This window comes from Schistocerca nitens, chromosome 1 (assembly GCF_023898315.1).
Source record: "Schistocerca nitens isolate TAMUIC-IGC-003100 chromosome 1, iqSchNite1.1, whole genome shotgun sequence".
Lineage (NCBI taxonomy): Eukaryota > Metazoa > Arthropoda > Insecta > Orthoptera > Acrididae > Schistocerca > Schistocerca nitens.
This window is the reverse complement of record NC_064614.1, coordinates 355,309,587-355,424,984: the sequence shown is the minus strand read 5'-3', so window position 1 is coordinate 355,424,984 and position 115,398 is coordinate 355,309,587. Positions and strand designations below refer to the sequence as shown.

General features: G+C 38.9%; 1 protein-coding gene and 1 non-coding gene across 2 annotated transcripts; one reads left to right on the top strand and one right to left on the bottom strand.

Annotated features, from left to right (window-relative positions):
• Positions 1–16,251: 16,251 nt before the first annotated feature.
• LOC126235721 (golgin subfamily A member 3-like) lies at positions 16,252–88,374 on the bottom strand. Its single transcript, XM_049944496.1, has 7 exons — positions 88,309–88,374; positions 40,507–40,681; positions 38,947–39,088; positions 35,223–38,863; positions 25,251–25,529; positions 17,773–18,015; positions 16,252–17,695 (listed from the first exon to the last, which is right to left on the bottom strand). The coding sequence occupies exons 2-7, from the start codon at positions 40,636–40,638 to the stop codon at positions 17,399–17,401; spliced, it is 4,734 nt and encodes a 1,577-aa protein (XP_049800453.1). The 5' UTR covers positions 40,639–40,681; positions 88,309–88,374; the 3' UTR covers positions 16,252–17,398.
• Trnat-ugu (transfer RNA threonine (anticodon UGU)) lies at positions 82,549–82,623 on the top strand. The gene has a single exon. It is a non-coding gene; the product is annotated as a tRNA-Thr (tRNA).
• Positions 88,375–115,398: the final 27,024 nt, after the last annotated feature.

Below are 115,398 nucleotides of genomic sequence, written 5' to 3'. Positions count from 1 at the left end.
TTTATGGCAGGGACCATGGATGAGCCCTACTGGGTTCATTGTCCTCTGTTACATAAATGGGGTGGTGCTAGCAATGTAATTCTTTTTACTTTGTATCTATCTGAGTGAAAATAAGGAGGCAATAATAAATTTTGGTAACAAATGGAGATTATTTACTACATGTGATTGTGAACTAAGAAGTGCTTCTAATGTGTTATGGTAGTAACAAGCATACATTTATAAAAATTTTATTTATGCTTTTCTAATCATTCTACATAATTACTTAAGCTCAAGAGAAGTAATAAATTACTTCAATTGTAGTATTAAAAGATTACAGTCAAACAAAAGGTAAAATTCAAAATCCTAAGATATTATGGAATAATCAAATGGTTGTAGGTTGCAGTAGTCCTGCAGAGATGAAGAAAGTTACACAGCATGGGACAGTGTGAAGAGCTGCATGAAACCAGTCTTTGGACTGAAGATGAAGACGACAATGACAACAACAGTAGCCACACAGCAGTCAGTTTGTTAAGGAATGATAATTTGTCAAAAGAAGCTTTTATTATATCAATTGATTTCACTGCTTCCAAGAGCAGAGAAATACACTTCCTGACACAGTGGTACTGTGTCTAATTTGCAGAATGGCTACTTTTTGACACAGCGATTAAATATTGCACCAACATCACACCAGTGATCAATATATGTTGAGCATTGTCCAAGATATGCACCCCACCAAGTGTAGGCTACTGCATGGGGAATATTTATCACTTGCTCTAGCCTTGCAAGCAGATGTCTGATATAGGCATAACAAGTAATCCTAAATGGCAATTAATCCCAGGAATCATGCAGTGAACATTACTGATATCATATGGTTTCCCAACTTCTCCCACAGAACAAACTGATGTAAACACTTGAGTATACACCAGTACATGAATATTTCAAAGTCAGCTGCATATAGGGTATATAGTATTGGACTGAGGGCTACTCATGAGGGAGACCTTCTGGTACTCTGCCTGGGCCAGTTGACCTCACTTCTCAAGCAAATTTCTCCCCATTGACTGTAAAGCACTCTTTAGATACCTGTGATGAGAGTATCTAGGATTCTAACAATGCAAAGCTTATGCACTGATTTACGAATTTGTACAATGTCATACATAGCTGAGATATGAAAGGTGACGAGCTGGATGAATTCATCATTCATTCACACATCACAGGTCAATCATTAACGGGTAGAAGTAGACACTGCAGGCTACTTCTGTATAATGGGTTATGGCTAATGCTAATTTACTCATATTATTAACATGACAAGGAACTAATTTTAGATTACATGAACAGGCACACTTCATTATTAATAACCACAAATACCTTCATTATGTAGATGCATCAGCACTGTGGTGTAAGAATCAAAAGTTTCCTACAGAGGCATCTGCTATTTATTCAGTTATCACCATCCAAGTATTAAGCAGCCAAAACATGGAGGAACTTGAAATACTCTAAAGCTATTATCTTTGGGAGAGCAATCTTAACTCAGTTCAGATGGTAGCCTACACACATAATAAAAACTGAAACACAAAAATAGTAGTACCAGGGTCAAGCAAACCACGAAAGAATTCAAAAGATTTACTTGGTTGGGTAAGACTCTCTCAACCGTTGTGCTAACATGATGAACATACAGTGCAAATTTTTGAGGTTAAAAACAGGAAAAAATGCCCCATCTGAGAAACAGTGACAAGCCTTGTAGAACATTCTCTGGACTTATTTACCCCACCATGCATTAAACCACAACATTTCACAGTGATGAATCACTTTATAAGCATCCCCATTACTAGGGAGGAACTTGAACTGGCAATGCAGCAAATATCCTAACTGTGTGGAGGACAACATTTGCTTAATAGTTGTCATACATTTACCACCAGAAGCTTTAAAATACTTGCTGCATAACCTTAATAAAATGTAGGTCACAAAATCTCTCTCATGATGAGAGTCTCACACATCATTGTATTTATACTGAAGCAGGCAAAATAGCCCAGTTATTCCATGTCTCACAGGACAATTTCCCAGTACCTGCACCAGATAAACTCTGAAAAGCGTTGCTAAAATATGAGTGTAATTGTGGTTGTAACTCAACAATCCTGCATCAAAAATGGATTTGGAAAATGTAGGGGGTTTATGATAATCATGCAGTATTAATGACACTTCTAATCTGTGTTAGATCTCAATGCTCATACTGCCAGATGTTGTTTGATATAACTGATCTTGGTGGACACTTAAGTAATACAATTGTAAACGAATCTCCTGGCAGTTTTATGCATATAGCTATGAGCCAGAGTATTGGTAACACCACACGCAGTACTATTAATTACTGGTGTGCTGTAGTTTCATGGATCAATAGGATAGTGCTGTCTTCCCCTCATTCTAGCATTTTGGAATAAGTTGTACCTGGTGCATCTAATTTAGGACTTAGGCTTGAACCAAATTTCTGAATCATCAAGGTTGATGAATAAATGGTAGCGTCAAATGGAGTATGACTTTCTCTGCCGAATCTCATTAACTGTTTGTTTAAATCCTCTTCATAGAGTTAAAAATACAGAGCACTATTTCTCATATGAACGTTGTGACATTTGGACGTGGCTTGCCCAGGGAAAATTAATGTATTTGTGCAAAGAAAAAGATGCTTATGGTGTCAGTCAAGTCTAAAGATGTATTCTGAGTGAGAGTATTGTTCACAGTGTCTGTTAAGTCATTATCACAGATAATGAAAACTGTGATTGTCAAAATAAGTCTTCAAAATAGGTCTCAGAATAATTGTGCTGCTGTGGGATTATCTGACACTCTGCTCCTTCTGCTGATTCATAACTCTAACCTACAGCTCTCCTAAAGATAAGCCTCTGTCATCACTTGCAGTGTTCATGAATGCAGGCTCTGATGTCTGCATTTCGAGGAACTGTTGCGGATTTTTACATGTGGTAGCAATGATCCGAGTGGGAAAGAAATGTGGATCACCCATAAGTGCCTTAGTATATGAATGGCTAAGAGTGTTCATCAGAAACAAGGGTATTGTCAAGAGTGCGAGGAGAGTGTGACAGGATTGCTCTTATTCTCTAGATGGAGACAGGGGTAATAGCCAATTATGGCAGTTTGCTCATTATGTTGTGGTGTACAGAAAGGTGTGATCATTGAGTGACTGGAAAAGGATACAGGATGACTTAGACAGAATTTCTAGTTGGTGTGATGAAGGACAGCTTACTCTAAACGTTAAAAAAAATAAGTTAATGTGGATGAGTAGAAAGAACAGTTCTGTAATGATTGAATACAGCGTTAGTAGTGTGCCACATCACACAGTCAAATCAATTACGTATATCTATGCGTAGCTTTGCAAAGCGATATGAAATGGAATGAGGTTGTCAGGTCAACAGTAGGAAAGGCAAATGGCTGACTTTGTTTTATAGGGAGAATTTGGGAAAGTATAGATCATCTATAAGAGAGATGGCATACAAAACAATTGTGTGACCCAGTCTTGAATACTGCTCAAGGTTTGGGATCTCCATCAAGTCAGATTAAGGGAAGACATAAAAGCAATTCAGAGGCATGCTGCTAGATATTGACTAGTATATTTGAACAGCACAAAAGTATTATGGATATGCATTGTGAACTCAGATGGAAATCCCTGGAGGGAAGACAAGATTCTTTTTGTGATGCACTATTGAGGAAATTTAGGGAACCAACATTTGAGCTCAACTGCTGAACGATTCTAATGTCGCAAAAATACATTTTGTGTACAGATCATGAAGATACGATGACAGAAATTAGGGCTCATGTGGAGGCTTATAGATAGTCATTTTTCCCTCACTCTGTCTGTGAGTCCACGGCTCGAGACTAGCGTTGCAGTCTCTGTATCATGGGGCCCGGGTTTGATTCCCGGCTGGGTTAGGGATTTTTCTCTGCCCAGGGACTAGGTGTTTGTGTTGTCTCATCATTTCATCATCAATTGTGAGAGTGACTAGATTGGATTGTGCAAAGAAAATGGACTGTGTAAAAACATGGACTTTGTACGGGCACTGAAGTTGAGTGGCTCACAAACCAAACATCATCATCATCATCATCATTGTTTGTGACTAGAACAGGAAAGGAAATTAATAGTGGTACCCTCTACCATGCACCGTACAGTGGCTCATGAGTTGTATGTAGATGTAGATGAGATTTTGTGAACAATACTCAACTCCTAATCCATTCACCTTCCATGATAGTGTATAGATTATTTGCCTATGTTACAACCCTTGCCTTTGCAATTGCCTCACTGAACATAAAGAACATTAAAAGAATGGACTGGGTGGTGACATTTAGATTTATAACAACCTGTTTGACTCTCGCATTGCTTGCTGAAAGATCTCCAGTCCAGATAATGATTTGTTATGACACTGGGCAGTAAGTACACTGAATGAAAGGACAGTAATCATATCTACCAATGAAATGATAATTAAATCAAGACCCTACGATGCCGACAGGCGTTGATTTACATCAACGGGGACAGTAGTACGACGCTGACAGGCGTTGATTTACATCAACGGGGACAGTAGAAAATGTATGCCCCGACCGGGACTCGAACCTGGGATTTCCTGTTTGCATGGCAGATGCTCTATCCATCTGAGCCACCGAGGGCACAAAGGATAGTATGACTGCAGGGACTTATCCCCTGCACGCTCCCCATGAGACCCACATTGCCAGCTTAATGTCCACACACTACATTCGTAGTGCCCCTGCCCATTACACTCATTACTCGCTGCAGACAATCTTACCAAGTCCTGTAAGAGTTCGGGAAATACGTGTGCATCCACACAGAAGAAGAAGGTCAATGGCCGGTTAGCCTTCAATATATGTGAAGATGGTATCTCTTCTTTTGCACATGTCCAAAAGAACAGCTACCATCGGTGACCATGCAGCACTCTAGAATGAAATTATAATTAAATCAAGACCCTACGCTGCCAACAGGTGTTGATATACATCAATGAGGATAGTTTGAAATGTGTGCCCTGACCGGGACTTGAACCCAGGATCTCCTGCTTACGTGGCAGATGCTCTATCCATCTGAGCCACTGAGGGCACAGAGGATAGTGCGACTGCAGTGACTTATCCCCTGCACACTCCCCGTGAAACCCACATTCCCAACTTAATGTCCACACACTACATTCATAGTGCCCCTGCCCATTACACTCATTACCCGCGGCACTGATGCCAACTACGTGCACTGCAGTTTGAATGTGAAATATAATTTTGTCAAGTTTCACATGGCCCATTGACTATGGAACTTATATGCAGAGATATAGGCAACCAATATACTAACATCTTTGAACTTGTGGGTGCTTTCAGTTCTATTTGAATTCCATCCTTTGATACTGCAAACTAGAATCTCATCCTGGACTCACAGGGGTAGCACTAAGTATCTACAGCTAGAACACTTGCCTGGCATAGCAGTAATTTTGTTAAAGGGCCACTGCACTCTGGTACTCCATTGATGTCTGCTCCTTCAGTTGATTCGTAATTTTAGCCCAAAGCTCTGCCAAAGGCATGCTTCTGTCATCACTTGCAGTGTGGGTGAATGCAGGTTATGATGGCTGCATTGCCTGGAACTGTTGTGGATGTTTTACATCTGGTATGACTGCTGGGATTTGGCTGGGGAAGTGATAATCAGAATGGGAAAGAAATTGGATCACTCATAACTGCTTTAGTATATGAATGGCTTGAAAACTTCTTAAGTAATAGAATACAGAGAACAACATTCCAGCCATGTGACTCCAGTATCAGACTGGCACAAGCTAAACTTTCTGTGTGATCTTCTCCTGCTACATTCATATCCCTTAAAACAATAACACTATATGAGAAAAAATCTTTTCTTATCAGCTTAATATGTGATAAATCCTACACTGCAGGTTGCTTAGGAAGTCTTCAGTAGCTTGAGCTGGCCTTATGTTGCAGTCGGGTGGCCTTATGTCTATCGGACTATTCCAAGGAGTCAATGTCATAATTTTTACAGTGATGCATAACTTTCATTCATCACAGTTTAGCCAATTTCTGCAAACATCTCTTGTAAATCAGTATAGTGAAAACAGTACCAAAATTCCTACAGCAGTTCCTGAAATTATTGCAAGCAAACAGACAGAAACCACAGCGGGGGACTTTAATTTATGTATGTATTAGAGACATTGACAATCTCAATAATATCTTCATGAATTTCTTTTCAAGTAAGATTTTTCCCATCCCTCTTCTTCTATCTTTGTAGCTTCTTAGCATTGGCATCTATGAATGGTGAGTTTGTGCAATAAAGCGGTTTCCCCACAATCATAAGGTGAAGTTTCGTTAGCTCTTATGTTTTCATTCCATGCAAATTTTAATTAGCTCTGAGAATTTAAGTTTGTGTATGTGCTTCTGAAATGTTTCTACAGGATGGGTTCTTGCTGTGGGACTAGGGGCACTGATCATCATCATGTCATGGTTACTGAATGCAGTTCTGATTACCTCAAAGTTCCTTAATTTTATACTGTTGTTTTCATCTAAGGTCTTCCTCGGTTATGTCAGTCATAACAGAACCATCTGTATTCAAGTTGGCTGAAACCCTGGAGAGTTTCACTATAAGAGTCACAGAATCTTGAAAGGGATCAGTGATCAGTGCACTTATACACTGAAAGTACTGCCAAGATAAGATGTAATATATATCACATCAACTATAAATTATGTGTTTTGGCAGACTGCTATCATAATACTTGAGAAAAATTAAGTAATCAACACAGGAAATATTTCCAAACATTTTATATTCAGTACAAATTTAAAAGGAGATATTCTGTATGATTTTTTCCCTGATTATGATGATCGTGGTCTGCCATTTGCAGTTGATGTGGATCAAGTAGAAAGTAAGTGTGACCTAGACAGTTATCTCACTGTTTAACTAAGAGTTACATCTAGACTGTTGCGATGGTATAGATGAGTTTGCAGAGATTTGAAACTCTGGCTTATTGTTCTTGCCTCCGCCATGACTCTTTCAAACATGGCAGTATGGTGACAGGGCAGAAACAATAATTTAGACATAGTATCACTAAAACACTTGTATGAGTAATGCAATACCACTTATTGAGGCAAGTCTACACAGTTGCATAACTCAAAGCAAACTAGCTAATGGACTGTGTTCACTTCTAAATGGGTATTATCCAAGCAGAAAACTTGGGTAGTATCTTCTGTGATTGACAAGAGCATGACAACCGAGATTAGTTTTTCTGCCATTATTGTGTTTATTAAACAAAGACTTTCCTTGAACTAAGTGTGCTGCCATGATTTTGAATACATTTGCTCCAGAATACCCCAGTACATTTGAGACTGTAGTGACAAATGCATCAACAATGTAGGCACCAACATTTAGCCTTCATTGGAAATTTGAAATTTTCAACATAATGGTACATCAAAGCAATGAAAAACGATGATGATCAGTGGTATACTCCTGGTAAGAAGATTTCCAGAGATGGGATAACACAAGAGGAAAATAAAAAGACAATGTCAGCTCATTACAGGTAAGTTAGAAAATGGACTTGAGAAAGTGTTTGTATAAAAGTTATAATATTATTTCACCAACCCATTTATGAGGAAAGGGGAAGGTTATTTAAGGATGACACGTGGTCTATCAGCAATGTTGTAAAGGTGAAGTGGACAATAGATCATGTCGACAATCTCATTTCAAGGTTTCCATTATTTATTGTAACCAACTCTATTCATTTGAAGATCAACTGATTGTACCATGGCTATAATAGGTTAGTTCATGAGCCTTGATATTATACATTTAAATGAATGAGACCCTTATTTGTATTGTGTACAGAACAGGTGGGGATATTGGTCTTAAATTTTATTGTGTTCTCTATCTCAGTGCTTCTATTGTAGTGTTAAAACTTAAGTTAGTAAACTTACACACCAAGAAATGCTAATCTATCACTTTTTTGTAGAGATCAATTTTTTATAATTACAGGTGCAGGAATGAAATAGGTGATTTTGAAACCACCACTAGTGATACAAATTTATTCTCAGCTGTATAGAAGTAATATGATATAAATTTACAGTGCTTGCCATTTAAAACGTCCATAACTTGAAAATGACATCACACAGGTCCCACCACTTTCCAGCACACACATTTCAAATCTTTTATGGAAGTTGGACATCACATCTTGCAGTACTGGTACTGGAATTTTGATTAACTTTCTCCCGAATTTGATCCTTCCTTTCAATTTCTAGACGGTGTGTGGTGGGTCACACTGGAAGATATGTAATTTCAAATTGTCCCAAAGGAAGAAATCACATGCTGAAAGGTCATGGGATCCAGAAGGCCAGGTAATATCCCCATTCTTGAAGATGAGATGGCCAGAAAATTAGTTCTGTAACATATTAATTGAGTCCTGCAAGGTATGGCAAAAAAAAAAAATAAGGCCCTATGATTCCAAATGATGATACACTGCTCCACACTACCACTTACTGATGGTGAAGTGACATTTCATGAAGCAATTCAGGATTTTCACATGACCAATATCTAAAGTTTTGCTTGTTAACAAAGTTTGACTTATAAAAATTGGCCTCATTGCTCAACTTCAAATTGTCACAAAGGCCTGAGTTGTCCGCACACATTTTGCACTCCGATCCCATCATTTTTCTGTAGCAACTGTATCGGATATTGATTTCATTAGGCCACAGTTAAATATGTGTTTGGTGACTGTGAGATTGTGCTCCAGGGAAGAGTGTTGGGACACTTGCTATTCGTGTTATATGTTAATGACTTGGTGGACATAGAAGTAGCCTCAGGCCTTTCGCAGATGATGCAGTTATCTATAATGAAGCATTGTCTGGAACAAGTTGCATAAATATTCAGTCAGATCTTAACAAGATTTCAAAGTGGTGCAAAGACTGGAAACTTGCTTTAAATGTTCAGAAATGTAAGACTGTAAGCTCCACAAAATGAAAAAAACATAGTGTACTATGACTATAAAATCAATGAGTCACAGTTAGAATCAATCAGCTCCTACAGTGACACTAGCAAACTCCAAGCTGGAATATAAACAATATAAGGTAAGGGAGATGACACGCTGAATTGCAGACTGTTATGTTTATTGGTAGAACACTGGGAATATGCAATCAATTTACAAAGGAGATTGCTTACAAACCACTTGTGTGACCATTCTGAACTATCAATCAAGTATGTGGGACCCATACCAAACAGGACTACCAGAGGATATTGAACAGCACAAATGATCACAGGTTTGACCCATGGCAGATTTTCCCAGAGATGCCAAAGAAATGGAACTGGCAGACACCCTAAGATAGACATAAACTATCATGAGAAAACCTTCTTTCAAAGTTTCAAGAGGTGGCTTTAAATGATGACTCTACGAACATACTACAAACTCCTACACATCACTCTCATACAAATCATAAGGACAAAATTAGAAAAAATTACATCATGGAGACACTTCAACAATCATTTTTTCTGCTCTCCTTATATGAATGGAATGGGGAAAAATGCTAATAACCCGAACAATGGAAAGTACTCTATGCCATGCATTTCACTGTGTTTTGCAGAGTATAGATGTAACTGCTGACATTAATTGAACGCGACTAAGTTATGAGATTTATGGGACTTAACTTTAGCATGATAAATTCACTTAGTTATAAATCATCAGTATAAAAAAATAATAAGCTTTATTTTAAATACAGTTCAATATCAACATTGATGTTAATTCATAACATAGCACCAGAACTTGCAACAACCTTACATACTGCTAAACAGTTGTATTTAAAACAACAGAATTATAATGCACGATTACATGACTTTCACTGCATTAATTTACATTCAAAATTTGTAAATGGCAACAAATTTTGTACAGAGGAATGATTCTTTTATATCACAGAACTCATTCAGAGGTATTCTGTCATACAAAAGTATTTCACAATGTACATTTTAAATGAAAGAACTCTTCTCTTTTTCAATGACTGATGACACACATCTTTTCATAGCTCATTTTATCCTTATTAGAACACAATAGGGGTGCCAGACTGACTTTCACATTTCCAACCTGAATGCCTTATCACAATTCTGCTAACCAACAAATGTATTGATTAACTACTAGATTCTTGCATTATGTATGCACAGCTTCTTCAGAATTACGCTCTTCATTGGGTGTGCAATACTACTAATTTTTTCTGTAGATGTGTATGTGATGTAACCTGTGGTACTTGTATGTACTACTGTTGTAAACAAAGACATTCTTTGAACTTTTATAGTCAACCAGTTCATGTCCCAAAAAAGCAAAAGTACTGCTTTCATATAACAAATATATGACATATTAATTTTGGAATCATCTCACTTTCCTCTCGGACAGCACATAAAAATACATTTTGTCAGTTGACTATGTTTTGCAAAATAAAAACAATGTTTTGAGTTGTACTAGTAGTTCTACAAGGTCTTTGTAATGCTATATAATCTTTAAAACTTTCAGCTGCGGAATTTTTTCTCCTTTGTATCCTGTGTTTGGACTCTGTAACTAAATAGTTGTACAGACATTAGCTCCTAGGATTAGTACATGAGGCAGACTCTCTTCTGCAGTACCACATGTAAATCAAAATATGGATTATGTGAACACAATTTTTTTTGTGAAACATTGGAATAAAACAATTGTTTTACTGTAGTTGCAAGAACACTTCATTAAGCAGTCATAGCCAGAGTCATAAAAAAATACTGTGTATTTTCTTGTCACCTGAAGAACAATACAAAAGGCAGACAATAAAATAAAAAAAATTATCATAATAATACATGCAATATTTCATAAAATTTCAGGCATAACATAAACAATTTGAAATAAATGAAATGATATACATATTTCTTTTTTCAGGTACATAATATTTAACATTAAAACATGTGTACACAATATAATGTGCTGTGTCACTGATGAAGACTAATTGCACAATGCCTTTTCTATCTCTTTCTTTGAACTGTTTTACATTTCCTCATTAGCCACATGAGAAACATTATGCCACATGAGAAACATTATTTCAGAAACAATAAAAATAATCTAGCAAATCATTTCTACACAATCACAAATGTTCACTGCAGTGAACATTCTATTGCAGGATGAAGGTTTGAGAGGTTTCCTGACCATTAACATAGGCATACTGTGTTTTCTCCTAGAGATGTAAACTTCACAGTACTGTACAAGAGCCTGTGCCACATTTTTTACAGCAGAGGAGAGGTAACAGCAGTCATAATGTGTGCTCTAGGAGCTCTCCTGCCAAATACCAGCCTGTGAGAGGCTAATGTCTTAATTTGAATCCCTGTGTGTCATACATATTTGTCTCAACAAGTGTTCCACTAAGAATTCAGCACACTGAGACCATACTTTACTTTTACATATGCTGAATGAATCATAAGTGTGCAATGATCTGACAGATGTTTAGACTTAGCATGTATATTTTCTACACTCTCTTAAAACCCATTATGCCTTACTGATCATCTTCCACTGACTTTCTCTGTTGTGCTGAAGGTGCTTTTCAACAGAAGTGTAACTGCTCTGATTGATGACATGTGCAGAGGACTGTTATTACGAGAACTTTACAGAATGTTTACCACTGAAGCAATCCAAAAATCACAGTTCTTTCTCTCTTATTCTGTCTTATGTTCACAACATGAAATTTTTTATCCAATTTACCAAATAAAATAGTGCTTGGTAATGAACGAATGAATGATATGGAGAATTATATGAGGAGGGGGAGAGAGTGGGGAGAGGGGGAGAGGGAGGGAGAGAGGGGCGGAGGGGGGAGGGAGAGAGGGGCAGAGGGGGGAGAGATAGAGAGGGGTGGAGGGGGGAGAGATAGAGAGGGGTGGAGGGGGGAGAGGCAGGGAGGGGCGAGAGGTAGGGAGGGGGAAAGGGGTGGAGGGGGGAGAGTTAGGGAGGGGTGGAGGGGGAGAGGGAGAAGGCACAACCCATTTATAAAGTGAAGTATCACAAGGTAATTCAGTTTCAACGGCAGGCCGAATGTCACAGCTGTATCAGGCCAATCTAGTTGACATCTTTACCGGTAGGCAAAATGTTGCATATGTGTCAGTTATATCCAGGTGACTTCTTCATCTGCCAAGACTGGCCTCATTAGCTGCAACATGTCTGTTGCTGCCAATAATAAATTTCCATACAGTAATCAATGGGTTGCACCATTCTGTTTTGGCTTCTCTACTAGTGTGTTATGATAGTGTGGTACATGAATTTCAGTGTGTACCAGGACTGCAAAAGCATACCTGCAAATACCACATGTGACTGTGCCAGTAGATAAAGATAAAAATCCAAGATCAAATATTCCAGATCATTTGGTAGTGTAGAACTGGCAATAGCCCTGAAAAGAGAGAGAGCTGGAAAAGCATCTGGTTTTGTTGACAATCCTTCTAGGTTCCTGAGACAAATGGAAAATATGGGAAAAAGTGACTAATGACATTCTGTACAGGCATTTTCCAGTGTGATAAAATACCAGCTAAAATGGAGCAGACTCAAATAATACTTTTAAAACCATATAAGCCTAAGAATATGACAAAATAGTTGCTGGCCTTTTGCTGTACTTAGCATGATATATATAAGGTATTGAAAAGATCTCCAGAAACCTACCTGTTGAGCAAGCAATATTCAAACCTAAAATCAACCGTATCAACCAATTACTATCGTTGACTCCCACCACAGAATCAGGTTTTGAGAAGAAACAGATTGATTTGACAGCAAAGTATGACACAGTATGAAGACATGAGACAGTATATCAACTATCAAAGGTTGTCTCATGTGTGAAAATCACAAATGCAATGTGCAGCAACATGACACGTTCACAACTGAAACTGAATAATAGTCTTCCACAATTATCTATATTGCCTCCTCTCCTGTTTGACACATAGCAGACATGCCTGGGATTATTTAAAGGAAATTTATACCCACTGCTGACTAGGCATAGTCTAAAAGCCGTAATAGCCTAGAAGTTATGACACCTATCCTGACCAAAGATCTGCATCTTCTCATCAAGTAATTGCTTCACCTGAAGTAACAATCAAGGCAGAAGTAAAGGCATTTAAGATGCTGACTGTCACATGCATTGTGATAGATGTTTCACTGCCAGGCCAGGCCACATCATCAGGTATGAGGCTTTGCTGTCGCTGCCAGTGGGCACACAGTGTCAGGCATGACCACTGCCAGTGTCGTGGCAGTCAAATTGTTAATCTCAATAAGATAATAGTGAATAAGGAAATTTGGATCTATTCTGAGGATAAGATGCTAACATAGAATGAAAGTTTAAAATACCTGAGGACTGTACCAGATAGAACAAACATATTTGTCGCTTCGCATCACACTATAATGTTTTTGTTTCCCTTTCCATAAACATTATTCCACAGCTCTGCAATGGTCAATACTAACATCTTACCCTTTTTCTGAACTCAACACCTCACTCATCACAAAGAGATGTTGCTTGCATTTCTTCAGGTAAGCAAATGGGAAGTTGTGGTACACAAAATGGAAACCAAACATCACTGCATGGCACTGATGTCAGCTCATACCCAAGTACAATGATTCGTATTCAGAAATGAATTAACAGTGTTGCACTGGCTTTTTACATTATTAAACTACTTCTTCGCACAATAATATTGTACACCAGGGATAGACTGATTGCCACTGCACTGGTTTAAACAGATTGGTCTTGCATTTTGGACGATGGTGGCTCCAACGACCATCTGGACATCCTGATTTAGGTTTTCCCATATTACTTCCAGCAAAGCCCACAGCTGACTACATGTCCCGTCCTTGTCTAACTATTCCTGTAAGTATCTAAATGCCTGTGTATATGAATTACATCATCCTTCAACAGTAAATGTCCATGTCTAATATCCTTGAACAGAGATCCACAGATGAATAAACTACCACCACCAACAACACCAACAACAACAACAGCAACTACTACTACTACTACTATTACAACACTTGTCAGGAACAGCTGCCAAACTCAGAACAAGGAACAACTTCTGGCAGAATAACATGGGGCTTATCAGCACAGCACAGAGAACTTCTGGCCCTAGCTGGTGCATACTGGGGGCAGGGTGCTATTGCCCAATGTCGCTTATAGCTACAGATCATATGGATTGTAATAGAAACACTTAAACTTTCTGTCTGCTCTTAGTCAGAGAGAACCTCCATCCTGCAACAGTAATACACTCTCATTTTTAGAGTTAAGAAAAAGTGACAGAAAATGCTGAGCTTCCTGCTAAATCATCAAGAAAAATAGCTTCATTCCTGAATTCCTTCTCTACTACAGCTAAAGATCTCTGCCAGAATGCAGGCAGTATAAATGAACAATGGACAAAATAATGTTAGTCTAGTCCTACATGGTGACCTATATTACAACAAATCCTCCAAGGAAATATCATATATCTCTGAGCAAAAACCCAGTCATATAATCACATGAGGCACACAGGTAGTAGAAATGTAATATATCTATGAAAATTACAGCAAAAATTAATTTGTAATCTATTCTGAGTTCAGCCCGAGTGTATGAAAGCTTTATCACAGCTGGAGCAACTACACCACCAAATAAATATTCTTCAGGAACCAGAATTATACCATACCAAGTTGCACCCAGAAGAGCTTACTACATGTGAGCATAGACCTGTATGACCATTGTCATCTTCAACAAAACTTTTCTGGATATGTGACTGTGACATTAAGGTGTTCTGTAAGCCAACACAGAACCCTAATGAAGGCATTTGGCAACGGTGGCTGTAATGTTGGTCTAAAAACATCAATAAATAACTAAATAACAATATTGTCACATAGCTTGAAAATTTTATTTGAGTGAGAGTGTCATCACTGAGCAATCTTAAGGAATTTCAGAAAAATGTGGACAAAATTTCCCATTTGTGTAATGAATGATAGTGTGCCACAACTACGGAGGTATGCAAACTTATGCATGTGAGTAAGAGAACAAATCAAGAAGCTTTTGTGTGCAGTATCATGATCTTGTACTGGATTCTGCCTATTAACTACTTAGGCATTACACTGCTCAGTGGTATGAAATGGAATGAGTATATAAAATATGTTGCAGAGAAGGCAAATAATTAGATTGGATTTATTCTGAAAATACTAGCAAAAGGATAGAACAGGAAGGCTGATCATGGACAAATCACATGTGTGGCAAATTCTTGAGATCTGCTCAAGTGTTTAGGATCCTCACTAGGTCAGATTAAAGGAAGACATCAAAGTAATTCAGAGATTTGCTGCTAGAGTTGTAGCCAGCTGGTTCAGTCAAAAATGGAGATGATGCGATGACTTCATTTTTATCATAAACATTTCTGGTCAAGTTTATAGAATGATGGAAAGAAAGTTAGAGCTTAATAATTCACTGAATCAGTGTTGCTACATATAGAGCAGTAGCTTGGGCTGAACATGGATGGGGAATGAAAGTGGCCATGACCTCAATGAAGAAACCAGCATCTGAAGTGACCTCTGGAAGCCACAGAAAACGTAAATTAAGATGGCCAGATGAGGAGTTAAATCCATCTCCCTCAATACAAATCTAAGGTGTTAGACATTGCATTATTTCACTGAAGATGTCTAAGGATTCATTTGTAGGGCAGACTATAAAATAATTCTATTGCCTTAAATACATATTTTCACATCAGGATGGTTAAAACAAGAAAGAGAGATTTGGGTATATACAAAGACATATAGACAATCAGTTTTACTACACTCTGCTCCTCAGTGCGCAGTTCAAGCATGCTCCACCTATAGCAGACTGCAATATATTGATATAGGCTTTGGATCAGGAGAAAATAATAGCATGCATGTACAATCCACAGACAATCAATATTTCCATTTCCCAAGTCTTTCCTACGTAACAATAAGTAAAGGTCGAAAACTTCCTTGTGCAAACCCAAGAGGAAGCGTTTCATTCTTGTGTCCATTTGTACTCAACTTTCTATGATGAAATCTTAATATATTCATTGTAACATTCCTATTAATCCTAACATTCAGAATCTGATATTTTTGTAAGATAGTAAACTTTATATATCTTCTGTAACTTATTATTCACAATTCTGTGCTATATCTGTCATTGAATGACCCCCCCCCCCCCAACCCGCCACCCCACCCACCCCCAATTTTCCCAAAAGATTTTATTATCTTACTCAACAGGTATTATACACTTTCATGTTGATCAAATATAAAATATGTGGAATCTTTTATTGATGAAATAAATAACTGATGTGTGGATCTAAGCCTGCCATGCACCTTCAATTTGACATCACTTCAATGGCCTACTTGTCAGTTTTGCAACTTATGTATTCCAACTGCTTCTCATTCAGTCTCAAGATGTTTATGACTCCTTGGATGCTCACGTGGCAACATGATCATGCAATTCATGATCGGGTTGCCACATGAGCATCCAGGGAGCCTCCTGCAGCAGCCAGATGGAGCTCATTTTCCAAAGATGACTTCTACGTTTAAAGCTAGTCATTAACAAAATGTTATTGTGATCTAGAATGTCATATGTGCCCCGTTGTATCACCAGTACACTGTTACTCTTCTGGACCATGTCCAAATGCATGGTTTCTTTAATAGACTGACCATTCTACTATGGTCAAATTATTACAATAAACAGACCTTGGTGTAGACTTATCCTGATCTGCAAGGTTTTGAATTTAAATGCTTAAATCAAAAACCATATTTAATATTTATTTCTGCTTAAAATTATTCTGATTTTTCTGAAAGACAGCTCCAGCTATACAGATTCCAGTTTCTGCTCTATACCACCTGTTTCCCAGATTTGCTTTGAAAGCATCCTCCAACCTCTAATAATATTTTTTTCTGCATTCTGTATTTCTTGCACTGCATAGTATTCGATAACTTCATGAATAACTGTTTTACAGAAACTTGTCTTAATTGAGAATCCCTTGAACCTATTTCATGATCCAAGCTGTTCCTACAATACTGAGGAATAATACTTAAATTAATACATGAAATATTACTCCTGCAATACTGAGGAATAATACTTAAATTAACACTTTGAATATTACTGGTTTTTCCTGTCTTTCTTATTTTTTGATTATTCCAATTACAGTTTTATCAAATAATACTGAATATTTTAGCCTAACATAGTTTTGACAGCCATTGCCTTTATGAATAGCTAAAATCTGAGACCATCCTATCACAGTCCCATATTTTATTAATGTATTTGATGTTATTGACACTATCTGTCATGGTGACACAGATATATCTACTGTTCACATATTCCCATTAAATGGGAAACTCACAGCAATTATTTCATAACTGGTATAAAGCACAGTGCAGTTCAACAATTTAGAGTATAAAAGCTGCAAAATAATTCAAACAGTTTTAACACTAGTTTGTTCTGACTGCAATGCTGTGATATTTTGGTTGGTATCTTGTGATGTTCTGGCAGCCAGTTGCTTCTGCAACATTGTCATTTCTTGCTTTAGTGATTCAAGACAACATTGCAAGTTATTTAGAGGCTTGTTTTCCTGTAATATTGAGCTCTGATATAAAAGATCTTGAATTTGTGCCTCATTATGAATTGCTGGAGGTGGTGAGATACTTGGTATCATGGTGTGGATCTTGTCTTTTGCCTTACTATGAAAAGAAATAAACTCCTTTTTCAGAACCTAGAAAACAAACAAAACTCAAGGTAATAAATTGTGCAATGTCGTGCAGCCTTTACTTACAATCGAACCTTACTTACTTCATTTTGTTTTATAACTGATTGCAATGCTAGCTTTAGTTCTGATGAGTGAGTCTGCAGGCGTAACTTATCTCGATGGATCATATCTGTTTCTTTTCTTAGTTCAGATAACTCATTATAAAGAACCTCAATTTTTCTTGTGAATCCATTCTCAAGTGATTCCCAGTTTTCCTTGTCAATAACTGCTCTTTCTTTCAAATCAGAAATTTCCTGTGTTCTTTGATGCAGATGATAACTCAAAGTCTGAAATTCATAAAAAATATATAAATAACAAATGTATATGCATAACATTCAGAATAACAAAGATACACTTCATGGAATACGCACACCTAGAATGATAAAATTTGAGCTCCCCATAACATTTACTGGAAAAGGGCCATAGTTGAGAGTGAAGCAGATTCCCTTGAAAATTTTACATTCTGTTGACCCACATCTGCACTAAAACTTGTATCTAACATTTGTGAGTTTATCTGTCTTCAGTCAGGTCTTGATATATTTTTGCTTTTCTTCTTTTGCTTCCTCTCTCTCTCTCTCTCTCTCTTTCTTCTTATTTAGCTTTGTTAGCGAACATGTTACAAAAGATTCTCATCTTCTCCTCCTTTATTATTATTATTATTATTATTATTCCCCAGTCCAGCTAGTGTGAATCACTGTTAACTCCTCTTCATTTGTTTTGCCCTTCAATTAGGCTTGCATGATTATGAGAAAGGTAGCATAGTAGTGACGCATTGCTCTTGTAATCAACAAGATCTTGATTTAAATAAAACTGAAGAAGGAATTAAATCTGTGCTTCATTCAAAAAATACTCTTCAAATGTATCATTCAAGAAACTTTCTTCAAATGTATCACTGACTACTGTTAGAATATTTCATGAGCAATTTTACATTATCTATAAACTAAATGATAATATCATCAAATATTATTTGTATCATATATCTGATAAGTTGATTGAGGCTCAGGAATCTTATAATATACGTACGTTCACACAATGATATAAGGCTGTCAACAACAGTGATGAATGTACATATTAAGCATAAAACACAACAAGAAAATGTACTACCTGCATGAAACAGTCAAAAAGAAATTCAGAATACATAAGTTATTAATGCACATTGTGACTATGACAGAAGCAACAGTGACTGCAATGAGATACTTATGACAAAATACTGGTGGTTAAAATAATATAAAACATACAGACAAAATTCATGTATGAGAATGATGGAAGCCAAAGAAATGAATTAAAATATGTGCTAAGGCTGGAACTTGAACCAAGGTCCCCATTCTTACTTGACAGGAATGCTAGCTATACACAACTGCATCACTATAGTTAACATTGCAACATGGACTACTTAAGTCCAATGCCCACCCCAAAACAAACTTCAGTTCACATCTTCAGCTTATTTTCCCCTTCTTAGATCATCACTATTACTGAGGTTCTCCAACATTGGAATAGCTTCCATCAATACCATAGATAAAGATGAGCGTCAAATGTCTTGAAGAAAATTTAATTATAAGATCTATAGATCAGCTGCACCTGAGGTATAGGATTTGCCCATTATGTCCAATGCTAGTCCAATGCTGGAGAGCCTCAGCAATAGGGATAATCTAAGAAGGGGAAAATAAGCTGAAGATATGAACTGAAGTTTGTGCTGGGGAGGGCACTGCAATTGGGTAGTCCATGCAGTAATGTTAGCTATAGTGATGCAGTGGTGTAATGGCTAGTATTCCTACCTAGTAAGCTTAGGGACCTGGATTCAAGCCCCAGCCATGGCACAAATTTTTATTAATTTCTTTGGCTTCCATCATTATTGTAGATAAAGATGAGACTTAAATGTCTCAAGGAAAATTTAATTATAAAATTCATGTAATACATATAAATCCATTTGAAATAGGGATGCATTATTCCAAACTATGAGACTTAAATGTCTCAAGGAAAATTTAATTATAAAATTCCTGTAATACATATAAATCCATTTGAAATATGGATGCATTATCCCAAACTGGCATTCATAAATTCAACTGCAAACAAGAAGCAGTGTTTCTGTACTGAATTTTTCATTTTTGTCCTGAAATTTATAGACAGACTTAAGATGGGCAGTAGTGCCATATCTCAATAAGGAACTCAGAACATTTAGCTCTGGAAAGAACTGTGGCTCAGAATTAGAAGAACAGTGACCATGCACTTGACAGATTTGTACTTAGTGGAACAGTTGATGATAGGAGGGACTCTCCATGGTGAACAGTCACTGTAAAGAAACTGCTAAATAAACAGAGACTACTGCACAACTCATCCAAAACAAAGCATAGGTCTATAGATAATGGAGGTGTTGAATCAAACAAGTCTGGCTGTCAAGAAGGCTGTGCATGAAGCCTTCAACAAATACTGAGCAGAATATAGATTTTCTCAGAAACCAGTGAAATTCTGGTCATATTCAAAAGCTGTTGGTGGTTCTAAAGTTAATGTCCAGACACTAGTGTATGACAGAATTTGAAATTAAGGGTAGCAAAACAAAAGCAGAAAAGCTTAACTCTGTTTTCAAATGTTCTTTTAGAAAGGAAAATCCAGGGGTATTACACCAATAAATTCTTGCACCACTGGAAAGATCATACTACAGAGCATCAAAGTAATAGGCATTGGTGCCTGTCTCCTAGCCACCCCTCTGCCAGCAAACATGACTTTGTACACTGACAGACCATAGGCAGAATCTCTCACAATGTTGTTTGTTTTTCAATGATCATGACTGATTGCCACAATCACCAGTTGAGAAGATGAAGATAGCTGCTGCATAGACAGGCCTTGTCATCTGTGAATGTGGTGCTCCACTGCCTTGGTGGATGATGGTTTTGGATATGGGTTTCCATCTGCAGTTTATTTTTCTCCTGTGTGTCTAAAAACACTGTAGATTTTAGGAGATCCAGGAGCAAAATAAACTGCAGATAGAAATCTGTGTCTGAAACCATCATCCCACTGAGGCAACAGAGCATCACATTCTTAAGAAACAAGGCCAGTTTATGCAGCAGCCACCTCCATCCTCTCCACTGTCGATTATGGCAATCAACAGCAATCACTGAACAACAAACAACATTGTGAGATGTTCTGCCTATGGTCCATCAGTGTACACAATCACTTTTATTGCCAAACGGGGGGCTTAGCAGCAGGCACCAGCACTTATAACCTCAAAGCTTTGTAGCAGTGTTGGATGGTGTTGCTTGACATGGATTCCCACACTCAATTTTTTTCTCATGACATGCTCTACAACCCCTTGAAGCCTGTCAGTATTGTTTCGTAACACCCTGTATAATGAAGCACTGCCTGTAAAAAAAGCTGCACAAATATTCATGCAGATCTTGATATGATTTCAGATTTGTGGAAAAATTGGCAACTTGCTATAAATGTTCAGGAATGTAAAATTGTACATCTCACACAATGCAAAAGAACAGTATACTATACTACAGCATCAGTGAGTTGTAACTGGAATCAATCAACTCATACAAATACTTGGCTATAGCAATTTGTGAGGATATGAAGTAGAATGAGCTTGTAGACACTTTTGTAGCTAAATCAGTTGGGAGACTAAGGGCCATTGTAAAGATACGGAGAAAATGCAGGCAGTCTACAATGAAGATTGCTTACAAAACACTCACTTGACCTACCCTAGAATGCAAAATTATTGAGGCTTTTGAGGTCACTTGCTGACATATTGCCTATTGACATCTGTCTCGGGATCTACTGCAAACTTTTGTTTAATTATTTTCCTGACATTTCACTAACATGAGTAGCTGGTATTATCAAAGGTTCACTGTCCACTACTGCTGGCAGACTGGAGTTGAGCCTACAGCCGGAGATTATATGTACCTGTCACGTCAACTTCTGTAGGCTTTTCCCTGGTCATTACCACTTTGGTTCTTCCATTGCTAGGTACAAAGACATTCAGGAATCCATGACCTGTTTATCTCAAAGCTTTCTTCTTCCTTGGGTTTCCTTGTTGCAGTGAATGACCATTGCAGGTAGCAAGGGGGAACCACAGCGGTAATGACCAATGAAAAGCCCTCAGATACTGGTGCAAGAGGTACAAACAATCTCTGGCTGCCAACTCAATTCCAGTTCACGACCAGCAATAGATGGTGAACCTTAGACAATGCCAGCCATTTGTGCTGACAAAACAGCTGCAAAATGGTTAAACAAATGTCATCCAAAGATCCTGAGACAAAAACCAACAGGCAATATGTCTATCCTAAAATATTGCTCAAGTGTGAGGGACCTGAGTCAGAAAGGTCTAACAGGCAATAATGAACACATAAAAAGAGTGAAAACATGAATCATGAAAGGTCTGTTTGAATGACATGACATTGCCATGGAAATTGTGAAGTAACCTGAACTGGCTAACATCTGAAGATAGGTGCAAAATATCCCATAAAAGCCTACTTACAAAGTTTTGAAAGCCACTATTAAGTGAGTCTCGCACATATTTCTCCTGTAGGGACCACAAAGACAAGATTAAGCAAATTGCCAAGGACATTTAATGAATCATTCTTCCTGTGCTCCATACACAATTTGAACAGGGGAAACTCGAATACATGGTACAGTGGCAAGTCCTCTGCCATTTATCCATAGCAGCTTGCAAAGTATGAATGTAGATGTGTTCATAGAACATGCAATGGACTCTAATAGAATTTTGTGCAATGGTGAGTTTGCCAGCTTTATATTCCCTTGAATATCTGACCTATTTGTTGACATAATAGATTGTGTCCTCACCAGACAAAAAACATCCAGTTATTGACAGTTGAATTACAGCTCTGAAATGCACAGCATATCATATAGAAGATTGATTAGCCAACTGTGAATGAAGATGTTGAGTTTCTCTTAACTCATTTAACCTACCGTAAACATATGTGTCACAGCATTCTCATAAAGCCTAAAATATGTTTATTATCTTGCCCCAGCTGAAACGAGCTCATCATAATCCAGGCACACTAAACAATCCATCTGTTTTGCCAGATTCTAGAGCCTGCATAACAAGAGTAGTGTTCTGCCAAATTTTAAGTTTAAGATTTACTTCTGTTGTCCCCCCTTTTGATGCTTCACTCCTGCTAATATTTTCACAATAGACTTCTATCCCAATGATTTGGACACTTAATAGACTTTAAGTGCTACAACCCATAAAATGCCTATGCTCAGCTATTAGCATGATGTCTCGTAATGCTTCCTTGAAAAACAGCCATGACTTCTAAGAACGATCCACAACTGATAACCATTTAAAACTTATCCTCTACTGAAATTCTAACACCTAGCTCTCATACTTTTACAACACAGTGTTAGATCATGTGACACAATGAAAGATGTAGTTCATAACATTTACTGACATACCAGTGACTTAACTAAACAAAGTAGGTATATGGGCATACACCATCATTTACTTCCAGACACGTATTTTACCCTTGATCACCAGACCAGACAACTATCATTTATTTGAAACACCACTTTGACATGACATTAAGTACTGCTGCTTGGGAAATTCCAATATTGTTTATCAGATGATACAGAAGATGATGATAATAATGCATGTGACTAAGCCAGGAACCCCACCTATGGGGAGACCAACTGCCTGGTGTAAGTCTATTTAGTTCATGTCACTTTGGTGACTTGCATGTTGAAATACAGAAGAATACTCAAACAGTTCTCATACATCTCCTAAACTTCTCATCATTCAATCTCCATTTCTTCTTTCCACCATTTTTGCAACCTATTAATTTGCTACCTATTAATTTGCACTTCCACACCCCATTTTTCAGCCAGTATCACAACACAGTACGTCGACACTGAGGACAACAAATGAAGAAATAAAGAAGGCAAACTGTCACATTCCGAATAACATACTATGTAACAATCTTTTTCCATTCATTTGGATTGTTCTTTAATTATATCTCTCACTATCCTTGCTGCAAATCACACCTCTCTGTTAACCTAGCACATTACCTCCTTAAACTGGCACTTTAGTAACGAAACTTTCTTTCATTGTCTTAATCTCATGTGTCGCTTATAGCAAGTTCTAAGATATCTGATGTCATCTCCCTGTGACAAAGCACACTGGGATATTTTTACCTCCCCTCTTGTTTTGCCATCTGGCTCCTTAAAATTAATTTTTTTCATTTTTGAACTAATTACGATAAACATACGTGAATATAATCTGCATTTTCATGAAAGATAAAGGTTGGCCCTCAGTTTTAAAGAATAGAACACCAGATCTAACTTTGTGCTTAGTTTTATGTATGTATTTGATTTTCTAATTTATTTCGACTTTTACTAGTTAATACTTTTGTTATAGGGCGAAATCAGTAATTGTTTCGTAACTTAACTTCTATTGTGGAATTATAAACAAATAAAAATTCTGTACTAAGTATAAGCATTTGGAGGAACAACTAATAGTAATCTTAAAGTACAGTATCTATTTGGCTCTGTTTGAAAACATGTTAGCAAAGCCAGCTCTTAATTAATTCCAAATTAATTAACAGTGTTGTCAAAAGTATTTTTCACATCACTATATATGTTAATTTCATGATTTAAACAAATAATTCGGCTAAACCCTTGTAGTAGAGGAAACTGTTAAACAGAACCAATTTTTCAATGTATTCATTTAATTTAATGAGTAACATTTTAATTGTAATTTATGTAACTTTAACTTCGAACAATGAGTAGTTTCAGTACCTATTATTGTGCAGATATGGTCCCGAGACAGTCCACAGCTGAGTTTCAGACAAGGAACCTGTATTGGTTAGATCAACAACAATTCATTCGTGAAATAAGTGTAACACAATTAGGCCATGTGTTAAAACACTGACAGAGTCTGCTCCATACGTACCGCTCTATTCTTCAAGAACTGTGAACTTTGTGGTTAGGTTTTTACTGCTCACAGATGTTCAATAGTAAATTATTGTAACGGTATGTGGAGGTTTGCCTGCAGACTATTAATGAGCCTTATGGAAAGTTAAAACAATAGTGCACTGGCCATATATAACTGTGTATTATTGGGGGATTGTGAACAGTGAAAGTAAACTACTGTGAAACGCAACTGTGCACCTGTCGGCTACATTGTTTAAAGTGGTCAGTGTTGCACTTCCAAACCCCATTTTTCAGCCAGTATCACAACACAGTACGTCGACACTGAGGACAACAAATGAAGAAATAAAGAAGGCAAACTGTCACATTCCGAATAACATACTATGTAACAATCTATACACCTTCTTACCATGGGCAACTTCAGAAAATCAGATTTACAAAATCATAGATTATTTATTTCAGTACAGGCCCTTCCATTTTTTGACTTAACAGGGAACTTACAAGATACTAGATTGTCACTAGCCTATAAGTGAGTCATGAGATTTCATAGAGAAACACTGGTGTCTAATCACAAATTTAAGGGGATCACATTATAAGCACTAGACAAGTGTGTAAGATGCATCTATGAAATATTTGATACCTTTATCTGGTCTTCCAAAATTGGATCTTTCGCTCTGGCCTCTTCCAATTCAATTTTCACTTTAGCCAGTTCCTCTTGATAATTCTCAATTCTCTTCTGTTCAGTGTGCAGTTGTTCTTGCAGGCAAGAATTGCTGTTCGTTAATTCATCATACAGGGATTCTACATGCATTAGTTCTGATGACTTTCTTTCTAATTTGGAATGGGCATTGGTTAAATCCACATCCAAGTTCTTCAGCTCTTTCCTCAGCTGTGAATTTTCAGTTTTCTGGAGAAATATCTGAAACAAATCAATCATTCTTGATGATAATACTTTCAGTACTAGTTCAGAAATTTCAGATTTTTCAGAACAAATCAAAATGAGGGTGTATATCAGATCTCATGTAAATGAACACTGCACATACATCATGACAACATTAAATACAAATAATCTGTTTTATGGAAGACTATATTCCACACAGCAAAATGTTGCAGTCAAGCTCTAAAGTCTGTGTTATATGACTAGCAAGTTTACAGGATCTTCCCACATGCTGCTAGGAAGTTTACCAAGCTGTGTACACCTGAATACCTCTATTATATTGAATACCAGGAGAGATAGCTAAGCATGTAGAAGCACAATACTGTCACCACTCTTCTAGAAATTTTTCTTGCAATAACATATCATTTGATAGAAAATGGTATAAATATCAGCAATCCAAAATTTAATAAGTTTTTATTTTTTACTTAGTATTTTTTGATCCAGGCAATCATAGTATTGTACAGCTGTACATACGATATTGGATAGGTCAAGAGAACATATTTGCAAGTAATTTTTAATAAATTGATTTTACATTATTTTGCAATGAGGGAGTTAGCTATCTTTAACAAAACAGTAAATACAAATGTTGTATGGTAAAATACAAACAGCCAATATAAATGTAATAGTAAAGTAGTCCAGTGTATTTCATAGTCATGCACAGTATATAATAATCCAGTATATTTCATAGACATGCACAGTATATAATTTTCAGACCTAATTGAACATTTATCTTATTGTTTACATTTTTAACCCCTTTCAAAAAAATGATCAACTGCATAAAAACAATGGTCCAAGAGATATTTCTTTAACTTATGTGTGAAGGCTCTTGGGTTCTTTGTTGCTTTGATTTCATTGGGTAAATTATTATACATTTGTATCCCAACATTTAAAATACTTTTTTGGTAACAGGTAGTTCTGGACTGAATCATATGTAGGTCAGATTGCTGCCTTGTTGCATAGTTATGAATATCTCCATTGAATTTTAGTGTGCAGTCATTGTTTAACAGGTATGACTTGACAAATGAGACGATATTATAAATGTAAGCAGAGGGCAGTGTCATAATGCCATTTGTTTTGAAATGTTGTCTGCATGATTCATTATGTCTTAGATTACATATTATGCGTATTGCCTTTTTTTTCATTTTGAAAATATATCTACCTCCAGGTGAGTTCCCCCAAAATATGATTCCATACTGTAATGTAGAATGGAAGTAAGCATAATATACATGTATGAGAACAGATTTTGTGACTGATTTTTAGAGTATCCTTAAAATGTAACACACAGTTGAGAGCTTTTTTGAGATATTATTTGTGTGTGTCTCCCACTTGATTTCCTTCAAGCCATATGCCAAGAAACTTGACAGAGTCCACACACTTAAGCTCTTGGTTATTTAGAATCACATCAGGCATTTCTTGTTTTTGGGATGAGAGTCTGAAGTTGATGTACGTTGTTTTCTGTATGTTTATAATCAGTTTGTTCTCGTTGAACCATTTGCTGTGTGACGACATAAGCGGTTTAATTTTTTGGTTGTGGTCCTCTGTATCAGTTCCTGTTAGTAGTATACTTGTGTCATCGGCAAATAGTGTGGTATGTCCTGTAGCAAGCTTCGTGCTTATATCATGAATGTATAGCAGAAACAGTATGGGTCCCAGGATTGACACTTGTGGCACACCATATCTAATAGTCATTGTGTCAGAGGAGTGGACAGTAGATTGATGGGTGGTTGTATTCTTTTTTCCAAAATTAATTTCAACTTTTTGAAATCTGTTTGACAGGTAAGATTCTAACCATTTGTTTGCAATTCCTCTTATACCTTTATTTGCTAACTTCTTAAGGAGTATGCTATGGTCAATTACATCAAAGGCTTTGGATAAATCTAAAATGATACCACTAGTGATTTCCTAATTATCTAGTCCTTTTAAGGTTTTGTTGAGATACTCATAAATAGCTGTGGTAGTTGTCTTTTGCTTTCTAAAACCATGCTGTTGTTTTGTTAATAAGGATAGTTTATTAGTAAAGTCTTCCAATCTGGTGTAAAATAATTTTTCAAATATTTTTGAGAATGTGTTGAGTTGTGCTATGGGCCTGTAATTGGCTACATCATTTTTAGAGCCCTTTTTGTGAAGTGGGGTAATTTTAGAAGTCTTTAGCAGGTCAGGGAAAACTCCATTTGTAAAGGATGCATTTCTTATGTGGGTTAGGAGTTCTACAATGGATTCTCCACATTTCTTTACAATTAAATCAGGAATGTTGTCACTACCACTGGAGTACTTATTCTTTAGTCCTTTTATAGCTGTAAGTACTTCAGTATTGGAGACTTTGTGAAGAAACATTGATGCCTGTACTGGTATGGTTTCTATTAGTGTTTGGTGTTGAGTATTTGGTCTGTGGCAGTTGTTCTTTATCAGGTTTTCTGCTATTTTGCTAAAATAGTCATTAAAACCATTTACTATTTTTTGGGGATCTGATGTGATTTCATCATTTAGGTTCAGTTTTAATGTTTTGTTTATAACATGCTGCTTACTGTTTGTTTCATTTTTTACAACTGTCCACAAGCCTTTCATTTTATTGTTAGATTCCTTTATAAATTTATCATTGTATAATTTTTTTGCTTGTTGGATAACTTTTCTGTAGATTGCAAAATAGGTCTTACAATATGACCTAAACTGATCATCGACGTCATGGTGTTTCATGTGATTTTTTAAGTCACGCTTTTTTTGGCTGGAAATCCTTATCCCTTTTGTTACCCATGAGTTTGTGTGTTTGTTTCCGATTTTCCTGGATTTTAGTAATTAATTAACAATATACTGGTGTTTTCGAGGGCACCATAAACAATAGCTCCAAATCTGAAAATTTGTTGCTAGGTCTACTTTCAACAGAAATACAGTCCAAACAAAATTTTTAAATGTTCTAATAATTATTAAAGACAATCTGTATTTAATAATCTTTACTTGTATAGCTAAAATCTTAATAAACTGTTCAAAAAATCTTTGCACCACATGAAAACCTGCAAACACGTGTTGGCTTAAAGTCAAGGGAAGCAGGAAATGAAAGCATAAACCTTATGAAACTGAAAAAATTACTTCACTGTGAAATAAAAACAAAACAATAGAAAGAGTAAAGGCAGTATGTTCAAAAATGCACATCTTTGTGCAACTATAAACTCAAAATGTTCAATGCTGTTTCTTGACGCTGGGCAATGTAACATGCTTGGATCCCCTTTGGTGTGCTGTTAACAGGTTGGTTCAGATGTTGATCAATCCTGGCCCAATTTTTTGATGGAGGCTCTTCTGAAGTCTTCCAGTGTCTGAGGAGGATGTCTATAAAACACACTTCTAGTTTCAACTGGTCCCAAGCATGCTCAATTGGGCTGAGGTCAGTAGATATCATCCTCCATTGCATTCAGTGTATTCCTGTCTCCTGAAGGAAAATGCACACAAGGAGGGTACAGTGTGCTCAAATATTCTTCATCATTATGCTTTCTGTGACCTGCTATTTCATGGTTAGTAATGGTGTCTTCGAAGTTGTGCTTCCAAGATATCTGAAATGGGGAACTGAGTCTAATTTCATCACTTTAAAAAATAAGTTCTAACTTTTTACTTTCTTGTTGATGGTCATTTTTACTGTCTTGGTGTTACTTATCTTCAGTTCATGTATTATCATTTTGAAAGACAAATCCATCACCAAATTGTTGACTGTAAGGCTTGACAATAAGTGTAGTATCTTGCCTCAATACTGCACAGTCCTCAAGTTATCCTCAATAGCAATAAGAGACATCGAACATCTACATCCACATAAATAGTCTGCAAACCACTGTGAAGTACATGCCAGAGGGTACTCTGCATGCTGACACATCTTAGGATTTGTTCCCATTCCAGTGTTAAATGGGGCACAGAGAGAATGACTGCTTAAATACTCTGTGTGTGCTGGAATTTGTCTGTTTTTTTCTTCGTGGTTCCTACAGGTCATCACTTAATACTGGTTCTTGAAATTTTCCAAGTAGGCATTTATGGAATAATTTAAGTCTATCTTCAAGAGTCTGGCAATTCAGGTTTTTCAATATTTCTGTGATGCTCTCTCAAGAACTAGAACTAAAAAATCTGTGCCGCACTTCTTTATATACGCTAAATACCCACTGTTAACCATATCTGGTATGGGCGCCACACACTTGAGCAGTATTTTATTATGGGATTCACAAGTGATTTGTAAGTGGTCTCCTTTATAGACTTACCGCATTTACTCAGCATTCTGCCACCTAAACTATGGCTAAGCCTATGTGATCATTCCATTTCATATTCCTACAAATGTGTGCACGATTTAAGCTTTAAATGACCCTCTTGAAAAAAAAAAAAAAAAAAAAAACCAGTGTACGCAAGCTGTCACACAGATGGCTATACATAGCAACTTTGTATGGTCAAAAAGAGTACAGATAAATAAAGAAATAGTAAAAGAGAATTATGTAACAAAAAGCTATCCAATTACTGTAAGTACCAAAGTATTACATGCACAAATGTGATTTCTTAATACAGTTAGAGCAGGTAATTTAATGAGGCTGTACAAATTGGAGCCTTGTAAAGGCACAGTGAATTTGAAATGATTCACTCATGCTGCCTCACGCATGAAATAATCACATTTTCAGAAATATTTTGGGATTTAAAATTAAAAGAGAATAATGAGTTTTCTTCCAGATTCACTACACGAAGTCACTTTAAATAAAAAATTACCACACACTAGCTAAGATATGTTAGGTAGCTAGATGTGATATTAGAGGATACAGATAACTATTTTTCTCAATCAATGTTTCACTGATTGGAGGAAAAAAAAGGCTGACTGGCAGCTAGCATCTCAATTGAGCTGAGACCCATAATGCTCTGCGTTCAAGCTTGTATAGGGCTCATTTTGAACTCTGACTTTTTGCAATTGTATCACTGACTTCAAGTCATTCATGATATAGACAATTTCAAACATTTTAATGTTATTCCTGAATCTCATGATTTGAACATTTTTTCATTGTTACTGTGTGTATAAATTTTCATGGTAAATGAAATTACTGAGGACTGATTTAGTCAATATTAGAAGAAAAATTTTTCCTGGCAGATCTACTTTTGAGCAAGCAAGTATCAGTATACTGATGAAAATTAATCATCATCTATTGCAGTTACTATTATTCACACATCAAGATTGCTTTGAAATAAATCATTTCCACCAATTTTGTGGAAAATTTATTTAAATACTGCTATGTGTAAATACCTTATTTGCAATGATGTTTCAATGGAAAATCAGCATGGACTCAGAAGGGCAAGACTGTACGTACAGACAGCAATATGTAGATGTCTTAATAATACATTAAATCTAACACATAAGAAATGATCAATAATTGGGATATTTTTAAATTTGTCAGAAGCATTTGACATGATTTATCATGAAAACCAGCTTACTAAGATTGACCACTGTGGCATATGCGGTCTTTTAAACCTGTGGATCGAATCACTCCTGGAGAATTGTAAACAAATTAAACAAGTCATTTGACTAATGTGATGTAGTCAAAAGTGGAAAACAGTCACAGAAGTACTGTCAAATGTGGGCACAATCAAATATTGTGTGTTATAAGTCATTTCGTACTCTGTATTAATGATCTGGGCACAAATGTTGATGTGTACAAAACTATTGTATTTATTGATGACACAACAGTTATACTAAAAGGTGAGAACAGTGAGGAACTAAAACAATGTGTAATTTGTGCCATGAAGCACATCAGCAGTTGGGCAGACCACAGCCAGTTATTTATAAATAGCAGTAAATCTGCCAAAGTTATTTTTCATATGCAACAAAACATTGCATTTTACTTAAGGATGGTCAAATTTAAAATAATCCTGTAAAAAAATACCTTGGATTTTGGTTGCAAGATAACTTGAAGAGCATTAAACATATTGAGTATGCCAGTTTATCAATGAAAATAATTAATGTTTGAAAATATAACATGGATAGATAAAAATTCTACTTACCATACGGCAGCAGGAGAAAACATAAAAGATGTAGAAAAGAATGAGCTTTCAGAGCCACTGGCTCCTTCTTCCAGCAGAAGGGTTGAAGGAAAAGGAAGAGGAATCTAGAAAGAGAGATCAATGAAACGGACTGGTGATGTTTAGAAAATGGGAAGAGTCATGGAAAAGCCACCCAGAGCTGTGGGTTAGGAGAGACTTACTGGAATGGATGAGAAGAAAATACTGATTGTTGATACCTGCACAAGATTAGATTTGAAAACATGACAACTTAAAAAGTGAAGGATAGGGTGATAAGACAGAGGTTACTGAATAAAACATTGTGAACGGGTCAATAGGAGCAGAAAGCTAAGTGCGTTATGCATGACAGATGGGTATGGGGGAATGGATAGATCAGAAAATAAACAATATAAAATAAAAGGAAGAGGAGAAAAGGAATAGTTATTGAAAAGAAATGTTGAGACCATAGAAATTAACATAAATTTAGGCCCAGTGGGTGGCGAGAACCAAGCACATGTTGTGAAGTCAGTTCCCACCTGTGAAGTTCTGAGAAACTGATGGCATGTGCAGTACAACAGGCTCCAATGTCACAAATGTCTTGTTATAGAGCATGCGCTGCAACAACATACTGTGTATTGGCAGTATATTAATGATCTGGGCACAAATGTTGATGTGTACAAAACTATTGTATTCATTGATGATCTTTGCCAATTCACTCTTACTGACAACTTGATGGTAGTCATACAAATGAAGAAGGACAATAAGAGTTTACATAACAACAAGTACACAGGTGGCTCTCCCTTTGACAACATAAGTTCTGCCAGTTACAGAGCTGGTGTATGTGGTGGTAGGAGGGTGAGTACATCTGAAAAGTCTTACAGCAGTGATAGTTACAGTGATAGGCTGGTTTCCCAATCTTGCACATTTGGAGACCCACCAGATGGTATGGACATTGATGATGGCTACTTAGTGGCACTGCTGCAATTGTTTGCACTAAATTACTGATGTAAACACCACCATATGCCCTGCCTATCCAGCTGGCCTATCAGGGCTCGCACCCACCTTTCAAAGGCAGCAGCACAGACACTCCACCTGTTAGTTGTGATTTCTCTGCATTGCCACAGATATCTTGTTACACACTGTTGCCTTGGTTCTCAATTTTCTATATCTTAATTTTTGATCTTGCTATGCCCTTTGGACTTATTTTGCCATGCCGTCTCCGTTGTCTGCCATTCTCTTGTGTTGTCTACCCATTGTTCTCTGGCAACTCACTGTTGACTCTCTCGGCCGGCCTGCAACTGCTGTTTCTGAAATAATTTCTGGATTTGTCTGACTCTAGTCGCTATAGGTAGGAGCCATTAGAGAACAGAAATGTGGGCAGAAGGAGGGTCTGACAGGATACTTCAGAGGTTGGAGGGGGTTAATGGAAAGATATTTTAGGTTTATGTTGTGACAAGAGTTGTATTCCTAAGTAGGACGTGATGGCCCAGAGAATCTGGTGTTGAACTAGGATGGCTGGGACAATTACATACAGTGAAAGCTGTGGTGAGGCTGTTGGTACATTGCTGTAAAAAGTCTGCATCTGGACAAATACATTTGCCTTGAATACCATGGGTATTAGGGAGAAAAAATTTGACATGGAAAGATGCAACTGTCAAAATGTAAGTACTGTTGTTTGTTTGTTTGTAGGTTTAATATGAATAGAAGTGTGTATATGACCCTCAGTGAGGGTGAGACCAACATCAAGGAAAGTGGCATGAGATTGGAAAAGAATAATGTGAAATTTAATTGGAAGAATGTATTTCTATACTCCAAAAATTTCAACAAGCCAATTTCACCATGAGTCCATGTGGCAAAAATGTCACCAATGTATCTAAACCAAACAAGGGGTTGATGGCTTATGTATCCCAGGATAGCCCCCTCCATGAAAAGATTGGCATAGCAAGGAGTCATCTTAGTTCCCATGGTCATACCCCTTATTTGTTATTATGTCTCCCCCTCAAAGGTAAAGTAGTTGTTGGGAAGTGTAAAGTTAATTAACATGAGTAGGAAGTACATCATAAGTTCAGAATCAGGTGGGCACTGGTTGAGGTATTGTTCTGTAGCAGACATTCCATGTACAGGGGAATGTTGGTGTAGTCGGAAGGTAGCATTAATGGTGAGAAGCAAGGTGTGGTGGAAGTGGGACAGGAACAGATTTCGGATGATCTAGGAAACGATTCATATCTTTAACTTAAGAGGTTTGTCTTTGCACTATAGTCTGCAGAAGAAGGTAACAGGTGAGAGTGCATGGTTTGGGTGGAGAAAGAAATTTTATGCATTGGGGTATTAGTCCTTCTAAGAGGCCTCGGGTTTTCAGTATGAACGCTAGGTCACTTTGTATCTTCATGGCAGATTCTGTATGCAAAAGTGTCAGAAAGCTGGTACTGACCTTCATTCACATACTCATGTTGATACTGTACTAGAGTGGTAATTCTCTTGTCCGCTGGGAAATTAATGATGGAGTTATCAGCTTTTAGAGCATGATAGAGGCTTCAGGGAATGAAGTTCCTTGGTCTCCAGAGGACAGGTTAGGGTCATGCTGCAGGGATCTGAGAAAGGATGATGAAGCAACATTGGATCTTAGGAATTTTTGGAAAGCTCGTAAGTGGTGATTTTCAGGTAGTGGTGGCGGATCAAGTTGGGATCTTAGTCAGAACTGTTCAAGACAAGATTCAGTGTTTGGTTTGCTGTTGAAAAGCTTTATAGATTGGGTTGCAAAGTGTTATTTCCAGTTGACATTATGTATGAAGGACAGTAAGTCCTTAACCAAAGAGCCATGATTAAGTGCATGTTTAGGGCTTAAAGTGAGACCATTTGATAAAAAGGATTATTCATGATAAAGGGCATTAGATGAAAGATTGAGAACACTGTACTGTTGAGGCTGGTGCTTGTGATTGTGATTGTGAATTTTTATTGCTCTGGGAGGCAGTGGTGAATGCTCGGGGATGTTAAGCAGGATGGTGAACCGCAGTTTGCAGAAGAAGTGTTGAGGTTGATAATGTGGCTGTTTAAAGAGCTGCAATAGGTCATGGATTGGAACATCACTGTTGAGGTACTTTAGTTGAAGGTAAGATGGCTTTTTGAAGTGAAATCTGGACTGTTGTTGCACTTTATAATTGGCTTGGCAGATGATACTATCCAATGAAATGAGAGGGGCAGATAACTGTAGGATTTTATAAAAGGAGAGAAGTCTGGGGGAGAGGAAATTGGCAGACAAGATGTACACATCATAGATGAGCTGGGTAAGTGCAAGAAATTGCTGGTGAAGAGTGAGATTAAATCCAAAAATATGGACTTTCAAAGAAGCTGTTTTATACATGGGAGTTTGATTCTTTAAATAAACATGGGTGGGAGACGTATACGTATCCTGTAAAATGATTTATTCCACATCTTTTGATAAAAAATTGGTCAAATGATCTATGGAACGTGTAATTAGCTAACTACATTTTGTACCCTGTACATCTCAAACCATCTACAAATTTAATCATATATGCTTCTTCCTATACTCTATATACAAAAAAGGAAAATTTTGTTATTTGATATTATTCCTGGTGCAGCAATTTTAATCAACAGTAATGTATTTACTGATAGGCCTCATTTTCATTAACATTAAATAAAATATTAACTTACCTCTCTTTTTAATTCTTCGATTGATTTCAGATAATGATCAGCTTGTTGTTCAGCCTCCTGTAATCGAGCAAGTGCTTGTTGATATTTCATTTCCTTAGCTTTTTCACCAAGCTGACCAATTACCGTAGGAATTTCAATGTCACTGACATTTTCTGTTTGTTGTATCATACTCTGCTGCTGCTCCAGTTTACCTTTATACCTTTCGAGTTCCAACAAATTATTCTGATATTTTTCTGCTAAATTTTTCTGTTGCTCTAACTGTTTGTAGCTGCTCTCTAACTCCATTTCTAGCTTTTTAATTTTTGCCTGAAGTGTAGCAGCATCAGATTCATCTTTGCATAATTCATCTTTGTGTATGCCTATCTGCATTTGAAAAAGCTGAAGTTGTCTCTCTGCTGCTTTGCGACATCTTAAATGTTCTTTCACTTTCTTCAGTAAAATTCTTGTGTTTAATTCATAACGCCTGTATTTTTCATGAAGTTCAGATTCCAGTTTTGTCTTCTGACATCTTAAAGTTTCAATCTCCTTCCTATACTGAACACACTCTCTGTCATATTGTTTGCAAAAGTTACATACATTTTTATTTTTTGTTGTACTAAGCACATCACTTTGTGGCTTACCTACCAGCTTAAACCCCTTTGCACTGCACAATGAATTCTGAAAAACATTTATATTTAGTTCTCCAATTTCTTCTTCCACACAGTTCCTCGATGGCATTAATTTTTCTGCTTCTAATAGTAAATTTTGTCTGTACTCTGATAAGAATTTAAGAACTGCAGTCACTTTTACTAATTTAAATACCCAGGTAGCTAAGAAGTTTTCCTCATTACATTCTTTCTCTTGACACTTATTATCAATATGTGAGGCTTCAGGCTCACAATTATTACACTTTTCAAGAAACATCTGCAGTCCTGACTCCAGCCAATCAGTAAGAGTTGATGTTATTTGAACAGGAGATATTTCTGGCTCACAGTTAAGTCCCTCAACATATTTAATTATGTTTTCAAATTTGCTGTTAATCTCTTCCTTTCTTTCATGTGCTCTGTGATTTATATGCTCTAGTATCACAACTGTCTGTAGGAGATGGAATCTGGATAAATCTACTTCTTTCAACAGTGAACAATTCTGATTTGTTCTGTCTTCCAGTTCTTTTTTCACATTAAAATTTGTTTCCTCAACTACCTGTAGTCTTTCCTTTAGCTCCAACATGCCTTTGTTCCTAGAGTCTACCTCTTCTCTTATTGTTTCAAGGTGAGCAGAAAGGGTATGCAGTTCTTCTTCGCGTGACTTAAGAACTTCTTGCAACTTAGAGTCATTAGACTGAGCTATTGATAAAGAATTTTGCAATTCAAAAACGTGATCTTTAAGTTTGAGGTTTTCATTCTTCAAATCATGAAGCTCCTGTTCCACGTTATTAAATTCAGTGGTGCTATTTTGTTTACAGTTTAAACTGTTTGTCTGTTCACCCTGTACATGTTCTTTCATTGTATAAATTCTCTTACTCTCTTCAAGTTTTTCTTTCAAGTCAATTATTTCATTCTCTTTTTCGAGCAATTTTGTTTTCATTGCAGTGTAACTGTGCTGAATACATGAAATGTCCTCACGCAGTTGTTTGATTGAGGAATCTATTTCAGCTTTCTCCCTCAAGGCTGCTGAAAGAGTGACCTCTAAGGCAATTTTTTCATTTTTAATGTCCATTAACTGTTGTTCTGTTGTTTTTAAAGCATCCTTAAGATGTTGGTTTGACAATTCAAGATGGCCATATTTGTTTTCTATATTTTGTTGACATGCATTTTTTTCATTTATGATTATTTGTAGCTCATTTGCTTTAATTAAAAGAGCAGCATTTTCCTCTTCTAACTGCGTAATCCTGTTGTCTCGATGTATAATGTCTTTCCTGAGCTCATCTACCTGCTGTTCTAGTTCAGATACTTTATCTGCAGGATTTTCTAGAAGTGATGTAGTCTCAAGACTTTTAGGGTCTTTTGAAGCAACTCCTTCACTATTACCATCAAGGCGAACCGGACTCAAAAGGACTGCTTCTCGACTGAACATTTCTGCTTGGATAACTTCAAGTTTCCGGACCAGGTTCTGTTTTTCCCTAACCATCTTCTGCTCCAAATCATCTACCAAATTTTGCAGCTGGGATTTTTCTGCTCTTAACTTTTCAACAGCTTGTGAGTAAGACATCAAGTTTGTTTGAGACACCATTAGGTCCTGTTGTACTTTCGTTCTTGCAGCCTGGCTAAGGTGCAGCTGATCACGGTACCAAGCAGTTAATTTCTGGGAAGAAATCAAATCATTTTTCAGAGTTGTAACACTGTTTTCAGCTTTCAGCTTTCCTTGAAGAAGTGACTGACACTCCATGTGCAAATCTGTAATCTTTGATTTTAAACCAGAAACTGATCCAATCTTAGACTCCAGTTCCACTTGAAGCTCCTGCAACTCAATACGCAGTTTTTCATTAATGGATTCCATGCTTTTCATTTCATCCTTGAGCTTATTTTTCTCAGCAGCAGACAAATCTACAATAGATTTTAATTCTAAGTTCTCTTTGTTTTTCTCTCTCAGAAGTTTTTGAAGTTGATCATTTTCAAGGTACAAATTTTCAGACTCTCTGAAGAGGGATGTAAGTTCTGATGCTCTGCTTGATTTTGCCTCACTCTCTAAAAGCTTTACTTTATTGCTAGCATCCTGCTTTTCTTTACGTAATATTTCAATTTCCTTAAGAAGACTTTCAAGCCGCCCTTCAACATGTGCTTTCTGTCTAAGTGCCTCTTGGCACTTTTCTTGCCATTTTATGGCTAGTTCACTTTCCGATTTTTTTAGAAGGACATCACTTCTTTCCTTACTTGGATAAATATCACATACATTCCTGTTATGTGGATCTTTGTTTGTACTCTCTGAAGGGACAAATAATTCACACTTGTTTAGTCTCACTCCATGGTCCCTAGAGTTCTTTCTTGAATTCTGTTTTTTTAATGGCAGTACTGAAGGGTCCTGAAGTAACAAGCGCTTAATGCGAAATATTTCTTCTTCATAGCCACTTACATCTGACACACTGGACACAGTTTCTACTAGGTCAGAACAATTTGAGTCAGCATCAAAATGAGATGATGAAAGTGATATATTATCAAAGCACCTTTTAGCTGGTTCCCATGCAATAAGATTGTCAGCACTACCATCACGATTGGAGTTTGTTTCAATATTATGCATGACCCCAATATTTGAGGTATTTTTTAGTTCACAATTATGCAGTGGCATGGAAATACTGCCACTGCTCTCTCTATTTTTAATACCACAATTCACCCTTGAATTATAGTGAGACTGCTCAGGAATCTGGGAATAGTTTTCATTGAACCCAGAAAATGAAAAACTTTTAGGTGAATTATAAGAACGATCCTTATCGGCAGCTTCAGCCTTCTTTCTGACATACGAATGTATTTGTGTCAAAAGTGCATCTTTTTCAACAGAGCGTACATTGCATGTGTCAGTATCTTGCAAAAATTCAGAGTGCTGAATTGATTTCATATCCTTGAGATTATTTTTATCCATTTTGGGTATCTTTTTTACAGCAGAGGCATGAACTTCTGGAATGACAGTGTGTTTGATGATATCATGAGGATGTGTTGTAATAGTCCCTGAAATAGAAACACAAACTGTTTCAACCATGAATAGAATTACTGAAGTTCAAAGCATTGTCACACTTGCCCATGTCAGTTACCTTTCTCTTCTTCTGAACATTTCACAGCTGATGCCTCTGTAACTGAGTGCTCATTCACATGACATCTACTACCCTCCACATTTTCCGCATAATATGTGCCAAATGACAACTCTGAAGCTGCAGATTCCTCATTACATTCAGTCTAAAACAAAAATGGCTTATTAAAGCAACTGCCTCTGCTTAAAATAAAAATAAGGTTTAAAGTTTTGAAGCACACATCTGTAGTGATTAGTGTAAAAATGCAGTGTCACTAATGAAGAAGTATCTTGTGGAGATTGGATCTCTGCAGAGTTTCATGGTAGATCATTGTGCACCCATTTTGGAGCAGCATTCTACAAGGCTATTCATGTGTACAATGTCAGCTTCTGTTAACTGGATGCAAGTGCAGAATGTTTCCCAAACATTTATAACAGACTATATTATCTATTGGGCAGTGATTTAGTACTCATACATGGAAGCTGATTTCCCCCTCCCCCCTCCTTCTCTCTCAGGGATTTTTTTCTGCTTTTAGCTTGATGTCTTTGGTAAAATAAATATTGCCCTTACTCAATTGCAACAAATGGGTCTAACATAAAATCGTTAATATAACACTTTTAACTTGTTTGCTTCAAAAGAAGTGTGGTACATTACTAAGAAAAAATCCTTGATACTTCTATATAAACCACAGCATTTATCCAACACTGCAACGTAACTACGTAATATTGTTTGACTTCATTGTTTGTTCCCTGCAATTAATAACTGTTCTCATGGCCTTCAGGACTTTCATTTGATTATACAAATCTGTGAGACATGGGCTAAATTACTGTGTATCCAACAAACATTACTATTGCTTTTAAAATTGGATTGATTTATTCTAACCGAAAACTAACCTGTATATATTATGTACCACACAGGATTAAATCAGCCTTCCCGTTTATGTGCCTAAACAAGGGCATTTGTAATTATGAACAGAACAGATTGCTACTCACTGTAAAAATCAGAGACTGAGTTGCAGACAAGCATGATGAAAAGACTGAACCACATTAACTTTCGGCCAAAGCCTTTGTTGGAAGAGAGAAGTGCATATACATTCACACAAGCAAATACATCTCACACACACACACACACATATGATCACTACCTCTGGTCACTCCAGCCAGAGTCTGTTTTCTAAAGAAGGCGGTGGCCAAATGCTAATATACAACAGTCTTTTCATTATGCCTGTCTGCAACTCAATGTGTGAGCTTTATGAAGGGTAGAAATCTGTCATTTTCATAATATTGTTGATGTTCTAACCTGGACTTTCCACTGTTAGATATTTAAACTTACATGTTTATGAGTCAATTCGAGGAAAACTACATCAAGGACAATACACAAAGTGATGATACCCGTCCAGTACAGCAGCAATGTTGTAATTGTACTTTCTGCTACATATCACATATGGAATTCGAAGCATTGCATGGGCTGTAACATTATTAAAATTTTAACATGGTATGTCTCAATGTGTATTCTCTTTGATAGATCAAATTTATGTTCATAATGCTGCATGTAATTTTGTGTGTTGTAATCTAGTAATGTTACCTTAAATTCTGTATCAGCATTGACAACAACATCAAAGGCCACTCTCGACCCACCGTTCCATTCTGCTATGGGAGCAATAATGACATTATGTTGAATTCCATTGGCATCAATGTATAGATCATGTTTCTCCATTATCCAGTGTACATTGCAGATTCATGATTTTTGAGCACACAATCTGAAATTACAAATGACTGGATAACTGTTATTCAAGGAAAATTACATAAGCACAAAATTAAATGCATAAACAAAATATTCATACCAAAATCATAGTTGGTATCTTTTCCCCTTCTAAAAACTGGAAAAAGTTTGATAAGAAAAGTACTTTCTGGCTGTGTGCAGTTTGCCTGTGCCTTTGTACAATTTTCTAATTTTTCTTAGTGGGCAACAGGTTTATACAAAGATTATTGCATAAATGTAATGTGACTAAGTGTGAATACCACTATATTAATCACACGCAGTGGACAGGTTGGGTCTATGCATTTATAATAAATCGTTATGTGGTGATGTGCTCAATGGGATTTAAATCAGGGGAATTTGCAAACCAGTTCATTTGCTGAATATCGTCTCATTCCAACAGCTCCTCCACCTGTGCTGTTCAATGCGGTCAAGCACTGTCATTCATAAAAGTGAAGTCAGGACAAAACACACCCCTGAAAAGATGCACATGGGACAGGAGTACAGTGTCGCAATAAAGTAGACCAGTGAGTTTACTATGTTCAAAGATTTGGGAGTCAGTACACCCATGCTACATTGTGCCTCCCTGCATCATAGCACACAGACCACCAAAACAATCATGTCTGATGATATTCCTGGGTGCATTACATGTCCCCACCTCTCATCGTGTGATGTGGTCCAGGTGTTATGGTGTGGGGAGGCATTATGTCATGGGGGTTACTGACCTCTAAATCTTTGATTACAATACACACCACGGTCAGTGTTATTGGGACACAGTACTCCTTCCACATGTGCATCTTTTCAGGGGTGCATTTGGCCCCGACTTCATTTTTATAAATGACAATGTGCGACTGCATCGAACAGTGAATACGGAGGAGCTCTTGGAATGGGAAGATATTTGGCGAATGGACTGGTCTGCCAATTCCCCCAACTTATAGCCGTTCCAGTATATGTGGGATGCATTGAGGAGGTGTATTGCAGCAAATCCACATGTACCAATGGCCATCCAGCAGTTTTCAGCAGTGCTGATGAAAGAATGGAAAACCCTTCTATAATTACCTTGTGGCCAGCAGAGCAGGCACTGCCATCCATGATGATCACACCCCTTATTCTACCTTTTCTAATGTCCAAAGGACCATCATAAAATGCAGTGAATTCAGCATAATTATTGTCTTTGAACACAACTGTCATTTCTGTTGGTCTCATTGTGCATTACTTTCAGTTATCTTCTGTTCTATACTGTAGCAATTCTTTCTATGTAAGGTCCAAGTTTCACTAAGCTATGATACTTGGCAGTGCCACACATGCAAAAGTTACTTTCATCCTTAAGTTTCCTACATCAGTGTATATATTAATCAAGAAATACTATATTTTACATGTGGAAAACTAATACTTTCTAGTGGATGTCTACTTCACTTAAAATGACATTTATTTATCAGTGTAAAATGCAACCTGTGTTTGTAAGTACACATACAGGGGTATAGGGGAAATAAATGTAAACATTTATTTTATAAAAGTAACTCAAATCATAATATGAGCATTTACAGTAAACCATTTTGTCATATTACGTGATACAGTTGCTGACCAGTTGTGCCTTTCGGTCAGTCCATTCCTGACTCAATAAAAGTGCCATTTTTTCCTTCATGAGATGATTCAGATTACTGGACAGGAAGAGTTCACTAATTCAGTAGATGTTTATGGTGATGAACATGGCATCATGTACAGGGCACGTAATATTGGAAATTGTAAAGTCTGTTGGCAATTTGTGGCTAATAGGTGAGAATCTTCTCCTTTCTATTCTGAGTAGTCTTCTGTTTGGAACAACCTAGTATTCAGAATAAGCAGCTTCTCTGTTTTGAGGTGTAGGGAAACATGCAGAAGACAGCAATCTATGAATATTTAAGGGACTTTAATAAGAATATACAGAATTCTGCATGAAATAGGGGACATTATTTTTCAGTACATGACAGACCTATTTATGTATTGGAGAAAGAGCTTCTGTGACAAGTACTTCAAGATGTGTAGATCTTCTGTAACACACTTCCTGAAGACAAGCTTTTCAATAGTGGCAACAAAGTGTGATGATGCTGGGGAAGGGGGGGGGGGGGGGAAGAGGAGAAGGTATGCATTGACAACAATGTCAGAATTTGAAAGAGCAAACAAAACAGCATGTGATGCAAAAACTGTTTCTGGTAACCTCTTATTGTAGCTCATGCAGTCCTAAAGTAAACAGGATTCACTAAAAGGACTCCTTCTTTTTATTGTGCCTCTGTATAGTATTATTTGTGTAAGAGTGAGTGGAAGTTTTTTAAATGTTTTTGAATCATGTAGCTGAGATGGAACTTGGGTACCAGCTCAGTATTCAGCTAGTGGGATGTGGGAAACTGACGAAAGACCACATCCAGGCTGGCTGGCACATCAACCCTTCTCATTATTCAGCCAAGGAGATTCAATCCAGGACCAGTGCACCTCCCCATCTCAGAAGCGGCACTTGAACACACACTACTATCTGGGCAGATATTCACGTCTAAAGTTGCCCCTATTATTTTCTAGAGCTATTGTGTTACTGCTGCTGTTCATTTTCATTAATATAATCATGTTCACCTGGGCCACAATACTAGAGACAAAAATGTTTCAATATGAAATGAGCAGCAGCATTAAACAATTATGGGAGGGCCTAGAAGTAGTCATCCTGTAAGCTCACTAAAGACCTGCTCCCACTCACACATTACAAGTGGAAATTCTATGAGTTACTCAACACACAGAAAAATGAAGGGGCTCCAATGAGTCACATTAAAAGGAAACAAATGAAACTTCCACACAACTTCTTGCAAGAGAAATTCACAAGAAGCTATGACTATGCACATTAGTTTCTGCAATTATACAGCCTGCCAAAAAGACACAAGGAGGCCACATCACAGTCATCCACTATAAGTGACACAGAGCTATCGAAACATTTTACAGCATTGTTAAGCCCACTCTTTGATAAATGCCAACATCATTTTGGAAACTCATGCTACTTTCTGCAGTGAAGGAGAACGCCTAGGAAAAGGTAACATAATGGTGAGCTCCAGTGTGGTCTCCCTCCTCACCAGAACCACATTCTCTTACTGTGAGTTAAAAAAACACCATTTTATTTATGTGCTGCTTTTATTAATGACAAAGCATGACATAAATTATGTGCATGTCATAGCATTGTTGACAATGTGTCAGTATCTACTACCTGCAGCTTTCAATTTCCTGGATTTTTTAGATCTGGGAAACAATAGTATTCTGATTGAAAAGATGGGTGTCAAATTTGTAATCACAACTTCAATCTAATAAGCTTAAGTAATTCTTGACAAAAACTTTCACAAAAAAATACACATGATTTTGTATTGACTTAAAAGTAAAACTGCAACTAACTTACCAAAAGGTGAACTAACCAGACTAATTTGGGTCACAGCCACCATACAATAAATAAAGTTATAAAAACACAGATATATAAATCCATTATTTAAACCTTGGCAGTAATTAACTTACAAAGGAAAATTAAGAGTTCACAGAAGTTGATTTCCTATGTGCAGTTTTGCATAATTCAGTTTGTTAACAATTAATTGCAAATAACTAACAATTAGTTTTTAATTACATTATTATTTTAATTTCTAACATTTTTATGTGTTCTTCTACAGAAGTTGAATATTTTAATACAGTTAGCTTTTATCATTACATTATCATGTATGCTCTTCAACTAACCTAATGTTATCCTGTTATTTTTTTTTTGGAATTTTCTAAACAGCAATTTTACATAAAATAGATGCACTGAAAAATCAAAACAACACACTTTTAAGTTTTACAGCAATTAAAAGCTTGTACATAATTACAAAATCAGTGACAAATATGAACAGAAGTTATGAGACTTAACAAAACTCACAACTTTGTATCGAGTCAGGTGTACTGAGTAGATGCTTCTCGGTGTATTACATTGTAGTATACATCTACACTCCTGGAAATTGAAATAAGAACACCGTGAATTCATTGTCCCAGGAAGGGGAAACTTTATTGGCACATTCCTGGGGTCAGATACATCACATGATCACACTGACAGAACCACAGGCACATAGACACAGGCAACAGAGCATGCACAATGTCGGCACTAGTACAGTGTATATCCACCTTTCGCAGCAATGCAGGCTGCTATTCTCCCATGGAGACGATTGTAGAGATGCTGGATGTAGTCCTGTGGAACGGCTTGCCATGCCATTTCCACCTGGCGCCTCAGTTGGACCAGCGTTCGTGCTGGACGTGCAGACCGCGTGAGACAACGCTTCATCCAGTCCCAAACATGCTCAATGGGGGACAGATCCGGAGATCTTGCTGGCCAGGGTAGTTGACTTACACCTTCTAGAGCACGTTGGGTGGCACGGGATACATGCGGACGTGCATTGTCCTGTTGGAACAGCAAGTTCCCTTGCCGGTCTAGGAATGGTAGAACGATGGGTTCGATGACGGTTTGGATGTACCATGCACTATTCAGTGTCCCCTCGACGATCACCAGTGGTGTACGGCCAGTGTAGGAGATCGCTCCCCACACCATGATGCCGGGTGTTGGCCCTGTGTGCCTCGGTCGTATGCAGTCCTGATTGTGGCGCTCACCTGCACGGCGCCAAACACGCATACGACCATCATTGGCACCAAGGCAGAAGCGACTCTCATCGCTGAAGACGACACGTCTCCATTCATCCCTCCATTCACGCCTGTCGCGACACCACTGGAGGCGGGCTGCACGATGTTGGGGCGTGAGCGGAAGACGGCCTAACGGTGTGCGGGACCGTAGCCCAGCTTCATGGAGATGGTTGCGAATGGTCCTCGCCGATACCCCAGGAGCAACAGTGTCCCTAATTTGCTGGGAAGTGGCGGTGCGATCCCCTACGGCACTGCGTAGGATCCTACGGTCTTGGCGTGCATCCGTGCGTCGCTGCGGTCCGGTCCCAGGTCGACGGGCACGTGCACCTTCCGCCGACCACTGGCGACAACATCGATGTACTGTGGAGACCTCACGCCCCACGTGTTGAGCAATTCGGCGGTACGTCCACCCGGCCTCCCGCATGCCCACTATACGCCCTCGCTCAAAGTCCGTCAACTGCACATACGGTTCACGTCCACGCTGTCGTGGCATGCTACCAGTGTTAAAGACTGCGATGGAGCTCCGTATGCCACGGCAAACTGGCTGACACTGACGGCGGCGGTGCACAAATGCTGCGCAGCTAGCGCCATTCGACGGCCAACACCGCGGTTCCTGGTGTGTCCGCTGTGCCGTGCGTGTGATCATTGCTTGTACAGCCCTCTCGCAGTGTCCGGAGCAAGTATGGTGGGTCTGACACACCGGTGTCAATGTGTTCTTTTTTCCATTTCCAGGAGTGTATATACATACTCCTCAAGACACATTACAGTGCTTGGTGGAGGGTACCTCATGCCACTGTTGGTCATTCCCTTTCCTGTTCCACTGGCAAATGGAGTGAGGGAAAAATGACTGTTTATACGCTTCCATACGAGACCTGATTTCTCTTATCTATTCTTTGTAGTCCTTATGCAAGGTAAATGTTGGCAGCTGTAAGATTATTCTATGATCTGTTGCAAAGTTGTTCTCTAAACTTTCTCAATAGTGTTTCATCTGTAGATACCCATTTGAGTTTGTGTACGATTTCTGTAATGCTCATACATTGATCAAACCCACCTTTAACAAATATAGTTTCATGCTTTGACACCTTCCTTTAATCTGACCTGGAGGGGATCCCAAACACTCTAGCAATACTTAAGAATGGGTCACATAAGTGTTCTGTATGTGGTCTCCTTTACAGATAATCCACACTTTCCCAGAATTCTCCCAGTAACCCAAAGTTGACCATCCGCCTTCCCTATAATCAAACTTACATGTTTGTTTCATTTCATATCACTTTGTAATGTTACATGTAGATATTTATTTACTGTGAATGCGTTAAGCTGCACGCAACTAATATTGTATTCAAACATAATAGAACTGTTTTTCCTACTCCAAGTCACCCTGTACCCACCTAAAACCACACAATAATGACACTTTCCTGTAAATTACACTGTCATTATCAAACAGTCACAAATTGGTGCACATCCTTTCTGTCAGATTTTTATACTTCCTTGTAGGTACTCCTGCTGATACCTTTGTCTGCTGTGAACACTCACCCTCTAGAACAATTTACTGAGTTGTAATACTCAAAAAGTCTTTGAGCCACTCCCATACCTGAGAAGCTTTCTGTATGCTTAGTAGCACAGTATCCTACACTTTCCAGAAATCTAGGAATATGGAATCTGATTATTGCCCTTCATCCATGGTTCACAAGATGTTGTAGGAGAAAGGGACAAGTTGAGTTTTGCATGTTGATTTGTGAATGGAAGTCTTTACATCTCAAGAAAATTTATTATATTCTAACTTAGAATATGTTCAAGAACACTGCAGCAAATCAATGTTAAAGACATTCATCTGTAATTCTGTGGGTCACTTCTTTTTCCCTTCTTATATACACAAGAGACTAGAACACATTTAATCAGTCACTTGGAACTTGCCTCTGTGCAAGAGATTCACAGTAGTTGCAAGCTAACACAGAAAATAAGGGGCCAATGACAAAGAGCACTTTCTGTAAAATTGAAATGGGATTCCATCTGAATCTGGTGACTTACTTGCTTTCAACTCTTTCATCTGCTTTTCAACTGCTGCTAAGTAGATAATACTTCCATATGGAAGGGAAGTTTAGAAAGATTTCCATGTTGCCTAAACTAACTTCAACCCACCATACCATTTCACAGCAGCCAGTGCACATATAACAGAATGAGTTGGAGACCCTCAATCCAAGTACATACATCTTGTATGCGTACATTGTGTGGAGGATCTGCATAATCCTAGAATGACATAACATCAAGAATGTTTCCTATCATCTAGAAAGATCTCAGCATTACAAGAATCTGAGAAAGACGATCTAAGCCTCAAAAAACTAGGGATCTATCAAAACACCAGCCAGCACAACAAACCATATTTTGGAAAGGGAGCACACAAGATTGAGGAGGGGTGTTACAAATGTAAAAATCACAAAAATCTTTGTGGCAACCCACCAAGACAACCAGCGAGGAGTTAGCATTAGGAAGTACTACTTAGAAACTTGGTGCATCACGGATTATGGGAAAAATAAAGACACTAAGACAGTCCTTTTCTTTCTGAAACACTGTACTTTGAGAAGTAGTGCCAACCCAACTAAACAAGAGCTTAGTGAACAAAGATAGTGGTTTTCATCTTGGAAATATTGTTGCGAGCTGTGGTGCAAGCAGTGAAGTGTAGTGGCTAGCATTGCTGCCTGGTGTGCTGTGGGTTGCCAGTTCACATCTGATCACCAAAAATTATTTGCTTTTTAGTATTTTTAATTTCTGGAAGATTTTAAAAATATCTTATGTTTGTACTGTTTGTATAGCTGGAATATTCAATGTTCATACAAAAACTTGTGTTCTGGAATATTTGATGTTTGAATAAATAGCTGCACTCTTTGTCCAGGAGGTCAGTTCTGTTCTGGCTGTACACTGGTGTCAGTAATAAATGTGCTTTCAGTTCTAAGTGTTATTCTTTAATGATGACTCTTCCTTCAGATTTGGACTTGTTTGTTGTTTAAACATGACATTGTTTGGTGGATTTGCTGGGTACTTCAATACATCTGTATTACCAAGGCTCCAATTAGGCAACATAAAAGCCATTGCCTACACAGACAAGAACCATAATACAAGCAGTATAGCATACCTAATATCTGTATATTTATGACATCGATGGGTTCCAAAACAGCAAAAAGTCAGCTGCACATCAGGTGTCCTTCAGTATTTCCTGGAGACACTACTAATCAGTACCCTAAAAAATGATTGAAAGGATGGCTAAATACAATAGGTGGGATGGCATTTTGTGACAATCAACAGGAAAGTCATCTAGCAGGACAACTGAAGAACAGGCCCCAATGCCATGGTGTAATGACACAGTCATACGTACAGAATGTTTTTCCCCTTCACCACATTATGAATCTGAATGACTCTCTCACACATAGTAGAGATGCACTATGACATAGGAGAGATTGACAATCCAGCACCTCACCAACACAGGTACAACCAACTCCTCCCCTAAGTAAAACGCCCTGCAGAACAGCAGAAGTCGGAGGGTGGAGGACAACATGCTGATCTATTTTCACTGTAGGTACCCTGGACACATTGTGCACTATTGCAGAGAAACAAGATGACTCTTTGCTAATTATTATGCTGCAAGATATCTACCATCACAACACTTCTATTCACACTAGTCAACTGCAGGCAGTTATTACTTGATGTGTGGGCTGAAGATTACAACTGTACCTTGGATGAGTCACACACTGTAGCTACTCCCCATCACCATGCAGAGGTACCAACCACTCACCTAGCTACTGAATTCAGCGAAACTAAGTGAGTTAGCCACATAAAAGGTGAGGCATCATCAGAGGAAAATCATCTATGGATGACAGTCAGCAAGATGACAGAAAATCTCATTGATATCATTTTCGATCACCAAGTAGTCCAGGTGCTAGTAGACTCATTGGCTTCTTTTTCTTTAATGTTGAATGCTTATCATCACCATCTAAAGAAGACTGTCTGAAGGTCACAAATGAGCAATACATCCAGCAGTTAGGAACATGTACTGCAAGAATAACTATCAGTTATAGAACACAGCCTTTTTTGTGTAAAGAATGTAGTCATGATGTTATTCTCAGATGGGACTTCTTACAGGCATAACAAGCAGTCATAGACTGTGAAAGATCAGAGAACCAGAGTGACAAAGTCATTCCAACAAGTACACATAACAAAGATTACTCTGGGCTGTTGTTAGCCATCGAAGACCTGGTTATCCTGCCATCATCAATTGAAATGCTCAGTTAAACTATAAAGCTTTTGTTGACTGCAAAAAGCTATTTGGGCTCACAAAGGAAATCTACGTGCGAGTGATGATCATAAGCATTGTTAGCAACCATGGAGAACTTTCACTCACTAACAGTTACAAGCAGCCACAACTCATCCATAAAGGTATTTGTGTAGGGACAGCTGAACTAGTGTGGGAAGGGCAAATCTTTGGCAAATTTATGGGAAGGGCGAATTTGTTTCTTTGACAAAGAGTTATGCTCTGCTACCACTTCCAAAAATGCATGGGAGGAAGCTACTATCGAAATGCTATGAGTATCTGGCCAGACCAACAAACTACACCAGCAAGAGATAGCCATTCGTCATCGACTATTTGGACATTTTCAAATCCAGAGTGAAGAAAAGACCGATCAAGCGGTCTATGATAAAACACCGTATCTACACTGGGAACCATCCACCAATTATCCAACATTCATATGGAGTGTCACCATCTGAACAATGGATAATACAAAGGAAGTGGAAAAGATGTTGCAAGTTGATGTCACTGAACCTTGGAGAAAATAAGAACGGTCACAGATTTTCTGACTTCTTGGCCCATTCATAATGTAAGAAGTTTTCTCAAATGGTTCAAATGGCTCTGAGCACTATGCAACTCAACTTCTGAGGTCATCAGTCGCCTAGAAATTAGAACTAATTAAACCTAACTAACCTAAGGACATCACACACATCCATGCCCGAGGCAGGATTCGAACCTGCGACCGTAGCAGTCGTGCGGTTAAGTTTTCTCAGAAAGTGCTCATACTACCAGAAATTCATGAAGGACTTCTGTACCTATGTACGTCTCTTGGAAGAAGTTCTCCAGGGAGATGTCAAGTTTTCCTGGAATGAGGAGCAAGAAAGATCTTTCCTTGTCCTTAAGGAGATGCTACATCTTCTCCAGTTCTAGCACTGTATGACGAGAATGCTGAGAAAGAACATCAAACCAATGCTACTGGTTTTGTGATACAGACATTTATAGTAAAAATTCAGGAAGGTGCTGGAAAGGTGATAGCTCATAGTTCCAGAGTACTCTCTGAACCTGAGAAGATCTACTCTATGACTGAGAAATAGTGTCTTGCAGTAGTTTGGGTCATCAACAAACTCTGGCCACATTTATTTGACAAACTATTCAGTGCTGTGGTAGATCACTACTCTCTATGCTGGATGAATAGCCAGAAAGATCCGTTGGATCGGTTGGCGAGATAAGCAGTGAGACTTCATGAACACAACTTCACAATGGTACACAAAAATCAACACAAAAACAGGGACACCAACTGTCTTTCAAGGAATCCTTTAGCGGAACACAGCGGTGTGGACAAATCACCATCACTGCTGCATTAAATGCATTGCTGTTGAACAAGGGAACATCCAACACTGCTGAAAAACAGAAACCTCGAAAAATGAGGAACCAACCAGAGGAGGATTCCAATTAATACATGGAATATTGTATGAGAGGAACTATGATCTGATGGGTGGGAATGGTTGCTCATCATCCCAGCTCATCAGCACCCAGTGATATCTGAAGTATTTCCACAATGTACCAAATTTCTGATCATAGGGATTAGTGGAGACTTAGACACAGGTAACACTGGCCATTTCTCTAGCAATTCATTATACTCAATGTGAGCTACTGCAAGGAATACTAACAAGTGAAGCACATGTCACAATCACCTCTGATGCTGATCCCACCTGCAGCAGCACCATTGGACTGGAACTGACCTCTTGGGGATGTTCTCAAAGTCAATAAATGTGAATTGAAGGACAATATTCTGCACTGACTACCACACCCACTACACTCTCACCACAGCTTTTCTGACTGTACAAGCAACAAAAATTACAAAGTCCCTTGTAGAAGACATCACTTTGAAATACACAGCACCACATGTGATGATATCTGACTATGGCAAAGTTTTCCTGTCAATATTAGTATTAGAGATAATTGCACACTGCAACCTCACCCATAGAGTGACAACTGCCTACCATTTAGAAGATGAATAACCTCACAGAATGATTTAATAAGATGTTGGCAGACATGCTCTTGGTTATATGTTGGTGTCGAACAGAGAGATTGGGATTCAGTACGGCCAGTCATGACATTCACATACAACACAGTGAAGTAACACACTAGAGGCTTCACAACATTTTTCCTGCCCCATGATGTTCCTCTATGAACTAGGCGATACTTAGAATGACTACGTGAAACATCTCACCACCAAGACCAGACAAACAAGTTAGCTGGCTTGCCTATATATCATGGATTCCTAGAGGAGTTATTCAACGCCAAACATCAGACTGTGATATATGACCCGGGGAGAGACTTGGTATGGACTTCTGGCCTGTGCAGGAAGGGGAACTATCAGAAAAGTTATTAAAGTGCTACTTTGGACCATATTGTATCCTTCACTGCTAGTCGCACATCACATACAAAGTAAAGGATTATGACACTTCATCAAGAAGACAAATGAACAGACATCATTCATGTCCTACAAATGAAGGCCTACTGCAGTCAAGAGTTGGAGATCAGTGATGGAAGGTTCAAGGTAACTGAAGACTCACTCAATGATCACAAAGTTTCCATGGGAGAGGCTACCTTTGATGCTCATCATAGTGAAGAGAATGTAGCAACATGACCAGAAAATGAGGATCTGCCAATGAACCACACAGGGGACAATTGACAAGATCTGGATTGAGGTGATGTATTCAGCTCCAAATATGACATCTACATCTACATCTACACTCCACTAGCCACCAAGCGGTGTGTGTCAGAGGGAACTATTTGCGCCAAAGTCATATTTCCCCCCCTCTGTTTCACTTCCGAATTGCGCAAGGGAAAAACGACTGTCTGAACGCCTCAGTATGAGCTCTAATTTCCCTATCTTTGAATGGTGATCATTGAGCAATTTGAAAGTTGGTGGTAATAATATGTGCTGTACATCCTCAGCAAAGATCGTATTTTGGAATTTAGTGAGCAGCGCCTTCTGTTTAGCGCATTGTCTATCTGCAAGAGTGTCCCACTTCAAACTTTCTATGAGATTTGTAATGCTTTCATGATGCCTAAATGTACCAGTCACAAATCTTGCCACTCTTCTTTTGGACCTTCTCAATCTCTTGAATCAGACCCAACTGGTAAGGGTCCCATACATACAGACAACACTTTAAGACTGGATGAACTAAAGTATTGTAAGCAATTTCCTTTGTTAAAGGACTGCATCACTTCAGGATTCTACCAATAAATTGCAATCTAGAGTTCACCTTATATGTTACTTGTGTAATCTGATCGTTCCATTTGAGATCATTTCGAGTAGTCACACCCAGATACTTGACGGTTGTTACCGCTTCCAAAGACTGGGCATTTATTTTGAACTCATACATTAATGGGGATTTTCGCTTTGTTATATGCAGTAGGTTACACTTACTAATATTGAAAGATAACTGCCAGTCATTACACCACGCATTTATTTTCTGCAAATCCTCACAAATTTGTTCACAACTTTCACGTGATACTACTTTCCTGTAGACTACAGCATCATCAGTAAACAGTCTAATGCCACTGTCGATACCATAAACCAGATCGTTTCTGTAAATTGTAAAAAACAGTGGACCTATTATGCTGCCCTGGGGCACACCTGATGCTGCACTTGCTTCTGTTAAAGTCTCCCCATTCAGGACGACATACTGCTCTCTGTCAGTTAGAAAACTTCCTATCCAACCACACATGTCATCAGATAGACCATAAGTGCACACTTTTTGTAGCAAGTGACAGTGCAGAACTGAGTCAAACGCCTTTCGAGAGTTGAGGAATATGGCATCAACCTGGGAGCCGGTATCTAGAGTGTGTTGTATATCATGCACAAAGAGGGCCAGCTGTGTCTTGCATGACTGCTGTTTCCTAAAACCATGCTGGTTTCTGCAGATGAGCTTTTCAGAGTCTAAAAAGGTCATTATGTCTGAACACAAAATATGTCCCATGATTCTACAACAAATTGATGTCAGTGAAATTGACCAGTAATTATGTGCATATGATTTTCTACCCTTTTTATAGATTGCTATGACCAGGGCCTTCTTCCAGTCCCGTGGAACTTTCTGCTGTTGGAATGATCTTTGACTGATGAGGGATAAGAGTGGTGCTACATTTGTAGCATAGTCAACACAAAAAACTTACAGGGATACCATCTGGGCCTGATGCCTTCTTGGCGTCTAAGGATCTTAACTCTTTTACAATCCCAGATACACTAAACACTATGTCAGCCATCCTTGCATTTGTTCGATAGCCGAAAGGGGGAATGGTGCAGTAGTCCTCTACCATAAATGAGTTTTTGAAAGCTAGGTTTAAAATTTCAGCCTTCTGTTTATCATCATCTGTTACATTACCTGTACTGTCAGCAAGAGAAGGTATTGAATTATTTGCAGCATTCATCAATTTTATGCACAACCAAAATTTTTTGGGGTTATTTTTAGAATCTGCAGGTAAAATACTGCTTTCAAATTCATTAAAAGAATCTCTCATTGACTTTTTGACAGCTACTTTCATTTTGCATAGTTTCTGTTCGTCAGCAGGGCAGTGACTACGTTTAAAATGACTGTGCAAAATTCTTTGCTTTCTCAGAAACTTCCTAAAATGTTTGTTGAACCAAGGTGGATCCTTTCCCTCCCCTATATTTTTGCTAGGCACATATTTCTCTAGCATGTGGTGGACAATACCTTTAAATTCCGACCAAAGATGCTCAATATCTTTGTGTCCCATGGTGAATGTTTGGAGCTCACTATAAAGATATTCATTAATGACACTTTTATTTGCTTTCCCAAACAAGAAAACTCTACGCTGTTTTTTAATAGCTTCTTCTAGATTAACTTCCTCAAATAGATCAGGTCTGTTTGTCACCAAGATATCTAATAGGTACCCATCTTGAGTTGGTTTTCTAACCAGTTGCTCATGGTTGTATGTTGAGAGCGTTCCTAGAATAACTTCACATGAATCTTTCCTTCTGCCCCCTGTGATAAACATGTAATTTTTCCAGTCAATGGATGCCAGATTAAAGTCTACACCTATGACTAATGGATAATTTGGATATTTATTTCCTACGTACTCATGAGTTTCCTTGAAATGTTCTGCGGAATTTGTTGTGGATGCTGGTTGTCTATAAAAACATCTTAATACAATGGTTGCTCCTTGTCTGATTGACAGCTTTATCCAGACTATTTCACAGTCCGACCCAGTATCGATCGCAACTGCGTTTCAACAGCTTTTAACTGCAATGAACACACCACCTCCCATAGCATCAGTCCTATCCTTCCTAACATTGTCCAATCCGAGTTCAAAACTTCACTGCTATTTATGTCTGGTTTCAATCAGCTTTCAGTACCTAATACAATATTGGCATTACTACTGTTTATTTCAGAGAGTAACTCAGGGATCTTGCTACAGATACTTCGACAATTTACTAACATGTGATTTAGCATATTTAAATCCTTTGGAATGACCTGTATAGATGAACTAACAATTTTTACTGTTGGCACACCCACATCAGTGTCAATAATTGGTAATTTTTCAGGCCAACGGTTTCTTTCCGTGGGGAGAAACCTAATCTAAAAAGAACACCATGTGCATGCCACAAGTACTGCGCTACCATGTAGCTGCTTCCTGGGTGTAGTGAACCCCTTACATATTGAGGGGCATCCTACAACCTTCCACCCCATAGCACAGGTCGAGGAATCTACAATAATTTTCGTCACAGAGTCGACATAGCCTCTGGTTTAGATTCTCCACTCAACTATAAACCAGATGACCCCAGTCCACTCTGGTTATGATGCTGCAAATTGTCAGCTCGGCTTCCACTCAAGAGATGGAGGCCGCCTTCGCCAATTTAGCCAGCAGTCGAAACGTCCCAAGGATTTCCTCAGAACCCCAACGAGTGGCATAGTTGGTGCTGACCTGTGCTACAATCTACAGCTGGCTGCACCCCACATGTTCAACAGCCACTGGAAGAGCCTGTTCCACATCCTGGACAAAGCCCCCTGGCAAACACACCAAGTGAACACTGGACTTCTTCCCTGCCCTAGTCACTATGTTCCTGAGGGGCTCCATGACCCGTTTAACATTGGAGTTCCCAATAACTAACAAACCCCTACCCCCACATGCCTGTCTGGATCTTACTGAAGGAGCGGCCTCTATACTGGTAGAAGGTGCATTCTGATCTGGCTCAGCCTCCCACCCAGCATAAGCTAGCACACTGAACCTATTAGCAAAGTGCATGGGATTTGGCAGGAGCCTGCATCCCCCATGCAGCCTCCGCCTTGAGGCTCGAGACCTTGACACAGTCCGCCACCCACACTGAGGTGAGAGTAGGCCGGCTGGCTCAGTTGCACCTGAGGTCAGTTCAATGACAGAGAGCTGTAACATCACCCATGCACATCTAGTACAGCAGAGGCTGCCCCAGGCACCCCATCCCCACCCACTACACCTCAAGGTGGCACTCTGGAGCCTGTTGACTGTGGCCAACAAAGCTTCCAGCTCCTCTTGCATCTGCACACAACAGATACAGTTCCTATCCATGAAGCTAATATGTGATTTACTATAAGAAACTTAAGGAAACCTACTGCCACACGAGGTTAACAGCTATACTCTAGTTGGCAGAAACAACACTTACAATGAAAAACATTAAAAATGTATGGTAGAAGCTAGATCTGGTGCATATTTTCCTGCTAGGAGTTATCTAGTGAATACTAAAGAAAAAAACAGTGACTTACAGTAAACTGCTAGGGGCTATGTAGTGAATATTATTAAAGAATTAAACAGTAACCTAAGGTAAGCTACACCTACTGATTATCCATTGTATTTACTCGTATAATGTAAACAAGTGTTTACGTACACTCGAAAATGACCTAATAACACTATAAAAACTGCTACCTTCAATGTATCAAGTCTAAATGACACTAACAAACATAAATACTGAGTATTGTACAATGGCAGTTACAGGTATAAAACAAACCTTTAGTTAACAATAAGAGTTCAGAATGTAAAGCACAAATACAAACTCTACTTTATAGGAACTGATGGGCTTACAGTACATGATCACTAAATCCCACAACAACCTAAGGAATTTAAGCAGATGGCGAGGTGAGTTTTAGCTTTCTGCTAACTAAACCATATGTAAGAAGGGCTCTGAAGTTGTATTATAACACTGATTTACTCAGATATTGTAGTGTAACACTAATTTACCACGTATTTTACATTTGCTTAACTGTTAATGTTTGCAGGTTGTGCTAGTCAAGCGTATACAAGTGAGGTTGGAATTCACTGTCAGTATCACTTTTCCTAACAAAACATATAAGAACTGCTACCTTCAATGTACTCAGTCTAAATGACACTAATAAATGTGAATACTGAGTATTGTATACTAACTTAAACTGATTAACCTTCGTATTTATAATGTAAACAAACGTGTACTTCTGAAACAGCAGGTTCCTGTTTCTTCTGGAGAGTGAGCAATGACATGAGCTGTGGTGCATGCAGTGTAGTGTAGTGGTTGACATCACTACCTGGTGTGCAACAAGTTGCCAGTAGAATCCTACTACCAGCAGTTATTTTTTATTTAGTACTTATAATTTCTCAAAGGTACTTGAAACATCTAATGATTATGTATTCCGAAATATTAGACTTTTTATAAATATCAGCATTGTTAAATATTTTATGTTTGTATAAATAGATGCATTCTCCTTCCACGAATGGCATCCTGTTCTGGCTGTACATTGATGTCAGTAATAAACAAGCTTTCAGTTTTAAGTATGTACTTTATTGATGTCCGCCTCGCTAGCTGTGAGGTCAGCAGAGCGGATTGCTAACTGAAGGGACCCAAGTTCGATTCCCAGCTGGGCAGTACATTTTCTCTGCTCAGGGCTGGGTGTTGTGTTGTTCCCATTAACATTTCACTATTTTGAAATTTCTGTGTGAGAATGTCCTGAAAGCCAACAAATTTTTAAAAAATACTTCTTACCCTGCCTTCAGATTTGGGCTGGATTATGGTTTCAGTGTAACAGTATGTAAGAAAAGAATGTGGAACTTTGAATACTGAGGGCTCAGCAAGGGTTTATTAACTACGTGATGTTGCAGTGACAACTGAGTTATTAGAGCACATTCACACACTGCACCACAGGGGTCACCACCAGGAGATAGGAATATCGATTAAGTGATAAAATGACATCTCCCTCCAGCAGTTAATCATTCATCAAAAGTCACCTGCAGATTGTGAGATGCACTGTTATCAATAATTCACACTTGAGTAACAGCTCACCATGCAAGAATACACGAGAATAATTTCAATCAATAATTTAAGTTAGAGTGAGCATGCAATGACAAACAGCACAACTGGTGAGACTTAATCTTCTGTTGCAACATGCATCTAAAATAAATATCCACATGATTGTTGGTTTCATTTATACATTTCATGGTAGCAAAAGCAGATTGTAACTCAGTTGTGGACAACAATTTCTTTATGATATATTTGGTCCTGTCACCCATCTGTTTTTATTTATAATGACCACTTACAATTCATATTAATATTTCTTACTTTACTTGAAATTTTATTATTCTGAATATCTTAATTTTTATAAAACGTGGTATTGAGCATTTTATGAAATATCAGCATATTACACACACACACACACACAGTACTTAGGTATGTACAACACCAGAAGTAAATCTTATAATGCCATGATGCTCTTTTAAAGTGCTTTACACAATATTAAATGTTTATTAGACAGAGACCATGCTTATGTTAATAAAATACATTCAAAGAGCACACTATCTTGTAGTACAATGGACATTGAATAGTACTATACACTAAAAGGCAGTGCTGCTGAGATGGCTGTCTACAAAGGAGTGGAACGTGTAGCACAGAACAAATTTAAAATGTAAAACTGATCAACATCTGGTTTGACAAAGACACTGCAATCAAATTGAAATAAAATCTGGGACAGACATATGGTTAGCAAAGAATTAATAAAAATAAGAGAGATATACAGAAGTCTGAAAAGCTATAAAGAACGAATCACTGTGCACATAAAATACTGGACTATAATGAGGATGGAAATAATGTCAAAATGCAAGAGTTAAAGATATATTTTAAACATGTAAGTAAATAATGTCCTGAAAAATATTTAAAATAATGATGAAATCTGTAGAGCTTCCTAATTGCAAAAAAAAAAAAAAAAAAAAAAAAAAAAAAAAAAAAAAAAAAAAAAAATCAGTTTTTGAAAATGTAATATAATTGGACAGATTAAAAATCTACAGATCATGTGGTGACAAGAGAATACACATACAAAAATGTGGAAATGTGCAAGCTTTTGGAACCCATGGCTCCTTCTTCTGGCAAAAGGGCTGAAGGGAAAGGAAGAGGGATGAAAGAAAATGACTAGTGAAGTTTAGGAAATGGGGAGAATTATAGAAAAACTGCCAAGTACCCTGGGTCAGGGAGACTTACCGAACGGCATGAGAAGGAAGGATTGATTGTTGGGGGCTCCATCAGACGAGAATTGAAAACCTGAGAGCTTGAAGGTGGAACATAGGTGCGGCACACTCCATTACATCTGGCCGAGAAACTCATCATTGGCCGTACTTCAGTGTGTGTGTGTGTGTGTGTGTGTGTGTGTGTGTGGCCCACTGCTAACATCGCAGACTGCCTCCACATGCGCATGTTTCAAACCATAGCAACTGGCCACCAGTAACACTTAGTGATACAATGACACCAGCTGCTCACTTCATTAACTATGGACCCTTATTTAATGCCACTACTGACATCTACAAGCCAGTTCTCATCATGCTATGTTTCTACTCCACAACTCGGAAATGCTACACTATGGTGGACCTGCTGTTCGATGCTGATTCAGCTGCACTCTGGACTTAGAAGCCAAATGATATACTGGAACTTGAGCTACAACGTTCACTAGGCTTAGTATGTTAACGGATTTGTGATTTCCACCATAATTCTGCATTTCACTTGCACTTCCTGTACATTGGTATAACCACCCTCAATTTACATAATTTTCCATAAATTGATCATTTTCAACTTGGCACTTGGTAAAAGAATTGTTTGTCTCAGTGTCATGTCAATAAACCATAGAATGGTGACATATTTATTGTGTTATTCCTAGTTATAACACAATAAAATGGTAACGAGCCAGCAGCCATCTACATTGGAAGTCACGCAACTTATTCATCAGCACAATGAGAACCAGAAGCTGCTACTGAACACCCTCCAACCACTTTTTCAAAGCTTACCACAGACACAAATAACACAACAAGTGTCAATGAGGCTTTAGAGGATTGCAAAGCCAACAAATCAGTATTACTGGAGCATTTATACACATTCTAGGTAACTTATGACGGCCTCATGAAATCTTTATTTTTGTCATGGTCAGAACCCGAGATTTGCTGGCTACTGTGCAAATTCGCCCCCTAATGTAAGCCCTCAGAGCTCACATTTTCACATATTCGTTCATTACCAGCAGCATACCTCCCAGGTAGCATTTTACCAATGCAGCACACAGCAGAAAAAGACTCATAGAGAATGATCAGGGACATGATCATCTGGGGTATTCCAGACAGGGATTTTCAGCACGAGGCACTTCAACTTGAAGACCTGTCATTAGACAAAGTTTTGGACTTAGCACAAAGCTTTGAAGTGACCCAAGCAGCAGCCGAGAAACTGGAGTCGAGGATCAAAGCCAGCAGCCAATGGCCATACTACGTGCGATTTGGACATTGCAACTGTACAGGTGGGACACCATACCATTAACCAACAACATCCTCCACCTCGCTCAAGCTGATCAAACTGGTCTTGGGTACCGAAACGACTGCCATCATGTCTGGATTGTTTTAAAAAATATCAATGTGATGAATGTCCTGATAGATGGGAATATTGCCAAAACTGTTCTAATAACGGCAATTTAGCTTCTGTATATCGTAAGTCCTGTCAGGCAAGGCAGCCTCCTGACCAACAGATGGGTGTTATTCTGGTAGCCACTATAGACCATCAAGTGACCTCCAATAAACTTTTCGTAGAAGTGCAAATTGCAGAGAAACCAGTTCAGTTACAAGCAGACACCAGCACAATCTTGAATATTCTGAATTAGGGTACATATATGAAACTTGGAACTCCTGCCTTGCAATAAACAAAGAAATGTCTAATGGTGTATAATGAACATACCATCCCAGTACATGGACAGTTTGAACTGATAACAACACATCATAATTTCACCCGCCACATTATCTTCTTATGGTAGTCGTTTTAACAGTGATTCTGCTGAGAACTTGTTTGGACTTGACTCTTTTCAGAAATTTGGATTTTCAATAGACGATTCTGTGAATTTGGTATCCAAAAATGTTCTGTACTTCGATCTAGAGATGCTCTACCAGGATTACGAGGATCTGTTCACCCTGGAATTCAGCATCACAAAGGAGTTTTAGGCGTACATTGCACTGAAACATAATGCACAGTCTTGGTAATTTCGAGCCCGCACATTAGCTCTAAGAGACCAACTAAAGGAAGAATTGGATCACCAAAGAAACTATTCCTTCTAGTCAATGGGCTAACCCATTAGTCATAGTGCGAAAGCCATAGGGGAAGATTCGTCTGTGGGGTGATTTTAAAGTAACTGTCAGCTGTCAATTACAGATTGAGACATATCCTATTCCAAAGCCAGAAGAATTACTGTCAAAATTAAAAGGTGGAAACTTCTTTTCTAAAATAGACCTATCGGATGTATAACTCCAACATCCCCTTGATGCAGAATCTCAACAGTTTCTTAAACTTAACGTGGTGAATGGGCTTTATCATCTGAAATGCCTAGTGTTTGGTATAGCAAGTGTCCCTGCCATTCTTCAATGGTTTTTGGAACAATAAATACTCAAAATTGATGGATGCATTAACTATTTAGATGGTGTCATTGTAACAGGGAGAGACACGGAGGAACACCTTTGCAATATGAAATCTTTATTTAGTGTCTTAAGGGAGGCTGGCCTAAAATGCAGGAAAGAAATATGTTGATTTTTCCAGCCTGAGATTGAGTACCTTGGCTACATCATTTCCAGCTCGGGCATTGGTCCGCTGGGTAAACATGTCAAAGCCATAATCAAACTTCCCAGACCAAAAATGCTTAAGCAACTTTGTTCCTTTCTGGGGAAGATATCTATTACAAAAATTCGTGCCCACAGCAGCAACAGACACTGCCACCTTGTCCCAGATATGCAAAAAAGGGGCTCCTTCCCAGTGGACACCAGCTTGCGAGTGCGCCTTCCACATGTTGAAATCCCAGTTGTTGATGGCCCCGTGCCTCACACGTTTTGACCCAACAAATCAGATAGTTATTGCAATGGATGCATCTGATACAGGCTTCAGACGGTCCTGGCACACAGAGAGGCAGAGGGCTCTGAGCACCCTGTGGGCTATGCAACAAAAACATTGACTGACACCCAACACAGGTACTCCCAAATAGAAAAAGAAGCACTGGCGATCATCTTCACATTAAAGAAATACCACGTTTTTGTTTATGGCACAAAGTTTGTTCAATCCAGCAGTGAAGATTTCAGGCAGGCCCAGCTCCAGTGCTGGGCTTTATTTTTGGCGTGCTATCAGTATGAGATCCAGTCCCACAATATGAATGAGCATGCCAATGCTGATGCCCTCTCCTGCCTTCCACAGGGACCTAATCCAGTGTTTGGCAAAGAAGAAATCCTGTGTTTTCAGACTGATGAAGAAGCAGAAACCGCTGTAGATTCTTTCCCCATTATTAGCTCCCGAGTCACAGACACAACTGATAGTGACGAGATATTCCAACAATTCTGGAATCACATACTTCATGGATGACCTGAACAACAACCACCCAAGGATTCCACAGCATTTCATCAGTTCTTTAATGCCCACCATCAGCTCATGTTGATCAATGGAATAATTCTGCTCGTTTCTGATGAGAGACACCCACAAGTAGTCATTCCTTATTCTTTACGTCAGCACGTCCTGAAACTATTGCACCAAGGTCATTGGGGGGTATCCTGAACTAAACTCCTGGCTCTCAGGTCCAGTTACTGGCTGGGAATGAACCAGGAGATTGAACAACTCACCCAAACATGTCCATCCTGCCAACACCAGCAGGCAGCCCCATGACTTTCATTGGCTTCTTGGCCACCAAGTGCTCACCTCTGAGCAGGTAAAGATTGATTTCACCAGGACAGTGTTTAATGCCATGTTCTTGATAGTGGTTGATGCCTACTCCCAATTTCAATACACTGTCCTATGGAATGTCACGTCAAATACCAGCACCATCACAGCCTTAGAAAAAAAAAAAAAAAAAATTGAGATTGAAGGTCTGCAGTGCTCGTAACTGACAACGGTCCACAATTCCATAGCAAGGAGTTCTGTAGTTTCTGTGCCCTGCACGGCATTCACCACATTCCAATGTCCCCTCCCCCACCACCTTCCATTCACAATCTCCTGGAGAAGCCAAGAGGATGGTCTGCACATTCAAAATTCAGATGAAGGAATACCTCCAGGATCACTCCACTGATGCATAACCAAGGTGTTTTTAATAGGTACAGATCCATGCCCATTGGAGACATTAGTCCTGTGGAACTTCTCCACGGATGGCAGCCCCGGACCCTCTTCACCCTGCTCCTGCCAATGCCGCACTCCGCATCACCACTGCCCGCTTCCAAGTTCCAGCCTGGGACCTTGGTGTGGAAGAAAGGAGTTGGCTGGCAACCAGACTGCATTCCAGGAACAATGGTCCAGCACTGGGGCCAGAAGGTTTCCCAGGTGCAGCTTTCAGACCGGGAGGTTTTGCCCACTTCACCCCATCTAGTTTCCCAAATTTTTTTACACTTTCTTCCCCGCAACACCGTTACCAGTCACCTAGTTCCCATCCTACCCAAACCCACCCAGCCTGTGTAATGTCAGACTTATACACACCTTTTGCCCACAGTCAGATGACCAACAACACACCCCCACAAGAGAAACTTACCGCAAACGTCTCCCAGCCCCAGAGGCTGCACTTCCTGGACTATGAGATGTCACCCAGTCACCAACCACCAGAAATTCTGGATGAAGATGAAGACATGCTGCTGGCTCCTCCTGCTCCGTTGTCAAGGGCAACTTTCACCCCTGGCCAGGGCATTTTCGTCCTTATGTTCCTATGCCCCAAGTCACTAACACCACTGAGGACTTGGAGGAGGCCCCATGGATGTAGCATTCATTCACAGGAGATGCTTCTCTGTATCTCTAAGGGGGATGGGGTGTTGCATCCACCATTATTACACCTCCGCACTGAGCAGTGGCACGCTCCATTATGTGTGGCTGAGAAGCGCATCATTGGCCACACTTCTCCAAGCGCGGTCTGCTACTAACATCACATGCCACCTTTGAGCATATGCGCTTCAAACCATAGCAATTGGACACCTGTAACACTCAGTGATTGGCTGCCCAGAATACACATCAACCCCAGCCACCGGCTCCATAACTATGGAGCTTTATTTAACTTCGCTACTGATTTTTATAAGCCAGTTCTCATCATTCTGTGTTTCTACCCCACAACTCGGAAGTGCTATGCTGCGGTGGACCTGCTGTTCGATGTTGATTTGGTTACGCTCTGGACTTAGAATCTGAATGTTATACTTCAACTTTTACTTCAACGTTCACTAGGCTTAGTATGTCAACGGACTTGTGATTTCTGCCAGAATTCTGCATTTCACTTGCACTTCCTGGACATTGGTATAACCACAATCAGTGTATATAATTTTCCATAAAGCATTCATCGGCAACTTGGTGCTTCATAGCAGAATTATTTGTCTCAGTGTCATGTCAATATACTGTAGAACGGTAATATTCCCTGTTATAACAATAGAGTAATAAGCAAGACAGAGATTACTGAAAAACTCATACAAGAGTAAATAAGAGTGGAAAGCTAGAGGCATTCTACAGGATAGACAGGTTCTATTCCAAACCCTGGTATCCCAAGTAAATTTCACATTCCTATTCCGAATCCCATCCCACTTTTCTTGATGTTGACCTTATCCTTACTGCAGGACAGCTGCACACTTCTGTTCACATTAAATCTACTAACAAACAATAGTGCTTACATTTTGACAGTAGCCATCCTTTCCATGTCAAATGTTCCTTCTCATGCAGGCTTGGCGTTTGAGGTAAACATATTTTTTTGGATGCATATTCCTTTCAGCAAAACACCAACATTCCACCTCAGTCTTCACTGGATATAATTATCCCACCAGCCTAGTTCAAAAGCAGATTTCTCCAGCCATCATATCCAATCCTAATGTTACTAATTCCTCCAAAAACAATAGTAGCACATCTCTTGTCACTCAGCGCTATCCTGTTCTTGAAAGAATTTATCAGCTATTTCACTGAGGTTATGACTGCCTAGATTCATGCCCTGAAATGAGGTCCATTCTGTCTGACATTCTGCCCACCACACCTAGAACAGCTTTTTGCTCCTCCTCCCACCCCCACCCCAATCTCTGCAATATCCCAGTCAGACCCTATGGTCCTTCTGCATCCATTTACCTACTCTACGGCTGCTACTTGTGTGACCATACCACGCTGAGACTTACCCCACACGTGCTCCTACCACCACCTGTACCAGCTCTGTAAGCGGCAAAACATATACATTGTCCAGCCGATAACATGACCACCTGTCAAAACCATGGATACCTCTGCAATGCATACTGCTGCAAGACATGCAGGAAGAGAGTCAGTGAGGTTCTGGAAGGTACTGATAAGGATGTGGGGCCATGCCGACTCCAGTGCCGTCGCCAGCTGTGCTAGGTTTCTTGGCTGATGATCCGTGGCACAAACAGTCCAATCATGGGTTTAAATTTGGAGAATTTAGTGGTTATGGGAGATGGTAAACTCATTCTGATGTTTTTTGAGCCACACATGCAGACTGAGAGTTGTGTGCATGTTTTATTTTTCTGCTAGTAGATGCCATTGTGCCAAAGAAAAACAAACTTTATGAAGAGGTGGACATGGTACCTGAGGATAGATGCATACTCATGTTGATCCACTTTTCCCTCCACAATGATTAGATCACCCAGAGAATTCCACAAAAGCATTCCCCAAGCCATAAAGCTCCCTCCTCCAGCCTGGACCTTTATGATGACTGTTGCAGGGTGTTTGCTTTTTAGATGTTTCACGCCATACACCCTAATGTCCATCTGTCTGATTATGTATAAAATGTGATTCACTTGGAAAGGTCACCTGAGGATGTCTAGTTGTGGTATTAGCAGACAATGTTGCTTATCAACAGCAGTTAGTATGGGTGTACGAACCAGGTGCCTGCTGTGGGCATCCATACACAGCAATATTTGCTAAACACTGTTGGTAGCCCCTTGTTTCATCTGGGCTCAACACCTGTATGTCTATTCACCCATGCACATCTCGCAGTGCACAGTATCCTTTAACCACTGTGGCACGCGAGAAGTTTCCAAATGTATCGGTATCAGAAATGCTTCCATCCTTCTCCCATAAGCTATTGATCATGCCCTTTTGTACAGCAGGTAAACTACTCTGTTTCCATATTATGACAATGACTGCACCATTTTCAGCATCCCCTGACATACTTTATATGTCCTCCAGTGCTAGTGCTACCATTGTGAGTGGTTACTGCACATTGATGTCGGAAATAGGCAATAGTCACATTAAAGTGAATGGACTGTATACTGTCAAAGGGAAAACCAGTTGTAAAACGACACATTGCATACCAGCTGTTATGTAAACATAACTAGGACCCTTCTACATTCGTATGATTACAACCAAGTAATCAGTTAGGATGAGTGGGCACAGACAGAGGGTGTGTACTGGCAACACAGAATATTCTGTTGAAGAGTATGCTCTACAACATGACAGATGTGACGACCTCGGAGCCTGTTTCACCACACGTGCCACCTGGATTCTCATCCTGGCATCAGGTTCTCAGAATTCTGCAGGTGGAAACTAGAGCTACAACATGCAAACATGCGCTTGGTTCTGCCATCCACCCAGCCTACATTTATGTTAATTTCTTTGGTTTCAGCATTTCTCTTCAGTAATATTCCTTTTCTTCACTCTCTTTTAGTTTTCTATATATTCTACTTTCTGACCTGTCTATTCATCCCCATCCCCCCACCTATCTACCACACATAATGCACTTAGCTTTATGCTCTTACTAAATCTCACACAATGTTTTTTTTTTCCAGTAATCTTTGTCTTGCTTACCCAATGTTCCACCTTTAAGCTCTCAAGTTTTCCAATCTCATCTGGTGCAGTCTCCGACAATCAGTCTTTCCTTCTGATCCCAATCGGTAAGTCTCCCCTGGCACAGGGTATTTGGCAACTTTTCTGTAACCCTCCCCATTTCCTAAACTTCACTAGTCACTTTCTTTCATCCCTCTTCCTTTCCCTTCAGCCCTTCTCCAGAAGAAGGAGCCATGGGTTCCGAAAGCTTGCACATTTCCATAATCTTTAAATTTGTTTTCTCCTGCCACTACCTGGTGAGAAGATTTCTTGTTAGCTATCCAATTATATAATAACTGTGAAACTAGGTAAGTCTTGAAGGTAGTATGCTTAATATAAATCATTCTACAATAAAGTCTTCTGAACCACACATAACAAAACTTGAATGTCCATGGGCTTTCCTGAGAGGGTGTCTTTTTTAACAAAAAAACTAGTTTATTCTGCATATTTCCATTCACTAATGAGTTACAGAATCATTTTCTGGAGACATTCAAATTACAAGGATAGTATTTTTAGAACAGAAAGTGCATTATAAGAAATATTTTGTGTTGATTCAAGAACATCCTGTAGGGACCTCTTCAAAAAACTAGGTATTTTGACAACTACTTCACACTACACATATTCATTAATGTATTTCCCCGTTATCAGTACTTCTCTTTTCATAAAAAATAATGAAAAGCATGAATATAGGACCAAAAGCAACCTCTACAAATACATGAGTATGCATCTATTCAACGACCTACCAGAGCACGTTACATGTCATGCAGATACTTTAGTGGACTTTAAAGAGTGAATTAAAGAATTTTCTTATTGAGCAACTCTTTCTAATCAATGGAAGAGTATCTCCACAAAAACTCTTATATTTAATGTTTTAAGTTAATTACTATATAATTTGGACTGTAATATAGTAATTTAATATCATTTCACTGTTTTGCACTCGTGTTACGTTAAATGTACATCCATGACTTTTTCCAGATCTCACAGACAACTCACTGTGGAATTCATGGAATATTATTAATGAAATTTAACATGCAAGGCAATGTAAGAAGCCTTAAAATACAGTCAAGATGTCAGGGCAATGTAGCAAACTCACAATATTTGTAGAATGCACAGCCCACTGAAATTTACTACCAAATAATTGCACTTTGTAGTAGAGTATTTAGTTATGTACCAACTGCATAAATGAAAGGAAAATTTGTAGAGTAGTGTGAATAAAAAAGCTTGTTATCTGACAAGAGCTGAATTAGTAAGCAGTATTATTCACAGAAATACATGGTCCTAGGAAGGCCTCAACTTGCCTTGCCTAAGCAAACTATAGAGACATTAAATCATGCTTATTACATGTGGATATGATCCACAATCCTCCTGGATGTGAATATATCTCAAGCACAGTGCCACTATGGTCAGTCACATTTGTGGCATTGTGTCGAAAGTTTATTACAGACACAAAAGCACTCTATAATACAACTGAATCTTTAACTACACATTTTTAGTAATAATTATTTGTATTTGACACTTTTATCAGTAACAATTATTTGCTGCTGGAATGTGACTACTTTAGATGCAATATGTTACTTACTTCAAATAAAGAAAGATGAGAACATTAGACAAAGCATTAAAATTGTGTAAAATTGCAATTTGAACAAGTATACTAAACATGAGATGATAAAGCTGAATCATGATGCACAATAACTTAAAATGCTACGAACTGCTTGAAAAGGATGAAAGGGTTAGTGGTGGTATGTCTTATATTTTATTGTATGTATATGTAACAAAATTGTATTATTATAATTATGATGCTGTTGTTAGCTGTTCTTTGTTTATGGTTAAATTTTACCACAATTTGACATATCTCCTGTACCTGAATCAAATGATTTAGATTATGTACGTTATGAGACAAATACATCACAATTCACAATATCTGAGTTTACAACTACAGAAATATGTGTTCACTTTGGTGGTATATATACTAAAACTATGAAAATGCAGTTAAGTGATTTGCTGTAAAATTATTAGAATCATTCAAAAAGAATGAAAACTGCTGAAGGGATTGTAATGCCATTGCCTATGGCAGAAGATGTAGTTCCTATAAGTCTAATGAGGCCCCAAACTTGCCACTAGAGGGACATGGGCACTCACCCATATGATGACAGAATGAGAATGTGCACATGTCGACCATCCACTACACTGTCGTGCTAAAAACAGAGAAATGGGGGCTTCAAAAGTAGACTAAAAGGGTATACTGCATTTCCTGAGAGTGGAACGAGTGTGGGGAATGGAAATACAGCAAAGTATGGCAGAGGTGTACAAAGACCAGAGCGTGTCCTTTGGGTCAAGGTGCGGCACAAGCGATTCGAAGATGGACAAACGTCAGTGGCCAATGATGCACGATCTGGAATGCCAACAGGTGGATGCCCTCCGTTATTGAACAGCGGTAAGTTATGGTGGCATCCACTGGCCCAAAGGTCGAACTGAACATCAGAATTTCAATGGGCATCTATAACTCTCTGTACATTTGCGGCATTCTTTGATGAATTTCATTTCCCCACACTTCTTCTGGCACAAGAAAACACACTGCACCTCTCTGCTCTCCTTGTGAAAGCTCTATTTCTCTATTTTCAGCATTAGAGAGTTAGCAAATTGTGCATGTGCTCTCTTTGTCATCATGTGGCATTACAGTCCCTTCAGTGATTTTTATTTTACAGCCTTTGGCTCATTTCTTTTTGAATGAGGGTAATATATTCATTGAGTTTGTAAACAGCGAGTGTGGCAAATGAGAAAAAAAGTGTTTCCTCTGGTCTCAGTGACTATTCCACCAATGTCTGCCACAGGATTGTTGTTAGGAAAACAGCCTGCATCTTGACACAGAAAATAACAATAGAAAGTAATAAGAGTGGGATGAATTTCAGTACTAGAAGAGTAGATGATGGACGTTATTCTAGATACAATGTACATCATCAGTGACTTGGCAGCACAGCTCCATTTACATCTTCATCTACATCTACACTCAGGAAACCACTATAATTTGAATGGCAGAGGGTACTTTCCATTTTATCATTCATTAGGGCTTCTTCCCATTCCATTTGTGTGTGGAGTGTGGGAAGAATTAATTATTGCTTAAATGCCTCTGTGCATGCTATAAGTAGTCTAACCTTATCTTGAATAGGGAGTTGTAGTGTGAGGTGATGCAGTTGATGAAGAAGGAAGTATTCTGTTACTGTATCAAATGAAGATGAAACTATTTATAAATCATGTATTTGGTTGTGATTATTGCACTAGTTAAATTAAATATATTGAAGAATGAGAGATACGGTTGGTTTGATTCCAAGATGGACAAAAACTGTAGAAAACACCCAACTATTTAAGCCAGTTTCTGAGCAAATAAGACTGAAAAGTATCAATATTGTATGTGATTCTGGTAGTGATGTAAGTATTACAAATAACAGTTATTTTGAGGATGAAGTAAATGTAAGTAAATTTACTTACTTTACCAGTACCTGGGTAAGTAATAACAGAGGAAAAGTTAGTTAATTTTAAACTGGGACTAGCAAAATTTGAAAAACCTATGCTTCTCCTGAACTATAAACAACTACCTTTAATTTTGAACATGGACTGAATGACAGTTCATCATGCCATCATTGACTTTAACAGAGAGACTTTTGGTTTTATGTGTAGAGGAGAATGTAAAGACTTAAGTAAGTGAAGATTCTTATCTTATTCTAGTTTAAAGGATATTAAAGCAAGTGTAGTGGCTGACTTATTTATAATGGCGAATGGTATAGACCAAAAAAGAAAAAAGAAACGGTATGATAAGGGAAAATTTACAGCTGGGGACAGCTTTTCCAAAGTAATCAATGATAAAACTTTATTGAATAAGCAATAATAGTCAGAACTTCTTGGTCATCTGAAAAAATACAATTTCATCTTCATATCAAGTCCTGGAGCTATAAAGGACTTTGTGTGTACATTAAAGGTCGAGGATCACACTCCATTAAATGTGAAACCATTTCCTATCCCACTACTGATCAAAACCCTATAGTGGCTGTGAAGAATGTTGATGGCATGATAAGAGTAGTCCTACATGCTACATCTCTCATCTTATACAGGGCATCCCAGACAGAATCGTCAATATTCAGGGATATGACAGAACACTCATTTGAAGCAAAAAACATCTTATGTACATCTGCCCTATTCTGAATAGTTTTTTGAGTTGGAACATGATTAATGTACATTTGTTTTGGGGCTCAACTGCACTTACCCTAATTGCTGTACTGATTGTAGTAGTACAATTAACTGGTCAATGAGATCATCAGACCTTATACCACTAGATTTTTGTTTATGCCGTTGAATCAAATCTGAGCTGTATGAATGAAGGGGGAATATGTGAGATGAACTGTTTGGTCACATCATGGATGCTGATGCCCTCATTACCAGGTGTGAAGAAGCATTCAGACATGCAACATATCTTGTTTCTCAAGAGTGCACAAATGCAGTGAAGCTGAAGGTCCGATATTCGAACATTTAGTGTGAACTGTGCAAGAACTGTGACATCTACAATAATGCTTAAAGGTGTTAGAAAGACTGATACTTTGTAAAACATATGTTGTAATGTTTACTAACTGTTATACATGTGTAAACCTGGCAATGTATTGAATGAAACAGAAAATAAATAATATGTACATTAAATGTGTTCTATCTTGGAAACCATTCAGAATGCAGCATATGTCCATATGAAGCTTTTTGCCTCAAATTACCATGCCTGTAATATCCCTGAATATTAACCATTCTCTTGGAACACCCTGCACATCAGAAGAAGAAAGGGATAAACCACTCACCACTGAACAACATTTAAGTAAGGGTAAAGGAGTTCAGTACATTATTACTATGAGGCTAACAGCAGGGTGCTAGCAAGTACCACTGGCTAATGAATCCAGGCAGTATACTGCTTTCCTCTTTGAACGAATGGAATTTTACTTTAGAATACTAAAGAAGTCCATGGACACAACTGAAGCAAAGAGTCTAAATGTGGCAGTGTGGTTTTTATTAGAGCCTTAAACCAATTAATTGGTAAGGTGTTATGGCACAAGATCTTGACATATGTAGATGAAATAGTTATACATGGAAACATCACTGTGAAACTATGGAGAGACAATTCCAGTGGTTGAGAAGTGGGAGAGTAACTAGTAAATTATGCAAATCACAACTTGGGTGCTGGAAGATAAAATTTTTAGGCAATGTTATCAATAGATGTGGTATTATTGCTAAGTAAAAACTCAGAGCCACAAAATAAAGACTCAACAGAAAGCTTACATATTATAAACTTTCACCAAGAGTTTGTAAAAGGTCAAACTATGGATGCTCCTGAGTTGTGGGATTTAACTGAAGCTAAATGGGACTGGAAGTGAACAAGTATCCACAGAGATGAGCTTAAGAGAATTCCAAATTGCTTGTGTAATGCACTATTATTACTTCATCCAAATTTTGAGTATCCTCTCTAGAGGTATACAGATGCATCAGATTATGGATTATGGTGCACTGTTTTTAAATTTATTCAAGGACAAGTGTTGGATGGTCGTTGCCCATCTGGATTCGCCAGTAGATTACTAACTCAACATGAATAGAATTATGGTAATACCGAAAAATGGGAGCAAGGTTAGGGTTTAAAGTCTTGTGGATAGCAAGGCCATTATAGAAGGAGTACAAGCTCATATTAAGAAACCATGGAAAAGGAAACTGGCTGTGCCCTTTCAAAGGAGCCATCCTGACACTTGCCTAAAAATAATTTGCGAAATCTTGGGAAACCTAAATCTGGATGGTTGGGTGGTTATTTGAACCATTGTTCTTCCAAATGTAAATCCAGTGTGCTAAACACTGTGACACATTCCTTGGTATTGCTGAAAAAGAAGCTGTATGTGTTGTTTGGAGTTTTAAGAAATTTATGTATCCACTAGCTGATAGTGAGGTATAGTTCTGATCACAAAGCTCTGACATTTTTAAGGCATAGTAAATTGTTATATTTGAGAGTTTTTAGATGCTACCTGTAACTACAGCAGTTTTACTTCCTTATAAGATATATTAAAAGATATGAGAAATTAGTGTCAGGTAAGTTATCTCAATTACACCTGAGTATGCAAATAACTTCAGATGTTGCAGCAAGAGAGTGTTTTGGTGTTTACTTTACAAACCAGTACTTTAAGAAGATTTTTGTCTGTTTTTCAAAAATATTGACAAATATTCAATGGAGATAAATATTTCCACTGAGTAATTACACAACTCCATGATAAGTCTTGTACAAACATTGACACCTCTAGTTTGAAATTGTATGACAAATGACAATATTCTGTTTAAAAAACCTTATGGCAGCAGCAGCACTTGTGACATACACTGAAGAGCCAAAGAAACTGGCACACCTGTCTATTATCGCATAGGGCCCCTGTAAGCATGCAGAAGTGCCACAACAAGGCATGGCATGGACATGACTAACATCTCAAGTAGTGCTGGAGGGAACTGACACCATGAACACTGCAGGGCTCTCTATAAAACCGTAACAGTATGGGGTAGTGGAGATCTCTTCTGAACAGCAGGTTACAAAGTATCCCAGATCTGCTCAATAATGTTCATGTCTGGGGAGTTTGGTGGCCAACGGAAGTGCTTAAACTCGGAAGTGTATTCCTGGGGCCACTCTGTAGCAATCCTGGACATGTGGGGTATTGCATTGTCCTACTGGAATTGCCCAAGTCCATCTAAATGTACACTGGACATGAATGGATGCAGGTGATCAGACAGGATGCTTACATATGGGCCACCTGTCAGAGTCGTATCTAGGCATACCAGGGGTCCCATATCATTCCAACAGCACATACCCCACACCATTACAGAGCCTCCATCAGCTTGAACAGTTCCCTGCTGTTATGCAGGGTCCATGGATTCATGAGGTTGTCTCCATATCTTCACAAGTCCATCCACTCAATACAATTTGAAAAGAGACTCATCCGATCAGGCAACATGTTTCCAGCAATCAACAGTCCAATGTCAGTGTTGACAGGCCCAGGCGAGGCGTAAAGCTTTGTGTCGAGCAGTCATCAAGGGTACATGAGTGGTCCTTTGGCTCCAAAAGGCCCCTATCGATGATGTATCATTGAATGGTTCGCATGCTGCCATTTGCTGATGGCCCAGCATTGAAATCTGCAGCAATTTGCAGAAGTGTTACACTTCTGTCACATTGGAAGAGTCTCTTCAGTTGTTGTTGGTCCCATTCTTGCAGGATCTTTTCCCGGCCTCGGCAACGTTAGAGATTTGACGTTTTACCAGATTCCTGATAATCACGGTACACTCGTGAAATGGTTGTATAGAAAAATTCCCACTTCAACGATACCTCAGAGATGCTGTGTCCCATCGCTCGTGCGCCAACTATAGCACTACGTTCAGATTTACTTAAATCTTGGTAACCTGCCACTGTGGCAGCAATAACCAATCTAACAACTGCGCCAGACATTTGTTGTCTTCTATAGGCATTGCCGACCACAGACATTCTGCCTGTTTACATACCTCTGTATTTGAAAACACATGCCTATGCCAGTTTCTTTGGTGCTCCAGTGTGTAAGTAAATACTATTATTTCAAGAAAATGAGTTATCTTGTCACAAGAACTTTGTATAGGTATACCCATTACATGCAGATTCATTTTCCATGTTTTCAGATTTATGTGATTTTAGTTTTAAGTCCAGCACTCCAACTAGTTAACAGCATGTACACTACTGGCCATTAAAATTGCTACACCACGAAGATGACATGCTACAGACGTGAAATTTAACCAACAGGAAGAAGATGCTGTGATATTCAAATGATTAGCTTTTCAGAGCATTCACGCAAGATTGGCGCCAGTGGCGACTCCTACAACGTGCTGACATGAGGAAAGTTTCCAACCGATTTCTCATACACAAACAGCAGTTGACCGGCGTTGCCTGGTGAAACGTTGTTGTGATGCCTCATGTAAGGAGGAGAAATACGTACCATCACGTTTACGACTTTGATAAAGGTCGGATTGTAGCCTATCGCGATTGCGGTTTATCGAATAGTGACATTGCTGCTCGCGTTGGTCGAGATCGAATGACTGTTAGCAGAATATGGAATCGGTGGATTCAGGAGGGTAATTCGGAATGCTGTGCTGGATCCCAATGGCCTCATATCACTAGCAGTCAAGATGACAGGCATCTTATCCGCATGGCTGTAACAGATTGTGCAGCCACATCTTGATCCCTGAGTCAACAGATGGGGACGTTTGCAAGACAACAACCATCTGCACAAACAGTTAGATGACGTTTGCAGCAGCATGGACTATCAGCTCGCAGACCATGGCTGTGGTTACCCTTGACGCTGCATCACAGACAGGAGCGCATGCGATTGTGTACTCAATGACGAACCTGGGTGCACGAATGGCAAAATGTCTTTTTTTTTTTTCAGATGAATCCGGGTACTGTTTACAGAATCATGATGATCGCATCTGTGTTTGGCGACATCGTGGTGAACGCACATTGGAAGCATGTATTCGTCATCGCCATACTGGTGTATCACCCGGCGTGATTGTATGGGGCTGCTATTGATTACACGTCTCGGTCACCTCTTGTTCGCATTGACGGCGCTTTGAACAGTGGACGTTACATTTCAGATGTGTTACGACCCATGGCTCTACCCTTCATTCGATCCCTGCAAAACCCTACATTTCAGCAGGATCATGCACCACCGCTTGTTGCAGGTCCTGTACGGGCCTTTCCGGACACAGAAAATGTTTGACTGCTGCCCTGGCCAGCACATTCTCCAGATCTCTCACCAATTGAAAACGTCTCGTCAATGGTGGCCGAGCAATTGGCTCATCACAATACGCCAGTCACTACTCTTGATGAACTGTGGAATCTTGTTGAAGCTGCACGGGCAGCTGTACCTTTATACGCCATCCAAGCTCTGTTTGACTCAATACCCAGGCGTATCAAGGTCGTTATTATGGCCAGAGGTGGTTGTTCTGGGTTCTGATTTCTCAGGATCTATGCACCCAAATTGTGTGAAAATGTAATCACATGTCAGTTCTAGTATAATATATTTGTACAATGAGTACCCATTTATCATCTGCATTTCTTCTTGGTGTAGCAATTTTAATGGCTAGTAGTGTAGAAGCAGTAATGCATCAGCACATATCAACGCGTATCCTCTGTCATGTTTCCTGAGATGTGAATCGAAAGTTCAGGTCAGTAGAGCTGTGAAGTTGCACTTGACAGGATATGCATTTCAAATGTCAGTTAAAAGAAAAGAAAGTGTGCCTGTCAAAGGAAAGTAGCATGTGCGAAGGTTATATTCAGCGGAAACAAAGCTGGAAGGTTTGGACTGCTAGACTTTCAACATGCTCTGGTACTCACTGGATCCACTGTGAGAACTATTTGCGACAATGTGAATTAACTGGAAAAACTGCTCAATCTTCAGTTAACTTAAGTGTGACTAGAGTGATCAAATCTCCCTTGGAGGTGATGGAAAGAATAGAAATATTCTAAGCCACTGGACTGAGCACCACAGCCAACATCACCAACATTAAAGGTCCCGAGTTCGAGTCTCGGTCTGGCACACAGTTTTAATCTGCCAGGAAGTTTCATGTCAGCGCACACTCCGCTGCAAAGTGAAAATCTCATTCTGGAATCACCAACATTGCATATGTCTCTCTGGAGCAGCCATTCTAGCTAAAGCTAAGATTTTGTATGCAGATTTAACAAAAGAAGAGAAGGCCAGCTCAGGTTGGTTTGATTGCCTCAAGCATCATTTTATCTTTCGCAACATTCAAATGACAGGGGTGGCAGGTGTGGCAGACGAAGTTGAAGCTAAGGAATTTAAAAAGGAGCTTAAAGGAATTGTGACAAAGGTTTTCAACCTTGATGAAATGGGCTTATTTTCAAAATAAATGCCTATCTACACATTGATGAATTGACAAAAAAAACAGCACCATAATTTGAGACCACCAAGGCCTGATGCACCTTTCTTTTCAGAGGGAATGTTGCAGGGGTTTGCTAACTAAAACCCCTTATTATCTACTACTCTCAAAACTCTAGGGCACTAAAGGGCTGTGACAAGAGCAGGCTGGGAGTTCATTGGAGATGGAATAACAAAGGGTTGATGACTTCTGCTATTTTCAGTGACTATTTTTTAATGAACTACACAGAGAATTGAAGACCTACTACGAGAGAGAAAAAAATCCCTTTAAAAATTCTTCTCCTCCTTGATAATGTTCCTAACCATCCACTTTCCATTATTAATTCAAATAAAAACATTAAGTTCTGTTTCTGCCACCAAAAACTACATCTATCCTGCACACAATGGAGCAGGGAGTTATGTCTACATTCAAGAAATACTATATGCATACAATTTTCTCCGAATTCATAGAAGAATGTGATCCAAGTGACGAACTTACCATCAAGATTTTCTGGCAACAGTTTAACATCAAGACAGCAGTTGATGTTATTAGAGATATGTGGATTGACGTCACTCCAAAATATATGAATGTTATATGGAGGAAACTGTGTTCCGAAGCTGTGCCAATGCTAAAAGATGAAGTAATCACTGATATCACTGCTGCACCAAAAGAAACTGTGGACATGGTACGGCAGATTGGGTGACATTGGTGAAGAGAATGTGTGTGCCCTCCTGAACTCTCATTTGGAGGATCTGAGCAGTGAAGATTTGATAGTTTTCAGTGAGAATAGTAATAAAGACAAAACAGACATTGAGGAAGTTCAACCTGTTGGAAAGCTGACAACAAAGAAAATGGCTGAGTCTTCCAGAATGATCAATGCTGTAATGAGAATTTTTGGGGAACATGATTCTGAAGAAGTACGAAGAGTGCAATAGTGAAGAGAGATGTTGAACATTCTCTTAAATGTTATAAAGAGTTGTATAGTCAAATGCCAAATGAAATTACACAGCTACCAATTAAACACTTCTTTGCAATATAGTGTGGCCCTTCAAATGAATGTCAAGTGCCTAGTGAGAACACTTCAGCTACAAAGGATTTGAATGTAAAGAAAGACATCACAGAACCTAAACTGACTGTAGCACCATTAAATTCTTCTGATTTAGATGATCCATACACTATTTAGGATGCAGACTTAATGATAAAGATTTCAGTGTATCATCGTGTGTTTTAGAGTTAAACCTTTAAGTGTATATATTTTGCATTAAAATGCATTTCAGAAAGATGGTAATGCTTATTTTTGGTAAAAACATTATGAAACTCTGCTATTTTAAACTTAATATGTGAGTAAATTATAACCTTATGTCATATTTTAAGTATAAAATGACTCTCGATTTACACCAATTCGGTATGTGTGACAATTCCATGGAACATAAGTATTGCACATAACGAGATTTACCCATACATGTGCAATATATGTCAGAAAATTAAAGCAAGCATGGTACACGCTTATAATGAAGTGCAAAATATTTTTCCCTTGATGGTTCTCCACAGAGGTAATATATTTAATTAAGGACATTTCTACATATCCTATCAACTGCTGTGTAAACTTTACAGAAATGTGTTGGCAAGTTGATGGCTGACTTGGTCAAAAATGGAAACTATGTTGGAAGAGGGACCAGGAAAAATACTTACAGTAAATTCAAGAAAGTAGTGAAAATTAGGAAAAAACAATGGAACAGGGCATACTGGCCACATGCAGTGTGGGTGATATGGTGTTGATTTATGGTCATCAGATAAGCAAACTAAGAAAAAGCTTCCTTGTATGAAGAACTATTCTTTATCAAACCCGTGCCTCATCCAAAGGCAGCTGTTTTACTTGTGGCAGAGAACAAGGCATGTGTAGTGGCCATGATTTGAAGAAGTTTCTATATGGACATATGAATCAATTGAATAATTGTATAGCAAAAAATATACAGGAGGAGCAATAGTAATTACTTACTGGAGAAATGATATTTAAGAGGATATTATTACTAGTTATAAGTCCATTGAGGCTGATACTTTGAGGGAAGAAGATAACAGACATTTGTGTTCGCTTGAGTTTTATCTTACACTTCTTGATCGAAACCAAAGTCAGTCACCCTCCTCCAAACCTTCCTCTTCTGCTTCACCTCCCATCTCTTCTCATCACTCCACCCATCACAACTCATCACCCCAGTTGAGCTGCAATTCCAGCACAGCATATTCTGCCAACACAATGCAGCCATTCAGCTACCAAAGTTCTCAATCCTGTTTATGTGCCATGAGCATTTCAATGGTTATTGCCTCTAATGTTTGACGAGTTGTTACACTAAAAATAGGTGTACATAAACAAATAATTATACAGAGTATCACTTTCCATACTGATGTCATGCTGTCACACTTCCAAAGAAGTTCTGTAAACATATCCTTTGATCGATACAGTGGAACCACATCCATATGGAATATATGACTGCTCATAATTTTTAGTACTATACAAAATGACCATCAGTCTGATCTTCTGAATAATATGTCAAGTAATGATCTCATTGCTATATAAAAAAAAGTAAGTTGACATGTGTTCATCTCCAGACCCGTGATATGTTATTACTAATACGAATTCCATTATTTTGTGAGAGTTTCAGACTTTCCTCTGAATCACTGGGCAGCAGTGAGGATTTGGTGGCACTCACCTGCTAACTCTGGACAACAGGTGTGGGCTGCCAGCCAGTTTCATTGGATATGCAAAGAAAAAACGATTTTGAATAAGAAGATATACAATGATCTTTTTTGAAATGAATTTTAATACACCGGATCTTCAGTTAGATTTTTGTATGACTTCCTGTATCAAACAGAGCTCATGTAAGGTTCATGTTGATGTTAATAAATAAGCAATGAATGTTATTTATGCACTTTTGTTATTGAAATCCTCAATACAACAAAAAGATATTTTTGATTTGTCTACAACTGAAGCTCAAGTAATGGAGTGAGATTCCAGAATGGAGGTATTGAGTTGAGTTTAATTTTGAACTGTAGTTCAAAACACGAGTCAAGAAGTAAATCTCTAAACTGTGAATTACAGCTCTAAAGTAGTATGCAGAGCTGGACCACTATAACAGGTTTGTTTGACCCACGAGAGTGTGTCACTAAAATCCTGAAAAACCTGAATTTCCAGACACTTGAAGAAAGATATCAAACATCTTACGAAAGCTTGCGTAGAAAATTCAAGAGCCAGTAGTAAGGGAGGGATGTAGGAATTACTGTAGTCTCCTATATACAGCTCCTGTAAGAACTGCAGAACTGTAATTAGGTGAATTAATAAGTGCATACAAGACCTTTGGAGATAAGAGAACCACTTGTATGAACATCAAGAGCTCAGATGGAAACCCAGTTCTAAGCAAAGAAGGGAAAGCAGAAAGGTGGAAGGAGTATATAGAGGGTCTATACAAGGGCGATGTACTTGAGGACAATATTATGGAAATGGAAGAGGATGTAGATGAAGATGAAATGGGAGATACGATACTGCGTGAAGAGTTTGACAGAGCACTGAAAGACCTGAGTCGAAACAAGGCCCCCGGACTAGACAACATTCCATTGGAACAACTGACGGCCTTGGGAGAGCCAGTCCTGACAAAACTCTACCATCTGGTGAGCAAGATGTATGAGACAGGCGAAATACCCTCAGACTTCAAGAAGAATATAATAATTCCAATCCCAAAGAAAGCAGGTGTTGACAGATGTGAGAATTACCGAACAATCAGTTTAATAAGCCACAGCTGCAAAATACTAACATGAATTCTTTACAGACGAATGGAAAAACTACTGGAAGCCAACCTCGGGGAAGATCAGTTTGGATTCCGTAGAAATACTGGAACACGTGAGGCAATACTGACCTTACGACTTATCTTAGAAGAAAGATTAAGGAAAGGCAAACCTACGTTTCTAGCATTCGTAGACTTAGAGAAAGCTTTTGACAATGTTGACTGGAATACTCTCTTTCAAATTCTAAAGGTGGCAGGGGTAAAATACAGGGAGCGAAGGGCTATTTACAATTTGTACAGAAACCAGATGGCAGTTATAAGAGTCGAGGGACATGAAAGGGAAGCAGTGGTTGGGAAGGGAGTAAGACAGGGTTGTAGCCTCTCCCCAATGTTATTCAATCTGTATATTGAGCAAGCAGTAAAGGAAACAAAAGAAAAATTCGGAGTAGGTATTAAAATCCATGGAGAAGAAATAAAAACTTTGAGGTTCGCCGATGACATTGTACTTCTGTCAGAGACAGCAAAGGACTTGGAAGAGCAGTTGATCGGAATGGATGGTGTCTTGAAGGGAGGATATAAGATGAACATCAACAAAAGCAAAACGAGGATAATGGAATGTAGTCGAATTAAGTCGGGTGATGTTGAGGGTATTAGATTAGGAAATGAGACACTTAAAGTAGTAAAGGAGTTTTGCTATTTGGGGAGCAAAATAACTGATGATGGTCGAAGTAGAGAGGATATAAAATGTAGACTGGCAATGGCAAGGAAAGCGTTTCTGAAGAAGAGAAATTTGTTAACATCGAGTATAGATTTAAGTGGCAGGAAGTCTTTTCTGAAAGTATTTGTATGGAGTGTAGCTATGTATGGAAGTGAAACATGGACGGTAAATAGTTTGGACAAGAAGAGAATAGAAGCTTTCGAAATGTGGTGCTACAGAAGAATGCTGAAGATTAGATGGGTAGATCACATAACTAATGAGGAGGTACTGAATAGGATTGGGGAGAAGACGAGTTTGTGGCACAAATTGACCAGAAGAAGGGATTGGTTGGTAGGACATGTTCTGAGGCATCAAGGGATCACCAATTTAGTATTGGAGGGCAGCGTGGAGGGTAAAAATCGTAGGGGGAGACCAAGAGATGAATACACTAAGCTGATTCAGAAGGATGTAGGTTGCAGTAGGTACTGGGAGATGAAGAAGCTTGCACAGGATAGAGTAGCATGGAGAGCTGCATCAAACCAGTCTCAGGACTGAAGACCACACCAACACCACCACGGGCATTTCAGCAGCCATTCATCCTGCCCTCCACACACAAATGGAATGGGCACAAATATTAATATGTAGTACAAAGAGCCCTCTGTCATGTATTTTGCATTGGGAAGTGTAGTCAAATCCCCTATTGGAGGATATGGTTGAGCTTTTTAAGGCTAGAGTGATATTGCATGATCAGAGGAGTGCTGGTCGGTGGCTGGTTAATAGGTTTATTGGTGTCAGAGGAGCAGATGGTATATGAGATTTGAAATGATAATTAAATGGACACCCTAGCTGCAAACAGGCGTTGATGTACTTCATTGGGGACATGTTGAAAATGTGTGCTCTGACTGGGACTCGAACCCGGGATCTCCTGCTAACATGGCAGACGCTCTATCCATCTGAGCCACCGCGGACACAGAGGATAGTGCGTCTGCAGGGACTTATCCCTTGCACGCTCCCCGTGAGTTCCACATTCCCAACATGTCCACACCACTACATTCGTAGTGCGCCTAATAGATGTTTGCCCATCATACTCATTACTCGTGGCAGATTAATCTACCAAGTCCCGTATGAGTTCGGGCATAGCGTGTGCGATCGCACAAGGTCAATGGCCAGGAAGCCATATTTTAACCATTGACCTTCTTGTGCCCACGGTGGCTCAGATGGATAGAGCGTCTGCCATGTAAGCAGGAGATCCCGGGTTCGAATCCCGGTCGGGGCACACATTTTCAACATGTCCCCAATGAAGTGTATCAACACCTGCTTGCAGCTAGGGTGTCTATTTAATTATCATTTCATTTCTAGCAAAGCTGCATGGTCATCGACGGTAACTGTTGTTTCGGGAACAGATACTACCGTCATATATAGTTAAAAATATGGGTTCCCGGCCTTTGACCTTCTTGTGCGAATGCACACGCTATGCCCGAACTCGTACGGGACTTGGTAGATTAATCTGCCACGAGTAATGAGTATGATGGGCAAACATCTATTAGGCGCTCTACGAATGTAGTGTTGTAGACATGTTGGGAATGTGGATCTCACGGGGAGCGTGCAAGGGATAAGTCCCTGCAGACGCACTATCCTCTGTGCCCGCGGTGGCTCAGATGGATAGAGCGTCTGCCATGTTAGCAGGAGATCCCGGGTTCGAGTCCCGGTCGGGGCACACATTTTCAACATGTCCCCAATGAAGTGTATCAACGCCTGCTTGCAGCTAGGGTGTCTATTTAATTATCATTTCAGTGTAAGAATTATCATATGCATCTCAATGTGTTAATTATTAACATTTTTGTAACAGGTTTATTATTGTCTCCTAAATGAAAATATGTTTGAAATGTTTTGACTTATTGCAGATCCATGAGGACCATTTCCCTTAGGATCTGTGGATGGAATAGTATCACATACCTCTTTTTGTAAATATGTATTACGTATTCTTATGTTATGACGTGTTCTACATCCTTGAGGATCTCCTCAGATTTTCTGTCACCAGCAAAAAATGCACTATAACCTAAATTACCCTTGGTCTGTTGCTGTGGAAAAGTGTCTGTCCCGTTCACTATAAGCAGCTATGTAACTAACATTTCCCCACCTGAAGATGAAGCTATGAACCACTGAAATGCATAGTGGCAAAATAAACTACTCATGCAGAAAACTTTTATTTGTATTCATCAACAGACACAGCCCTAATGATGATGTCCTTTAGGAAAAAATATTCCTATCTCATTTCTAACCTAATCTCAAAACTGTGTTCTTTCTTTCAGCTCTTCTGTCATGAACTATATATCTCTTTATCTCATTCTGTCGTTTATTCTTCTCTCTGCATACAATTTCTGCACACCTTTTATGGACACCTTAAGAAAATATTTCTAATTTTGAAAGCTAGGGACTGTTACATTTGGCATTCGGGTGTAGCTTCCACTGAAATTAACACAACTTAAGGCAGATACTGCAAATATAATTACTGCTGATGAAAACAAGAAAAGTTAAATTTGTCAGCTGTGACTGTCTAATTAATTTAAATATCTATTAATTTCAAACACTTTCATGGATCCCTCACCACGAAGGAATTATCCAAGTGGGACGGAAATCAGTAAATTAGAACCTGTACAGAAAAACAATTGATTACAGTTTCAGAAAAATTCGATTATTTATTCAAGAGAAAGAGCTTCACAAACTGAACAAGTGAATAACATGTTGGTTCACCCCTGGCCCTTATGCAAGCAGTTATTCAACTGGGCTTCATTGATGTGCCATGGATGATAACCAAAGGGGTTCTACTATGAAATGAAATGGCATCCTAGGCAGTCACTCCGGATTGCTGGACCCTATGGTGGCTGACAGTCAAGTTGGTATCCCAGCACTCTCCAAGGCATCTTCAGACATGTCTTCATTGGTGTCTAAGGCCTGGACTTTCATTGACTGGAGTACAATTGCCTTCAGCGATTAGTCCCACTTTGAACTGAGCCCCAATGACCAGTGAAGAAGTGCCTGGAGATGCCCTGGACAGCGGTGGGATACCAAACTGACAGTCACCTGCCGTATACCCAACAACCAGGAGTGATTATCTGGCGCGCCATTTCAGTTCACAGCACGACCCCTTTGGTTATCATTACGGCATCCTTAAAGCATGGCAGTACACTGATGATATTCTATGCCATGTTTTATTCATGGCTAGCCATCCTGGGCTTACATTTCAGCAAGATAAAGCCCTACTGCACATCACAAGAATTTCTATTGTTTGTCTTCATGCTTGCTTAATCCTTCTTTGGCCAGCAAGGTCACCAGTTCTCTCCCCAATTGAGAACCTTTGGAGCATTATGTGCAGGATCCTCCAACTGGCTCAGGATTTTGTTGATCTAACACACCAGTTGGACATAACTTGGCACACTATCCCTCAGGAGGTCATTCAACAACTCTATCAATCAATGCCAAGCTGAATAACTGCTTGCATACAGGCCAGTGGTGGACCAACATGTTACTGACTTGCTGAATTTTTGAAGCTTTTTCTCTTGATTAAATCACATAATTTTTCTGAAATTGTACTTATTTGTTTGTCTGTAGATGTATACCACATCTACTGATTTCTGTCCCATTTGGATGTTTCTTTTGTAGTTGCATTTTTTTAACACCAAATTGGGCAAATGGGGGACACTGAATGTATAAAAATAAGGGTGACATGAATGGTCATTTGTTTGTTTGGCTCATAGGAATGTCATAGAAATGTTTAAAAACAAAATGGCAGACTGCTGAAGACAGATACCAATTATCTCACAAAAGGCTCTTACAAAGTTTCGAGAGCCAGTAATTGATGAGGCATTCTTATTCCCCACATGTATTGCTCCTCTATGGACTGCAAAGACAAAATTAGACTAATTACAGCATGCACAGAGGCACTTTAGCTATCCTGCTCACTACACAATTAGAGCTGCACAAAACCCGTGCCAATACCCTCTGTCCTGTACTTCATAGTTGTATTTATGCAGATACAATTCTGCCAAGAGACACACACATCAGTTATCAAAGTGCATGAGAGGAAAACAATATTAGGTAAAGAATAGATTGCTACTCACTGCAAAGATGTCCTATTGAGTTGCAGACAGCCACAATGAAAACAAGTATTTTCACAGTGCCTGTCTGCAACTCAACGAGTCATGTTTACAGTGAGTAGCAGTCGATCCTTTCCCTAATACTGTTGATTTTCCGATGTAGAGTTTACACTGTCTGGAATAGAATTTCCAACTTTTTCATTCGATGTTGACAAGAATTGCATCAGGAATCATGTCAAACATTAGGTAGTGTTTAAATTGGGGTTGACTGTTAGTAAATGTAGTGTGAGGCTATTGTCCATATACTTAACTATTTAATGAGCTCTTCCAGTAACATTTAGTTGTGATAGGGTACATTGCCAATTTCCTGAATTATCATAATGTGAACTGGTTGGATCAAATTATAAATTTATTTTGCACTATTAGCTGCTGTGCATATTTAGGCTGTGTAACCATTTCCAAATGATAACGTACTGTAACCCACTGAATAGACACATTTGGATTGCAGCTGAAGTGTTTGTTCGACCATATGTTAAAAACTGCCATTCCCCTTTTTGAAGATGCTGTTTTGCTGTGCACACTCATTGGGTTTTTTAACATGACTCTTTGTATTTTTGTGTTAGGTTAATTGTGCAGTGAATGGTTTCTACATTTTAAACAGCAGTCTAAAAGAGGTCCTTTTATACACTACATATTGTCATTATTACTCACTTGTGAGCAATGAAAATTTTCTTCCTAAATGAAGAGTTGCCCCAGAATATGATGGTATGAGGGAATTAAAACAGAGAAAGTAAGCCAACTTTTAGAAATTTTTATGTCCAAAAACAAATACTGGGATGATTCCTTTAAAAATGGCATGACCAATTTCCTTCCTCAGTGAGAAATTGAGCACCAGCTGTAATGGCCACATTAAAATCTGATCTTCTCTCTCTGTTAACACCTAAGAATTTAGAACATTCGTTTTCTTCATTCACTCATTTTTCTACCATGCATAATTTTTACAGTGTGGTCAGGTTAGATGTAGCACAGAATGTATATATGGTATTTTGTTTTATGTTATGTTCAATGACAGTCTGTTTGCAGAATACCAGTTATGAATTTTAAAGAAAATTTTACTTTACAATGCTGAGTTCCTCAGTCAGTTGTGGTTACTAATCCTGAATCATTAGCAAACTGAATTCTTTGTATTTCTTTGATGTACACTGGCAGTTTATTTACACAAAGCAAGAACAAGAGTAGGTCCAATACTGATCCCTGTGGTACGGTTTAGTGATTAGTCCCCATTCTGAAGATGCTGTTGTGCTGCATATAGTAATAAGATTTCTCAGGGTGACAAGCTGAATTCTTTTAGCTAGATTAACTATACAGCCAAACGCTTCTACATTTGTATGTTTCATGACTGCAGATCATAATATTTCTGCACATTGAGAGACAGTGGTCAGTATTCACAACAGATAAGCATTTTTTCAGGGTGCTTTGGATACTACTATATTTTTCACTGAATGACCCTCTCTCACATATAACTGCAGCATATGTGGAAAGTCTAAGATTTCAAATAATACTTCCAGGTAAAGCATTCTTCTACATAATACAAATAATAGTATATGAACAAACTCATCATGAGAAAATAAGAGTGGTATCACAGTTAATGTACCTCTGATAATAAGGGTTGGTAATGTTCATTTTGGTTCATATTTCCACCTGCTGCAAGTGACAATATATATACTGCTTCCTAAATTTAATGATTTTAATCGAAATGTCTGTGTTTGAAGTTATTTACTATAAACTACTGCATTTTGTCTATGATCACTATTTTAGTAACAGTATTACTGTGACAGAAATCTAACATGCACACCTTTAAAACAAAATTTTTGTATTGCTTTTAAGTATCCCATTTGTCTCCACATATGAATGTTTGCTGCAATATTTTTATATACAATATTCTGGAATTATTATCTTAATTGACCAACTGACCTGCATCCATATGAATCCCCCCCCCCCCAAATTAAGTGGGGGGGGGATGCATTACACTCTATTTACGATAATACTAATCAGGGGATTGACAGGCCGAGATTGCTTATTTTTTATGAAAACTCAAAACAAGGCTTATTTTATCCTCCCGTTGTATCATGGTAGTCATAAAGCTGTTGTCATTACAAAAACCGACAGGTTCATAGCCCCACAATATGTGTGTTATGGCATCGTTTAAACTATAACATTCCTTTTAATCTTCAGCAAAAATTGGTCGGCAGTAGTAGAACCTCAAACTGCTCACAATAATACTGCAGTTTGCTCAATCAAAGTTCCACATTGCACATCATAAGACTACTTACAACCTACAACAACCTATTACGTGATCAGCTGAATGCTGAGGTGTAAGAGAAACATTAAGTCAACAGCATACGCAAGCTATTGGAAGCTCATGTGTAACTAATTGGGTACAGCAAGTATTCGTACGACCGGATTATAGTTTGCTTGTTCAACTAAACAAAAACATGAAACAGGACGTTGTGAAGTTCTGTTGGGCCTCATTCAGTCACGATCATTTAGAGCGCCACGAGCAATATCCCCGATTGGGGGAAGTACAAGTTCCATGACAGCACTCCGATTACGATAGCTTCATTGTAACGCCAACATGAATCTAATTTTAAGTTACTAATAAAAATTAGTGTTCTCTGAAAGTGCACTATTTTTGTTCCCATATGTGTACTGTTCATTCTTGGACTTTCCATTCGTGGTCGTAAATAAGCACCGGAAAAAAGAATATGTGGATTCTTACGCCAAAACCAATCAAAATGTATCAATTTCGAACTTTTTTTGGTGAAGGTAAGTTAATTATTTTACAGTATGCATCATTCACATACATTGTTCAAACCATGGCAATTGTTGACAGCAACAGCCATATGATGACAACTCAGCACCGTGTATTTGTTGCTACTGTCTATCGATACCACAATCGATAGAAGAGATGAAGTTTACCAACGACCTATGAAGTTTACTCCAATCGCAGGAAGAGCTTTGCACGTGAATGGGAGATATGTGCAGAAATGAGATGTGCGCAAACCCGGAAGTTGGAGATGGAGGTTTCAACGAAATTGCTCAGATCTGTGGGTTCAAATCACAGTCATGTTAGACTGTGGTTCAAATCGCATTTGCGCGGGTAAGATGTGGAATGTGGGCCACAGGGTATGTACATCTATGAAGTGACTATGGGCTACTGCTTATGTTCTGAACATCAAATCGGTCTAGTCACTTCATATTGGGAGGATGCTCCTTTTCTACAATTTGCGGTGAATTGTGTTTTATTCATCTCATGAAGTACATTTCCAAACCATTTGACTTGCTAACAGGAGACAAGTCAAAAATTTGTAACACAGTTACAATGTTTTTTACTCTAATAAATAATAGAACTAAAATGAGTAACAACAATATAAGGATATTTCTTGGAATATTTAACATACTGTATCCAGCTCAAATTTCCAGTTTGTCTTTGTCCACTGAGTAATAACATATATAGATTTCTTTTAAGTAGACCTAAATTCACCTGCTCTAACTTCTTCCCTTTTAATTTAACTCATATTTTCAGTTCCATGTATTGTGGTCCATGGGCATACAGTCTGAGGTGGTGGGTGGGGAGCATAAAATTTCCTATGTTTCTAGTATCATGTGAATGAACAAATAATTCATGTCTGGTGTACAAAAATATAATGCTCTCATATATGTATAGGGATGTCAGAGTTAATATTATAAATTTTCTAAACAATGGATGACATCAGTTTTTATGATTTGCAGTGCAAATATTTCGAATGATTTTTTTCTGTATTTTTAGTAACTGAACTATGTTTTTCGAGTTATCCCAAAAAAATACCATACCTAATAATGAAGTCAAAGAAGCTTGCATATGCTACTTTTCATGTGCCCATGTCAGTTGCACTTGACAAAGTTGCTCAGTTTGTTTGCTAGGCGATCAATGTGTTCATGCCAGCTCAAATTTTTATCTACTTTTAAATCTAAGAATTCGACAGAGTCAACTTCTTGTATATCTTGCTTGTAGTGAACGATTTTAATCTGCTCACATTTTGACTGTTTCGACTTGAATTGCATCATGTGAGTCTTAGATATGTTTAGATTCAACCCATTTAGCTGAAACCAATTCTCTCAGGTACTGAGGGTACTAACCACAGATTTGGGAATTATTTCTGAACCTGATATTCAGTTAAGACAGAAGTATCATATGTGGACAAAAGTGATGGGGAGGTGATATTTAATGATAAGTCATAAATATTGAAGAGAAATCGGACTGGGCTTAATATGGAGCCTTGTGGAGCACGCTAAGATATTTTTTTTTTTTTCCAGTCAGAAAAATTATATGTGCCATTTAAAGAGATGCTAACTCTTTGCTTTCTGTTTGATAAGTAGGATTTAAGCCATTGTAGGTCACTGCCGTTAGTGTCATACTTTTCAAGTTTCTAAATAAGCAATGCATGTTTACAGAATCAAAAGCCTCTGTGAGGTCGCAGAAAACTCTTGTCATCTAGTTTCTCTTGTCTAATGATGCACTTATTTGCTCAATGAAACTGTTCACTGCATCTATGGTGTTCTTTCCCTGATCAGAACCAAATTGATTGTTTAGAATAACAGAATATTTTGCAATGAAGTTTTGGATTAAGGCAACAGCAAGTTTTTCAGATATTATAGATATACTGGGAGTACTGTGATAGTAAAATAATTTCCCATGATATCTCTTGATCCCTTCTTGAAGAGTGGATTGACTTCAGTATATTTCAATGCCTCTGGGAAATGGCCCACTTCAAAACATTGATTTATTATTTCAGCTAGTGGGTTTGTAATTTTATTGTGTACTGCTTTAATAGCTTTGGTGGGTATTTCATCCCAATCTGCATATTTTTTTATGACTTAATGTTAGAAAAGCATCTTCTACATCCTCCACGGAAACGTTTAAGAATTTTATAAAGCTTTCAGAGCTTTCACTTAGGCCAAAGGGATTTACTCTGTTGTGATAATCTGTTACACCTACACCAGACTTTGCTACATTTGTAAATAATTCATTAAAGTACTCTGGTATTTGAGTTGGATGTCAATTTTTGATATTTCTTGTTTGTGGGCTTTAACACCTACCTCAGATTTAATGACTGACTGCACAGCCTTTGTCTTTTTTTATGATTTAAAAGTAGCCTGTTATTGGTCAGTTGTTGTATGGCCTTGACAACTCTTTTAACTACGGTTTTATTTAGTATAACATATTCAATGATATCAATATATTTATTATATTTTAGTTCTCTATGCAGTTGCCTTTTCCATACGCTGGAAATTTTTAAACCCTGGGTGACCCACTTAAATTTATTTGTCTTTTCATTACTGCAGGGACTAGGTGGAAATATTTCATTAAAGACACCAAGAAAATTATTTAGGAATTTCTCAGAGTTTTCACCACTTGAGTTACAATGTTCAAAAGGCAATTTTTTCCTCTTTTAGCTTCTTACTAAACATTAGCAAGTTTTGTTTGTTAAAGTTCCTGCGCATATGGGTTGTCATATGTGAGATGTTCCTGTCTGTCTGTGGCAGGTTAACCAACAATGCACAAGGGTCTGAAATACCTAGATCTAGACCAAATGTATACACATCTTCATATACATAACAATTTCAATACAGGTTGGTGATTGGTCACTGTCTGCTGGTTGGCTGCTGATTGGCCTTGTAGATTCAAAGAATTCCAATTTCAATCCACATTTCTTTACTAACTCAGTGAATCTTGAGGTGTACTACTACTGTCACATGTGATATCAATATTAAAATCAGCAGGTGGTGTATTTTTTTCTGTGCAGAGATCTTCTAGCATAATTAGAAGCTTAGATAAGAATAGATCTGTTGTTGACATCCCTGGAATTCTGTATATTGAGATTATTATAACATTCGCTTGTGAGTCCACTATTTCTCCAAAACAATTTCTGGTCTCATAATTTGCATCACTATGTAGAAGTATATATGAGCCTCTGCATGACTTGTTTCTTCTGCAAAAGCTACTTGCTAATCTCAGATTCCCTATTTTGTTTAAAATTTTAATTGTGTCCTTAGTAAACCAGTGCTCAGTTAAACAAACAACTCTAATATTTGCACATTCTGGCAGAATGAGTTCCAATTCGTCTGTTTTGGATCTTTTATTGTTTGAAGCATCAGTGTTTAAACCATTTATATTCCAGTGGATAACATTATCTACTTTGGCTATTGCTTATAGGCTTTGACACATTTCTTAATGCTACACAAGTTTCTTCACCCTCATCATTACTTATCAGTTTCCCTTATTTTTTATGATGTGGCAAGTATCTATGTACATCTTACTGAATATTTTTGAGCCCAGCCTATTCAGATGTAGCAACCCTTGGCAAGACACTAGCACTTAGAAATGTTTGGGATCAATGAAGACTGTGCGGCTGGTCCTGGCGGAGGTTCGAGTCCTCCCTCGGTCATGGGTGTGTGTGTTTGTCCTTAGGATAATTTAGGTTAAGTAGTGTGTAAGCTTAGGGACTGATGACCTTAGCAGTTAAGTCCCATAAGATTTCACACACATTTGAGCATTTTGATCAATGAAGACCACTCCTAGTTTATTGTACTGTTCTTTAATATTGGCGTTTCTTCTCTGCACGTAGCTGTCACTCACTGATCTCCTGTACACAATTCCACTGATTATTATTCTGGTATTTGTGTAGGGGCTTCCGGCCGTTCAGATAAGTTTGCTTGTGTGGCTTACAATTTCTTCTTTATTGTTGTTTCGAGGCGAATTTGTTCCCACATGAATAAAAACACCTTTTGGATTTCTGTTACACTTATCTGCTACGCTCTCTCTTGAGTTAAATACATTGTTTAGATATGTATGCAATTGATGCGTCCTGATTTGTGGGCGAACGTCGATTTCAGAGTTTGGAACCACTATGTTTTTCAACAGTGAGTCACCTATAATAAAGAACTCACATTCTTACTATAACACTTCCTTTTGTCTTTTTTGTACGTTACACTGGTCCACTTACGTTAATTTAGTTCTTCCGTATCTTCAGTTTCTTTTTCTTTCGTAATGACGCCTGAATTTTTTCGTGGTATTTCAGTTGTATCACTCCGCGTATTTGCCGATGTAGGTCCATCTAATACTGGAGGTTTTCGTAAACACAACGTTTTTCACGTTTCAATGCAATATTTTCCTGCTTTAACAACGTCAGTTCTGCTTTCAGAGCATCAATGTCCCTTTGAAGAATACGAATAATATCGTCTTTAGTACATTATGCGAATGTTGAACGCGTATATTCGCCACTTACACTGTCGAGGCATGTCCAGTGAATATCATTGTTTATAAATTTCAGAAACACGTTTATGCATATCTGGTGTAATCAAAAGTTGCACTTAATGCACCGAATTCCTCTACTGCAGGTTTTTCACACTTTCTGCAATAAGAACCATTTAATTTCAACTGATTTTGGAGCATCCTATCACCAAACAATCCTACCATCGCCATCCTGACATTGTTAAAATGGTTATAGTGAAACTTAAATATTACACATTTTCACATTGTTTTATATACATTTCTGGGCGTTTGAGTTTTGGTAACAGCTTTGGTGCAGTATTGTCATTGCTATGGATGTAAATAGAAGTACTGTAAAAATGGGGTAACTTTAAAAAATTATTTAATACAATGAATGTGAATCATTATTGAACACAATGAATGTGAATCTATGAAAAAGAACACTCTGGGAACTTCTTTTATATAGCTGAAATTTGATTTGCAAGTGAGTGAAACGAAGGTCAAATATGTTTTTATCATGGTGAAACAAATAATTGCAATAATATTTTATTATCAGTGTATGCTGATTTCATACAACATTCTTTTTAATAACGTGTTTAATGTGGGGTAACTTGAAGCATGATGAACAGAGAAAGAAAGGAGGAATTAAAAACTTCATTGTACAAGTTTTAAACATTTATGGGATTACATATACACTTAAATTTAAGACGAAGTCTACAAAAGCATTTAACATATTTTTATTTTTGCCTGAAGATGATGTAAGTGTGGTGAATGTTGACGATATTATGTGTGAGGTGAGACCATTGTTTGTAAGAAAGGGACGACATTGCTTCCCAGTTCAACTGCAATGAACTTTTGGGAAAGTGTGGTCTTTGGAATATAATTAAATAATTTAGTTTTCTAGTTTACAATAGCTATGTACTGGAAAATATGATTTCATTTTCTGTACCCTTATTTTTCATTTATCTCTGTTCTCTCGCTTATTTTAATATTTTATGTAATAGACCTAATTTATTTGTACTAATTTCATGACTTAATTCCTTTAGGGGCACGTCATATGTATTATTAGTTAGTCATTTGAAATGAACTTATTGATAAGCTGACAATGTGACTTCATTTTAATTTCCATCAAGTATATCCTCTAGATGTTATTTACTATTAATTTGTTATTATGTGATATCGAAACATACAATAATCTTTCTGTGATATTTGAAAAACAATCCTTGTGTTTCATGTATTCCAGAATGCTTTTAATGAGAAATTTGTTACCAAAATACTTTCTGTTTCAAGTAACATCCTTCCATGGTAAAACTTGAAACAGGCGCAAAAATGAACTTTTTTGGTATAAAATGATGCCAAACAATTTTTTGGAGAACATCAACCTTATCAACTAATTGTCACCTGAAAGTGAAGTGGGCACTCATCGCCGAGATTATCAGTTCCTTTACAAATATGAAATGAAACCAATGTGGATAAAATGAAATGTGAATTTGTAAATGTCATATTGATATAAAGCATTTTATATGTAGAAAAATATCGAAATGGAGTAATATAAAGTCTTGTATTGTAGTGATAATTTCTGCTGTTGTATGGGCATGTGTTTATGAGACAAGTGCTAGATCAATTTGCAAGTGTGTTTGAGAAAACTGCCAGTCAGTGTATATTTACTGGTGCTATATTCATATGCAGATAACATTTATATGTCACAGTCTGATTTCCTCACGTTTATGCAAGTTCTCAAGCCTGTGAGTGTATCTAAATATTTCTGAATGAGACAGTTTCCTATAAAGCGTAATTGTAATGTAATTAATTAGAACAGATTTGATAATATGAAGCAGTGTAATAGAAAACCAAACAAATATTGTTGGCTCTCACTTATTTTCTTAATGCCAAATTCAATCACTGAACTCTTATTTCCTTTCTTAGTTTAGTGTATGTTTTAACTATTCTGACAAGATGGCGAAAAATTTATATAGAGTTTTTACTTGTCCATAAAAAGCAGAAGGGTAAATAAAGAAAAATTGAAAATAATAATGAACAAGAATGTGATGCAAATTTCTTATCATATTTTCTGTAATAATTTCATAGTTTCAAAGGCATTGTCTTCTTGTGACACTTCAGCACCATGTACAATGCATTGTAATGTAATTAATTAAGACAAAGATCCATAAATAACAATACGTGCAGTAGAAAATGTTAAAAAAATAGTTTGCAATCACTTCTTATCTTGTTACTGAAAAAACGTACATATCATGGAATATGAGATATGATACTGTGGTGGAGAAGCACAATACCATTCTCTTCACCTCTTTAAGCCAACTTCAGTTCCTGGTATAGAATGGTTAAGATGTCTGTAAAATGTGTATATAAAGTTTCTCAGCAGCAAAGCAGTAACATCCCGAAACCATGTGACTTGAGCTACAGGAAATGTTGCGAACAGAATTCTCAATCCTCGCATCTGAATGCTCCTTCATAGATGTTTCTTGTCCATGAGAGCATTGTGAGTTTGAAATGGCAGATTAATTAACAGCAGGGAATATAGCGATAGAGATAGGAAGGCTTATAATTCTTTAATAGAGAAATTACAAATGGTTGACCCAACAGCAAACAGGAAATGGTAATAAAAAGAAATTATTGCAGATTGTTTACTGTGAAGTGCAAATAAAAGTAACAAAATCTATTCAATCTGGTGCCAGAGGATTGCTAGCATATTTTCACTCAACACTGTCCTATGACACAGTCTTATGAGACAGTGTAGTAAAAAAAGTAGATCCTATAAATTCTAAAGGTGAGTATGGTCAGAATACGGTGGAAAGATGATAGTGAAAGATAGTGATACAGTGCCTTCAGGAGCATATGGATATTTACATTTGTTTTACTTCCTAATGTTTGTGGTTCAGAACAAGAGTGATTTAGAGGTGAACTGTAGAATTCGCTGTCACATTACCAGAAGTAAAAATTTCATGATAAACGATGAATCCCTGTCTACACATTCAGAATGGAGTTTTGTATTCTGATGCAAAAGCCTTTAACAGGTTTCTGGTAGCTTTCAGGCAGGGAATTGAAAATCCTGACTTAGAAAGAAACTAAACTATAGCTCATTGGCCATGTACACAATTTCTTCGAATATACTGTGTTTCAAACACATCAAAAAATGCAACTTGTCAGAATTGAGGTGCCAGTATAGTGCTTTATTTAATTTCATGAAATCATCCCTCAGGACAGCATAAATAACTTCAGATCTGTTATGTATGATTACACCCAATGTGTATTTCTAAACCACAGCCGAAAATTCTAGAGCCTTGTTACTCCTTCCTATTGCCATGAATCTTAACGTCACTATCAGCTGCTCATGTGGAGAAATTGCTATCCTCATACAAGTATTTTTCGGTTTTATACAAGGAGTTATGAGTGTCCAAGGGTAATTATGCTTCCCACATCCATCCTAAATATCTACAACAGTCGTTGAGTTTCCCCTGCAACTTGTGAAATAAATTTATCTGCGAAAACTATCGTCAAATACGCAACCACTGTCCAGACAATTTTGATCTGTCTTCCAATTTCTTGCACATTTTTCTTTACATTTTTTAAAGATCAATTGTGGAAATAGACCACAATTTAGTTTCCTCCATTTCTGAATAAATGAAATAAACATTGGGGTTATAATAGCCTACTCGTTTGAAATTCACATCTCTTTTCTACTCCGACAGATGGTAGGCGAACAGTAGATTGTAATTTGTGTCATGTTCACATTAAAAAAAAAAAGAGAAATGGTGCCTGTTTGTTTTATGTTGTTAATCCCATGGAAATACACGTTTTATCGCCCTAAGACAAATAAATAACTTTATCTGGACCAAGAACTGAGGTGACAGTCTTGACAAACATTACTGAGACACACAAAAATGCTCCAACGTGTTGATCAGCTTGTGGATGGTTGAGCTCCAAGGGAATGATCACAATGCACCTCTTCTGCTTGTAGGTGTTACCTTTCCTGTGGAGCAAGGAAACAAATATGCCACTTCTAGATATAGTGAATCCAAGGTCTAGGAGCTTCACATATGGGTCAGATAGGATATGGCAGATGTGAACAACTTCACACCATCGGCGTTTTTCAGCAGAACCACCAACACAGCAAATCTATGATGGTCTTAAGAAGATCTGATTGCTGCTTCTTCACATGTGGACATTCAGGGGCAGATTGTAGAGTCAATGATTTAGCTATACCTGGATACTGAGAGCAAAATTCTTCCAGTTAGCTTTATGAAATTCCCCTCCCCCCCTTTTTTTTAAAAAAAAGTCTGCATTTGTTTGATTTTAGCGTTTTTCACACTGATTAAGTTCCTGTCATATCTCTACGAACATTTGTATTTGTTGTCATCGGCAATTAAATAATTTTTGCAAAATTCTGATCAATTTTCATACAAAGTAGTGAAAATTTGGTGTCTGAGCATGTCTTACAGCAAATTTTGCGTTTAGAAGTAGTTGAAGAGGTGCCAATTTCATTTCTGTCCTCTCTAATTTGAATAAATTATAATTTCTGTTTGTTGAATCTGAAAAATTAAATTTTTATTTAAAAATGGAAAATGAAGACACAGATTTATCTGTGAACATAAAATTTTAGATTTGTACCCTAACCAGTCACTCTGTATTAAGCATTAATGTACAAATGCTTAAAAAAGCAGAGCTGACATACATGAAGAATGCTCTTCATTTCATTATCTGTGCATTATCTGTGCAGTTGTTAAAGGATTTATCAACAAGTTGTTGGAAGACCCTGGAGAAATATTGAACCATGCTGCCTCTATAGCTGTCCGTAATTGCAAAAGTGTTTCCAGTGCAAGATTTCGTGCACAAACTGGCCTCTTAATTATGTCCCATAAATATTTAATGGAATTCATGTCAGGCGATCTGAGTGGCCAAATTATTCACTCAAACTGTCCAGGACGTTCTTAATACGAACTGGGAGCAGATGTGGTATGGTGAGTGGTGCACTGTAATCCATAAAAACTTCATTGTTGTTTGTGAACAAAAGTCTATGAATGGGTGCAAGTGTTCTCCAAGTAGGCGAACATAACCATTTTCAGTCACTGATCGGTTCAATTGGATCAAAGTACCCAGTCCATTCCATGTAAACACAGCCCACATCATTATGGAACACCACTAACTTACACAGTGCCTTGTTGACAACTTGGGTCCATGACTTCATGGGCTCTGCGCCAAACTCAAACCATACAATAAGTTCTTACCAACTAAAATCGGGACTCATCTGACCAGGTCACGGTTTTCTAGTCACAAGCCCAAGAGAGGCGTTCCAGGTGACTTTGTGCTGTTAACAAAGGCTTTCATGTCAGTCGTCTGCTGCCATAGCCCATTAATACCGCATTCCGCAACACTGTCCTACAGGATACGTTTGTCATACGTCCCACATACATTTATGAAGGTATTTCACATACTGTTGCTTGTCTATTAGCGCTGGCCACTGTATGCAGATATTGCTTGTCTTGGCCGTTTGCCCACAATAAGCTGAGTACAAATGACAGCTCCATGAATGCACTGCCCTTTAATACCTTGTGTATGCGATATAATCGCCACGTATATAGTGCATATCACTGTATAATTATATTTGTCACCTCAGTGTATATTAAGGGTGGTGCAGCAGGTGGGTCTTTCACATAGAATGACCTTTCAAGATCCCACTACTTACATAATTAAAATAAAATGAAAATGTATAAATATTAAAACTTGATTTATACAGACATTAAATAAAGTGATATTAATACATATCTGTATAAGAAAGTGTGTTTAAAACTCTTTTATTCTATAAACATTTATTTAAAACATTGTCATATTATAGCATGAATTAGTGTGGCAGCTTCACATGCAGGGTGTACACGTTAAAATATACTGTCAAACACGTATGAGCTACATCAAATTATGTAGTATCACATTGTAGATTTCAAGAAGGTCTACATAAAAGTCTCTGAGAGCACATGTTTATCTTTTGAGGTTGACCCAAAAGAGCCATTTTTTTTTACTTCTGAAGCCACTTGCCGCAGTGACTGCAAAACCCAATAATGCTGATTGTTGGAGAACTGTAAAAGAGAAAGATGTCATTTCACTGACTTTTTTGTAGATCTTATTAAGATCTACAGTTTGGTACGAGATACAGTGATGTAGTTTACACAGCTTATTGCACTAGAGGGCACTGTTCACAAACTCTTTTATTTTATATTCATATTTATATAATTTCCTGTGATCATACCATCATTAAATATAGTTTAATTTTATGCACAATCTGTTATAAAGAAGTTAATAGACGTCGTCTCGGTAGGTTCAGTAGTTTTCATGTGATCATGGGACACACCACAGCTTAATAGTTACAATTTTATTTGAAACAATTAAACGTATTCCCATATATGATGTGCATATTAGAAATGTGCTTATTATCACACCTTTCGTTTGATACCAGATATGATGTATTTAGCTTCATTTTAGTTTTTTACGGATGTGAAATTTAGGTTATAAAATCCGCAATGTTGAATGTACTACAACAATGTTATACACACTATGATATGCAGAGTGATGCATCAAATGACTCCTAAGGCAAAAGTATAACATTAAAGTAGTTAAAAGGGGGTTTAATAGGGTAACATTACATACACAGATGTTAGAACCATGTAATAAATCGTCCATCAGCTTTGCCACAATTGTATTTGTTTTATACATTGATTAAAACACTTTAATAAAAAATGTTTTCTTTGGAAAGTGTATTAAACAATGTCTTTAACATATGATTAAAAACACTTTATTTTAAATATTCCAACCCTGAGCAGTATTCAGATGGACAGACAGAGACAGGTGGACAAAAAGACTCCATAGAAATAATAGTAACCATTTTGATGGATCCCAGAATGTTGACCTTTTGTTTAAGTATTATTAGTCGACCACAATGTTATTGATCTGCGAGTGAGGACGTTCTGGTTTCCTCGTGGTGAGTTTCTGGCATGATTTTTTATGAGGACATGCTGAACCACTTGGCAGCATACACAGATCTGCCCTGAAAGCATTCAGGGTCGATACGTTTTTCTTAATCACCATTGTACTTGTTTACTGTAACATTACCGTATGTTTCTCATAATAGCCAAGGGAGGCCAAGTGCAGTAATATCACGGTCAAGTAGAATAAACGTTAAATGTCAAGGGAACATTGACTTACAAACGAAAGGCAAAATCGTTCCTTTGCATGTTTGCTTAGAACTGTCTACAAGCCACTTAACTTATGCTTGTAAAAGTTTTCATATAAATTCATGGTGAACACAATACATTGGTCATATGGTGCACAGTGATTGCGATCGTCACGGCAGGGAACTCTCAAAAGAAATATGACACTTGGCGGCACTTGTTCCAAATTGTGGAATTCCAGGCAAGGGCAGGTGTAAAGCATTCAGTTCAGTTCGTGGAGGCTATAAAGATTGGTGTGCACTTTCGTACTGTATATGTTCAGGATTAATTTAATGAAACAAAATGTTATCTGTTATAATAATGTATATTCTCTGTAATGAAAAGCTGATGTGAAATTTCATTACCTCCCCTCCTCGTATGAAATCTGGTGAGATTTTGCTGGACCCCCACTGCCGCCATTTTGAGCTCACATAATGGACATCCCCTTATATTGTTTATCAAATACCAGGGACACTAAAAGGAACATTAACGAGAAGAATGCGAAATTACAGCAAAGTTATTATGTGCTCCTGTGACCTGTACAAATAGTTATCTGTACTGTGAATGAGCGAGTGATCTGGCGGACAGTGTGAGTGGCAATATGCGGTTATTTACAGATGACATTGTGGGGTACAGGAAGAAATCGAAGATGAGTGACTGTAGGATGATATAAGAAGACTTGGACAAAATTTCTGCTTGATGTGATGAATGGCAGCTGGTTCTACATGTAGAAAAATAAATTAATGTGGATGGGTAAGAAAAGCAAACCTGTAATGTTCGGATACAGCATTAGCAGTGTCCTGCTGGATACAGTTATGTCGTTTAAATATCTGGGTGTAACGTTGCAAAGGGATGTGAAATGGAACGAGCATGTGAGGACTGTTCTAGGGATGGAAAATGGTCGACTTCGGTTTATTGGGAGAATTTTGGGGAAGTGTGGTTCATCTGTAAAGGAGGCAGCATGTAGGACGCCAGTGCTCGACCTATTCTTGAGTACTGCTCCAGTGTCAGGAATTTGCAACAAGTCTTATGAATGAAAGACATTGAAGCAATTCAAAGTTGCCTGCTAGATTTGTTACCGGTAGATTCGAACAACACACAGGTATTATTGAGTGCTTCAGGAACTCAAATGAGAGTCCTTGGAGGGAAGACGACTTTCTTTTCGAGGAACACAACTGAGACAACCCTACTGCCACCAACACACTTTTCGATCAAGGAGAACAAAAATATATGAGAAATTAGGGCTCAAATGTTCAAATGTATGTGAATTCCTAAGGGACCAAACTGCTAAGGTCATCAGTCCCTAGACTTACACACGACTTAAACTAACTTATCCTAAGGACAACACGCACACCTATGCTCGAGGGAGGACTCGAACCTCCGGCGGGAGGGGCCGCGCACTCCGTGACGTGGCACCTCAGACTGCATGGCCACTCCGTGCAGCCAATTAGGGCTCATATGGAGCCATACAGATAGTCGTTTTGCATCGTTCTATCTGTGAGTGGAACCGGAGGCGAAACGACTATAGTCCGATCCACGAACGATGGCGGTTATTGTTGCTCGAAACATGGATGGGGTTGCATTGTTGCCGGCCCCAACCAACGGTTGCGGTAACCACATACATGTACTCTGCACTTGCAGAAAGTGTATATACTGCAAATTACGTCTCTTGCTTGCTTGTGCAGAATTTGCCGATTACCACCACCATCAGCCATGACAACTCGCAACATATAGAATAAAAATTGACTAAGTAACTCGCTACGATCACATTTAATACTCGCATTGGCTACGACATTCACTGCAGACCGCTGAGAACACTACTGAACGTTCACTAGCTATCGGAGAATCCGTGACGCAGATGCGCAAAATAAGCCTAAACTCGATCACTATCTCTCGTGGTTCGAACTATAGTAGTGGTTGTAGCGATACAGGGTATCCTCCGCCATGCACCGTAATGTGGCTTACGAAGTATGTCTGTAGACGTAGATGTAGATGTGCAGTCACTAAACTCACGATTGGCCGAAGTGAGGTTCATATCTTTGCCCAATCATATATTGTAAAGCACAATTCACACTGATCTGATTTCTCGGAGAGCGAGTTTAGCCACGGTGGAATGGCGACGGATTTGCGGCGATGCACCGGCGGCGCCAGAGCGGCAGAGAAGTGTTTTCTGTCGACTGACCACAGCAGAACGAAGTCTACAGCGGCAGTGTGATGTTGTCCTCTCCAACTAGTCGAACGAATGTAGATGTCTGAAGAAGAAGAAGAGGCGCATCTAATATTAGCTGTCAAAGAAGATGAGCAGAGAACGAGGAAAACATTCATGTCGAAAACAGATACATTATTTATTTATTTATTTATTTATTTATTGTTCCGTGGGACCACATTTAGGAGAAGTCTCCATGGTCATGGAACGAGTCAATACATGAAATTATAACACGATTGTAGAAACAGATAAAATGAAATATAAGAAACATATTCAGGCGACAAGTCGTTAGTTTAAATAAAGAAAATCAAGAATGTAACACTGGAATTTGCTTAATTTTTTAGCTCTTCCAGCAGCTCCTCGACAGAATAGAAGGAGTGAGCCATGAGGAAACTCTTCAGTTTAGACTTAAAAGTGTTTGGGCTACTGCTAAGATTCTTGAGTTCTTGTGGTAGCTTATTGAAAATGGATGCAGCAGAATACTGCACTCCTTTCTGCACAAGAGTCAAGGAAGTGCATTCCACATGCAGATTTGATTTCTGCCTAGTATTAACTGAGTGAAAGCTGCTAACTCTTGGGAATAAGCTAATATTGCTAACAACAAACGACATTAAAGAAAATACATACTGTGAGGGCAATGTCAAAATTCACAGACTATTGAATAGGGGTCGACAAGAGGTTTTCGAACTTACACCATACATAGCTCGAACAGCCCGTTTTTGAGCCAAAAATACCTTTTTTGAATCAGAAGAATTACCCCAAAAAATAATACCATATGACATAAGCGTATGAAAATATGCGAAGTATGCTACTTTTCGTGTTGAAATGTCACTTATTTCAGATACTGTTCTAATGGTAAATAAAGCAGCATTTAGTTTCTGAACAAGATCCTGAACGTGGGCTTTCCACAACAGCTTACTATCTATCCGTACGCCTAGGAACTTGAACTGTTCCGTCTCGCTTATAACATGCCCATTCTGTCTGATTAAAATGTCAGTTCTTGTTGAATTGTGAGTTAGAAACTCTAAAAACTGAGTCTTACTGTGATTTAGCATCAAATTATTTTCCACAAGCCACGAACTTATATCATGAACTACATTATTTGATAATGTTTCAATATTACACACAAGATCCTTCACTACCAAGGTGGTGTCATCAGCAAACAGAAATATTTTTGAATCACCTGTAATACTAGAAGGCATATCATTTATATAAAAAAGAAACATCAGTGGCCCCAGCACCAACCCTTGGGGAACGCCCCATTTAACAGTGCCCCATTGGGACTGAACATCATTACCACTCTCAATATTGCGGAGGATTACCTTCTGCTTTCTGTTCTTAAAGTAGGAGGCGAACCAATTGTAAGCTACTCCCCTTACTCCATAATGTTCCAACTTCTGCATTAATATTTTGTGGTCAACACAGTCAAAAGTCTTCGTTAAATCAAAGAAAACACCTAACGTTCGCAACCTTTTATTTAATCCGTCCAAAACCTCACAGAGAAAAGAGACTATAGCATTTTCAGTTGTTAAGCCATTTCTAAAACCAAACTGTACATTTGACAGCAAATTATGTGAATTTAAATGCTGCAGTAACCTTGTATATACAACCCTCTCGATAACTTTAGCAAACACCGATGGCATAGAAATAGGTCTATAATTGTCAACATTATCCCTGTGTCCCTTTTTATAAAGTGGCTTCACTACCGAGTACTTTAATCGGTCAGGAAACCGACCACTCCTAAAAGAAAAGTTACAGATATGGCTAAGTACTGAGCTAACATACGTGGAACAATACTTCAGTATTCTGCTAGATACCCCATCATATCCATGAGAGTTCTTGGTCTTTAGTGATTTAATTATTAACTCAATCTCCCTCTTGTCAGTATCATGGAGGAGCATTTCAGGTAACAGTCTCGGAACACTTTTTTCTAAGAGCGCTATATGATTCCCTGTTGGGACTAGGTTTCTATTTAGTTCACCTGCTATATTCAGAAAGTGTTTATTAAGTACTGTATATATATGCGACTTATCAGTAACACGGACATCCCCACTACGCACTGATTCTACACTCCTGGAAATTGAAATAAGAACACCGTGAGTTCATTGTCCCAGGAAGGGGAAACTTTATTGACACATTCCTGGGGTCAGATACAACACATGATCACACTGACAGAACCACAGGCACATAGACACAGGCAACAGAGCATGCACAATGTCGGCACTAGTACAGTGTATATCCACCTTTTGCAGCAATGCAGGCTGCTATTCTCCCATGGAGACGATCGTAGAGATGCTGGATGTAATCCTGTGGAACGGCTTGCCATGCCATTTCCACCTGGCGCCTCAGTTGGACCAGCGTTCGTGCTGGACGTGCAGACCGCGTGAGACGACGCTTCATCCAGTCCCAAACATGCTCAATGGGGGACAGATCCGGAGATCTTGCTGGCCAGGGTAGTTGACTTACACCTTCTAGAGCACGTTGGGTGGCACGGGATACATGCAGACGTGCATTGTCCTGTTGGAACAGCAAGTTCCCTTGCCGGTCTAGGAATGGTAGAACGATGGGTTCGATGACGGTTTGGATGTACCGTGCACTATTCAGTGTCCCCTCGACGATCACCAGTGGTGTACGGCCAGTGTAGGAGATCGCTCCCCACACCATGATGCCGGGTGTTGGCCCTGTGTGCCTCGGTCGTATGCAGTCCTGATTGTGGCGCTCACCTGCACGGCGCCAAAAACGCATACGACCATCATTGGCACCAAGACAGAAGCGACTCTCATCGCTGAAGATGACGCGTCTCCATTCGTCCCTCCTTCACGCCTGTCGCGACACCACTGGAGGCGGGCTGCACGATGTTGGGGCGTGAGCGGAAGACGGCCTAACGGTGTGCGGGACCGTAGCCCAGCTGCATGGAGACGGTTGCGAATGGTCCTCGCCGATACCCCAGGAGCAACAGTGTCCCTAATTTGCTGGGAAGTGGCGGTGCGGTCCCCTACGGCACTGCGTAGGATCCTACGGTCTTGGCGTGCATCCGTGCGTCGCTGCGGTCCGGTCCCAGGTCGACGGGCACGTGCACCTTCCGCCGACCACTGGCGACAACATCGATGTACTGTGGAGACCTCACGCCCCACGTGTTGAGCAATTCGGCGGTACGTCCACCCGGCCTCCCGCATGCCCACTATACGCCCTCGCTCAAAGTCCGTCAACTGCACATACGGTTCACGTCCACGCTGTCGCGGCATGCTACCAGTGTTAAAGACTGCGATGGAGCTCCGTATGCCACGGCAAACTGGCTGACACTGACGGCGGCGGTGCACAAATGCTGCGCAGCTAGCGCCATTCGACGGCCAACACCGCGGTTCCTGGTGTGTCCGCTGTGCCGTGCGTGTGATCATTGCTTGTACAGCCCTCTCACAGTGTCCGGAGCAAGTATGGTGGGTCTGACACACCGGTGTCAATGTGTTCTTTTTTCCATTTCCAGGAGTGTATATTCTCGACCTGTCTCTGCAGACCAGCCACTTCCTTTACGACTGTCCATATGGTTTTAATTTTATCCTGAGACTTAGCTATTCTATCTGCATACCACATACTTTTAGCCTTCCTAATAACTTTTTTAAGCACCTTACAATACTGTTTGTAATGGGCTGCTGCATTTAGATTGTGACTGTTTCTAACGTTTTGATATAATTGCCACTTTGTTCTACAAGATATTCTTATCCCTTTAGTCAGCCACCCAGGCTGCCTGTTTGTGCTATTACCCTGTTTTGAACGTTCTAACGGAAAGCAACTTTCAAAGAGCACGAGAAAAGTCTTGAGGAAAGCATTATATTTATCGTCTACTGTATCAGCACTATAAACATCTTGCCACTCTTGTTCCTTGATAAGGTTTACAAAAGTCTGTACAGCAACTGGATCAGCTTACCTAAAAAGTTGGTAACTATATTTAACATGTGTTGCAGCACAAAAATCTTTTAGACTTAAAATTTGTGCATCATGATCTGAAAGGCCATTCACCTTTTTGCTAACAGAATGCCCTTCTAATAATGACGTATGAACAAAAATATTGTCTATGGTTGTTCTACTGTTCCCTTGCACTCTCATTGGAAAGAATACGGTTTGCATAAGATTATATGAATTAAGGAGGTCTACCAGCATCCTTTTCCTTGCACAATCACTTATACAATTAATATTTAAATCACCACATATAACTAACTTTTTGTATTTCCTATAAAGTGAACCAGGAACCTCCTCTAGCTTTAGCAAAAATGTTGTGAAATCGGAGTCTGGGGATCTATAAATAACAACAGTAAGAAGTTTAGCTCCACTAAATTTAACCACACCTGCACAACATTCAAACACCTTTTCAGTGCAGTACTTTGAAACATCAATTGACTCAAATGGGATACCGTTTTTCACATACATGGCTACTCCCCCACACCGCAAAGAGCTCCTAGAAAAGCTGCCAGCCAACCTGTATCCTGGTAAAGGAATCCTCTGAATTATCTCCTTATTTAAGAAGTGTTCAGATATACCAATAATTTCAGAGTCAACATCTATAAGCAGTTCACTAACTTTATCTCTAATACCTTGTATATTTTGATGAAATATACTAATTCCCTCATTAATCGGATACCCAAGATTTGTAGAAAGTGGTTTCTTTGTTAGAGAGACTTCCCTTAAGCAGGAATACCTATCAGCTGACTTCAATCTAAAAAAGGTACAGCTCTAACACCCACAACTACCGGAATTTTCCCATTAGTGATTCCATCACCCCCACCTATGCTGTCACCTATAAGTTTTGCCAACCTCCCCTTCCCTTACCTGTTGAGGTGCAGTCCATGTCTAGTGAAACCCGTCCTGCTGATAGACTCCACCGACACCACTGAAATGTGACTCATGCCTTCTGTCATCAGCGCACCCCCAAGTCTCATGTTATTACGCCTGACGGCTGTATTAAGATGAGGCCGATCGTGACGCTGAAACAGTTCCACGAAATGCACATTCGTGTTGCCAGTCTGAGTGGCTATCTTTTCCAGGTCACCATCTATGTCATACTCCCCATCCCTATCAATACTATTACCAGCCCCACCCACAATCACTACCTGATTCTCTTTAGTAAAATCCCTACATAACCCCCATGTTAAAAGTCACCTGAGCCAATCCTGCATTAGGTTTCACAATGCTGGTGACCTGGTACTCACTCCCCAAAACTTCCTGCAACTGCTGGCCTACACCTCTACCATGAGAACTACCTAACAGCAGAACCTTCTTCTTTCTCTTAGACTTTGCAACTGTCCTAGCCACCGTAACTGCTGAGGTCTGCTGCATACTTCCTACATCTACAGCTACCAGAGATTCCTCTCCACTAGACTCTGACAGTTGCTCATATCTATTACAAACACCAATAGTAAAACTATCTGAAAAACTCCTTCTCCTAGCAGATCTCTTGCCAACAGCCAGCTCCCATTCCCCAACCCCCTTCTCCCTCCTCATCCTATCTAGCACCTCCTGTGCGTTTTTCAACTGCACCTGAAGGGCACAGACCTTACGCTCCGGCTCCTCTATCAACTTACTCTTGCTACATAACCTGCAGTTCCAGGAGAGGATCTCACCAGAATGCCCACTGGCTTCCCCACTGCATTCCCCCCAGTGAAAATACTTCGAACAAGTCTCACACCGCAATCCACTACTCACGAACCTACGGCAAAGCCCACACTTCTCACTCATGGTAAAATTTTACAATTATTGAAACAAGAAAACAACTTTATCTAAGTTCTGCTACGACAAAAAGAAGATGTTAAAAACTGACTACAGTAATCACAAACTTGCTCTACAAGGGAAGTAACTACTATTATTGACAGTATTAATCAACAACAAATGAGAATATAACAAAATACTAACACAGAAAGAAAATCAAACGTCTAATGACAGTAACGAAACTGAAAGCAGTTCGCAATAATTTCTTCTGAAGTTATTTCACCGGAAAACACCAAGAACACCGGTTGAAGACTACTAAAGTTCCTAAATAAACTACTATACACAAACAATTAATTAGTACTTAGCTTTCGATGCGCCGCTACAGCTGCAACTGGTCAGCGCGGAATGTAAACACGGGTAAGAAGTTAAGTTGCTCGATACGAAACACTCGCAAATATCAGGCCACAACACAAGAAATGCAGAGGTGAATGAAGAAACCACTAATAAGTCACTTATATAGTAAATATTATCACAAAAACAGTTAAATATATATCTGAAACCTAAAAATAGATGAAAACTTAGAGAGCGATCTCACACGCAGTCACGCGCTTATCTTACATCAGGGCTGAGATCAGAAATATTCTGATAGTTAGTATAGAAGTTTCCTCAAAAAACGGAAATCAGTGCATGATATTATAGCCTCGTAATTTATCCACATAAATAATCACAAGTAGTTCAGGAAAGCACAGAAGTTACTTTAATTTCCGAAAGTATGATATACAATGATGTTAGATAAAAGCAAACTTAAACGCTATAGCACAGTCTAACATAACAGTTCCAAGTGTCCCAAGCGACCAGCAAGCGACAATTCCGAACATAATGTAGTCTGATCGGATGAGTGCAAAATCTGATGTTTATGTTGACCTGTAAAATAGCTTCTACAATAGGGAGTGTATGTGCTGCTCTAAAAAGTGACATCACGTTTGTCATTCTTTAGATTCCTAAGGACCCTGGCTAGTACGAAACGATACGTTATGGGACAACTTATTTACGATTCTCTTGTACTATACAGATATTTAGTTAATAATGTCCTTTCCTTTAATAACAAAAATTGGTAGTAAACACTAAAAGACCTGTCATTTTGCAGGAAGACGTTGTATATCTATCCAAAAATGCGGAGTTTTGTTCGTTGCCCTTTCAGTCAAATCAGTGAATCTGGAATGTAGGGAACCTATGTGGAATGTAATACCTACATCATTTAATGTACCAAATAAGCCAACACACTTGTAGCTTAAGGGAAAATCACAGGGACATGATAATAAATCGTTGAAAGCAATAAAACCGTTACCCAACACAAAAGAAACCAATTCGACATTTGCTGCTAAATCTGAGCCACAAATGGCAATCTTCAACACTTTCGCATTTGAAGTAAAAGAATTTATATTTACAAAAATATTCGTGTACTAGGAAGACGAGTGCAGCGTAAGAAAGCGCTAACCATTATACCCCACAAAAACTTTTGATGTGTCAAGTACAGTACATGTATTCAAAAGTATTTCTTCATGAATAATTGGGTCAGTTTTAATGTCCGATTCCAATGGTCGGTTTTGAGCAATGATTTAGCGTGTGATGTTATTTTGTTTATGTCACAGACTGCAGTGAATATTGTTTCTCTGAATTTCTTCATTAAGTGCAAATTTCAAAATATTGATGTATATCGTTTTGCTTTTCAGTGTGGATTGGATAGTTATCTTTACAATGAAAATGGTCATGGACGGAATGATTAATCGTAAATCTACTACAAAACTTTTATAATCATTAGGTGTTATTGGAGAGCCAACAGCCTTGCTGCAGTGGTAACACTTGTTCCCGTCAGATCACCGAATTTAGGCGCTGTCGGGTTGGGTTAGCACTTCGATAGATGACCATCCGGTCTGCCGAGCGCTGTTGGCAAGTGGGTTGCACTCAACGCTTGTGAGGCAAAATGAGAAGCTCCTAGATAGAGAAGTAGCGGCTCCGGACTCGTAAATTGAGATCCGGCCAGGAGAGCCTGTGCTGGCTACATGCCCTTCTATATCCGCATCCAGTGACGCCTATGGTCTGAGGATGACATGGCGGCCGGTCGGTCCGTTGGGCCTTCTCGGTCTGTTCGGGTGGAATTATTGGAGAATTTTGCAAGTGCTGTATTTGCGGAAGTTACATCGTGTTGACAAAAGTTCCAGCTTCAAGAACATCCAATGAATATACTGTATGTGGTGGTGTAGAAGAAATAATATTTGGAGGTCTATTCCCAGAGGGTCCTGGTTCGAAAGACTGAGACTGAATTTAGAAGTAATAATCATGTTAACACACTATTTTTGCTATGAACATTCTTCTGTATCTGTCTTGCACGAAACAGGGGTTGTGTGTGGTACTGTAGTCGATTGGTTTTCATGGAGGGGGGGGGGTGGGGGGTTATATTTGAAGTAGAAGAATCACATTTTGATAAGAGGTACGATGAAAGGGGACATGAGGTTGTTGAGCTTCTGGTTTTTGCAGTAGCAGTTTCTGCAGGGAATGTGCTGATGTTGTATCTAGGGTCAATCAAAATCACACGAAAAACGTGTTAATATCTCTTATTGAAGAATGTGTCGAAGGAGGTTCAGTAATAATGTCATATGTTGTTGTTGTTGTTGTGGTCTTCAGTCCTGAGACTGGTTTGATGCAGCTCTCCATGCTACTCTATCCTGTGCAAGCTTCTTCATCTCCCAGTACCTACTGCAACCTACATCCTTCTGAATCAGCTTAGTGTATTCATCTCTTGGTCTCCCTCTACGATTTTTACCCTCCACGCTGCCCTCCAATGCTAAATTTGTGATCCCTTGATGCCTCAAAACATGTCCTACCAACCGATCCCTTCTTCTAGTCAAGTTGTGCCACAAACTTCTCTTCTCCCCAATCCTATTCAGTACCTCCTCATTAGTTACGAGATCTACCCACCTTATCTTCAGCATTCTTCTGTAGCACCACATTTCGAAAGCTTCTATTCTCTTCTTGTCCAAACTATTTATCGTCCATGTTTCACTTCCATACATGGCTACACTCCATACAAATACTTTCAGAAACGACTTCCTGACACTTAAATCTATACTTGATGTTAACAAATTTCTCTTCTCGAGAAACGCTTTCCTTGCCATTGCCAGTCTACATTTTATATCCTCTCTATTTCGACCATCATCGGTTATTTTACTCCCTAAATAGCAAAACTCCTTTACTACTTTAAGTGTCTCATTTCCTAACCTAATTCCCTCAGCATCACCCGACTTAATTTGACTACATTCCATTATCCTCGTTTTGCTTTTGTTGATGTTCATCTTATATCCTCCTTTCAAGACACTGTCCATTCCGTTCAACTGCTCTTCCAAGTCCTTTGCTGTCTCTGACAGAATTACAATGTCATCGGTGAACCTCAAAGTTTTTACTTCTTCTCCATGAATTTTAATACCTACTCCGAATTTTTCTTTTGTTTCCTTTATTGCTTGCTCAATATACAGATTGAATAACATCAGGGAGAGGCTACAACCCTGTCTCACTCCTTTCCCAACCACTGCTTCCCTTTCATGTCCCTCGACTCTTATAACTGCCATCTGGTTTCTGTACAAATTGTAAATAGCCCTTCGCTCCCTGTATTTTACCCCTGCCACCTTCAGAATTTGAAACAGAGTATTCCAGTTAACATTGTCAAAAGCTTTCTCTAAGTCTACAAATGCTAGAAACGTAGGTTTGCCTTTTCTCAATCTTTCTTCTAAGATAAGTCGTAAGGTCAGTATTGCCTCACGTGTTCCAACATTTCTACGGAATCCAAACTGATCTTCCCCGAGGTCGGCTTCTACCAGTTTTTCCATTCGTCTGTAAAGAATTCGCGTTAGTATTTTGCAGCTGTGACTTATTAAACTGATAGTTCGGTAATTTTCGCATCTGTCAACACCTGCTTTCTTTGGGATTGGAATTATTATATTCTTCTTGAAGTCTGAGGGTATTTCGCCTGTCTCATACATCGTGCTCACCAGATGGTAGAGTTTTGTCATGACTGGCTCTCCCAAGGCCATCAGTAGTTCTAATGGAATGTTGTCTACTCCCGGGGCCTTGTTTCGACTCAGGTCTTTCAGTGCTCTGTCAAACTCTTCATGCAGTATCTTCATGTGCATCCTTTTCCATTTCCATAATATTGTCCTCAAGTACATCGCCCTTGTATAAACCCTCTATATACTCCTTCCACCTTTCTGCCTTCCCTTCTTTGCTTAGAACTGGGTTGCCATCTGAGCTCTTGATATTCATACAAGTGGTTCTCTTCTCTCCAAAGGTCTCTTTAATTTTCCTGTAGGCAGTATCTATTTTACCCCTAGTGAGACAAGCCTCTACATCCTTACATTTGTCCTCTAGCCATCCCTGCTTTGCCATTTTGCACTTCCTGTCGATATCATTTTTGAGACGTTTGTATTCCTTTTTGCCTGCTTCATTTACTGCATTTTTATATTTTCTCCTTTCATCAATTAAATTAAATATTTCTTCTGTTACCCAAGGATTTCTATTAGCCCTCGTCTTTTTACCTGCTTGATCCTCTGCTGCCTTCACTACTTCATCCCTCAGAGCTACCCATTCTTCTTGTACTGTATTTCTTTCCCCCATTCCTGTCAATTGTTCCCTTATGCTCTCCCTGAAACTCTCTACAACCTCTGGTTCTTTCAGTTTATCCAGGTCCCATCTCCTTAAATTCCCACCTTTTTGCAGTTTCTTCAGTTTCAATCTGCAGTTCATAACCAATAGATTGTGGTTAGAATCCACATCTGCCCCTGGAAATGTCTTACAATTTAAAACCTGGTTCCTAAATCTCTGTCTTACCATTATACACTCCTGGAAATTGAAATAAGAACACCGTGAATTCATTGTCCCAGGAAGGGGAAACTTTATTGACACATTCCTGGGGTCAGATACAACACATGATCACACTGACAGAACCACAGGCACATAGACACAGGCAACAGAGCATGCACAATGTCGGCACTAGTACAGTGTATATCTACCTTTCGCAGCAATGCAGGCTGCTATTCTCCCATGGAGACGATCGTAGAGATGCTGGATGTAGTCCTGTGGAACGGCTTGCCATGCCATTTCCACATGGCGCCTCAGTTGGACCAGCGTTCGTAGTGGACGTGCAGACCGCGTGAGACGACGCTTCATCCAGTCCCAAACATGCTCAATGGGGGACAGATCCGGAGATCTTGCTGGCCAGGGTAGTTGAGTTACACCTTCTAGAGCACGTTGGGTGGCACGGGATACATGCGGACGTGCATTGTCCTGTTGGAACAGCAAGGTCCCTTGCCGGTCTAGGAATGGTAGAACGATGGGTTCGATGACGGTTTGGATGTACCGTGCACTACTCAGTGTCCCCTCGACGATCACCAGTGGTGTACGGCCAGTGTAGGAGATCGCTCCCCACACCATGATGCCGGGCGTTGACCCTGTGTGGCTCGGTCGTATGCAGTCCTGATTGTGGCGCTCACCTGCACGGCGCCAAACACGCATACGACCATCATTGGCACCAAGGCAGAAGCGACTCTCATCGCTGAAGGCGACACGTCTCCATTCGTCCCTCCATTCACGCCTGTCGCGACACCACTGGAGGCGGGCTGCACGATGTTGGGGCGTGAGCGGAAGACGGGCTAACGGTGTGCGGGACCGTAGCCCAGCTGCATGGAGACGGTTGCGAATGGTCCTCGCCGATACCCCAGGAGCAACAGTGTCCCTAATTTGCTGGGAAGTGGCGGTGCGGTCCCCTACGGCACTGCGTAGGATCCTACGGTCTTGGCGTGCATCCGTGCATCGCTGCGGTCCGGTCCCAGGTCGACGGGCACGTGCACCTTCCGCCGACCACTGGCGACAACATCGATGTACTGTGGAGACCTCACGCCCCACGTGTTGAGCAATTCGGCGGTACGTCCACCCGGCCTCCCGCATGCCCACTATACGCCCTCACTCAAAGTCCGTCAACTGCACATACGGTTCACGTCCACGCTGTCGCGGCATGCTACCAGTGTTAAAGACTGCGATGGAGCTCCGTATGCCACGGCAAACTGGCTGACACTGACGGCGGCGGTGCACAAATGTTGCGCAGCTAGCAACATTCGACGGCCAACACCGCGGTTCCTGGTGTGTCCGCTGTGCCAAGCGTGTGATCATTGCTTGTACAGTCCTCTCGCAGTGTCCGGAGCAAGTATGGTGGGTCTGACACACCGGTGTCAATGTGTTCTTTTTTCCATTTCCAGGAGTGTATAATCTATCTGATACCTTTTAGTATCTCCAGGATTCTTCCAGGTATACAACCTTCTTTTATGATTCTTGAACCAAGTGTGAGCTATCATTAAGTTATGTTCTGCGCAAAATTCTCTAAGGCGGCTTCCTCTTTCATTCCTTCCCCCCAATCCATATTCACCTGCTATGTTTCCTTCTCTCCCTTTTCCTACTGACGAATTCCAGCCACCCATGACTATTAAATTTTCGTCTCCCTTCACTACCTGAATAATTTCTTTTATTTCGTCATACAATTCATCTATTTCTTCATCATCTGCAGAGCTAGTTGGCATATAAACCTGTACTACCGTAGTAGGCATGGGCTTCGTGTCTATCTTGGCCACAATAATGCACTCACTATGATGTTTGTAGTAGCTAACCCGCACTCCTACTTTTTTATTCATTATTAAACCTACTCCTGCATTACCCCTATTTGATTTTGTATTTATAACCCAGTATTCACCTGACCAAAAGTCTTGTTCCTCCTGCCACCGAACTTCACTAATTCCCACTATATCTAACTTTAACCTATCCATTTTCCTTTTTAAATTTTCTAACCTACCTGCCCGATTAAGGGATGTGACATTCCACGCTCCGATCCGTAGAACGCCACTTTTCTTTCTCCTGATAACGACGTCCTCCTGAGTAGTCCCCACCCGGAGATCCGAATGGGGGACTATTTTACCTCCGGAATATTTTACCCAAGAGGACGCCATCCTCATTTAATCATACAGTAGAGCTGCATGTCCTCGAGAAAAATTACGGCTGTAGTTTCCCCTTGCTTTCAGCCGTTCGCAGTACCAGCACAGCAAGGCCGTTTTGGTTAATGTTGCAAGGCCAGGTCAGTCAATCATCCAGACTGTTGCCCCTGCAACTACTGAAAAGGCTGCTGCCCCTCTTCAGGAACCACATGTTTGTCTGGCCTCTCAACAGATACCCCTCCATTGTGGTTGCACCTACGGTACGGCCATCTGTATCGCTGAGGCACGCAAGCCTCCCCACCAACGGCAAGGTCCATGGTTCATGGGGGGGAGGAATGTCATATAGGTCTGCTTAATACAATGGATTGTGTCACAAGGGTTATCATCGTTTGGATGTAAATGATAACATTCAATTTAAAGATTGTGAGACAGGGGCATCTAGAGATACTATTGAGGGTATTGGGGACCTACAAAGCTCTTGTTAG

Coding starts and splice junctions, on each gene's coding strand:
- LOC126235721 (XM_049944496.1), bottom strand. CDS start 40,638: ATGGAGAAACATGATCTATACATTGATGCCAATGGAATTCAACATAAT. Junction 38,864..38,946: donor ATGTTCAGAAGAAGAGAAAG/GTAACTGACATG, acceptor TTTCTATTTCAG/GGACTATTACAACACATCCT. Junction 25,530..35,222: donor TCGAAGAATTAAAAAGAGAG/GTAAGTTAATAT, acceptor GATTTGTTTCAG/ATATTTCTCCAGAAAACTGA.